At 49.4% G+C, this 113,025-nt stretch overlaps 2 protein-coding genes, 1 long non-coding RNA gene and 1 other non-coding gene across 7 annotated transcripts; 2 read left to right on the top strand and 2 right to left on the bottom strand.

The window, feature by feature from the left end:
- Nucleotides 1-5,729: 5,729 nt before the first annotated feature.
- On the bottom strand, nucleotides 5,730-21,923 carry LOC109023258 (uncharacterized). The gene is made up of 3 exons (XR_010130796.1): nucleotides 21,790-21,923; nucleotides 20,243-20,332; nucleotides 5,730-6,473 (listed from the first exon to the last, which is right to left on the bottom strand). It is a non-coding gene; the product is annotated as an uncharacterized lncRNA (long non-coding RNA).
- Nucleotides 10,243-10,346, bottom strand: LOC115930722 (small nucleolar RNA U13). Its single transcript, XR_004067334.1, has one exon. It is a non-coding gene; the product is annotated as a small nucleolar RNA U13 (small nucleolar RNA).
- A 66-nt stretch (nucleotides 21,924-21,989) lies between the features above and the next one.
- Nucleotides 21,990-94,271, top strand: MIDEAS (mitotic deacetylase associated SANT domain protein). Of its 4 annotated transcripts, XR_010130795.1 has the most exons (14): nucleotides 21,990-22,235; nucleotides 69,151-70,846; nucleotides 72,108-72,407; nucleotides 79,439-79,784; nucleotides 81,898-81,964; nucleotides 82,450-82,592; nucleotides 82,715-82,818; nucleotides 83,314-83,389; nucleotides 84,062-84,150; nucleotides 86,576-86,725; nucleotides 87,913-88,125; nucleotides 89,905-90,101; nucleotides 90,393-91,185; nucleotides 93,306-94,271. XR_010130795.1 is itself a non-coding variant. In XM_019009861.4 (13 exons), the coding sequence occupies exons 2-13, from the start codon at nucleotides 69,398-69,400 to the stop codon at nucleotides 90,556-90,558; spliced, it is 3,300 nt and encodes a 1,099-aa protein (XP_018865406.3). In that variant the 5' UTR covers nucleotides 21,990-22,235; nucleotides 69,151-69,397; the 3' UTR covers nucleotides 90,559-94,271. The 4 variants fall into 4 exon arrangements, 3 of the variants coding, with proteins under 3 accessions (XP_018865406.3, XP_063554072.1, XP_030857580.3); XM_019009861.4 differs by having other exon boundaries at nucleotides 90,393-94,271; XM_063698002.1 differs by lacking the exon at nucleotides 21,990-22,235 and adding an exon at nucleotides 33,408-33,473 and having other exon boundaries at nucleotides 90,393-94,271.
- Nucleotides 94,272-95,538: 1,267 nt separating this feature from the next.
- Nucleotides 95,539-97,609, top strand: PNMA1 (PNMA family member 1). Its single transcript, XM_004055422.5, has one exon. It carries the CDS (start codon nucleotides 95,754-95,756, stop codon nucleotides 96,813-96,815), a length of 1,062 nt encoding a protein of 353 aa, XP_004055470.1. The 5' UTR covers nucleotides 95,539-95,753; the 3' UTR covers nucleotides 96,816-97,609.
- Nucleotides 97,610-113,025: the final 15,416 nt, after the last annotated feature.

The raw sequence follows: 113,025 nt of genomic DNA, 5'->3' as shown, positions 1-113,025 counted from the left end.
CAGCAGGGCGGATCAGTGGATTTCAAACTGTGCTCAGCTACTCTGAGGTCATTCAGCAGTGCCAATGGAAAGATTAGAATCTCATTACAATTATATTTATTTTTTTTCTTTTTTCTTTTCTTTCTTTTTTTTTTTTTTCTGAGACAGGGTCTCACTCTGTCACCCAGGCTGGAGTGCAGTGGCATGATCTTGGCTCATTGCAGCCTTGACCTCCCCTAGGTCCCATCTCAGCCTCCAGAGTAGCTGAGACTATGGGCGCACGCCACCATGCCCAGCTAATTTTTTTTGTATTTTTTTATTCCTTAAATATGGGCTTTTGCCATGTTATTCAGGCTGCTCTCAAACTCCTGGGCTCAAGCAATCCTCCTGCCTTGGCCTCCCAAAGTGCTGAGATTACAGACGTGAGCCACCACGTCTGGCCCTATTTAAATACGTTTTAAAACAGCTATTAAAACGTTTAGGGGACAGGTTTGGTGGCTCACACCTGTAATCTCAGCACTTTGGCAGGCTGAGGCGGGAGGATAGCTTGAGTTCAAGACCAGCCTGGGCAACATAGCGAGACCTTGTCTCTACAAAAAAATTTGAAAAATTAGCCAAGTATGGTGCCATGTGCCTATAGTCTTAGCTACTTGGGAGGCTGAGGTGGGAGGATCACTTGAGCCCAGGAGTTCGGGGTTTTAATACACTGTGATCATACCTGTGAATAGCCACTGCACTCTATCCAGCCTGGGTGTCACAGCAAGACTCTGTCTCTAAAAAAGTATATGAAAAAGTTTAGTCCATAACAATATAAATGCATTAAATACTTACTTTTATCATGTCAAGACCTTGGTGATCTAAGTTGCATCACCAGGTAAACTAATTTTTTAAGAAGGCAGCCAATTTTTTTTTTATTAATAGATTTTATATTTTAGAAAAATTTTAGGCCGGGTGCAGTGGCTCACACCTGTAATCCCAGCACTTTGGGAGGCTGGGGCGGGTGGATCACGAGGTCAGGAGATCAAGACCATCCTGGCTAACACAGTGAAACCCCGTCTCTACTAAAAATACAAAAAATTAGCCAGGCATGATGGCACACGCTTGTAATCCCAGCTACTCAGGAGGCTGAGGCAGGAGAATCGCTTGAACCAGGGAGGTGGAGGGTGCAGTGAGCCTAAATCATGCCACTGCACTCCAGCATGGGTGACAGAGCGAGACTCCATCTCAAAAAAAAGAAAAAGAAAAAAGGAAAGAAAAATTGTAGATTTGCAGAAACATTGAGCAAATAATAGAGTTCCCATGTTACCTTCTCCTTTCCAGCAGCCAATTTCTCCTATTATTAACATCTTAAATTGATAGTGTACATTTGTCACAATTGATAGACCAGGTTGACACATTATTAACTAAAGTCCATAATTTATTCATATTTCCTTAGTTTTTACCTAAAGGCCTTTTTCTGTCTCCAGATCCTGTTTAAGATAATACCTTACATTTTGCTGTCATATCTCCTTAGGCTTCTCTTGGTTGTGACAATTTTTCAGACTTTCCTTGTTTTTGATGACCTTCTGAGTTTTGAAGAGTACTAGCAGAGAATTTTGTAGGATGGCCCTCTAGTGAGATTTATCTAATGGTTTTCTCACAAGTAGACTGGAGTTAAGAGACTTGGGAAGGAAGATCACAGAGATAAAGGTGTCACTTTCATGATATCATATCAAGGGTATGTACTATCAACATGATTTATGAGTGCTGATGTTGACCTTGATCACCTAGCTGAAATAGTGTTTGTTTTTATTCTTTCTTCCTTTTTTTTTTTTTTTTGAGATGGAGTCTCACTCTATCACCCAGGCTGGAGTACAATGGCACAATCTCAGCTCACTGCAACCTCCGCCTCCCTGGTTCAAGCAATTCTCCTGCCTCAGCCTCCCAGGTAGCTGGGATTACAGGCACCTGCCACCCCACCTGGCTAATTTTTGTATTTTTAGTAGAGATGGGGGTTTCACCATGTTGGCCAGGCTGGTCTTGAACTCCTGACCTCAAATGATCCGCCCGCCTTGGCCTCCCAAAGTGCTGGGATTACAGGTGTGAGCCACTGCACCCAGCCTGGTGGTTTATGGATCATTTATTCTTTTCTAAATTAAAAAGTATGTAAGTACGGATTCACAGATATTTTTCCACACTTTGGGTTGTAATCCAATACTACTTTATTTTGTTGGTGACATTGTTCCAACTTTGGCCACTGGGACACAGTTGACTCCTGTGCCTCTCTGACATACCCCCATCTGTGTAGTATTTTTTTAGACGGAGTTTCGCTCTTGTTGCCCAGGCTGGAGTGCAATGGCGTGATTTCGGCTCACCACAACCTCCGCCTCCCAGGTTCAAGCAAGTCTCCTGCCTCAGCTTCCCAAGTAGCCGGGATTACAGGCACGTGCCACCATGCCCGGCTGATTTTGTATTTTTAGTAGAGACGGGGTTTCTCCATGTTGGTCAGGCTGGTCCCGAATTCCCAACCTCAGGTGATCTGCCCGCCTCAGCCTCCCAAAGTGCTGGGATTACAGGCGTGAGCCACCGCGCCCGGCAGTAATTTTTTCTAAACTCAATTTTGTGCAGACTTTGGCACAAGCTCCTCCCAGCATCTCTGAGCCCAGCTGGCACCGAGATGGGTGTGTCAAGCGGATGTTGCAGTGCTGTGCCAGCCTGGGCACGTCTGCTTGTGAAGAGCAAAGCAATGAAGAGCTGAGAGCTTCCTGCAGTTGGGTGTACCAGGCTCCATAAACCACCAGGCCTATAGCAGGGAACACCACCGGCAGAGTGATGAAATTGTCTTGTTTGTTTAATATTTGTCATAAGTTTTAGTTGTTTATTGCCTGATTTTTATGTTTATGATGACGAAAAGCAGTTGTTCGATATTTTGATAATTACTCCGTTTTTTTGTTTTGTTTTTTTTTTTTGAGACAGAGTCTCGCTCTGTCGCCCAGGCTGGAGTGCAGTGGCGTGATCTGGGCTCACTGCAAGCTCCGCCTCCGGGGTTCATGCCATTCTCCTGCCTCAGCCTCCTGAGTAGCCGGGACTACAGGCGTCTGCCACTGTGCCCGGCTAATTTTTTGTATTTTTAGTAGAGATGGAGTTTCACCGTGGTCTCGATCTCCTGACCTCATGATCTGCCTGCCTCCGCCTCCCAAAGTGCTGGGATTACAGGCGTAAGCCACCGCGCCTGGTCTCAACTTTGAAACAAATACTTCTACTACTTATCTTTCTAGCTTCTAGATTGGTTTTTTTTTTTTTTTTTTTGAGACGGAGTCTCACTCTGTTGCCAGACTGGAGTGTAGTGGTGCGGTCTTGGCTCACTGCAACCTCCGCCTCCTGGGTTCAAGCGATTCTCCTGCCTCAGTCTCCCAAGTAGCTGGGATTACAGGCACGCGCGACCACACCTGGCTAATTTTTTTGTATTTTTAGTAGAGATGGGGTTTCACCATGTTGGCCAGGCTGGTCTTGAACTCCTGACCTTGTGATCCGCCTGCCTCGGCCTCCCAAAGTGCTGGGATTACAGGCATGAGCCACTGCGCCCGGCCTCTAGATTGGTTTAATTGAAGACATTCTAATCTCAAAAGATAATCTGAAAAAAAATCCTTTAGCAGGAGTTAAGAGCACAAATCCTGGATTGGGACTGCCTAGATTTAAGTCCTTGACCTCGGACAAATCACTCCTCTGTCCTTCAGTTTTCTCATTTACGAAAGGGGGATGTTAATGATAGACTCACTTCAAAAGGTTTGTTAAGTGAATTAATAAATGCAAAGTGGTTAGGACAGGGCCTGGCATATAGTGAGTGCTATGTAATAGTTTTTTTTGTGGTTGTCGTTGTTGTGTCTCGCTTTGTCACTCAGGTTAGAGTGCAGTGGTGTAATCATGGCTCACTACAGTCTCAGCTTCCTGGGCTCAAGCAATCCTCCCACCTCAGTCTCCCAAGTAGCTGGAACTACAGACACGCACCACCATGCCTGGCTATTTTTAAAATTTTTTTTGTAGGGATGGGGTCTCACTATGTTGCACAGGCTGGTCTTGAACTCCTGGGTTCAAGTGATCCTCCTGCCCTAGCCTCCCAAAGTGCTGGGATGACAGGCAGGAGGCACCGTGCCCAGCCAGTAATAGTTGTTATCATTATTATTTATAACCATCCATCTGTATGATTAGAATTTTCTCAGAACCGTGTGTACCAAAGCAAAATACAAAAATAAGTTGGATGCGGAGACTGAAATAAGACTGTGAATTGGTCAGAACTCTGACTTAAAAATGCAACAGAAACTGGCTCTGGATAATTTAAAACAGAAGAGGGATTTTTGGGAAGGATGCTGGGCAGCCCACAGAGTCTCTGGGAAGGCTGAAGAGCCAGGTTCAGGGCATGAATGAGAACAAACGGTGCCAGACAGCAGCCAGGAGCATGGCCAGAACTGTGGTGCCCAAGCTATCCAGAGAGTCCTGCTCTGTTCTCAGAGCCCTGGGCAGCTGTGCCACAACCATGGCTGGGGTCTGAACCATGACCCTGCTGCTGTTGCCCTGGAATCTAGACAAGGCTGCAGTAGCCATGGCCACTTCCACCAGAAAAGGTTCTGTGTTGGGTTCTGGCTCGGTCCAGGCTCCTCAGTCCACGGCACCTGATGGGCCCAGCCCAGATCACATGACTAAACCCTGCAGCTAAAGGAGGCTGAGAAGCATCTGGCATTTTCAGCCTCTATGTTGACGGCTAAGCAACAGGCTCCAGCTTCCACGAAGACTCCTAAGATGGCATCTTCCACAAACCTGGGAAGGGACTCCAAAACTGAGTAGCCAAAAAGTAACAAACATTACTCATCACCCTGCTTTCAAATTTTGTTCCATAATATTGGCATCATTGATGGACTTTATTTTTTTATTTTTTATTTTATTTTATTTTTTTGAAACGGAGTTTCGCTCTTCACTCAGGCTGGAGTGCAATGGCGCCATCTCGGCTCACTGAAACCTCTGCCTCCGGGGTTCAAAGGATTCTCCTGCCTCAGCCTCCCAAGTAGCTGGGATTACAGGCGCCCACCACTACGCCCAGCTAATTTTACAAAAAACTACCAAGTTTTAGTAGAGACAGGCCAGACTGATGTTGGCCAGACTGATCTCGAACTCCTGACCTCATGATTCACCCACTTCGGCTTCCCAAAGTGTTGGGATTACAGGTGTGAGCCACCGTGCCTGGCCCATTGATGGACTTTATAACAAGCACTGGCCCAGTGCTCTGGTATCCCTTGTATTTTTCCTTTTTAAAAAAATAGAGATGGGATCTCTCTATGTTGCCCAAGCTGGAGCGCAGTGGTACGATCTTGGCTCACTGCAACCTCTCCCTCCTGGTTCAAGCAATTCTCCTGCCTCAGCCTCCTGAGTAGCTAGGATTACAGGCGTGCGCCACCACACCCAGCTAATTTTTGTATTTTTAGTAGAGATGGGTTTCGCCATGTTGGCCAAGCTGGTCTCGAACTCCTGACCTCAGGTGATCCTCTCTCCTCGACCTCCCAAAGTGCTAGGATTACAAGTGTGAGCCACCGCGCCTGGCCGTATTTTTCCTTTTTTTAAAGACTAGAGATGGAATCTCACTATGTTGCCCAAGCTGTACTGCAGCAGCTATTCACAGGCAGACCACAGCTCACTGCAAACTCAAACTCCTGAGCTCAAGTGATCCTCCCGCCTTAACCTCTCAAATAGATGGGACTACAGACGAACACCACCATGCCTAATTTTGTACTTTTTTTTTTAATGGAGTCTTGCCCTGTTGCCCAGGCTGGAGTGCAGTGGTGCAATCTCAGGTCACTGCAACTTCTGCCTCCCAGGTTCAAATGATTCTCCTGCCTCAGCCTCCCGAGTAGCTGGGATTACAGGCACGTGCCACCAAGCCCAGCTAATTTTTGTATTTTTGGTAGTGATGGAGTTCCACCATGTTGGCCAGGCTGGTCTCGAACTCCTGATTTCAGGTGATCCTCCTGCCTCGGCCTCCCAAAGTGCTGGAATTACAGGCGTTAGCAACTACACCCAGCCTAATTTTGTATTTGTTAAATCAACAGATGCCAAAATGAACACTACTGTCATGTGGACTCTTTGAAATGTTTTGCTTTTAAAAATAAGTCTTCATGTTAGAAGGTTGCAAACCCTTAACATCGTCCCAACACTGCTTTCCAAAGTGGAGAAATGGAGGCCCGAGGGGTGAAGTGACTATGCAAGTCCACACAGTTGGTTTAGTAGCAGGACTGGGCCTCGTGTCGCAGTTGTCAATGTTGCCTCATTGCTGTGCTGCCAGCAGCCAGCTCAGGAACAGGCCCAGCCCTCCAGCCCCACAGCCACCTCCTTCTCAAAGCAGGTCTTGACAGGAACCCAAAGCTGCTCTGGAATACTGGCCTGTGGCTGCTGCTGCTGCTTTCCTCACCTTTATCTTCTGGGATGGGAAGTCCTGAGTGGCTTTCTCTCTGCCTTCTAGCTCCTCCCTGGAGACAGGAAGAAAAAAAAAAAGAGCAAGGCTGACAACAACCCCTGCACTGGGAGCGCTCTCCTTCCTGATGGTGCTGGGCCTGGGAGGACCTCGCCTAATAGACTCTGACCTCTGCTAGGCTCCACTCAGCCTCCTCTCAGAGCCGCTCACCTCCTGCCCTCACCTTTGACTTGCTCCAGATCCTACAAACCAGAGTTCCTGGTCCTGCCTTCCTGCCCTAGTTCCCGGTCCCATGCTTTGGTTACATCCTGACATGGGCTGTGTGTGCCCAGCACCGGAACTGCCTGTCTCCTTGCCTGGCCAGCCCGATCTGGAGCCAGCCACTCCTCAGGAAGTTCCAGAAACAGGGCTCATACCCTACCTTCCCTGGCATCCTCAGCACCCCACAGGGCCTGGCCCTGCAAACCCTCGTTGAAAGGAGGAATGACCTGTTCTGTGTGAGTGCTGCCCATGCCTCATCATGACAAATTAGAGCAAAGGGAGGTGGAGGTGCTGAGAGGGCATTTCTACCAAACTATGAGCGACTTCTCTTATACACTACCTGGGGAGATGTCTGTCTTGTGTTGAGACCAGTTAGTTAGATCTGAAATCAAAATGTCATAAACAAGATCTGGGCTGTGACCTGCCCAGGCCAGAGCAAGGAAAACTGGTCTTGGGAATCCAGAAAGAACATCAGGATTAGGCAAAGTCTGCTGAGCTAAACCAAGAAGTGAGATATTCATTCATCCATTCATCCATTCAATAAATATGTATTGAGCACCATGTGTGTCAGGTTCTAAGAGAGTTACCCAGAGATTCAATGGTAAATGAGACATACTCTCTGCCTGCAAGGAGCTTAGAATGAGGAAGACAAAGCAGAGAACTGGTATCTACCATAGATTATGATGTAGGCTAGAATAATAATAGCTAACATTTATGGAGTGTTCACTATATGCCAGAATCTGCACTAAGCTGTTGAGGCTGCATTGTTTCATATAATCCTTACAGAAACCGTATTAGTAGATATTATTATTATTCCATCTTACAGATGAGGAAATGGAGGCACAGAGAAGTTAAGTGACTTGCCCAATGTCACACAGCTGGGGCATGTAGCATACCAAGAGTTTAAATCCAGGCTGGGTGCGGTGGCTCATGCCTGTAATCCCAGCACTTTGAGAGGCCAAGGCAGGCAGATTGCTTGAGGCCAGGAGTTCAAGACCAGCCTAGGCAACATGGCGAGACCCTGTCCCTACAAAAAGTACAGAAAATTAGTTGAGCATAGTGGTGCGCCCCTGTTGTCCCAGCTACTTGGGAGGCTGAGGTGGGAGGATCGCTTGAGCCCAGGAGGCAGAGGTTGCAGCCCTGATTATGTCACTGCATTTCAGCCTGGGTGACAGAGTGAGACCCTGTCTCAAAAATAAACAAATAAGTAAGTAAATCCAGGAAGTTAGACTCCAGGGCCTGTGCTTCCAGAGGAAAGCACAGGGTATTACTGTAGCACAGAGAGATGAACCCGACATGGGAGGGCAAGGAAGGCTTCCTTGAGATCACATGTGAGCAGAGTCCAAAACAATCAGGCAGAATTGGGAGAATAGGGGAGGAAAGGGCATTCCAGACTGAGGGAACAGCATGTACAAAGACTGGCGGCGAGAGGCCATAGCGCGTTAATTACTATTTAGTGAGTACCAACTGTGTGTCAAGGACATTTAGAAGCCTTCAGGGACTGTAATCAGTATCAAATGACTGGCTTGTCTGGGATGAAGAGAAGACTGGGGAGAGAAGCAGCTGGAAGGTACAGGAAGTACCGGTTCACAAAGGTCTTAAAAATCCAGGCTAAGGAGTCAAGACTTTATCCACAGGACAGTGGAGGAGATGCTGAAGGATAAGCAGAGAGTTTTCTAATCAAGCTGTACCTCAGTAAACTCACTTTGAACCATACTACTTAAAGGAATGGAGGCAGGCTGGAGGGCACACTAGATGCCCAGTCAGGAGATGATGGTGGCCTGAAGTGGGGACTGGCAGTGGCAGGAGAGAGAAGTAGCCTAGGTTTGATTACTTCATTGGAGGGGAGCTCACCATCAAACCAGAAGACTGGTGGGGACCAAGATACCAGCCGAGCCTCAGAGGGTCAAGGGTCAGCAATGGCCCAATGCCAGGCAGTTGGCCAAAGTCTGAACAAGTGAGTAGATGGAAGGAGAAAAACCCAGCAGGAGTTGGCAGGGACCCTGCAGCAGGAAAGGACTCCAGCCCCTGGGGGACTGATGAAGAAAGAGAATTTTCCACCAGACAGCTGGGGACAGGGGAGACAATGGAAAACCAGAACCAGGAAGGTGGGTCCCTCAGGCTGGCAGCCACACTGAGGATGCTCAGCTTCGAGAAAGGGATGGAGTTCCTTTTGTGTCCCTCCTCCTCCCTGGTCCTAAACACCCCCTTCCATGGCAGGTGGATTCTGTTTTTTTTTTTTTCTTTCTTTTTTTTTTTTTTGAGATGGGGTCTCACTCTGTCAACCAGGCTGGAGTGCAGTGGCGCGATCTCAGCTCACTGCAACCTCCACCTCCCAGACTCAAGTGATCCTCCCTCCTCAGCCTCCTGAGAAGCTAGGACCACAGGCATGCACCACCACGCCTGGCTACTTTTTGTATTTTTGATAGAGACGGAGTTTGCCATGTTGCCCAGGCTAGACAGGTAGACTGTTTAATCAGGTAGGGTAAGAGGGGGCAATGTGGTAAAAGGGAAAGAGCAGGAGCTTTGAAGTCAGAGTCTGAGTTGAACCTCATCCTTGAGGCACTCACTAGCTCTGTGACTTCAGGCAAGTTACTTAACCTCTCTTGAGCCATAGCTCATTCATCTGTAAAAGGAGAATAAACAACAACTACTCCCCAGGGCTTGCTGAATGGGAACAGCACCACTAGCTCCTGCAGTGGAGTTATTGTGAGGATGCAGTTGACATTTGAAAGCCCAGGGCCTGGCACCAGGGTGGGAGTCCAGTCAATTCATCAACCATTCCCCTTCATCAGAAGCCATCCCTGTGCAGGACCTTGGGCTGAGGGTTTCCTGTGCTATGTTATCTCCCTTTTAACAAATCCAGGGAGATATCACCATTTCATTTGGTAGGCCAGGAATCAGGGTCAGAGACTTAAGAAACATGTCCAACATCACATAGCATTGTTTCTCCAAACTTTAGTCTTGCATCTTCCGCACAACTTTTTCGATATCAACTGACCATCTATACTATTTTTTGCTTAATATTTTATTTAAATTAGTCCCTTTTTTACATTAATCAATGTACTCTTTTATTTAAGAGATGGGGCTAGACACGGTGGCTCATGCCTGTCACCCCAGCACTTTGGGAGGCTGAGGTGGGCGGATCACTTGAGGTCAGGAGTTTGAGACCAGCCTGGTCAACATGGTAAAACCCTGTCTCTACCAAAAATACAAAAATTAGCTGGGTGTGGTGGTGCATGCCTGTAATCCCAGCTACTTGGGAGGCTGAGACACAAGAATCGCTTGAACCCAGGAGGCAGAGGTTGCAATGAGCCAAGATTGTGCCACTGCACTCCTGCCTGGGTGACAGAGCAAAACTCTGCCTCAAAAAAAAAAAAAAAAAAAAGATGGGGTCTTACTATGTTGCTCAGGCTGGAGTGCAATGGCTAGTAGTCACAGATATGATCATAGCACACTACAGCCTTTTCAAGAGACCCACCTGCCTCAGGCTCCCGAGTAGCTAGGACTACAGGCACATACCTGGTTCCAACGTATGTTTTTCTTTTTCTTTTTTTTTTCCACATCAGATGGGTAATGTGCTGACAATATAACAAGGTTTGAGTGAGGCACATCTCACACATGAAAGTGAAAAGCCAATCGTCATGCTTATGAACTACAAAAGGATACCAATTTAATTTTTTTTTTTTTTTGAGACAGAGTCTCACTCTGTTACCCAGGCTGGAGTGCAGTGGTGCAATCATAGCTCACAGCAGCCTAGACCTCCCAGGCTCAAAGTAAGCCTCCTGCCTCAGTTTCCTGAGTAGCTGGGACTAGAAGAGTATGCCATCATGCCTGGCTAATTTTTTTGACTTTTTGTAGAGCCAGGATCTCACTATGTTGCCCAGGCTGTTCTCAAACTCCTGGGCTAAAATGATCTTCCCACCTCGGCCTCCCAAAGTGCTGGGATTATAGGCGTGAGCCACCGTGCCTGGCCTCAATTTACTTTTTAAAATGGCTTTTTGGGGTGTAATTCACATACCATCCAACTCACCCATATAAAGCTTACAATTCAGTGGGCTTTTTTTTTTTTTTAGGTATATTCACAAAATTGTGCAACATTACCACAATCAATTTTAGAACATTTTCATAATTAATTTACTTTTAAAGGAAACTTTGCATCATTCTTATAAGTGGAAAACTTGAATTATTTGCCACAAATGGAAGGCAAAACAAAAATAAAGCAAAGAGAGCTGGGCAATGTTATTAAATGCTATCTAGCTAGCGCTGCCTGTGAAGTATCTGAACTTGAGACTTCTCTCTTTGCCAAAAAGGGAGGATGGGAGGTATTGAAGAGTTGTTGAAGACACACCAGCACTAACCTGAGACTCTCTCTTTGACATAATCAGAAAAACAAAAAGAGAACTGAAAAGAAAAATTACTTTTTCAATATATAATTTAATGCCACATCTCTGAGCCATCCAAAATCATCTTAAGTCTACGTCCCCACCTGCCTCCTCCAGGTAATTTAAGTGGCTTGCCCAGTGTCACACAGCTAGGTAGTGGCAGACTAAGCCTAGAATTCAGGCTTCTTAACTGCTAATGCTATGTCCTTTCCACTACGTCATAGTCCTCTTTGCAATCATTATTTTAAATTAGGTCAAGTGCCTAATGTGTATGCTAGGCAGCCCTGTTACAGATTTATAAAGCACAAATTTTACAGCTAGAAGGCACATCAGAAACAATCTAATCTAACTCATTTCAGTTTACAGACGAGAAAACCAATGAGTTTGTTCTCTTAAGCATGTTTAGAATTGCCTGTCAGTCAATTGGCTGGAACATACAACCAACAATATAGCTATAAACAGCCCAGAATTACAATGATCTTTCTCTGGTCTCAGCCTTAAACCAAACTTCCGGATATCTCAGCCCTGTCACCAGGTCCTGGTTTAGCCTCAGTCTTGCTCTTTAATTTGGTCTGTTCTCACTTCTACATGAGTAGTTTCCCCTTGACCTAAACTGCCTAGGTGGCTTTAAGGATCACAGCGGGGAGGGGAATTCGTTGGTGGATTGAAGGAGTGTGTTATATGAGAAAGAAATGAGAGCTTGTCAAGAACTGTGGAGGGTTTAAGATTTTATCCTACTTGCAAGCTAACAAGTGAGCCTGCCACAGTTTCATGGATGCTGGCAGAAGACACAAGACTTCTAGGTGTGTCTGAAACAAAAGGTCTTATTTGCTCATAGCAATAGCAAAAATACTGACATTTTCTTGTGCTCATTTCCTGAGTCCCAGTTCCCAAAAACAATGCAAAGGGGGCCAGGTGACATCTGTACACACAGCAAAGCATATTACAAGAGAGCACAGCTTTAAGCTTGGGGAACCAGAATCTTTTTTTTTTTTTTTTTTTTTTTTGAGTCAGCATATTGCTCTATTGCCCAGGCAATCATAGCTCACTGCAACCTCAAACTCCTGCGCTCAAGCAGTCCTCCTGCCTCTGCCTAGGTGTGAGCTGAAGCATCCTGCTCAGAATCTTAGCTAATGGACAGTAAGCATGCTTTACTTTGTTCTGGGAAAGCAGCTCTGTTAAAAAGTTGGTTTGAAACAAAGGGCAGTGACTCTGCTCACAAGGCATGCAGACATGGGAGAGACCCACGGAGAATTGTCTTCCAACAAGTGTTATGTACGTGCAGTCTATGGAAAGTGAGCTCATGGTTCTCTGCCATACTGGAAGGCACAGGGTGAGGAAGATGGAGAACCAGAAGCCCAAGTCCACTAGTGCTTTCTGTTCTATATTGATTCTTACTGGTTTCAGTTATGGAAAGAGCATTTGGAGGCTTGCTTGTGGATTTTGGCACATGTCTTATTTTTTGATGTATACAGCCCTCAATTCACAGCCTTGACTGGGTTTAGATAATTCAAATCATTCCTTCGCATAGCTATTAGAAAACCCTAGAAGCTCCATAAACTCACAATTGGGAGAAAGAATATAACCTTCCAAATGTTATCTGCTTCCTGAAAATAATGCACGCTGGGAGAACCCAGGGTGGCCACACTGCAGTTGGTTTTGGAATGTTCATTCATCTCTTGCATCATGTTTATCAATACCTAAAATAAATGTGGTAAGAGCTAACAGTCACCATGATGCAGTCACCAAGATTCCTGACTTGGTCTAGTTTCTCATCTGAAATGAGGACTACCTGGGCCATGAAGTAAGGTGTTATTTGTTATGTGGGGTCCACATCTGAGGCAGATATTTTGCGTCTATAACCAAGACCTTGAATCCAGGCCTCTGGCTGTCAGGAATAATGGCTGTTCGTTTTATTCCTCTGCCTGGAGAAGAATAAATTCCTAGGTTAAAGAAAGGCCAAAGCAACTGAGGACAGGAGCTCATAGATACTGCTGGAACCATACCAGAACCTGGGATGTGGTCCACAGAGGAATTCTGTGGCATTCCATAGGTCCTCAGGCTCTTTGCAACCAACTCAGATGGGAGTTAACCTGTTGACTGGACTCAGGCAATGAGTTCCTGGCAGGTGAGTCAGTGGCCACACCCTCCAACTGGGGGCAAAGGGCAAAAATTATGTCAGTAAAACAAGGCCAAGCACAATGGTGCAGGGCAAAGGCCATTTGAGTGGGATATCTTTAGCTGGTGATTCTAAAAGAGTGATATGGGAACCACAGATGTTCCCGCAGATGTGGTGGGCTTCTCTAGATATAAATATAAATATAAATATAAATATAAATATAAATATAAATATAAATATAAATATAGAACTGGCTATCCAAAGAGGTCCTTCTAGCTCATTGCCTCCTGGAGAACTCTACTTGGAATTGGGAAGTAAAAGGAGATAAATTAGAGGGATCATGGAGTCTTTTGCCCTGTCCAAGCAATCCATGAACTATTGCTTTTATGCACCGTTCCTTGGTGCTATCGTGAAGAATTTCAGTTCATGAAGACCCCTGAAGATCTGCAGCCCCTTGTGGACTCTATACTGTCACACACCTGGTTGCTGTAATCCCCAGATATTACCACACCCAGAAGAGGAAGACTTCCTTCTTCCTAAAAGAAGCTGTGGGACCTAAAGTAATCTCATGAATGCCCAGCAACCTCTTGCCCTATGAACCCAAAAGACACCTCCCACATTATGCTAAGACTGATGTCCAAGGACCACCATTTATTACTGGCAGAGAACTGTGAAAGTACTTCCTCCCCACTGTGCGGTGGGCTCTAACCTTTGAGCTGTGCCTGCCAATAAATATTCACCTATCTCAGACAGGAAAAAGCACCCTGTGTGGGGTGAAAGAACTGGGATCCGTGGCCAACCTGGGTCCCAGAAATGCCATGCAGTTTGCCTTGATGCTTGGGTTTGTGTTTTTCTATCCATTGTGAAAGACTGATTTACAAACTCTGGGTGGTTGTACAGGCTTGCTGGGCTCCTGCGGTCGTCGAATGTACAGAATTTCCACAGCAGCTTTGGACAGCTGACTCCACTTTACTTTTGTTAACTGTTTCTAGACTTGGCCTCCACACTGTGGCCTGCGAGGCTAACAAGTCTGAGAAGAAGCTTCAAGAAAGAATGTGTGAATTAGAGTTCATCCGTAAGCCAGGGGCCTGCAATCAGATTGTACTTTCAAGATACTGTCTCAGGGCCAGGCATGGTGGCTCACGCCTGTAATCCCAGCGCGTTGGGAGGCCAAGGCAGGCAGATCACTCAAGGTCAGTTCGAGAGCAGCCTGGCCAACATTTTGAAACCCCGTCTCTACTAAAAAAAAAAAAAAAAAAAACTAAAAAAAATTAGCTGAGGCAGGAGAAGCACTTGAACGCCGGAGGCAGAGATTGCAGTAAGCCAAGATTGCATCACTGCACTCCAGCCTGGGTGACAGAGTGAGACTCTGTCTCAAAAAAAAAAAAAAAAAAAAGGATACTGTCTCAGAGTTTGGGACTCAAGCCATTGACTTTCTAGTTGCTTGTTACTTTGGAAACCTTCTGGTGACCCAGCATCCTGGGACATTTCTTGGCCCACCTAATTTGACTTTCTGCTCAGGCTCTTATATGAAAACCAGGGCTTCTAATACCTGGCAAAACACTTCACAGAGAACACCACATTTAGAAGACATCCCTGCATTAGTTTTCTATGGCTACTGTAACAAATTACCAGTTTTATATGGCTACTGTAACAAATTACCACCAACTTGGCAGCTTAAAACAACACAGACTTTTTACCTTACAGTTCAGTAGGTCAAAAATCCAATGCAGGTTTACCAGGCTAACATCAAGGTGCTGGCTAGATCGTGTTCCTTTCTGGGGCTCCAGGGAATTTGTTTTTCCTTGCCTTTTCTGGCTTCCAAAAACTATCTGCATTTCTTGGGTCATGACCCCTTTTCTCCGTCTTCAAAGCCAGCAATGCTGTATGTCTTCAACTACTCATTCTTCCATAATTACATCTCCCTCTGACTCTGATTCCTCTTCTGCCTCTTGGTTCCACTTTTAAGGACACTTGTGATTACAATGAACCTACTTTGATAATCCAAGATAATCGCTTTATTTTTTATGCATTTATTTTTTGGGGAAGGGAAGTCTGGTTGAATAACTGCCTTATTTTAAGGTCAGCTAATTAGCAAATCTTAATTGCATCTGCAACCTTAATTTCCCTTTTGTCATGAAACCTAACATATTCAATAGGATATGAACATTTGGGGGAATATCTTTATTCTGCCTACTGCAGTTCCCTTCTGAATTACTTTTGGACAATCGGAGGTAAGTAAATGTAAAGACTTGCTGTGTCTGTCTTCCCAGCCAGACTGTGTTTGGGGAGGGTCAAGCCTTTTAATTTAGATTATATATATATTTTTTGAGATGGAGTTTCACTCTTATTGCCCAGGCTGGAGTGCAATGGCATGATCTCGGCTCACTGCAACCTCTGCCTCCCAGGTTCAAGTGATTTCTCCTGCCTCAGCCTCCCAAGTAGCTGGGATTACAGGCATGCACCACCACACCCGGCTAATTTTTTGTATTTTTAATAGAGATGGGGTTTCTCCGTGTTGGTCAGGCTGGTCTCCAACTCCTCACCTCAGGTGATCCACCCACCTCAGCCTCCCAAAGTGTTGAGATTACAGGCATGAGCCACTGCGCCTGGCCGTAATGTAGACCACATCTTAAATGTGCAGTCTATAACTGATCCAGTCCTCCCCATGAGCTGAGCTGATGATGGTTGGGAGAATTTTTTTCTTTTTTTTTTTTTGAGATGGAGTCTTGCTCTGTCACCCAGGCTGGAGTGCAGTGGAGCAATTTTGGCTCACTGCAACCTCCGCCTCTCAGGTTCAAGTGATTCTACTGCCTCAGTCTCCCGAGTAGCTGGGATTACAGGCACCCACCACTACGCCCAGCTAATTTTTTGTATTTTTAGTAGAGACGGGGTTTCACCATGTTGGCCAGGCTGGTCTCAAACTCCTGACCTTGTGATTCGCCTGCCTTGGCCTCCCAAAGTGCTGGCGTGAGCCACCGTGCCTGGCTGGTTGCGGGAATTTTTAACTGACAGTCCGATTTGAGGGTGTGGGAGACATGCGATGTTGCTATCCATGTAGAATCCTATTGTCTGGTGAATGATTTACTTGTTTAACTGATGCTTATAGAATGCTTATATGTAAGAACTTTACAAACTAATTTAATTATCATAACAACCTTATCATATATGTACAACTGTTATTATCATCCTCGTTTTACAGATAAGGAAACTGAGGCATAAAAAGATTAGTAACCTGTCCAAGGTCACATAGATAGTATGTGGCAGAGATGGGCCTTGCAGCCAGGCAGCCTGTGGATCATCCTGAATCCTTGTTCCTATGCCCCCATACCAAGCTGCCTTGTCCTCTTGGTTTCTGCTTACTCTTCAGGCCTCGCTGCTCTGGTAGGCAAACTTGCGGTCCATTCTTTCACAAAGCCGAACCCCTCCCTCCAACACTGGTTCCTCCCCCTTGCAACTTGATGATCATGCTCATTTCTCCTTCTGTTCTCAGTGGTACAGACCCCTGACCTCCTCTGAGCTTGCTGTAGGGTCACCTTGCCCCATCAGGGCCATCCCACACACAGCAGGCTGCTGGCTCCCAACATGATATCCATGCCATGCAAGAATCAGGGGGACTCAGGAGAGCTCAGCCTCAGAGCTTCTCTCTGCCTACTCAGGTTTTTTCACTGCCAGGTTCACTTTGGCATGGCTGCCCTGGTTGAGCATAAAACAGCCTTGGATACAAGTTCCTCCCAGAGTCTCTAGTGGGGAGCTGGGTGAGAGCCCCCTCTGTGTACGGAGTACCACTCATTAAGTAGTGCATCTGTCTAGACCCCATCCAAGACCTGGAGAAGAGGAACAAGCATGAGACCCTTCTGACCCTCTTCTCTCTCCTTACCCTTCCCACCCCCCAGCAGGCCAGAAAGGGAGTGAGGCTTTCTCTATCTTAGGTTCTCTCTATCTATCTTAGGGCTTTCTCTGTCTCTACATTAGAGTTGGCCTTGCTGTTCTGGTGGAAACAGCCTCTGCTCTGCTAAGAGAAGACTCCAGGAGCTAGTCATTCAGGCATGGCCTTTGCTTTACTAAGGAGGGAGAATCTGGAAGGATTTGGAAAATCTCTTAAATCATAGCTAACCTCTTCAGCTATACAGTGGGACACCAACACCCTGATGCCTGGCCTATCAAAGGCGTTCAGTGTGTGGTAGTTATTTATCACTTTATCTCTCTCTCTCTTTTTTTTTTTTCCTTGAGATGTAGTCTTGCTCTTGTCACCCAGGCTGGAGTGCAATGGCGCGACCTCAGCTCACTGAAACCTCTGCCTCCCGGGTTCAAGCAATTCTCCTGCCTCAGCCTCCTGAACAGCTGGGATTATAGGCATGTGCCAATACGGCCAGCTAATTTTTGTATTTTTAGTAGAGACAGGGTTTTACCATGTTGGCCAGGCTGGTCTCCAACTCCTGACCTCAGGTGATCCACCCGCCTCAGCCTCCCGAAGTGTTGGGATTACAGGCGTGAGCCATTGCACCTGGCCTTATTTATCACTCTCTAAACCGAGAACTTTCACACTTCTTTGTCTGAATGTAGGAAATTTGTTTTACATTCTGACACTGCACGAATGTACATATATAGTACCTAACTGAAACAAATGCTACACAAAACAATACTTATTATTACTTGATGCAATACATCCAGTTAATTTTTAATATATTCTCTTTTTGTAAAAAGAAACACCCTGGTGGTGACCCATAACCCCTCTCCTCAGACTTACTTTCCCCCTTCTCTGAGATCTCATAGTGCTCTCTGCAAAGCTCAACTTGAATACTTCTCATACTGCATTGCAATGTATGTCATTCTCTCCCACTAGGGACTTTGTCCTTTTCATCTCTGCATCCCTAGCATACACAGTAATAGACACCCAGTGAGCGTTAACTGAAGGAGTGAGTGGAAAACGCCTGTCTGGGCCGGGCGCAGTGGTCACGCCTGTAATCCCAGCACTTTGGGAGGCTGAGGTGGGCAGATCACCTGAGGTCAGGGGTTCAAGACCAGCCTGACCAACATGGTGAAACCCTGTCTCTACTAAAAATACAAAAATTAGCTGGGCGTAGTGGCGGGCACCTGCAATCGCAGTTACTTGGGAGGCTGAGGAAGGAGAATTGCTTGAACTCAGGAGGCAGAGGTTCCAGTGAGCTGAGGTCATGCCATTGCACTCCAGCCTGGGCGACAGACTCCGTCTCAAAAAAAAATAAAAAAAATAAAAAAATAAGACAATGCTTGTCTGTGTGCTCAACACAACAGAAAAGGATGGTGTTTCCCTCTATGGTGGCGCATGACGCCTAGTGTGGTGTTGGAGAGCTCAGACCTTGGTGGTGAGCAACCTGGGCTCAGGGAGGAGTATATACACCTCCTGCAGAGAGGACTTAAATGCATAAAGAATTAGGACCAGCGACTTTAACCATTTCCCCCTCCTTGGTTTTTTTTCCCTGAAACGATGTGCTTGCATCCCCATGCTAGAATGCCTTTCTGTCCTCCACAGTAATTTAATTATATAAAACTGACTGTGCAGACTCAAAATTTGGGGCATTTGGCATTCTTGCAAAGCCAGACTCTAGGAAACATGCCCATTGCTGAACACATTGGATGTGGTTTAGGTAGCAAAGCAAATGACCTAACAAGGAATATATGTGCTGAGCCTAGTTCCTGTTAAATTAATAGATTCACGTTCTGGCACATCCACAACCTCACAAGTCATAGCAACCGGATGACGGCATGGCAACACAGCAGCTGCGGCCACTGCACATGAGAAAAATCAGAGCCTAGTGTCTCTGGAGGGAAAACAGAAACGGCCTCTACAATTGCTGGCTTGTACTGGATTGACTGAAGGGAGGGAGCCGTGGGGGCAATCACAAGTAGATTCCTGCCCTGGTCAGGGATGGAGTATGACATCTCTCCTGCTTCCTGAAACTTTGTTTTATATTTTAAAAGTAAATAATTTGTTCCAGCCAGAGAGGAAATGATGCTGAGAGAAAGACACCATCACGTGGACAGAATGTTCTCCCTCGCCCTGGCAGCAGTGTGAAGGTAATCCTTATCAGAGATAGTCCACGACTTGCTCTTCAACAGCAGGACCACAAGCCTTTCTTCCTAGTTTTTTGACCCTCCACCCCAACCAAAATCGCCTACCCCTTCTGGCTGCCAGGGTTGAAGGCCCTTCTTGCCAACTCTCCTTCTAGGACGAAGCCCTGACTCCACAGCCACTGTTTGGGCCAAGCCCTCAGGGATCAGGGTAAATGCCTGGAGGAGGAGGAAGAGGATGCCTGGACAGATGTCAATTCTGGTGACACAAAGACATCTGTATGTGCTGTCAGGTAGGTGACACCCAATACCAGGGCTGCCTGGGACCAAGCAGGAGTCCACACCTCCCTGACCTAGTTTAAATTCAAGAGTGACCCTCGCTCTGCAAAAGGACTGAGAGCTCGGCCTTCTGTTCTTGGGGTTTGTGTTATGTTTAGATCTGGCTCTGGCCCCTGCTTTCCTTTCCATGTTCTATCAGGAAGGCTGTGCAGGGTTGTCACTGGGTCCCCAATGATTCTCTGCTGGTCTCTGTTATTTGTGGCCATGTAATGAATTCCTCAAAACACAGCAGCTTAAGACAACATTTATTATCTTATAGTTTCTGTGGGTCAGGAATCCAGGCAGCTTAGCTGGGTGCCTCTGCCTGAAGGGCCCGAGGGAGGGCCTTCAGCTGTTGGCTGGGGTTGAAGGTCTTATCTGAAGTCTTGATTAACATGGGGGGAAGGAGAGGCATCCCTTTCCAAGTTCCCTCAAATGGTGGTTGGCAGGCCTAGCTCCCTTTCTACCAGGCTGCCTTAGGACGTGGCAGTTGGCTTCCCCCACAGTGAGTGTTCCCAGAGAGTGAAAGGCATAGAGAGGACCCAGTATGGAAGCCGCAGTTTTTTTTTTTTTATAACCTAGTCTCAGAAGTAACATCATATCACTGGCCATATTCTATTTGTCAGAACTCAGTCAATGGATTCAGCCTACACTTAAGGAGAGAGGATTATACAAGGGTATGAATACCTGGAGGCAGAGATCATTGGCAGGGGGCGCATCTTAGAGGCTGTCTACCACATCCTCCACTTGGTGCCCTGGTACTCCAGCAACTGCCACCTTATATAGAGAAAAAAGCAATGTATGTGTAAGTGTCAGGCCTTCACACATTTACACTGTCTGCTAATTACTCCTGGGCATGCAGAAATACTGAATATTCATGAAATTGTGACTGAAAATTTGGAATTGCATACGGAACAAAAAAAAATTCAGCTCTTGTTTTAGCAAATATGGAGTATCACATGATTGCCTTTAGAAGCCTGGCTAACATATTCTCTCATTGGTTGCCTTAAGCAGAATGCACTAAGGAATTACTTCTATTTATTCCAAAATTGAAATGGGCAATCCCTTCACCATCTCCCCACAATAGCGTGATGTAAGAAGAATTTCAGGGAACTTTAATTATTGAGTCTAATGATGCACTTATTTCTCAAAGCAGTATTACTTTTCTTGTATTGCACATTTTGTATTTATAATGTGCCATTAATGTCTTAGTAAAAATCAGAACTAGGGCGTAGCAGCTGCAACGTGGAGGATTTCATGTTGCTAGGAGAGCTTCGATCTTCATACGCCTATCTTTGGGTGAGTCTGTGGCTTTCCATGAGGGATTAACACAGACCTGGGGATCATTTCCCAAATGTCATTTTCCATCAGTCTTACATCCACCTTTCTGAACAAAGCCTTCACTCAAGTTTATGGTTTCCTGTGTTTTCATAAAAAGATGAAGCATTGAAAGGGGAGAGGTTTTATCTGGCCAATGTGCTAGGAGAAGCAGTATTTGGGGAAAAAAGGAAAATTGTTGAGCCCTAACTGATGCTTTTGAACCACCTATTAAAAGGTCCCTGTTTTCCACGATAAGCTACAATGAAGCTAATGTTTCTGTTATGAAAGCCCTTCACTGCAGTTTCGAATGTCTTTTTTTTTTCACCAGCAAAGGCTAACCCCGTTTTTTCTCCAGCCTTATGAGATCAGGAGTTCTTCCTTGAAGACTGCTGTTTAACGACTTGGTTGCTACTTATCCTAAAGGTGGCTTTCCGTTGTACTTTTTAATAAGGTGAGCACATTTATTTTGAGCAATGATAAATTTCAGGATTACTATTGCCTGAAGCTGCCCTTCTCAGGCCTCCACCCTACCCTCAAAGTCACTTTTGACCGGTGATGAAACACAGAATGCATCAGACTCTATTCTCTGTGAGTTGAGTGTAAAGAGGTGGAAATCGCGGGGGAGGATTAGAACAGAAACCATTCTGCAGCCCCAGCTTGGGCGCTGAAATAGCCCCCAGAAGTGTGATACGTGGTAAACGTCTTGCTCACTTATAACCCGTAGAAATGACGAGGGACATCATGCAGACTTTTAGAGAGAACGTGGGGACAGGGACCCTTGTTTTAAGGCCCACTTTAGGCATTAAGAACACAGAGCACACTGCTTTCTGACATGACCCTTTTAGCCCCAACACCAAACGGAAAAACTTTTTCTTTCCCCTCCCCCACCGCTTTGTTTGTGTACTGCTGTTTACCCTGGAACCCCAGCTTTCCGGGGACCCTGAACCCCACCACCAACTTCCAGACCAGCCTGAGAGCAGGGGACTCCAGCGCGGGGCCCCGGATCGCACTTCGGCGCGGAAACGACGCGGCTGGAGCGAGGCTTCCCTCCCGGGGCGGGGGGTGCAGGCTAGGCGGCCGGCAGCGCAGGGCTGCCCGCTACCCCGCAGCCGAGGGCGCGCACAGTGGGCAGACGGCGCCTGGGGCCAGAGGCGCGCGGAGCCGGGGGCGCGGGCGGGGCGGCCGGCTGCAGGGCCCTGCGCGCCACCGCGCGAGGCGCTGGGTCACAGCCCGGGCCGCACCGCCCGCTCCGCGAGGAAGTGACGACTGCGCCGTCCCGAGAGCAACAAAGTTAGAGTCTGCGGGCCGCACTCGCCTGCGCCCCGCACCCCTCCGAGCAGCCCGGGGATCCAGCACGCAGGTAAGCCGCGGGCTCGGCGCCCCCTTCCGCCACCGGGCGCCGGCGTGGGGCTCGGAATCGTTCCGGGGCTCGGGCTGGGCCGCGCGGGCGCGGATGTGGCGGGCCGGGTTGGGCCGTGCGCTGGGGTACCGGGGTGCTGCAGGGAGGGAGCTCGGCGGCCGGGGTCGGGACGCCGGGCTGCGCCGGTGTTGTCGCCGCTTTGCCGCGGGACTTCAAACAGCAAGGGCTGCAGCGGGGCCAGCTCCAGGCGCCGTCGGCCTGAGGTGGGGTGGGGGGAAGGGGCTTTCCGGGGCCTACGTCTGCAGCCAGCCCTCTGCCCAGCGCCTCCATCCCTGCAGGCTGGGCGCAGCTCTCGGCCCCTGCCCGGTGCTTCCCTGGGAAATGACCTCTTCCTCTTCGCAGCCCTTGTCGAGGGCGCAGGAAGGAAGTTAAAGGAACTTTCCCCGGACTTTTATTTGCTTGGCCTTCCTGGGACGAAGAGCAGAGCAGCTCGGAAGTTTGGGAAAACAACCCTACGCATTTCCAGAAAACCAAACCGGAATTGTCCCCAAGCCCCCTTGAAATGAATCGCTCCTGACTACCCCTTTACCCTCCCCAACCATGTCCCAAACCTGACAGTGATCGCTAAGGCCTAACACTTTGCAATTTAGCCATAAAAACTGTCAGCACACCCACGTACATATGTGAGTGTTTTCTATATAAAACTCAGAAACCCGCTTCCAGCGGACTCTGTGGCATCTCGTTCTTTTCTGTTTCCTAAAACTGCAAGGGCTGCAGGAATGTGCTGCAGGAACTTTGACGGTGGTTCCCGCCGCCCTCGGTAGCCTCGTGGCGCAGGGTTTTTTAAAGAACAGCTGAGAAGTTTCGGACATTCCTGCAGAGTAACTAGGGGCTGGCGGACCGGGCCAGTGGCGAGACTGCAACTGTAGCGGCGGCGGCGGGGACACGTTGGTGTGTGCAGGAAAGTGCGTCCGAGCCGTGGAGACTCGAGATGGGGTGTCCTAGAGGTTGAATGGTGCAGTTCCTAGCAGCAGCTTCCTGCCGGCCTGTAATTACAGCGTGATTGCACAGTCAGGCATTGTTGGCGTGGATGTTTATACGCAGGCTATTGTGCAAGACCTCGGTGGTGGCGAACAAAACGCAGCTTTGCACTGCAAATGCCCAGGATAGATCTGGGTCTGAGCTGCAGTCTCCAAATTCTTTTTGCCCTTTAACCCTAGCTAGGTGATTTATTTCTTTACCTCCCTCTCACTTTTGACGACTTGTCCAAAGCCTGAGATGTGGGGTGGACTCGGGAGGCCACTACACTCCTATCTTAGGCAGCCTGAAAACTATCCCAGGAACTGTACCCTTATTTGTCTCCGGAGAAAATGTGGGATGACGTCAGTAGGAAAAGGAGATGGGAGATGGCTATCAACCTCTCTAAACGGGAAAGCTGTTTGAATTAGCAAAATTGCACGGGTGGCTGGGTTGGGGCTGAGTTGCAAAGAGGACTCGTCAGACCATGTGTGACTGAGCTGGCGTGCTAGACTTTAAGCCTGGAAGTGTCAGCTGCAGAAACTTAGTAGGTGGTGGGTCCTAATTCCTTTATTGTGTTCTGGGCAAAGAGGAAACGTGCAAGTGGTAGCACTTTTGTCTGTGCTGGTGGTCTGGGTTTGGGAGGGGCAGAGGAGTGACTCCTCCTTCTCCAGAGGAACCCTAGGCCCACTTTCTTAGCAGGCACTGTGGCACAGACCAGAGCAGGGATCCTCCCATTTGCCATGCTGCCTTGCAGGAAGGGAGCCAAGCCTGCAAGTATGGAAAGAAGGCAAACAGGGTCTTGTTGAGGGCCTTACAGGGGTATAATTGTATAGAGAGATTTAAAACACAGTAAAAAAGGCATGTATTGGATTTGTGCAGGGCCATCGTTTTCACATTCTAAATCTCAACCTGATAACTCCCTGTCCTAGGCAGAAGATGCTCATGGGGAGCACTCAGCCCAGCTACGTTGCTGTGTGGCTAGGTGGTACCACCTTATGCCGGGCATGGGCAGCCTCTCTGCTCAGAGTGGCAGGTACTGATGATTCCAGTGCACTGGAGTTTCTCCAATGCCTGGCCTTCTTTCCAGCCAAGTATCTGAGCTTCACCTGGAGGAAAAATGCTGTTTTGCAGCCTTGTGCCAGGTGTGTGTCACGGGCACAGTGACCGTTTGTCAAACCAAAAGATTAGGGCACAGTCCCTGGCAGGTACCTGTGTGCTTCCAGAAACTCGAGGACAAACATGTAAAATCAGGACAGTTCTGGAAAGTCTGGCATATATGGTTACAGTTGCCACAAGGGAATGAGGTTTGAGCAAAAGCTGCACTATGGTAGGAGTCACCACAGGTTGCACAACCCTCTTTTCTAGAGACATTTGGTTTTTACTGATGTTGACTGTGAAGGTCCTGGTTAGCTGGATCACCTGACCAGGACTGCCATAATGAAGGCCTGCTGGTGCCTGGCTCTAGTCTTGAGGGGCAGGAGAGGGGATAGTTCCCTTCTGACCCCAAAGCTTTGAGTTTGCAGTGCTTTGTGTTCGTATAGAATTTACAGAGACTAAAAGTGCCCCAAAAGCCCTCCAGAGTGTAGCTGGGAGAGTGGAGGGGAGGGGCCTCTTGTAAAGGCCAGAGAAAGAAGGAAGCCAGGCTCCAGGGAGCTGCGGAGCCACATGCAGGCCCCGCACCTTCAGTTCCCAATGGCAGATTTTTGTGCATAACTCAGGCCCTTTCCCTGGCTTGCTCAGCTTTGCCGCATTCAGGGAGCTTGCCCCGAAGTTGTTACACAGAGACAGAATCATAACCCTGACTTCCTCCTTCAGCTTACCTAAATGGTGGTTTTAACTTGAAGTTGCTGCCTAGTTCACGGCTCCTGAGCAGCCCTGGCTGCTGCCTCGCCATGCACAATTAGGAACAACAGTGAAAAAGCTCTGATTCAAAACTTGACAAGAGATTTTAAAACCAGTTTTATTGTTCTAAGAGGAAAAAATATTGGAGGTAATTAGGGAACCCAGCAACTCTGGCAGAAACCCCGAGGTGCCACTGAGAGAAGCCAATGCAGGAGTCTCCGGGAGACGGTGGTCTTCAAAGGGAGGCTGCCCAGGCCCAGTATTGCTATTTCCATTCATCTGCCCCTTCCTAGCTGCCCCACTTGCTATACCACAACCCAGTGTTTTGACATCACAACCCACCTCCAAAAAAGGAGGCCGAACACCCCCAGCTCAAGAGGGCATTCCAGTCGCTTAAGAACACGCTACAGTTTTCCAGACACCACGGCTGGCAGTTCTGTCCTGCAGATTTGTTTCCTTCTTTAAAATGTGCCCCTCTTCATTTCTTGTTCTCACTGAAGCATCTCTTTGTGAGCCCCTTAAACCTTCTTTTTTCTCGTCTGCATGACACAGGGCAAACGCTTTACGACTTTCTGTCTCAAGTGCCACTTGAAATACACACAGGGCTTTGAATAAGCTTCGGATAAAGGCCTGCTCTGTAATCTCACTTAAAATGCCTCTTTGCAAGGGTCACCTTCCTGCTCAGCAACCTTCAATGGCTCCCCACTGTCTGCATGGTAAGGATCAAACTTCTAGGCCGGCAGTTAGGGCCCTTCTCCACAGGGGTCTGACCTTTGCTCCTCTCCCGTCCTAACCCTCGGCTCTGACCCGGTGACCCACTCTGTGTGTTTGTCCAAACCACTGGTGGCAAGAATTCCTACCTCCCATGCTTCCCCAGAGGACTGGAATGCCTCTTTCCTCTCATCCGCTTGGCTCAGTCCTGCTCCCCTTCCAGTCCTGTTTGTGTCCTCCTCCTTGAGAATTTCTCCCTGTCCCACCCTGTGGGCCTCCCCCTGGGACTCCAGCAACATCACCCTGGGCCCTGTGCTGAGGAAAACCTTGAGTCCTGGTCTAAGAATTTTCACTTTCTCTTTTGGGCCATGACTTTGATCATATCCCCTGTTCAGCAAATTAAATGAGCCTTTGGGTGAATAAATATTACAATCTTCAACTAAACTGGAAGCCCTGTTTTATATATCTTTGTATCCCCAGGTCTGGTGCCCCACTCATAGCAAGTCTCAATAAATGTTTTATGATGCTGATACAAAGAGCAGTGGCCATCAGATTTCGTCCACTTGGACACCCAAGCCAAGCACCAAAGGCCATGGTTCCTGGTCTCAATTCTGAACATTAAGCCAAGCCTGCCTCCTCTGCCTGTTAGCCGCCCTCAGGCTCCTCCTGGCTTTGCACCTCATTGTTTTGCTCCATTTCCAGCATCTCTTTCCTGACTGTCAGTATCTTCCCAGCTTTGGCCCTGGCTCCCTTTGTCCCAGTCAGCCTGCCCTGTGATGCCCTACACCTCTGCTCTGGCTCTGAGGTGGGATGGTTTGTTACTTGGGTTGGCCTGACCTTCTGAGGAACCAGTCTGATAGAAGGAGGTAGGACCAACTTGCAGGCAAGACTTGTGAAGACAGCCAGGTGCGGTGGCTTACGCCAATAATCCCAGCACTTTGGGAGGCCGAGGCAGAAGGATCACTTGAGCCTAGAAGTTCAAGACAAGCCTAGGCAATGTGGCAAGACCCCTTCTCTGTAAAAAAATGCAAAAAATTAGTCAGGCACGGTGGTGCGTGCCTGTAGTCCCAGTTACTTGGGAGGCTGAGGTAGGAGGATTGCATGCCACTGCACTCCAGCTTGGGTGACAGAGATTCTCTCTCTTTCTTCATCTATCTATCTATATATATAGACTGTGAGGAGGGCAAAGTGAGGCTTCCTGGTTGGCCGGATGCTTGTTTTGCCCAAATAGGTGTTGAACTTACAAAACCAGGCTAAACTATAAAACTGAGTTTTGGGGAGATCCTGGCTGAACCTTAGCATTGGACTTGGCTAGGAGGGCTGTGTTGCCTTTAGCCAGTCCTCATGCTGTTAATCACAACCTTGCCTCATAAGCCAGATTCTTTCTTTTTTGAAAAATAATTCACATACTATAAAATGCACGTATAAGCTAGATTCTTTTAACGTTTTGTTTTATTTAAAAATAGAATCTGGTAGATTCCTGTTTTTTACTCCACCCAGGCTGGAGTGAAGTGGTGTGATCTTGGCTCACTGCAACCTCTGCACCCCAGGTTCAAGCGATTCTCCTGCCTCAGCTTCCTGAGTAGCTGGGATTATGGATGTCTGCCACCACGCCCGTCTAATTTTTGTGTTTTTAGTAAAGACAAGGTTTCCCCATGTTGGCCAGGCTGGTCTTGAACCCTTGACTTCAGGTGATCCACCCGCCTTGGCCTCCCTAACCTCAAAAAGTGTTGAGATTACAGGCGTGCGCCACCGTGTCTGGCCTGAAGTCAGTTTTTTTTTTTTTTTTTTTTTTTTGAGACAGAGTTTTGCTCTTGTTGCCCAGGCTGGAGTGCAATGGCACGATCTTGGCTCACCATAATCTCTGCCTGCCGGGTTCAAGTGATTCTCCTACCTCGGCCTCCCGAGTAGCTGGGATTACAGGCATGCGCCACCACACCTGGCTAATTTTGAATTTTTAGTAGAGACAGGGTTTCTCCATGTTGGTCAGGCTGGTCTCGAACTCCCGACTTCAGGTGATCTGCCCTCCTCCGCCCCCCAAAGTGCTGGGATTACAGGCATGAACCACCGCGGCTGGCCTGAAGTCAGTTTTAATTGAAAGTTCTTAATAAACATAAAAGGGTGAAACTGGGATTTACATATTTCTGAAAAGTTATGTATAAACTGAGTTTAATAAATTAACATTTTTTCAGATGTGCTATTTTACAAAATAATCAACTTTTAGAATTGGATAGGATCTTACGGACTGTTATCATCCAGCCCCAGTTTTATAGTAACTATAGTAACAGCATCTCCGATAATCCCATGGTTAAGGATTTAAAGCTTGGAAGGCAACCTGTGCTAACTCTCATTTTAACTGAGGCTTAGAGAGGATAAGTTCCTTCTCCAAGTTCCCACAGCTGTTGAATGGAAGAGTCAGGCACAAACCCCATTCTCCATTTCCACTGGCCATCCTGCATTGATAATTAGTCATCATAATCGTCAGTTTCAGCAGGTCTATTTGTAAACCAGGGACTCCATCTTCTCAGTTTCCCTAAGGCAGTACTCAAAGATTTAAAAAGATGAAACTTAAACAACAACAACAACAAAACAAAAAAAAAACTGGGGGTGAAGAAGAGGTCTTTAAGAAGAGAGTGGGATGCGTATTTAATAGCTTTTACCATTGTATTATCTCATTGTAGTCTTAGTGGATCTTAATTGCTATCAAAGCCCCCAAAGTTTCCTACCCAGGCTCAGTTGGCCAACAAGATTACTTACTGTTTTCTAAGTGCAGAACATGGGTTAAACAACACCAAGAAGACAGAGGAATGCTCCCAGTTCCCAAGGTACAGGCAGGAGAAGGCCCAGGAACACAGGCATGGCACTCTTTGAACAGCCAGTTAATGCAGGGCCAACTGTCCTCACCGGCCATTTGTGGAACAGCTGCAGTGCTGTCAACCATGTGAGTGTGGAAAGCAGAGTGCCACATGCTCCTTACCCCCAGGAGGCTTCAAGCCTAGCTCCTGAGATAGGTCATACCCATGCATGAGTGAGTGAAAGAATGAAGAACCCGAGGAAAAGTCCCTTATAAACCATGACGGGGAAGGTTGCTACTGTTACGGCTATGGCCACTTTTCTTTTTCTCCATAACTGGGGAAGTCAGATCCTAAATGTGTGTGGTCAGCACAGCTTCCTTGGAGAGATGGTGGAAGAAATCCTGACCCTTTCCACCACCTCTAGAGCAAGTGGAAGAGGGTGGGATGGGGGAAGAACTGAGAGTGGATCTGTCACTGGGAGAGTATAATTTGATGGAGTGGCGTTTTCTGAGGTTCAGATTCTAAAGTCAGTGTGTAATATGAAATATAAAAATATAATCGGCCGGGCGCGGTGGCTCACGCCTGTAATCGCAGCACTTTGGGAGGCCGAGGCTGGTGGATCATGAGGTCAGGAGATCAAGACCATCCTGGCTAACACGGTGAAACCCCGTCTCTACTAAAAAATACAAAAAAATTAGCTGGGCGTGGTGGCAGGCACCTGTAGTCCCAGCTACTCGGGAGGCTGAGGCAGGAGAATGGTGTGAACCCGGGAGGTGGAGCTTGCAGTGAGCTGAGATGGTGCCACTGCACTCCAGCCTGGGCGACAGAGCGAGACTCCGTCTCAAAAAAAAATAATAAAAAAATTTTAAAAAAAATAAAAGAATGTAATCAAGATTAACCTTGATTATATATTAGTAGGGCACCAGGTACGCAACAGACACACTGGCTCTTGATGCGTCAATTCACCTTAGCCTGCTCCTCTAGTTCTGGAAGAAGTTGCACTTTTTTTTTTTTTTTTGAGATGGAATCGTGCTCTGTCGTCCAGGCTGGAGTGCAGTGGTGCAATCTAGGCTCACTGCAACCTCCGTCTCCCGGGTTCAAGTGATTCTCCTGCCTCACCCTCCTGAGTAGCTGGGACTACAGGCACCCGCCACCACACCCGGCTGATTTTTAAATTTTTTTATTTTTAGTAGGCACAGGGTTTCACCATGTTGGCCAGGCTGGTCTCGAACTCCTAACCTCAAGTACTCCACCTGCCTCAGCCTCCCAAAGAGCTGGGATTACAGGCATGCGCCAACCATGCCCGGCTATTTCTTCTTGTTCTATTTTGTTTTTTTGTTTGTTTGTTTTCCTTTTCCTCCTACCTCCCTAACTTCCTCCTTCCTCCTGTCTTCCTTTGTCTTCTGTCTTCTGCTAAGCTTGACCATTTGAATTTGCATAAGTTAAATGAACATGTAAACAGATTCCATTGTCCTGTGTCTCATGAGAAGGTCATGGGTGCTGTAAATTAGGAAATCATCATATGAGATTAAGCACGAAAGGCTCTTAGACTAAATGGGCAGAGTGCGATGGAGAGGAGATCCATGGAGTAGGTTTTAAACTGCAGTTATATCATCCAGGATTGCAGATGAAAAACTTGTGCTTGGGTTGACCCAGCCCTGGTGTGGGGCTGGGAGAGGGCAGTGCCCATGTGCAGCAGCCACTTTACACTAAGGGCCTAGCCCTCCATGTCCCCTCCTCAGCCTCCCCATTGCAGGCCACTGTAAGAAGCTTGCAAGGAATCGACCAGCAAGATGTGTCTGCTTCCTCTGTGGCCTCCCCATAGCACATGCTCTGGAACAACTTAGAAGCCAATAGTCACTCTGTGACCCCCTCTTCCACTTGCACTAGAGGTGGTGGAAAGGCTCAACAAGATTTCTTCTACCATCTCTCCAAGGAGGCTGTGCTGACACGTGGCATTTAGGATCTGACTTCTCCAGTTATGGAGGAAAAGAAAAGTAGCTGTAACCACAACAGTCGTGACCTTCCCCATCACGTTTTTTTTTTTTTTTTGAGACAGAGTCTCGCTCTGTCGCCCAGGCTGGAGTGCAGTGACGCAGTCTCAGCTCACTGCAACCTCCGCCTCCCAGGTTCAAGTGATTCTCCTGTTCTCCTGCCTCAGCCTCCGGAGTAGCTGGGATTACAGGTGTGTGCTGCCGCGCCCAGCTAATTTTTGTATTTTTAGTAGAAACGGGGTTTCACTATGTTGGCCAGGCTGCTCTTGAACTCCTGACCTCAGGTGATCCACCTGCCTCGGCCTCCCAAAGTGCTGGGATTACAGGTGTGAGCCACCACGCCCGGCCCCTATCATGGTTTGTAAGGTGCGTTCTGTCAGGTTCTTCATTCTTTCACTCACTCATGCATTTATTGAGCCCTTACTGTGTACTTGGCTCTGTGCTTGGTACTGGGGATACAAAGATAAAGAAGCTTCAGGTCCCCACTTTAAGGTGCTCATGGTCTGTGAGGGAGACAAACATCTACAAAAGTCAAGAGCAGTTAAGTGCTGCAGGTATCAATGTCAAGGTGTTCAGGGGGCTCCTGCGCTCAGAGGAGAGGACTGGCCACTTCTACCACGGCCAGGAGAGAGAGGCATGTCAGGAAAGGTTTAGGAAAACCCCAGTGCCTTGCACAGTACTTGTGCCTGGTGAGTGCTGTGGAATTAACGAATGAGAGGCGTCCTGGAGAAGCTGTTTGAGCTGAGTGCTGAGAAACGAGTAGGCATCCACCAGGTGGCAAAGGGAGTCAGGGCATTCTAGGTACAGGGAGCAGCTCAGACGAGGCCTGGAGGCACAACATGACACCATTTGCTCTGGGGACTGCAAGTGGTGGGGCAGCGGAGCACGGCTGAGAGGGGTGCAGAAAGGGGCAGGCAGGGCCGGGCCGCGGGCCAGAGGAGCCCGTGTGCAGGTAGAAGGAGATGCTGGCATAGCTCAGGTCTTAGGTTGGCCCACAGCAGAAGCTAACTGTAGCTAAATTGAGGAGAAAAGAAAGGTATTGGAAGGCTATCTGGTGGCTCACTGAATGTCCGAGAAGGTTGGAGAATGAGGCTCAGAAATTGATCAGGACTTGTGGAAAGTTGGGTGGCTGGAACCAAAGCCATGGTGACGATGCTGCTGACCTGGCATCACTGCTGCCAGCAGACCTGGATGCTGCCACCCCTTCCAGAATGGGTACTGAACTCTCCCCACTTTTTTGTGCCACTCGCTCCAGAGGCAAAGGCTAGGCTGAGCATGTGGTTGGCCCTGCTTAGGTCATGTTCTTGCTGTTATGGTTCTGAACTTTTATTTATTTATTTATTTTTTTGAGACAGTCTTGCTCTGTTGCCCAGGCTGGAGTGCAGTGGTGCGATCTTGGCTCACTGCAACCTCCGCCTCCCGGGTTCAAGCTATTCTCTGCCTCAGCCTCCCGAGTAGCTGGGACTACAGGCACCCGCCACCACGCCAGGCTAATTTTTGTGTTTTTAGTAGAGATGGGGGTTTCACCGTCTTGGCCAGGCTGGTCTTGAACTCCTGACCTCGTGATCCACCCGCCTCGGCCTCCCAAAGTGCAGGGATTACAGGCGTGAGCCTGAGGCTGATGTTACAGTTCTGAAGAGCAAGGCTCTGGAGGCTGCAGCCTCCCCAGCAGAGTGGAACTCTGCCTCCTCTCAGGACTCACAACCACAGGTGCCTGAAACCAGGGGAGGGGTGCATATGCCAGGTGGACAGGTGTCTCTCATAGAGCTTGGAGCCCATTCTAGCCTTCAAACTGGGATGATGGGGCCGTTCTGGATGTGGGAAGAGGAGACAGGGCATCCCCCTTGGGCCACTGAAAACATCCACATCTTTTTTTTTTTTTTTTGTAATTTAAACAGAGATGGGGTTTTGCCATGTTGCCCAGGCTGGTCTTGAATTCCCGGGCTTAAGCCAGCCTCCCACCCTGGCCTCCCAAAATGTTGGGATGACAGGCATGAGCCACCATACCTGGCCAACATCCACATCTTGAGCTTAATCTGTTTGGACATCTTTCTGAATCCTTAGCCTCCCGCTGAGCTTTAGGAATGTTATATGCCCAGAAGATCTGAGTGTTTCATTAGTAATTGGAATTCTCCTCTGGAATCTGACTATTCCAGTGGAAAAGGGAGATCATCCCGGCATCTGGATCCTCCCTGCACATTTGATTCCACTTGGAAAACTTCGGTGCTGCCTTTCGAGGACAGAGGCTGAGGGTTGGCTCTCCAACAGGCAGTTACAGCTTGAATTCTGCTTCTTCCCCAAGGTTGGGTGAGACTCTCGGGGCCACAGGGTGTTTGCGAGGTGCCACTTTGCTTTTCAGACTAGAAGTTGGAGTTCTGGTTTCAGGCTTGGTTTGTGGAACAGTTGAGGCCCCTGGTGTCTAAGCTGCCCAGGTGATCTCTCCAGTTCTAAAGATGTCACCCTGGTTGAGATGTTCTACCCTATCTCCTTTCTGAGAGTGCTAAAGGAGCTACAGCTTTGTTTGCCTGGGGCTGTCAGCATCACCTGTCACATCCTGCCCAGTTTCCTCATCCAGAAAAAACAAGAGGTGTCAGATAAGGTGAGCTCCAGCTCCCGTCTTGCCCTCAGATCTTCTGGGTATAATAACTCTTTGAAGCAAGGGCACCTTGACTGGAATCTTGGTCATTCAGTTCCATTAATCTTAGACAAAGGAATTAATTTTCTTTAAAAAGAAAAATGCAGTTTTGAACTTACTGGCTGTTTTATGCCAGTGTTCCAAGACTTCCCTGGGAAAGCGGGAAGCTGCTGCCCCCAGGAAGCTGGGAGTGTCATGAGCTGGGCTCTGGACTGGAAGCGATTCCTGATCCTGAGGCTTGGTAAGTGATGCATGGCCAGGTTGGCTCCCCGAGGGAGGGAGCAGGGGCCTTCCTAGTTCCTGGCCAGTATTGGTTCTGGCCTAGTTTACACTGAACTTGCCTACTTTTGTCCAGATGAAATGAAATTGTGCTAAAAGCAGCATTAAAGTGGAAAAGAAGTCTTGAAGAACCTGAATTATTTTACTAAAATACAGCTTTGGTCATATCACCCCCTCTTAATCTTTGAGAACTGCCCAAGTTCTACAGAAGGAGCTCCACACTCCTCAGAATGGCACATATACTCTTGTTTGAGCCCTGGCGACCTTTCTGGCCTTTTTCTTACCACTACCCCTTCCCTAGCATGGCCCTTTTTGTTCCAGCCGGCCTCTCGCTGCTCCTGGACGCACTTCTCTCGCCTTGTTATATGCTCTTGGCCTTTGCTTATTGTTGTCTCTTCCACCTGGAATGCCCTCTCTGGCCTTTTCCTCCTGGCAGATGCCCACAGGGCCAGCCAGGAGTCACCTGCTCCATGCTGCCTTCCTGAGTTGCCACCATGGCATTTCTGCAATTGAACTTCCCCCCTGCAGGACGCTGGGGTCAGTTGCAGGAGTGCCTGGCTCCCCACCACCTTGGACCTGTGGCTGGCACACAGTAGGTGCCCTGTGACAGGAACGAGAAGGGCCACCTGAGGGGCTGTGAGGGAGCATCGGGCAGGCCCAGGACCTGGCCTATGTCTGGTGGACTGTGTGCTTGGTGAGCTGGCTGTCTGCATGACATCTCCAGCCTCCCTTAGCACCTGCTGGTGGGGCTGCCACCTTGGTGGCTCTGCTATTTGCTTGGGCCTGTCAGCAAGACCCTGGTGAGAGTAGGAAGGGGATTTGGGGGTATAAAACCTGTATCGGGGCCCCACTCACGCTGAGGAAGCCTTTGAGGGGACACTGAGGAGATGTCTGTGGTGAGGAGCTGGTTTAGAGGTGGCAGAAGCATCTCTTCCTACTGGCCCTCCTTGAAGAAGGATAAATATTAATACCAGCTGCCCTTAGAGGACTCTTTCGTTTCTCATGCTCAGCACTGTCTGTTGGCTTCGCACAGAGACAGAGCTGGGGAAAGCAAGTCTGCAGACCATGGTAGCAGAGACTGGGGCTCTTTAAAATGAAAGTCCTGTCCCACCTGGTCATGAGGCAGTCAGGACAGGCTGTGGCACTTCCTGTTCCTGCGAGGAAGAACGCATCCTCCTGACAGTGATTGCAGGGTGCAGTGGGAGCCCCAAAGCAGGGATTGCAGTCTCCGTTTGTCTATGAAATGGGATTAGACTACAGGGGGACCTTTCCTGTTCGAAAATTCCTGTGAATGGAGCCTGGCAGGCGGTGTCTTTATGGTGCCTCATAGTGGGACCCAGGGTTGTCACTCAGAGGCTTCCTGTCATTATCCCAGGTCTGCGTGCCACTCAGAGAGACCTGTGGAGGAGTGGCTTTCTCGCCATGGCTGATTAGTTGGACTTGCTTTTCTTTTCTTTTCTTTTTTTTTTTTTTTTTTGAGATGGAGTCTCACCCTGTCACCCAGGCTGGAGTGCAGTGGTGTGATATCAGCTCACTGCAGCCTCTGCCTCCCAGGTTCAAGTGATTGTCCTGCTTCAGCCTCCTAAGTAGCTGGGACTACAGGCACCCACCACCATGCCCAGCTCATTTTTGTATTTCAGTAGAGACAGGGTTTTACCATATTGGCCAGGCTGGTCTCGAACTCCTGACCTCAAGTGATCCACCCGCCTCAGCCTCCCAAAGTGCTGAGATTACAGGCGTGAGCCATTGCGCCTGGCCTTTCTCTTTCTTTAAAGACTTTTCTTTCTTGAAGTTCAGCCACCCTTAGGGCTGAGCCTGCATGCACATGGGCCTATGGGACCACTGGTGAGCACAGGGCTTATATTGTTTGCAGAGTATGTTTCTAGAACCTAGAAGCACATGGTATTTCCAGAATCCTCTTCAGGAACCCATGAATGTATGTGTTTGTTCCGGGCCCCTGGAAGATCAGCTTGGAGAAACCTGAGTGGTGGAGGGAGTGGGTTGATGTCCAGGGAGGGGTGGGCTCATTTTGGAAAGGACAGAATGTGGGATCTGTCTTTGTTTCTGACTCCACAAGGCCTGCTCTCCCCTCCTTACTCATCCCAGCCTCTACCTTCCTGCCCACACCTCTCTGTCCTCCTTCGTCATCCCTCCCTGGCAAATCAATTGTATTACCTCCAACATCCACCAGTCATAGGGTACGTATTCCGAATAGCAGGGATGCTGAGGAGTTGGGAAAAGTGTATTATAAGAGTAGACCCTGATTGGTAGGATTGACAGGTGTTGCTAGGAAAACTACTTTGGAAAATAGATAATCCGGGTAACTCTCAAAGAACAAATATACATTTAAAATGTATGAGAAGCCAGGCGTGGTGGCTTACATCTGTAATCCCAGCACTTTGGGAGGCCGAGGTGGGCGGATCATCTGAGGTCAGGAGTTTGAGACCAGCCTGGCCAACATGGAGAAACCCCATCTCTACTAAAATTACAAAATTAGCTGGGTGTGGTGGTGCGCGCGTGTAATCCCAGCTACTCGGGAGGCTGAGGCAGGAGAATCACTTGAACTGGGAGGTGGAGGTTGCAGTGAGCCGAGATGGCACCATTGCACTCCAGCCTGGGCGACAGAGCGAGACTCTGTCTTGAAAACAACAACAACAACAACAAAATACACACACACACACACACACACACGAACTTGAAGCTGTAAGAAAATGTTAATTTCCTTTGATCTATTAGTATTGCTCTTGAGAATTTAAGAATAAAGAATTTATTAATTCTAAAAAGGAAAAGAGCTCTAAGTACAAAGATATCTATTTATTATTTTTTTAATCTCATACCTTCCTACACACCAAAGATATTTATAGCAACATTGCTTAAAATAGAAAAGAAAAAAAAAAACAAAACCAAAACTGTAAACAGCCTCAGTGTTTCATGTGGCTGTATAATTCATGATACCTAGAGTCAGTGAGTATTGTGTCACTGTTATCTTAATATGAAGATAATGTTGTTTCTTGAGAAAATGTTGATGAATTTAGATGAAAAAAGTAAAACACAGAATTGCATAAGTGCATAAAAACTGATTACACTGCCCATAGTAAAAATTGACATAATGCCAATAACTGGATTTGGGCAAAGAGGTTATGGGTAGAGCATGTGTGTGTGTTTGAAATTGCTTTAATAATTTATATAGCATCTTTTTTTTTTTTTATAAGACAAGGCCTTAACTTCAAAGACTTTGGATTTGGGTGGGAAGGAGGCCAGGGGGAGGGACTCCCATCTGTTACTACCAGGAAGACCAAACAGCTCTGTCTTTATCAGCTACCGGCACTGCATGCAGGAGCTGGAGGATTCAGATGGGCCTGACTTCATAGACTGGCTGAGTAACTCGGGTTCACAGCGTGGACTCTGCCTCCAGCCCCCAGCTGGCTCAGGGCCCCAGACGATTTTCACACCTGCGTTTTCATGGAACCAGCCCAGTGAGCACGTGAGGCTTTGAGCCACCCGCCCACTCACCTCTGGGCTGCCTCTTACTGCAGGCCCCTGCCACAGCAGGAGGAAGCTGAGTCTTTCTTCTGCAGTTCCAACTGGCAGCAGGGAGGGTGTGCTTTGCTAATTGATCTCCTGCAGCCTTTTCTAACCCAGGAGGGGCCCTAGTGAGGTAGTGTCTTGCTCACTTACATTGTTGCACATATTAATTGAAGTGTTGAATTTAGTTGCTCTTTAATGCTAGCCACATCCATCCAGTTCACATCTGACCTAGCAGGCAGGGCCGTCTGACCCCATGTCTTGCCGTGAGATCTGCTGGGACACGCAGCTGCAGGTATGGGCGTGGCGCTGAGCAGCTGACTGTCTTCTGAGCACCTTCTCATATCTCTGTGGCATCTCAGAATCTCTAGACATCTGGTGAATGGCCTTCTCACCCACCACTCCCCTCGTGTGTAGTAGCCTTTTCTTCTGAGTGCAGAGCCTTATTTTCTTAACACGTGGAGTGTCTATTTGGAGGGTCCATGATCATCCCCTCACTGTGACCAGCCCAGGAATGTGACCAGGGCAGGACAGGGAGACTCCTTGGTGTTGTGCAGAGTCCCCAGGTGGGTGGCAGCTGGAGAGCCCCCGGCGTACCTTGAGTTCGCAGGTTGGAGCCTGCTGAAGCTCTGCCCGACAGAATGCCTGTGGAGGGACGCCCAGGCCCAGCTGGGGCCCTGGTTATCTCCAGTGTATATTTGCTAAAACCAAATTTCAGAACTGTCAAAGACTGGAGTTTATTGTTCTGTGATCAGATTGAAGTAGGACCTTGAGGCTGGAGGTGTGCCAGGGTCAGAGAGAAAATGGAGAGTATGGGCTCAGGGCACGCCTGGATGCTCATTAGGGGTACTCAGGCCAGCTTCATGTGTTCCATGACAAGTGATGGCTGTGTGTGTGTGTGTTTGGAGGTGGGGCTGGGGACTGTCTCTGTGCTTTTCTAGAATATCGTGTTTATTCCTAGATGCCCCAGCCTCATCTTCACGCCCTACAGTGGCATTGAGCCTTGTTCTGATCATTGCTGGTCATGTGAATATTAAGTGCCATAGTGTCTAAGGAACAAGCTGCCTTCTCGAGCCCAGGCCCCAGCAATAACTGTTCCTCTCAGTTCCCTAATTTAGAGGCCACGTGTGTGCCCCAGGGTTGTCAGCAGCTCGGTTTTTTGAAGCTTGAAACACATTTCCATAGAAACAATGCTATAAATGGTGGTTGGGTACCTAGGCTAGCCCACAAAGAGCCCTGGTGTCACCTCAGAAGTTGCTGAAATAAGGTATTAGTGAAATTGAGAGCCCAAATGCAGCAGTCATAGTTAGTACCCAGGACGCTGGAGGTTAATTGGTGTGGGTTTATTTGTGTAATTTCCTTTCTTTGGTGAGAGGTGTTTCAAAGCTCTCCAGATAAGGGATGCTCTGGAGGCACTCCCCCGCACCATCCCCACCCAGTCACAATCCCTCCTCTCCCAGTTTACATTCCTTCTTCTTTCCTCATCAAGCCAGGGGCCTGGGCCTACCTGCCCTCTGGTATGTTTATGATGAGGAAATCCTGTTCAGTGGCCCTTACATCATCGTCATCATCACCATCATCATCATCATCGTCATCATCATCACCATCATCGTTACTGTTATATAAATCATCTTGATCAACTTAACAGAATAAACATGACACCTATTTAGAATTCTCTTCTGATTGCTTCTAATATTCCTTTGCAGTTTTAACACAGCTTATAAGTTCACCTGACATATTTTTTGGTGCTGATTTTGTCACTTAACATGACTTCACCAGATGGTTTCATCAGATAGTTTCCCTCTGTCCATCCTTTCATATTTCATTCTGTTACTCTTCCTTACCGTACCATAATCTGAATGGGCTCTATATACAGGTGCTGTGGAGCATCTTTTGTAAAAACTTCCTTGTGGTGACGTTTTAGATTATTTTTATGGGATATAGTCCACCAACCGTAATTACCTGGTCAGCGTTTTAAACTCTTGTAACACTAAATATATACACCTACAATATACCCACAAAAAAACACAAAACAAAACAAACAAAAAAAACAACCCAGCCGGGCACGGTGGCTCACACCTGTAATCCCAGCACTTTGGGAGGCCGAGGTGGGCAGATCACCAGGTCAGGAGTTTGAGACCAGCCTGGCCAATATGGTGAAACCCTGTCTCTACTAAAAATACAAAAATTAGCTGGGCGTGGTGGTGCGTGCCTACAGTCCCAGTTACTCAGGAGGCTGAGGCAGAAGAATTGCTTGAACCCAGGAGGCAGAGGTTGCAGTGAGCCAAGATCGCACCACTGCACTCCAGCCTGGGCAATAGAGTGAGACTCCATCTCAAAAACAAAACAAAACAAAACAAAAACCCTCTTGCAACACAATGCCAAATCACATTCTAGAAAGATTTAAACTGTTTATGGTAGCACAGCAACGTATATGCAACTGCCCTGCCAACAGCAGCTTTCCTGTTTTATGTATTTACTTATTTTCATGTTGGGGCGGGCCATAATGGGGCCTTAATGATATTCCAATTTGCATATCCTAAATTGCTGCTGATGTAGGTTTTTCCTCTCGATGATTTACTGATGTGTTTTCTCATGTGTCAAACCCTGCTCATGTCCTGTGACTGCAGAGCCTCCCGCCTCATTTATCTCCTTGAACCACTTTCCTGTTGGGAAACGGCAAGTCCTCTCTTCCTCACCGGCCCCACCCCTCACCTTGTCTCACTCATCTCCACACCTGCCCAGCTCACCACCTCAGTGACTCCGGGGAGGGAGTGAGAGGGAAAGACCCTGGAAGCCCTTGTGATGGAGGCCACAGGGCAGGAGGTAGATGCGAGGGAGACCCTGGGAGGAGCCACAGGCTGTTAGAGCTGGAGGGGGCACTGGAATGCATCCGGCCCAGGAGTTACGCACTCAGAGGCCAGCAGGGAACAGAAGGGATGAAATGACAGAGGCTGGCAGAGTGTGATGATAAATGACAGTGACTCGTGGCCTGGGAATGGGTGGGATCTTTGGAAAATTGGAAAGTCTATGCCACCTAAGCAACCCTCCCTGGCAGTGCTACTCAGTTCCACCTCCAAGAAGGAGGTTTCCAATTTTTTTTCCATGACAAGCCAGAAGTTCTGATTTTTAGTTTGTTTTCTGATTTAAAAAAAATATTGGCAATAGGCTGGGTGCAGTGGCTCATGCCTGTAATTCCAAAACTTTGGGAGCTGACACTGGCAGATCACCTGAGGTCCGGAGTTTGAGACCAGCCTGGCCAACATGGTGAAACCCCATCTCTACTAAAAATACAAAAAATTAGCCAGGCGTGGTGGTGCACACCTGTAGTCCCAGCTACTCGGGAGGCTGAGGTGGGAGAATTGCTTGAACCCAGGAGGTGGAAGTTGTAGTGAGCAACAGAGTAAGGCTGTGTCTCAAAAAAAAAAAAAAAAAAAACCGGTTGGCAATAAATTCAGTTAAAATAAAACGTAATATGTGAGTCAAATAAAACACATCTGTGAGGGAGAATGGCCCATGAGGCTCCAGTCTGTAATCCCTCATTTTATTAAACTTCTTATTGGGAAACACGGGCCCAGAGAGGTATCCTCATGTAGCAGAGAGAAAGCTTCAGAGGGTCCAGAGGTCAAATGCCATCTGTATGACCTTGGCAGAGCTGTTTAACCTTCTTGAACCTCAGCTTCCTTATCTATAAAATGGGAAAAACGGCTTCCTTCAAGGGTGCTGGGGTGGACTCAGTAGGCTCATATCATCTGAAGCGTGTATTTTTTATTTTTTAATTTTTTTGAGACAGGCTTTCTCTCTGTCACCCAGGCTAGAGTGCTGAGTGTGGCGGTGTGATCTTGTCTCACTGCAACCTCTGCCTCCTGGGCTCAAGCGATTCTCCCCCCTCAGCCCCCCAAGTAGCTGGGACTACAGGCACACATCACCATGCCCGGCTAATTTTTGTATTTTTTGTGGAGATGGGGGTTTCACCATGTGGCCCAGGCTGGTCTTGAACTCCTGAGCTCAAGCAATCCACCCACCTTGGCCTCCCAGAGTGCTGGGATTACAGGCGTGAGCCACTGTGCCAGGCCAATATCAGGCATTTAGTAGCTGCTCCACAGATGTGAGAAAAATCCTGTGTAGGTCATCCAGAAAATTAGAGGAAGAACTAGGCTTAGAACTTTTCTCTCATGACTCCCAGTGCAGAGCTTGTTCCACATTACATGGGCCTACTTCCATGGGAGTTTCCAGAGGTGTCCGGACACAGGGGTCCTTCTTAACTCTGGGAAATTGTAGGTTATTTTATGAGAGCCTTTTTTTTCCCCCCTTGAGACAGAGTTTCCTTCTGTTGCTCAGGCTGGAGTGCAGTGGTGCAGTCATAGCTCACTGCAGCCTCAAACTCCTGGGCTCAAGCAATCCTCCCACCTCAGCCTCCCAAGTAGCTGGGACTAGAAGTGCATACCACCACACCTGGCTAATTTTTTTTATTTTTTTTTTGAGACAGGTCTTGCCGTGTTGCCCAGGCTGGTCTCAAACTCCTGGCATCAAGCACAATCCTCCTGCCTTAGCCTCCCAAAGCGCTGGGATTACAGGCATGAGCCACCATGCCCAGCCCCTATGACAGCTTGTTTGCCCAACAGCTACTGAGCTCAGATAATGGGCATCATAGCTCTGTGGGCTTTGCAGTGCAGCCCTCAGAATTTAGGAGACTGAGCCTCAATAGTTATTGATAATACTAATACCATACACCACTAAACCTAAGAAGCTATTGATTAGAAGATGTAATGTTATTTTATATACAGCTAAGAAAGAGACCAGGAGTGGTGGCTCACGCCTGTAATCCCTGCACTTTGGGAGGCTGAGGCCAGCGGATCACTTGAGGTCAGGAGTTTGCGACCAGCCTAGCCAACATGACGAAACCCCATCTCTACTAAAAATACAAAAATTAGCTGGGTGTGGTGGCGAGGCCTGTAATCCCAGCTACTTGGGAGGCTGAGGCAGAAGAATCACTTGAACCCAGGAGGCGGAGGTTGCAGTGAGCTGAGATCATGACGCTGCACTCCAGCCTGGGTGACAGAGTGAGACTCCATCTCAAAAAAAAAAAAAAAAAAAATGCCAGGCACAGTGGCACACGCCTGTAAACCCAGCACTTTGGGAGGCTGAGACGGGCAGATGATGAGGTCAGGAGATTGAGACAACCATCCTGGCTAATACGGTGAAACCCCGTCTCTACTAAAAATACAAAAAAATTAGCTGGGCATGGCGACAGCCGCCTGTAGTCCCAGCAACTGGGGAGGCTGAGGCAGAAGAATGGCATGAACCTGGGAGGCGGAGCTTGCAATGAGCTGAGATTGCACCACTGCACTCCAGCCTAGGCAACAGAGCTAGACTCCGTCTCAAAAAAAAAAAAAGAAAAGAAAAGAAATGGAAGAGGAAGTGCTGCTAATTAAACTATACAGGCTATCAATTGTAAGATGCATCCTGATTTCAGAGATGTTAAAATGGAGGAAATGTGTATCTTAGAATCAATGAAATAGAACAGTAACAAAAGTAACAGCAATCTGTTACATTGTATTGCTTACTTTAAATATTCACATATACTGTTTTATTCATGCATTTATCAACAGGCATTCACTGAGCACCCACCATGTGCAGGCACTGTATAGATACCAGGGATACTAAGGTGAGGAAGATCTAGGCTGTGCCCTTCAGGAGCTCCCATCCTAGTAGATGGCACTCGGATTCCAGATATGCTGCAATAAGCAGGTGTAGAACAATGTGTAGGTGATGGAGTAAAGATAAACAGAGGATGCCATGGGAGTTTAGGGAACAGAGTGGCTGTCTGGTCCTTAGGAGCAAAGCCAGAGGTTTGGGTGCATGGGATTTACTTAAGAAATTGTCTCTGGAGGAAGGGAGGAAGGGAAGCAAGGTAGAGCCGGGGAAGAAGCCAAGTAAGGAGGTGTGTGTTGCTGCTGGAGCATGAATTGCACCACTGTTGAATTGGTCCCACCAAAGGCCCCTTTTGAGAACGGGGTAGCTGTGAGTCCTTGAAAGCCAACACTCAGAGCATCTGGGGGACATTGTACCAACTTTACAAAGTAGATCTAGGGCTCCAACAGTATACACTCCAGTGTCCTTCCTCTGCTTGGAGGAGTCAATGAACGCTTCCTGGAAGAGCTGCCATTAAGGTCAAGTCTGGTGGGAGATCTGGGCGTGGGATAATGTGGGGATCAAGGTGGCGAGAGAAGGAGCATGTGTGAAGATATGAGGGTGAGAATGCAGGAATCTTGGAGAACTTCAGGTTGTTTAGCCATGTGGGCTGAGGCTGGGAAGTGGGGCAGAGCCAGATCGTGTGGGAAAGGTGCCTAACAGTCTAGCTAACAGTCTCAGCTTTATGCAGTAGATGATGGGAGCTACTGAAGAGAGGTGTGATCACTCTGATAGCAGTGTGGATGGTAAAGTGTGCAAAACCAGAAGCAAGGAAATAGATGAGAAAAAATGATAGCCAACACTTATAAAAGACTTAGTGTGTGCCAGACACTGTTTAAGTAAGCTCTTACTATCATTCCGATTTTGCAGATGAGTGGTTGAGTAACTCGCTGAAGGTCATCAAGCTAGTGTGAGCCAAGATTTGGACTCAGGTCTCAGCCTGTGCTCTTAACCTGTACACCCCCATAAGCATGAATGTTGGATTCTAGTCCATGGTGTATCAGTATTTGTTTTCATTTAAAATCAATGCTTTAAAGCATGCCCTGTTGCACACATTGGGTCTCTGGAGTTCCTGTTCCTCTTGGCCCATTGCCACAACACAGGGAAGCCAAGCTCCAGTGAACAGCCAGTGAGGAAGTCTGTCTGGGACTAGTTCTGCAGAGGGCATGGAACTGTGCTGAAGGGAGGCCTTTGAGAAGTTGGCAGCTCTCGGTCTGTGAAGAAAGGGCGTTTCTGTCCTGTGGCTCTGCTGGCCTGCCCTCCCTGGCAGCCACACCTGTTTTGTCCTTCTCCCTACACCCGGCCAGACGTCTCTCCCAGAGTGACAGCAGCAACTGGGGACATGTACAGAGGCTCCCTCTCAGGCCTGACAAAGGCACTCAGAACCTGGCCCAGGCCTGCAGGGCAGGGAGGCTGGGGAGGGGGCAGGTGGGAGGGCCAGGGACACAGACAGCTGTGGGCTGGTGTGGCAAGCATGGCCCTGCCCCAGAACAGGTGAAGTCAATGTGAGCGGAGGAGGAGGGTCCCCTGGGGTTTTTTCCAAGGATAAAAGAGAAGACAGTGCAGAGACGTCTCAGCACACAGTGACTTAACTTCATGACTGGGGTGGTTGTGAGCTCCCGGTTTGCTCAGAAAAGACCTGGCAAAAAGGGCTGAGAAGACACAGCTGTTGGAGGGGTGTTCCTACTCAGGCTGGGAGGACAGCCCTGTGGAAAAGTGTGGTGGAAAGGACACAAAGAACGGGCTGGGAGAGAAGTGTTGGAGGACACCCCTGATGAGACATTGAGTCAATGCCGGAAAAAGTCTCTCTAGGCAGTGCCCATGAGAGGGTTACCTGAGGCCCATGGGGTCTTTTTAGGGAAAAGAACTAGGTGTTTTTTTTTGTTTTGTTTTGTTTTGTTTTGAGACAGGGTCTCCCTCTGTCGCCCAGGCTAGAGTACAGTGGGGCAATCTGGGCTCACTGCAACCTCCATCACCTGGGTTCAAGCAATTCTCATGCCTCAGCCTCCCGAGTAGCTGGGACTACAGACGTGCGCCACCACACCCGGCTAACTTTTGTATTTTTGGTGGAGACAGGGTTTTACCATGTTAGCCAGGCTGGTCTCGAACTCCTGGACTCAGATGATCCGCCCGCTTTGGCCTCCCAAAGTGCTAGGATTACAGGCGTGAGCCATGACGCTGGGGCTGGAACTAGGTTCTTAAGAAGGGATAACCTAGGTTGGGGAGGAGATACAGGGTAAAACAGTAAAAATAATAATTGTAGCCTCTTATATGTACATAGCATGATTGAGTTATAAAGCAGTTTTTTGTCCTTTTGATCCTCTCAAGCCCCTGGAAGGTGGGTATCCTTTCATTGTTCATGCAATGAACACTTAAACAGTGCATCTGTTATGGGCCTAAAAAGTGAGGTTCAGGGAAGGTCAGTGACAGTTTTCCTAAGTCCCTGTGTTTTCTACGCCCTTCTTTTTTTTCTGTTGTAATTGTAGGTAATGAGGTCCTGGAGGTTGTACTTTAGTTCTCTAGAGGGAAACGACAATAGGGACACAAGAACACAAGGGACATAGGGACCTGGCTGGCATCGTGGACTTGGGATGCCCTCAACAATATTTGTACTCCCAGTTCCCCAGGCTCTGGTAAAGGTTGGTTGGTTACTTAAACACACCATGTGTGCTGGCCTCATTGGGGAAGGAACAGTGGGAAAAGGACAGCAATGCAGGTATGGAGCCTGGGGAGAAAGACACTTCTCTTTTAAATAGTGATGATGGCTGCAGACTTATTGGAGGAAGGTGGCTAGGAGGTGAGAACCTGGCTTCCTTGGAAGCTTTCCCCCAACTTCGTAACAGCTTTATTGAGATATACTTCACACACCATAAAATTCACCCTTGGAAGATTTTCTTTTTTCTTGAGACAAAGTCTCACCCTGTCACCCAGGATGGAGTGCAGTGGTGTGAACACAACTCACTGCAGCCTTGACCTCATGGGCTCAAGCAATCCTCCTACCTCAGCCTCTTGAGTAGCTGGGACCACAGGCATGTGCCACCACACCTGGCTAATTTTTGTGTTTTTTTGTAGAGACTGGGTTTTGCCACGTTGCCTAGGCTGGTCTCTAAACTCCTGCGCTCAAGCAGTCCTCCTGCCTCAGCCTTCTAAAGTTCTGGGATTACAGGTGTGAACCACTGTGCCTGGCCTCACCCTTGGAAGATTTTAATGGTCTAGATACTGCTGATGAAACACAGGGCAGTGACAGACCGCTCTGAGTGGAGTCCAGAGAGCTGATGTGGCCCTAGGAAGCCTCTCAAATTTGCCATATTCTACCTTTGTTGGGAATCAGAGTTTAGGATTCTGTCTAGGGTGCTTTATTTCCTGGAGTGTTTCTCTCTTGTCACACTCCCTGGTAACTGGAGCTCTGTACTCCTTTTTCATGCAGTTTGTAAAGAGGGTTGAGGGTGGAGAAATCCCACTCTGTGGATAAGGTCTCTGGAACACCTCCCCATCTCCCTGAAAGGTCAACCTTCTTGGTTGCCCAGAGACTTGTAGCAGGGGCTGGAGCTTCTAAAACCAAAACTTTCACTTCACACGTCAGTGATTCTGCACCGTCATATCTGCAGCAAAACTGACCTCCAGGGCTTTCCCAGAAGTGCTGCAGCTTTCTTTACATAGCCTCATCTGCCCGCCTTTTCGAGGTAGACTTCTCCTGCCAAGCGGGGGCTATTTGGTATAGTCTTGAGCCCTCCTCCCCTGCACACATGTGTGCCCCTTTTCTTCTCTCTCCTTTCTTAGGTGGCCTGAATTTGGAAGTTTAGCTGTAGTGAAGGGCGGTGCCGCTCCAAGGTGAGCAAGGCTCCTTCAGGGCCACTGACTTCTCTGTTTCCCCTGCCACCTGCCTCCACTATGTGTGCTGCTTCCTGGGCCACTCCTTTGGAGTGGCTTTCACCTGTTCCCTGAAGGCTGGGCCCTGGCTCCATGATGGCAGGCTCTTCTAGGAATGTGCTTCCCAGTCAGGTTTTCTGGACGGTTGGGAACATCCCTGGGCTGGTCTGCACAAGCTCTTAGGGGCTCACTCTGGGCTGGCCTAAGGCCAACTGCAGGGGCTGGGCTCTCAGGGGAGGTGAGGATGGCCACAGGTCTGCAGAGGAACTTGGCAGCAGTGGGCACTGGAGACCAAATGGCTTTGCTTTTGCTTCCCTCACTTGGATGTGTTGTCAGTGGGAGGGAAGAAATCAGGCAAATGAAAAAAGTAAAAAGGCTCTACCCTGATCCTTTGCCAGGAGCCCTGAGAGTCTGGCCTCTGCTTGGGGGTCTGCAGGCCTGAGCACTGCAGTTCCTCAATTGCTCACTGCCTTCCTCTGGGGGAGGAGCAGAGAGGTCACAGATGCTTGGCTTGCCCTGTGACCTGGTGCAGTTCACTTAACCACTCTGAACCTCAGTACATCCACAGATTGAGAGGGATAAAACTCACATGCAGGGCTCTTCAGGAGACTGTATGGAGAAGTGCTCTGAGAGCTGCCAGGAACAATACTGTCATCACAGATGCTAAATCGGGGAGCCCGGGCTTTTTTTTGTAGAAGGTGGTTTCCCTAGCTCCTCTATTCACTTACTGTAATCACAGAATCATGGATCTTGAACTGGAAGGGATCTCAAGAGGTCCTCTGGTCCAGTCCTGTGGCATAATTATCTGTATTTTGTAGATAAGATTGTTTTAAGTGTTCCTTATTTTGACATATCTATCATAACATGGTGCAAATAAGCCCTTCTCCTCTTGGGGAGGTGTGACTTCCAGGTGTACATGTACGCAGGTGCTCCAGCCAGCAAAGAGGTGGAAGAGGACAGGAAAGCCATGCCCCCTTAGAAGCAAGTGCAGGTTTGGCAGGATTTCTGGGCAGAAGATCCAAGTTTTGCCTGTGTCCTCCACACCCCACCCTGGCCCTGTAGGCCCAGTGAGTGTGTGAGAATCATATTCTGCTGCCCCTCCCTCCTCTTCTCCCTGAGAAAGTGAGGGATGCACCTGGTTCTCAGGTCTGGCCACAGTGTTTTGAAAAGTGGCTGCCAGAACACATGGTATTCTTCGGTGGTTTTTCTTTCAAAGGAAAATCTCCTTCTGACCCATCTCCTTGAAAAACAGCCACCGCCACCACCGCCGCCGCCGCCAACACCACCACCACCGCACCACCACCAAAAAACTTGGAAGAATAGGACACACTCCCCTGAACTTTCCCCTGGTCCTAGAGCCCCATTGAATGTGGGGGCCAGAACCAACCTCTTGAGCTGCAAAAATGTTTTCCATCTTCCCACCAGTCAGGCAAGGAGGCATCAAGGCTTGGACCTGAGAATTGATCAGGGGGATATTTAGGGAAGACGGGAAAATGTGAGTATGGAGTGAAAAGCCGCTCAACTCTGGCCTGAGTTGCTAGATTAAATCCAGGAGATTTTCCTCACCTAAGTGATGGAGATGGTGGGTCCTTTCTAGGGACTGAGGCCAGTTTCTCAATAACCTTTACACGCACCAGGACGCTGTTGAGCCAGAAAGTGAAACCCGGAGAGTCTGTTAATAAAGTGCCATGGAGAGGATTGTGCATGATTTACCGTATCCAAAACCAGAGAGAGTTTCTTTGTGGAAGAAAGCGACTTGTGCCTTCCCCAGCATCACACACACACTTTCCTGGCAGGCTCGATGGGTTTCCAAACATTTCGTCACCGTCTCCTCCTGACCTTGGTGTGAAAGGAACTAGCAGCGTGGTCCGCCAGCAAAGCCATCGGGGGCGCCAGCCTGGGCGGGGGATGGGGACGGCGACCGACTCGTGAGTGGAGGTGAGGTCTGCTGGAAATCCCCAGCCCCGGCAGCCGCCTGAGGTTTAAGGACGCCTTCCCCGGCCTTATTTGGTCGCAGGAAGTGGGCGGCGCCGGGCCTGCTGGCTGAGGCCGCCCCGAGACAGTTGTGCTGATGAAGTGGTAGAGCTGGTTCCTGCTCGCCGCGGTGCCGCGCGCGCCGGCCGGCCGCTGGGCGCTCCGCGCTCCCAGCCTCGAGTTGTGCAATCCTTTGTAGCACGCCAGAGTCCTCCTCCTCCGCTGTTGCCTCTCGCCCTCTCTCTCTCTCTTTTTTTTTTTTTTCAAGCTGTGAGCTCAACCGATGAGTCAGAGCCGTGCAATCCTGACACTGCATCGCAGGACTGGGGGTGACACGGAGGGAGGCAGAGCGCTCGCGAGGCGGACGGCACGGGTGCGGGGCGCGCCGAGGCTCCTGCATCGCAAGCGGGGGGTGACAGCCCGCGCGTCCCGCCCGGGCCCTGCCAGCAAACTTCTCAGCCTCGGGAGGCGCGGGCTGGCGGAAGCCCCGCGAGCGCCGCGGGGAGGCGACGGCGCCTGTTTGTTTTTAAAATCGGGAGTGCGTGCAGGCGGCTGGAGTCCCGGAGGCGACCGAAGGCGGCGGCCCGCGGCGGAAGGGGGACAGCCGAGCCCGGAGCCCGGAGCCCGGGCAGGAGCTGGGTAAGTGGGGCTGCCCGGCCGGCGGCCGAGGCCTGCACGCGGCGGGGCCGGCGAGGGGACCCCAGGCGGCGCGCGAGCTGTGGCTGCTCGCACGGCGGGTTGCAGCTCTGCAGGCGCGGCCCGGAGAGGGGGCCGCGGGGGCCGCTGCGCTCGAACTTCTGCGGCCTGGGCGGCGGTGGAGCGGGCGCGTGTGGCCGTGCGGGGGCCGCATGCGGCCGTGCGGGGGCCGCCTGCAGCCCGCCGCCCCCTCCCCCGCGGTCCGCGCCCTCGGCCCGCAGCTGCGTGTGCAGCGCAGCCCCGCGGTGTTTGTGCAGCTACGCAGCTTGCGCGCGGCCCCCGCCCACCCGGGCGCGGCCCCGCCAGGAAAGCCTTCCCCACCCGGCGGCCCGCGGCGGCTCGGGAATCCGGCTGCTCCTCCTCCGCTGGAGAGAAACGTGGTGTCCGTGGGGACCGGCTGACGTGACGGAGCCCAGGCCCGGAAGGCGCGGCGAGGGGCTAGCCAGCTGAGGGAACTTGGCGCGGGAGCCCCTTCCCCTGCCAGCGTGCACGGGAAAGTGGGCCTGGACGCGGCGTCCACGCCAGGAGTTTGGGGGACAGAGGTGCAGGGGCGGCGGGGAACTGGGGCAAATGCAGTCAGCAGAGGCCTAGGCTGGAGCGCTTCGCGCGGGCGGGCGCACCTCAGACCTGTCATCCTCCCGCGCGCCCCCGCACGCCCGCGCCGCCGCAGCCCTCCCAGCCCGCGCGGTGCCTCGCGGGGAGCTGTGTTCACTGGTGCCTGGCGGCAGCGCCGAAACCCGGGATTCGGCCGGGCCCTGCATATGGCCGGCTTGGTGGAGCTGGTCACGTCGCCTCCCAAGTCGCACATGCAGGACCATGTGTGTCAGGTTGCCCCCAAGGCCTCTGGGTAAAGGTCTAGGGGAGGAAGGGGAACTTCGTGTGCCCTGGGGCCTTCAGGCTTCAGCCCCAAGGCGGGCCGACATGGAGGAGGAGGTACCTGCCACAGAAAGTGGAGGCCGGGTGTCCGTCCCAGCCCAGCCTCCAGTGAGAGCTGGTGAGAAGATGAAAGGGGAAGTTATATGCCCCATTTAAAACTTTGTTGGTCACAACTACGGTGGCTGCTTCCTGTTTCCACCATCCCACGTGGGACCTGTGTGCCAGCCTGTGGAGCCTCTCGCGGGGGGCGGTGGGATGGGGGAAGAGAGGCTGGCCACGGAGGCCCCGGTGGCCCGCGTATGCAGGGGATCCCTGTTGGCAGCTGCGGCTGGGGGAGGGGATGTCTGGCTTGCTCCAGCAGGGGGAGCCTGGCCAGGTGATCTGGGATCTTCTTGTTCCTGTAGCTTCAGGGTTGAGACTGAAGGCCTAGTGAAGGTGGACCGAGAAGCCAGTCCTCCCTAGGGGGCCTCAGCTGAGGGGAGAAACCACCTGTCTTGCTCTACAGCCTCCCACCAAAGGTGTGGCACACGCCCCTTTTGGATCAGAGAAATGCACCCTTTCCTTGGGTGTTAAGTGGCTTCAGAACCCAGGGAAAAGGAGAAGCCTTCCCGGGTTGAGAATTCGTAGGTCTTCCTTTTCCAACTGCTCTGGACAGTGAATAATAGGAGCGTAAACATTCAATTACTGTGATAAACCATCTCGTTGCATGGCCCTGGTCCAGTCTCCACTCTAATTGGATTGGCCTCTGGCTGGTTACTCTGGTCCGTGTAGCTCCCCGGGGCACAAGGGGGTGAAGAACCTGGAGGATGCCCCCAGGTCATACAGCTTGCCAGCTTGCTCTGGAACAGCCTAGCCACTGCCAGTGTGGCCTCTCCAAGTGCCAGCAGAACCCCCACTCCCGTGACTCTGTCAGCTCCTCACCCCACCCCAGGAAAGAGCGCCCTGGAGTGCCCATGGGGATGAGAATTTAATTTTTACATGTAGGATTTTAAAATAGCCCCAGTGTTTGACCCTGTGTGCTGCTGCTTTCAATAAGTGGAACACAAGAAAAGACAACATGCAGTTGTGGATTCAGCTGAGGGCCTCCTGTGTCTAGAGTCCCCACAGAAAGGCTGCCCAGGGGTGCCAAGACCTCTGACAGAAGAGGGGCAGGGGAATGGGCCCAGTCCAGGAATCTTCAGGTTGAGAGCCCCTCTCTTGCAGCTGGGTCTCCCAGAAGAAAACTTTGCTCATGCTGGGGTGGGGACAGCCACAAAGTGGCTGGGGGTTTCCAGCTTATCCTTCTAGTCCTGTTTCAAATGCCACTTCTGAAGGCTGTAGCCATCTTCTGAACACTCATTTCCACCTTATGTAGTTATTTGTGTACATACTGCAGTGTGGTGGTCAAAAACAAAGACTCTGAGCTAGAGTTCCTATACAGTATCTCCTTCATAGAGTTGCTGTGAGGATTCTGTGAGTTAGTATGCGTAAAATGCTTAAAGCACATTTCAGTATTTGGTAGCCTCTGCTTGAAGGGGTCCCACAATGCTGCTTGGCATCTAGTAAGTGTTTAGTGTTTTTTTTTTTTTTTTTTTTTTTTTTGGTTAGAGACAGCGTCTTTCTCTGTCGCCCAGGCTGGAGTGCAGTAGTGCAATCTCAGGTCACTGCAATCTCAGCCTCCTGGGCTCAAGCAGTCCTCCCACCTCAGCCACCCAAGTAGCTGGGACTACGGGTACACATCACCACACTTGGCTAATTTTTGTATTTTTGTAGATATGGGGTTTTGCCATGTTGCCCAGGCTGGTCTTGAACTCTTGGGCTCAAGAAATCCACCCGCTTTGGCCTCCCAAAGTGCTGGGATTACAGTCTTGAACTACCTCGCCTGGTCTTAGTGCATGTTAGTTGAACAAATTAGTGAAAGATCTCCATCAAAAAAAAATGTGTACTTGTCATGTGTTGGGCCCAGTGAGTCCCTGCTCCTGGAACCTCCTCAGATTGCATCACTGGTTTCAAAAATGTCAGTCCACCGTGGGTAATTCTGGGGTTGGTGAACCCAGTTTCCTGGCACTGCCCTGTAGCTGGCCTTGTGGAGTGCATGTGTCGGTCATCCTGACCCTAAGGGGACCTCAGGGTGAAAGAGTTGTGGAGCCATCTCCCTAGGGATCTGCTAGCCTGGGCACTTCCTTTGGTCAGCCCAGGTTGGCACCCTTCCTGTGTGTGTGCAGGCGTGCATGCATCAGTACAGAAGCAGCCTGGGGCTCCATTCTTCCCTGACTCACTGCAGGTGGCAGGAAGCAGAGCCAGTGGCCGCATTCTGTTGGAGGAATTGCTTCTTTCTGCACATGAGAACTCTTGACTCTGGGACTGAAAAATTGCATGCTGGGCCGGGGCTAGGGTGGAGTATGCTGAAATCCCCAGTTCTTACTAAGGGACCTGCATTTGCATTCGAAGCAACATTCAGGATACTGTGAGACTATGAGCTCATTTTATGAATCAGAAGCATTACAGCATAACTTTAATGTTGGAAACTGCAATTTGGAATCCAGATCACCCTCCCTCCACCTCAGCGCGCGCGCGCGCACACACACACACACACACACACACACACACACACACACTCTGACATGGGCTCTCGCAGTCACACACTTGGGAGCAATAATAGTTGGAGCATCAGTTCAGATTCTGGAGGCCTCCAGCAAAATTCGTCCACACCGACTTCTGCTTCCACACTCAGAACGCTGTTCCTGGATGGTGTGTGGACAGTCACTTGGGCAGTGACTGAAGGAAGTCTGATGGGTGCGTGGGAATGAGGCCTGGGCAGACCTGAGTTCATACCCCAGCATCTCCTCTTGCTGTGTGGCTTTGGGCATTGCTTAAGTTCTTGGGCCTCCGTTTTCTCACCTGTAAAATGTGGATGATACTAGTACTTCATAGGCTGTGAAGATTAGACAGGATTATGCATGCAGAGTGACTGACACATACTAGGTATTCAACAGATGGCAACTCTCATTTCACCAGTTCCCACTGGATCCAGTGTGTTTGCCTTTGACTCCTATCAAGGAAGAGAAAATGAAGGGTGTCCTGTTTATAGTAGGAAAGCAATCTACCAGGCCACTGAAGCTTGTATAAATGAAGTTTATTGTGCCCTGGGAACAACAGCTTGATCCACTCCACCCTAGACATGTGGCCCAGACCCAGTGTCTGTGTGCCTTTGAGAGGGACTGTGGCCCTGCAGCCGAGGGTTGAGGGCCCAGCTTCCCAGAGATCAGATTGTGCTCTCAGGAACCTACCCGCCCAGGCCCCAGGCTGAGCTGCTCACGTGGGTGGGCAGGAGGAAGGCTGCTTTCTCAGCCAAGGAAAAAAAGTCCCCTGTTTGCTTCACCTGAAGCCTCGCAATGTGACCTCGCAGGAGGTTTGGGTAGAGCCAAGGGTGGGAGTTTTTCCTTAAAGACTGCTTTGGCTCTTTTACCCATTAAAATTATGTGCAACGGTGAAGGAAACACCAAGAATTATATAAGAAGAAAGTTGCCACTGTCAGAGGAGAGCCGGAGTTGTGCTGGGGTGGGGCTGAGGGTCTCCCTGAGGGCTGCAGTTGCTGGCTGTCATTCTCGGCTGGTGGGGAAGAGCTGGTGGGGAAGAGCCGGGGCTTGGGGCTGAGGCTTCCCTGGCAGCCGCCCTTGCTGTTGCTCTTCCTGGAACACAGCCTCGTGCTGTGGCCAGCCAGGGAAGGTGCTGTTCCCTCTGCCTTTCTCCCAGCCGCAGGGAGCTTTCGTGGTGAGAGCATTTTTTCCAGGCAGTGCTTCTTCCTCCAGGAGTCCTGGGAAGGAAGGAGAGTGGGGAAAGCACAGGGCAAGGTTTATCCCAGTTAAAGCTTGGATGGAGAGAGTGAGCTACAGTAGGCTTGTAGCTGGCCAGAAGGGGCTTCTCTCTAAAGCCGCTCAGCTTCTCTGGGGAATTGGAATCCAGACAAGAAGGAAAATGGCGAGAGATTTTGATCCCCTGCTTTTCCCAGTAGTTGGGCAGACAGAGGACCCTATCCAACTTACCGTTGCCAGAACTTGCCATTTCTTTAGTAGGTAAGGCCCCCATAGCTCAGAAATGGGCTTAAGTGATAACTTGCAACCCCCAGACGGCATGTGAGCTGGCAGTTCCTGGCTGTGGCACAGATCCTCCTCCCCACCTGGCCTTCCTCTGTCTGAGGCCCCAGCTGGTCTTGGGTCATAGTCCTAATTCCAGAGCTGGGAAACCATTTGGGACATCTAGTCTGAATCCTTCATTTTCAAATGGGGAAGCCGAGAGGTGGTGAGATGCTTGAGGTTCTAAAGACTGTCTCCACTTTCACTTTGGGAGGGTGGAAAGGGACTGCTCCTGTGTCCTGCGCCTGGTGGCTGCTTCTCCCAGTTTGGAAGCTGGGAGGGCAGCTTGAGCGCAGGAAGAATCCAAAGGAATACTGTCTTGGCTCCTGGGTGTGGCTCAGTCCTCAGCTGGCTCCATAGTTATTTATTTGTTTGCATGTGCGTGAGTGAGTCCTGTGGTTGAGAGACTGGATCTGAGTGAAAGCAGAAGTACCCACACTGTGTCAGCTGTGCAGCACACAACGGGGGACAGTTGGGAGGGGAAAAACGGGGCAGAGGCCCGTCTGCATGGTGGCTGCTAGTTGTGCTTTCTGTCCCTGTTGCAGTGCTTGCACACTTGAGTGTAAACAGCCCTTCCGTGTTGCTAGCAGCTGCCTTTCCTTACTGGCTTTGGGCAGAAGAGGCGCCAAAAATAACCAGGCGGGCACTTCCACTTATGGGACATTTACTGTGGTGGCCTCTGGGCAGGCTTGCTTGCTTTCTGCAGGCCCTGTGTCTCTGCCACACTGGAGTCCCTTCTACTTCCTGCAGCCGTTCCTCAGCCTCCCTCTGGCCATTGCACCTTCCCCTTTATTGCTCTTCTTAGAGTGAATCCAGGAGGGTGGCGGCTCATCCTTTGGGCCTGGAAGCTCTGCCGGTATTATCTGGGAAATACCCTCATCCCCCTGTATCCCTGTAGGCAGGCCCTGCTGGCATAGCTGAGTTTAAAGGAGGCCTGTGCTGGGTGCCCTCTGGACTTTCTGGCCAGACCTCTCTCTCTCCTGGGTCTGTAGGCCAGAAGCTCTGCGTGCCTGCAGAGCCCCACACTGTTGCTAGGACTTTGAGTCTCCCTGTCCCCCGCCCTTGCCTGGCCAGCCTTGCTCTCAGCCAGCTGTGGAACTGGAAGAGTCGGACTATTCATTTCCTCCAAGGTGTTAAAGACTGATAACGATGTCTGAGCCACCCCTACCCAGCAAGGGAGACAGGAATCACATTTATTGAGTGCATACCCTGTGCCAGGCGGCGCTTCATCTATGTATTACCTCATTGAATCCCACAATAACTGAGATGAAACTGTTGTGCCCATTCACCAGTAGGGAACCCCAGGCTCACAGAGGCTGGTGATTGGAGAAGCCAGCACACATTGCCCCTGACTACTTTTACCCTGCAGCTCCCACACTTCCTCCGGCTATTTTCACGTGCACAAGGAACAATGCTTTGATCCTTGGTATGAAGTGCTGATAGTAGGAATTCGGGCACCATTAGACTGGCTGGTAGGGGAGATATCTTGGGCTGGGAAGGGTGGGGAAGACCTCCCTGCTGCCTCCCTCTCCAGATGCTTCACAGGGCAGCCAGGAGCCCAGCCTTGAGCCCTGAGGCCCTTCTGTGGAGGACTCAGCTGTGGGCCTGGGGACTGCTCGGCCAGGCACATGCACAGGAAGAGGGGAAAGGCTTGGTTTCAGCTTAGTGTGGGCTTCCTGGGGACCTCCCAAGTGTGTCCTCCCCCTTAAAGGTATCCCAGCCTCTGAGGTACTGAGAACAGCTCTGGGGATCAAAGGCTGGGGCTAGGTGGGATCTTTGGTCTCCCTTCTTGGCTGCTGGGTCTGACCTGGGGCCCATCATTCCAGCTGGCTTGGCCCAGGTCCCAGAGAGTCTGGTTGGTGTGTACTTGGGGCTTGGGCTGGATGCTCTGCTGTGCCCGCATGCTGTGCCAAAGGCCTCTGGGTGTATTTCAGGAACAATAAAGAATAAATCAACATAGGAGAAAAGGCCCTGCAGCAGCTGCTCAGAGACTGGAGAAATGCAAAGAATGTGTGAGCCTTTGGCAAAAGTCTTGCATCTTGACCAGGGCCTGAGGAAGGGCGTGAGGCTGATGTGATAGCTCTGGAGTCAAATGAGTGTCTGTCTGTGCCCAGTTTGCAGCCCTTCTAGGAGGCCCCAGGCAGCCACACTGAGACTCCCCTCCCTCTGCTGGTGGCAAATTTTTGTGCTTCCTGGTCACTAGCATGTACTAGGGAGCCATATTGCCCCCGTTCTTTACTCTCACACTATACTGCCAGACACCGACCCATCCAACCCCCAGGCACCACGTGGGTCTTGGCCCTTTCCAGCCCTGACCAGTCAGGAGAGAAGCCCCAAGTGCAGGTTGATGAAGACTTGGTAGGCTTGACACACATGCTACACCCCCTGCTTTACCTCCCCCAGACGAATGTCAAGGACCTGGCAATGCCAGGTCTGAGGGGTGCTAAGTGTGAGAACATCTACCTGGGAGGCCGTCACTATAGCTCTGCTCAGGTAGTCAGCCATGTGTCCTTAGGCAGGTCATTTTACCTTTGAGGTCTTGGTTCTATGAGCCATGAAATTGAGGTTTGGACAAATGATCTTTGGAGTGAGTGGGCACCTCTGTCTCCTCTACTCGGGATGTGCGATGAATAGATTTTATTTAGGAAGTTAAGTTATTGGGAGAAGCAACGCTCTGAGAGCACCATGTGGAGATATGGGTGGCTGTGGCTGGGGGCTAATGCTCAGTGTCCTGAGTGGGGGAACCCAAGCAGAGACCTGATTTGACCCAGAGCTCAGGGTGCCAGGAGAAGGGATAGGAGCCTAGACTCCATGGGGACTTGGGTTATCTGACAAGCAGGGGAGAGCCAAGACTTTATTTATTTTTTTGAGACAGAGTTTTGCTCTTGTCGCCCAGGCTGGAGTGTAGTGGTACGATCTTGCCTCACTGCAACCTCTGCCTCCTGGGTTCAAGCGATTCTTCTGCCCCAGCCTCCCGAGTAGCTGGGATTACAGGCGCCCGCCACCATGCCTAGCTAATTTTTGTATTTTTAGTAGAGATGGGGTTTCACCATGTTGGCCAGGCTGGTCTTAAACTCCTGACCTCAAATGATCCCCCCGCCTCGGCCTCCCAAAGTGCTGGGATTACAGGCGTGAGCCACCGTGCCCAGCCGAAGGCTTTATTTATTTATTTATTTTTGAGACGGAGTTTTGCTCTTGTTGCCCAGGCTTGAGTGCAATGGCACAACCTCGGCTCACCGCAACCTCCACCTCGTGGGTTCAAATAATTCTCCTGCCTCAGCCTCCCGAGTAGCTGGGATTACAGGCATGTGCTGGGTTCAAGTGATTCTCCTGCCTCTGCCTCCCGAGTAGCTGGGATTACAGGTGTGCGCCACCATGCCTGGATAATTTTGTATTTTTAGTAGAGACGGAGTTTCTCCATGTTGGTCAGGCTGGTCTCATAAACTCCTGACCTCAGGTGGTCCACCTGCTTTGGCCTCCCAGCGTGTTGGGATTACAAATGGGAGCCACTGCATCCGGCCTGGCTTTATTTTTAAAGAGCTGTTGGCTAACCTCAGTTGTGGGGTTGGAGGGTGTGGAAGGGGTGTGACTTCCTCTTAGGCAAAGATGCCGAGCCCTCCACAGGTTGGCCCACTGGAGGTAATCACCTGTAGCCTCTTCACCTTCAAAGCCACTCACCTGCCCGGCCTCTCCCACCCACTTTACCCGACCAGCCACATCTCAGAACATCATGGTGGTTTTCAGGGGCTGAAGCTGCTCTCCAGGGAGCAGACGTGAGCAACCCAGAGGCTGCTGCTGTCTATCCCAGGCAGCCTGGTGTGACGTCCAAGTCTGAAACTCTTGGGGGAGGAAGTTTGCAGAACAGGCAGGCCCTAAGTGCCAGTCCTGGCTTTGCCTCTATACTGCTGTGATCTTAGGCAAGTGATTTGACCTAAGGTCTTCTCAGATTTCTTGTTTAGAAAGGAGGGGTAATAATACCTACCTTGATGGCCTGGTGTGGTGGCTCACGCCTGTAATCTCAGCACTTTGGGAGGTTGAGTTGGGAGGATCCCTTGAGGCAAGGAGTTTAAGACCAGCCTGAGCAACAAAGTGAGACTCCATCTCTACAAAAATAATAATGATAATATCTACCTTTCTGTGAGACGATTACACAGGATAATGTGTGTAGTGTGCTTAGCACCATGCCTGGCACATGGTAGCACCTTCAATGGAAATTTTGGAGGTATTGATGAAGCCTTGTTTGTGTGATGTTGGGATAAACCTTGGCTCCATGCTTTGCCCAGTGTCTTGCCAAGTGGTGGGGCCTGCCTAAATGGAGGCATGAAGCATTGTTACTGGAGTCCTTGATTTTGCTCCTGGCTGTGTGTCCTCGGACGAGTTTATTTCCTTCTCTGGACTGCTCTGTGGAACAAGGAATTGGAGTAGGTAAACATTGATATCTCTTGATATTTGGAACCTGTTCAGCTTTCCCAGCTGGGCCCTGCTTTGCCAGTTGGCTCTGAAGAGAGGCCCAAGCCACCTTTCTCCATGTGGCATGGAGGTTTTTATTCCAGAGTGAGATGGTGCTGAGCCTGCAGCCTCCAGCTCTCCTCTGCAGTCCCCCATACCTCAACACCCTTTGGGCTCTCTTGGTTTCCAGGGGCTTTTACAGATACCCCCGGTCTGGAGGGGAAACTGTTTCTGGCTGACTGGGGCTAGGATTATTTCTTAAGAGGAGTGTTAATAGACCATGCTGTGCTTGGAAATGCCCCCAGGGAAGAGCAGCAGCTCCGGGAAGGAGCTGGCTTTGTGAAGTTCTCAAGTGTAGCATTCCTTCTGAGGCCCACAGGTGTAGATTTCAGATTTTTCTGGGAGGGTGGTGTAAAGAGCAAGGACTTGGAAGACACAAGATAAAGATTTGAATCTTGCTTCTGGCTCTGTAACAGCAGAGCCTCAACTTCCCTCTGGAGAATGGGGACATAAGACTCCTCCATAGGAGGTTTATAAGCATGGATTCGAATTTGTAGAGGACCCAGCCCAGCGAAGTACTCGTTAGCTCCCTTCTTTTGGGAAGGATCTGTCTTTTGGATATTTTGTAGATTGGCCATGGAAGTGGAAATATTTGCCTGTGGCCATTTTTCCTAGGGAAAAGCAGGGCTGCCTGACAAGCTGTTGCAATCCCAAAGGCCTCTCCATCCCCTAGTTGTTTTGATGTCGGGATCAAGCTTGGGGTCAGGTTCAATGTGTGTCTGGGAGAGGGGCTACCCAGGCCTTTGCAAGTCTGAGCTCTGCGGCTGCCTAGGACTATGACACCGAAGGTGTGGAGAACATGGGCTGAGGAGGGAGAGGCCTTTCTGAGCTGAGAGAACTGGCAAGTTACTTTTAACCTTCGTTTCCTGTAAGTTTCCCAAATTTCCTTCGGTTATTGATTTCCAATTTCAACCCGTTTTGATTGGAGAACATACTTTGAGTGATTTCAGTCCCTTTAAATTTGTTGAGACTTGTCTTATGGCCTAATGATGATCTATTGTAGAGAGTGTTCCTTGTGCTATAAATATACATATATATATATATAATATATAAAAAATGTATATATTTTTTATTTTTTCTGAGACTGGATCTTGGTCTTTCACGCACGCTGGATTGCAGAGGCGTGAACACGGCTTACTGCAGCCTCAACCTCCTGGGCCCGAGCAATCCTCTTGCCTCAGCTTCCTGAGTAGCTGGGACTATAGCGGCCACCACACGCAGCTAATTTTTTTTTTTTTTTTTTTTTTGTAGAGACACGGTCTTGTTTTGTTGCCCAGGCTGGTCTCGAGCTCCTGGGCTCAAGTGATCCTCCTGCCTTGGCCTCCCAAAATTTTGGGATTACAGGCGTGAACCACTGTGCCGGGCCTGCTCTTTTTTAAAAAGAAACAAAAAAAACAGTTCACCTACAGCTGCAGTATCTGTGTGCTCTTGAGAAGAGTGTGTATTTGTGTGTATTTTGCTGTTGTTAGGTGGAGTGTTCTGTATAGGTCTTCCAGGTCTAATTGGTTTATAGTGTCTAAATCTTCTATTTCCTTGTCGATCTTCTATTTAGTCGTACTGTTCGTTGTTGAAAGTAGAGTGTTTTCTCTCTCTCATGTGTATGTATAAAATAAAATGAAAAAAAGTAGAGTATTGAAGTTTCCTACTGTTATTTGAGTTGTTCATTTTTTCCTTTCAATTCTGACAGTTTTTGCTTCATGTATTTTGGGGCTCTGTTGTTAGGTACATGCATGTCTATAACTGGTATAGCCTCCTGAGGGACGGACACTTTGTTCATTATAAAATATTCTTTGTCTATAATAACAGTTTTTGTCTTAAAGTCTATTTTGTCTGATTTTTTTTTTTTTTTTGAGACGGAGTCTAGCTCTGTTGCCCAGGCTGGAGTGCAGTGGCGCAATCTTGGCTCACTGCAGCCTCCACCTCTCAGGTTCAAATAGTTCTCCTGTCTCAGCCTCCTGAGTAGCTGCGATTACAGGTGCCTGCCACCACATATTTTGTCTGATATTAGTATAGCCATTCTAGCTGTCTTTTGGTGACTGTTTACAATGGTATCTCTTTTTCCATCCCTTGCTTTCTTTTTTCTTTTTTGGTACAGAGTCTCACTGTGTTGCCCAGGCTGGAGTGCAGTGGCGCAATCTGGGCTCACTGCAACCTCCACCTCTTGGGTTCAAGCAGTTCTCCTACCTCAGCCTCCCGAGTAGCTGGGACTGCAGGCATGTGTCACCATGCCCTGCTAATTACTTTCAACCTATTTGTGTCTCTGAATGTAAAGGGTGTTTCTTTTTTTTAACGAAATTGCATCTTTTTTAAAGAAGTCTGTTCTGCCATATAATTGCATATTTTTTTAAAAGTCCATTCTGCCAATCTCTGCCTTTTAGATATTTAATCCATTCACATTTAAAGTAATTATGGATAAGGTAGGATTTATGCTGCCATTTTGTGATTTGATTTCTGTATGTCTTATGTCTTTTTTATTCTTTTGTTCTTCTATTACTGTCTTCTTTTATGTTAAATAGATATTTTTGAGTATACCATTCCTGGTCTGTAAATAATGAGACACAGAACAGTAAGGGTTAAACAAAATGCTGCCTGCAATGGACTTAGCACAGTGCCTGGCAAATAGTAAGTGCTCAGTAAACATGGGCACTCAACTGGGTCCCAGGCGTGGTAAGAGCCACAGTTAACCCTAGGACTGGCTGAGAGCAAAGTCCCCTCAGGGCTCTGTGCGACCCCTCATGTCTCCTGGGCAGGCCACAGCACTCTGACAGGTAGTGCCTTTGGGGAATGGGGAGTGGTGGGTCCTGGGAAACTTCACTATGCCAGGCTGTGGCCCTTTAGCCCTTCCCCTGCTCCAGTGCGTGGGCACCACCTGGCTGCTTGTGAAGCATCCTAGATTCCCCATCGTGCTCTTCCCACCCCCGACCCCCACCCCACCAGACCCATGAACTAGTCTCTCAGGGTGGGTTTTATTGCACACACTGAGGTTTAAGAACCACTGCTTGACATCCACACAGACGGGTATTGACACAGTGACAGAGAGAGACCTGGTTTGGGGTCAGGAGGCTTAGATTTGAATCTTGACTCCTCAGTCATGAGTTCTGTGAACTGGGACAAGTTACTTTCAGAGCCAGCCTTTCTCGTTTCTCAGTTGGAATTAAGTGGTTATGCAGATAAGCAGTACTCTCGCATATTCGGCATGCAGCTAGTCCTGGTGGTTGCTGTTCCGGCGTGGCACTTGCTTTTTACAAAGGTGTTTCTTTGGTCCCTGGATACAGGTCTCTTCCCACCCCAGGCTCTTAAGCTCCTCAAAGGCAGGAACCAGTGAGTGGCGGCTCCTGGACCAGACATCTGGTTGGTTACCTGACAAACAGTCCACTGCCCTCCGTCTTGGATCATGTTGTCTCCAGGCCCTGCTGCTCCCAGGATCTGTGCAGGAACAGAAGGGAATTGAAGAAGCATTATTGGATAGTGGTATAAGAGCATGAAGATTCAGAATGGGTGACAACAATATGTGCTGGAGGGCCAGCTGGAGGAGGTAGGCCTTGAGGGAGAGCAGATTGTGAGAGTGGAGGCAGGGCTTCCAGGCAGAAGGAACAGCTCTAGGGGAGGCTCAAAGTCAGGGAGCTCCCCCAGGGGTTGCCTGTCCCCAGGGGTCGCTTACCCCTAGTCCCTGCATGGGCTTCCTTGCATTATAATTAGCATGTGTTTCTGTGTCTCTGTCTCCCCACCGGCCTGGAAGCTCTGTGTCTCCTGTGTCTCCCAGAGCCTGGCTTGCAGCAAGTGCTCAGCAAATGCTTGTATAGCAGATGAAGGGTCAGCAGGCCCACCTGCAGAGCTGCAGCAGGGAGGGTGTGTGGTGGGGGAGTGGGCAGGGCAAGGCAATGGCAAGGGAGGCCCCTGTGAGTGGCCTCATCTGTATCTTGGCCCAGGGCAGAGTCTGGCACTGGGGTGCTCAGGCACAGACTTCAGAGAGCCCTGCTCTAGCCCTGCTGGGGAGCCAGGCCCTTCCAGAAGGGAAGGGAGGAACTGCAGCAGCCTCCAGTGGTGGGAGCTGTATAGGGCATAGAGACTGTTTTGAGGAGACAGAGCAAGGACCCCAGCGGTCCCAGGAGGCCCTCACCAGAGGGCCTCAGGAACATCTGCTGAGTCTCCTGCGGAGGAGGCCTAAACCTGCCTGCTTCTACCCTACTCCTGCTGGGATCCCTGGGTCCTGTTGGAATGGGTTTTCCAGGGCTGCCTGTGATTCTTCATGGCCTTTGCCTAGGAGGAAGGCAGGCAGTCCCTTCAGTGCAGGCAAAAGCTGAGCCTGGAGGCTTAATCCTTTTCTGGCTTTGCTCATGACTGTTTTCTCTCTGCATTAGCAGCCCCCCACCTCCCCCACCCCTGGCAAAACAAACCTGGCTATCCCAGCTTCCCATGGACACCCTGTGGGCATTTGTGGGGCTATGGGGGAGGGAGGCAATCAAGGTAGAAGACTGGACGGAGCCCTGAGAGTGCCTCATAAGCCCTGAAAGGATTCCTCTCTTACACATCCCTTTAAAAGCATCTCAGTGGTTGGCATTTTTACTGTGTAAGCTCAAACTTCAGGCAGCTTGAACCCTGGCCAAGCTTCTGATCCTGAGCAGCTTGATGGCTGAGACCCCTGGGACTCGTGACTCTCTGGCCTGTTGGCCTGGGCTCTGCTTTTCAGAGCTGAAGTTCAGTCCAGAGAAGTGATGGTCCAGGGACTGTCTGGATTGGGAATGGGCCGACCATAGGGCCTCTTGCCTGCTCTCTCATGCTCCCAGGGAAAATGACACTCGTGGGAGTCAGATCCACGTCTGTTGTATCAGAGCCTCCTTGTTTGCAAACCCCTTGAGAACAGTGCTTATGTGTCCAGTGGCTTGCAGAAGTGGGGTACACTGGCCTGTGTGTGAAGTCCCGGTTGGTGGGGGTGCATGTAGCATTGCAGATGGGGTCCAGAGGGAAGGTTTGTCCAGGGCCTGGGCAACTCTAGCTGGCCCAAGATGGCAGTTCCAGGCCACTTACCGAGTCTGGCTATAGCTGGAGACCCCAGAATGTCTGAGAGAGCTTTTCAGGATGTGAGCCCAGATGAGGGGGCCAGCTGGGCCATGCTGTGCTCCTCTGGTGGGGGTGGCAGGGACTTGTTATGGCTCCCTGGCATCCTGGCCAGACCTTAGTGTCTTAAGGTCCAGCCATGTCAGGGCATGAGGTAAACAGACCCACAGGCTTGTGTCCCTGGCCACTGTCTAGGTGGGGGTAGAAGCCTAGAAAAGTGGGGTGGAGGGCAACAGTGGAGCTGGCACTTTTCCAGTTGGCCTGCATGTGTTGTGGGGCAGCAGGTGACAGTCAAGGGCAGGTGGCTTGTGGGCCAGCAGGGAGAAGGACTTGTGTTCCACATAGGTGTAGAGGGCCTGGGGCCAGGGGTAGGGTGGGATCCCGGGCTGGGCCTTTTCACTTCATCCCAGCATCTTGAGGAGCTCTCATGTGCACCAGAGAGCCCAGAAGTCAGGAGCAGGCAGGAGCCCAGGGCAGGAATGCGGGCTGTGTCGCCTCTGCCCAGGTGTGGCTCTGACTCACCTTGGGCGCAGTCTTGAATGAGCATCCTGACAGGCAGATACAAACCAAGTGCCAAGGTACAACGGTCTGCCAACCCTGCCCCGTGGAGCCTGCTGTCTGCTGGGGATGACAAAGCAGGCACCTGGGATTTAGTGTGCCATATACAGTGTGTTATAGGGGCTTGTAGTTCAGCTCCTGTCTCAGCTCTGGGGTCAGGTTTCCCAGTGGAAGCAGTGTCTGCAACCTGAAGGATTAATAGGACCTGGCCTGATGAAAAGAGTGAGAAGGTGTCCTAGGAAGGGGTACAGCCTGGCCAAAGACCTGGAAGCAAAGCGAGAAGAACACGTTGGAGGCCCTGGCTCAAGCACAGACTGTCGAGAGAGGTGGCAGGAGCCAAGGTCTGCAGGGACTTGTGGACAGGGCAGGGAGTTTAGACTTTGTCCTAAGACAGCTCAGAGAACTGACTCGCCTGGAGACTCAGTTTGGGCATGTCTTGCCCTTGGGTGACAGACCCATGATCTTTGACTCCCCTCTTCCTAGTGCTGAGCTTGTGGGGCCTGCCCAGGCTATAAGAGTGGGAGCTTGGAGCATTAGCCTCCAAGGGCAGGGGGCCCTCGGGTTAGCTGTTATCCCCAGGTCAGAGCTGAACCCCTGCAGCTGCTGAGATCAACTTGGCATCTCCTCCCTGGTCTGTGTGGCCTTGACTCACAATAGTCTTTTTTCTCAAATGGACACACTGATTGCCCCAAGCAGACTGGTGAGTGGCCCTGGTCCCACAGTGGCCACAGTCTGGCCCCTTGCCCTGTGGTGATGGCTCTCTGGCTTCTCCTGGGGTCAGCCAGCCAGTGTTGGGTGTGCGGCTGGGCTGCCGATGGCATTTGGGGAGCAGTATGTGTTTGAGCTGACATCCCAGGAGAGCTGGTGTCACCATCAGCATTGAACACCCAAAGGCCTTTCCAGCACCTTCCCCTCATGTGTCTGCAAAACATATATGTGGGGTCAGCACTGTTTTTTTTTTTTTTTTCTTGGTGCACACTGCTTTCTTCTATAGAGAGTAAGTGCTACTCACCATAGAACTTCCTGAAAGCCTGCTGGGTCCCAGGCCTTGGTCTTGATTGTTGCCTTGTCTTTGGCCCAGGGGTACCTGTGGGTCTGGTCAAGGATTGGTTGCTGCAGAGAGGAGCCTGGAGGAAGGGAAAAGTGAATAGAGCGTGACAGTCAAACAGACTGACAGGGCGGGTTGCAGTGTCTGGGGCCCCGTGGTGACTGTGGGTTTCCTTTTGCAGTGTTCCTGCATCCGTTGTCAGAGGCCCTGCAGCTGGTGCCAGGGCTGAGCTGCTGGCAGGAGTTCCTCATGACATCCTCTTCCCTGCAATCTCGGGGACTAGGCCCACAGGTCAGCAGCCTTTGGAGGTGTCGTCCTTCCTCTTCCTCACTGTGAGGAAGGGCAGTTTGATTTCCATCTGAGGGACAGGGCAGTGGGGGTGGGGTAGAAGAAATGAGAGGAAGTGGCGCAGTCCTGACCCCGAGTTGCAGGCTGGGAGAAGCCCATGGGGTCTGAGAGCTGGAGGCACCACCAGCAGCAACTGAGCCCGGGGTGGGGTTGCAGGAGCTGGAGAGTCCAGGCCTAGATCGGGGGCTAGAGTGGCCAGTGCAGGAGGAAATGTTTCAGGCCTCCCTGCAGGTAGACCTCACACATCTGCTGACCCCTCTGTGGTGAGACCCTTTCCTGCTCTCCCTTCCTGGAAGGCCAAGGATCTCAGCTGTATTTGGGGAGAATGGGAGAGAGTACCTGCCAAAGGTTCAGGCAGGGGTAAGGGGCTTCCCAGTGCCAATGAGAAGGGATATCTGATATCTGTGTCTAGAAAATCCTTGCTTGGAGGTGGTGTGGAGTGTGCTGTGGAAGGGAGGTGTATGAAGAGGGTCTGGGGTCTTAGTGGCATATCTTGGGGATAAGGAAGAAGAGCTTGATCTTAGAGTCAGACAGATCTGGGTTCCAGTCTTGGCTCTGCAACATAATGACTGTGTGACCGTAGGCAACTTACTTAGCTCCTCTGAGCCTCATCTAGCTAACCTGTAAATAGAGGTTAAAATCGCAACTCCTGCCTTATAAGGCCATGGTGGGAATTTAAAGGATATAAAGCACGTAGGATCCGCCTGGCACGGGTGCACCATCACCATCATCATTACTCCTATGACTACTTAGTGCCCTGCTGCCTAGGTGTGCCTCTTCACCCTTCCTCCCAGGCTGCCAGTATCTTCCACTCTTCTCCCCACCCCCAGCCGATGACCTTTCTTCTCTGAGGGTCCCAGGCCTGACTGTCTGTGCCCCTGGCACCCTTAGCTCTTCGGTGAGGGTGACAGGGAGGCCTCTGCAGCAAGAAGCTTCTATGGTGATTCAGCCTTCCCCAAACCAGGCCCCCTGATTTCTTCAAAGCAAGTCCCTGTCTGAGCTTCAGAGGCTGCTGTGGTATCCTGAATGATGGCCCTCCTTGATGTGCAGGGTGGGAGTGGGAGGCTTCCCAGCTGAGCTCAGCTCCTCCAGGGCTGACCATACAGCTGTGGGTAAGCCCCTGTAAGACCTGCATCTGGCCTCTGGCCCTTGCCCTGGGCAGAAGCAGGCTTGTCCTGGAGCCGCAGGCCCCGCCTCATCTCCTTCTGAGCAGCCATCCCCATGGAGGGGGCGCAACCCTCCATCAGGTTCACACTGGCACGTGCATCCAGGCCCACCCGCCACGTGGACCTTCCCTTGCTCCAGGCCTCAAGCCCGTGCTGTGGCTCACAAGGAGACAGGGCTGTGATGAAGGGAGGCGTGAGTGTGTGTGAGCGCCCACTGGAGGGGCTCGCAGCCCCCTGGAGGCACGTGGGCCTGCCAGGCTGGCGCACATTCTTCCTTTCTCTGTCTTGCTTCTGCAGACACGCACTTCTAGTTCTGTGGGCTTGATGTTCCCTCGGAGAGGCGGAGCCAGACAGTCCCACCCTGCAGCTTCATGGGGGTGCCCAGGGTGATTTTCAGTGCAGGGGTTAGCTTTTGGGTTCCTGCTCTGAATTAGGTTGGCTGTCAGGGAATGCGGGTTTAAAAGCAAGAGAAAGGTTGTTTCTGCAGCCCCCAGCTCTCCACTTCTTGTCCAAATCCCCCCACTCCCCTCTTGCTGGGGGTGAGGGTGACTTGGATGCCCTCCTAGTCTCTGTGCCTCTCCCTCCCTCCGGCTTCATATATGAAAAGACAAAGGCTGCACACGAGGAGGGTCTCTTACTCTCTTCAAGGCCCAGGAGCTGAGGAAGGAAATGGAGGAGGAAATTACTCTCCTTCTGGGTGCTGGGTGAAAGTGAAAGATAGGGAGGGGGCCCTCAGTGAGTCACGCAGGCGGGCAGGAGGCAGGCAGGCTCCAGGAGCACAGGGGCTGGGGAGCTGCGGAAGCCTGCAGAGGAGCGATAGCCTGGGAGGGGCATTCCTGGTGCTGGGGGCGGGCCGAACTGCAAACTGGGTATAGTCGGGACCCTGTGCCCGCCCAGCCCTGCCCTCCGCTGCTGCTGGCTGGTTTCCTGGGAGCGGCTGGGGTTGCTAACAATGACCTGTAGCATCTAGGGCCTGAGATTTCCTCTTCAGAGCCGCCCGAGCTGTTTTCCCCTCTTCTTAGGGACCAGAATCTTACTGGGGAAAGAGGTGGGCCATGTAGCTCCCACCCCCACCAACTTCCCAGGAAAAAAACAAAACCCAAACAGCACTCTGAGGGAAAGAAAAGTCTTGAAAAATACATGCAAGCAGCTATGCTGTAAAATACAGGTCTAGATTCTGTTCTGTAGCGACTGTTTTAAAAAATCAAGTTACGAAACAAAAACGGAAAAACTGTGTACTTAAGTCATGACATTATCGTGGAGAAACCTTCTGGAACTGAGTTCTAGCAATCTGCACCCTCTACGATCTGAGTTACACTATTTGCCAGGGGCTCTTCGGCAGTGGAAGGGGCAGGGGTCAGGCAGGGGCGGGGTCAGCTGCTGACCAGCTCTTGGCCTGGATCCTGCCTCCACCCTGCCAGGGTTGCAAAACAAGTTCTGTGCTAGTTTGGGAAAGACTCTGGCAGCCACAGCCCCACCCAGCGGCTCTTCCCAGGGGTGGGGCTAGGACTGCAGACACCCTTCTGGGGCCTTACCTGCAGGCCTTGGTGAGCCTGACCCTGGGCCCCTGACTCTACAAGGGTCTGTTGGAGCTCCTGACTCTGGGGCTGCACAGGAGAAGTGGCCGTGTCCGGAATGACCCTGTCCTCTCCACTTCCCGAGCCTGAGATGTGCTTGGAGTGTCAGAGGAGGCACTGGCTGGACAAAGATCCTTCTGGGTCTGGTGGGAGGCTCCTGCATAGACAGATGTGTGCCAGGAGGACTAGGCCTGGCTGCCTAGGGGGCTAGGGCCTGGGTAAGAGGAGAGGGGAGCCAATGTGGCTTTTGCTGCCTCTTTCTCAGCTGGGCTGGAGGGGCTTGGGCTGGATGTCAGCTCCACCTGTGCCTTAGAATGTGCCTATGCAGTGCACAAATAACACAGCCAGATGCAAGCAGTCCTGGAGCTGAACCAGGAGGGTGAGGTGGTGGGACAAGAGAGTCACAGTGCCCTGGGAGATGCAGCTGATTCTCCTGCCCTCCTGGCAGCTCCCCAAAAGTCCTGGCTCCTGCCTCACCAATGCTGCTCTGTGACTTGGGGCCTGTCCCTGTGATATGAGGTGGTGGGACCGAAGGCCCTTGGAGCCCCTTTTCTTACACTTGTGCTGATGTTCGGGGCATCCTGGGAGGCTGTGGCTGACACTGTCACTGCTCTTCCCTCTGCAGGTGCCAGTACCCTGTGGAGCATCATGAACTGGGAAGAGTAGCTGAGCCCCAGAGCCTCTCTGGAAGAGAAAGGAAGAGCCAGCAGTTCTTTCTCCCAGTGCCCGACCTTACCGTGCAGTGTCTTCCTCTGCCCCTGCTCTGCCCTCCCTGGCTCCTGGACTAGAGCCCGGCTTCCAGCAGGACGTTTCCCCAGGGGATGGGCGACTGTTGAAGGGGATCTCACCGCCAGGGCTCAGTTGGCCACATCATGAACCTCCAGGCCCAGCCCAAGGCTCAGAACAAGCGGAAGCGTTGCCTCTTCGGGGGCCAGGAACCAGCTCCCAAGGAGCAGCCCCCTCCCCTGCAGCCCCCCCAGCAGTCCATCAGAGTGAAGGAGGAGCAGTACATCGGGCACGAGGGTCCAGGAGGGGCAGTCTCCACCTCTCAGCCTGTGGAACTGCCCCCTCCTAGCAGCCTGGCCCTGCTGAACTCTGTGGTGTATGGGCCTGAGCGGACCTCAGCAGCCATGCTGTCCCAGCAGGTGGCCTCAGTAAAGTGGCCCAACTCTGTGATGGCTCCAGGGCGGGGCCCGGAGCGTGGAGGAGGTGGGGGTGTCAGTGACAGCAGCTGGCAGCAGCAGCCAGGCCAGCCTCCACCCCATTCAACATGGAACTGCCACAGTCTGTCCCTCTACAGTGCAACCAAGGGGAGCCCGCATCCTGGAGTGGGAGTCCCGACTTACTATAACCACCCTGAGGCACTGAAGCGGGAGAAAGCGGGGGGCCCACAGCTGGACCGCTATGTGCGACCAATGATGCCACAGAAGGTGCAGCTGGAGGTAGGGCGGCCCCAGGCACCCCTGAATTCTTTCCACGCGGCCAAGAAACCCCCAAACCAGTCACTGCCCCTGCAACCCTTCCAGCTGGCATTCGGCCACCAGGTGAACCGGCAGGTCTTCCGGCAAGGCCCACCGCCCCCAAACCCGGTGGCTGCCTTCCCTCCACAGAAGCAGCAGCAGCAGCAGCAACCACAGCAGCAGCAGCAGCAGCAGCAGGCAGCCCTACCCCAGATGCCGCTCTTTGAGAACTTCTATTCCATGCCGCAGCAACCCTCGCAGCAACCCCAGGACTTTGGCCTGCAGCCAGCTGGGCCACTGGGACAGTCCCACCTGGCTCACCACAGCATGGCACCCTACCCCTTCCCCCCCAACCCAGATATGAACCCAGAACTGCGCAAGGCCCTTCTGCAGGACTCAGCCCCGCAGCCAGCGCTACCTCAGGTCCAGATCCCCTTCCCCCGCCGCTCCCGCCGCCTCTCTAAGGAGGGTATCCTGCCTCCCAGCGCCCTGGATGGGGCTGGCACCCAGCCTGGGCAGGAGCCCACTGGCAACCTGTTCCTACATCACTGGCCCCTGCAGCAGCCGCCACCTGGCTCCCTGGGGCAGCCCCATCCTGAAGCTCTGGGATTCCCGCTGGAGCTGAGGGAGTCGCAGCTACTGCCTGATGGGGAGAGACTAGCACCCAATGGCCGGGAGCGAGAGGCTCCTGCCATGGGCAGCGAGGAGGGCATGAGGGCAGTGAGCACAGGGGACTGTGGGCAGGTGCTACGGGGCGGAGTGATCCAGAGCACGCGACGGAGGCGCCGGGCATCCCAGGAGGCCAATTTGCTGACCCTGGCCCAGAAGGCTGTGGAGCTGGCCTCACTGCAGAATGCAAAGGTGAGAGTGGCATGCAGTGGAGCCAGACCTGGCAGAGGGCATCAGGCTGATAGGTGGGCAGCTGCAGGATTTGCTTCTTGCCTAGGGAAAGCCAGACTTTGCCCTAGCCAGCTGCCTGTGGGAAGACAGTACAAAGACCACCCTTCACCTTGCCACAGGGTTCTTGCTTACTTTCTTTTGCAGAAATATTTTTTGAATAATTAGATACTATTTCAGATACAGATAGATACAGATCACCGGGTTCAAGTGATTCTCCAGCCTCAGCCTCCCCGAGTAGCTGGGATTACAGGCGCCTGCCACCATGCCTGGCTAATTTTTGTATATTTAGTAGAGACAGGGTTTCACCATGTTGGTCAGGCTGGTCTCGAACTCCTGACCTGGTGATCTGCCTGCCTCAGCCCCCCAAAGTGCTAGGATTACAGGCGTGAGCCACCGCGTCCAGCCAGAAGCACTTTCTATAGAAGAGAACAGTGTGAGGCTAGGCGCAGTGGCTTATGCCTATAATCCCAGCACTTTGGGAGGCCAAGGTGGGTGGATCACTTGAGGTCAGGAGTTGGGAGACCAGCCTGGCCAACACAGCAAAACCCTATCTCTACCAAAAAACACAAAAATTAGCCAGGTGTGGTGCTGCACGCCTGTAATCCCAGCTACTGGGGAGGCCGAGGTGGGAGAATCATTAGAACCTGGGAGGCAGAGGTTGCAGTGAACCAAGATTGTGCCACTGCACTACAACCTGGGTGACAGAGTGAGACCCCCTGTCTCCAAAAAAAAAAAAAAAAAAAAAAAAGTGGTCGGAGAAAAGGTAGTCAGGGAAAGGTCAAGTTGTGAGACCACTGGGAGCCACTGTGGGTGTTTGAGTCCCGTGACTAAATGGGAATGAGGGTCCTAGATCAAATCAGAATTTATCTTTTATTTGTTTATTTATTTATTATTGAGACAGGGTCTCACTCTGTCACCCAGGCTGGAGTGCAGTGGTTCGATCTCGGCTCACTGCAGCCTTAACTTCCTGGGCTCAGGCAATCCTCCCACCTCTGCCTCCCAAGTAGCTGGGACCACAGGAGTTTGCCACCATGCCCAGCTAATTTTGTTTTATTTTCTGTAGAGACGAGGTGTCACTATGTTGCCCAGGCTGGTCTTGAACTTGTGGCCTCAAGTGATCCTTTAATCTTGTCCTCCCAAAGTGCAGGAATTATAGGCGTGAGCCACTGCGCCTGGCTATGACTTACCTTTTAAATTGCACTTCTGTTCCCATCTTGTCCAGGATGGCAGTGGCTCTGAAGAGAAGCGGAAAAGCGTATTGGCCTCAACTACCAAGTGTGGGGTGGAGTTTTCTGAGCCTTCCTTAGCCACCAAGCGAGCACGAGAAGACAGTGGGATGGTACCCCTCATCATCCCAGTGTCTGTGCCTGTGCGAACTGTGGACCCAACTGAGGCAGCCCAGGCTGGAGGTCTTGATGAGGACGGGAAGGGTCCTGAACAGAACCCTGCTGAGCACAAGCCATCAGTCATCGTCACCCGCAGGCGGTCCACCCGAATCCCCGGGACAGATGCTCCAGCTCAGGTATGAGAGGCGCCCCTTCTAAACACCTCCAGCACATGAGTGCTCAGGGGGCCCAGGACCCTATGGGGAAAGGAGAACATGGCAATGTAGGAAGGTATCAGGGAACCTGTGGAGATACTATTTTTATTTTCCAAACCAAACTTCTGGACAGACGTCCAGAAGGGGCATTTGGAGATGTTCCCCTCCTAATGGGGGATGAGACAGTTTTATACTTGAAATTGAAACTGCCTAGAATTGAATTCTAGGTTGTGTACATCTCTTTTTCCAGATCAGCAAATTTTGATTTGGCCCGTGCTGGGTGCTGGGAATTAGAGATGTTTGCTTGTACTGTCACTACTGAGATCTTGACATCTTCTTTTTTTTTTTTTTTCTGAGACAGAGTCTTGCTCTGTCGCCCAGGCTGGAGTGTAGTGGCGCAATCTTGGCTCACTGCAACCTCCGCCTCCTGGGTTCACACCATTCTCCTGCCTCAGCCTCCCGAGTAGCTGGGACTATAGGCGCCCACCACCGCGCCCAGCTAATTTTTTGTATTTTTAGTAGAGATGGGGTTTCACCATGTTAGCCAGGATGGTCTCGATCTCCTGACCTCGTGATCCGCCCACCTCAGCCTCCCAGAGTTTTGGGATTACAGGTGTGAGCCACCGCGCCCGGCCGACATCTCCTTCTAAGATTGAGGTTTTGTCTACTTTTTCTTTAGGTTCTGTCATCATTTGTTTTATACATTTTGATGCAATGTTATTAGGTGCTCATTTATAACTAGGTTAGATACTTTATGAAGTTTCTTTTTATCTTAAATATTCTTTTTGCCTTTTATTCTCATTTTATTCTTATTTATTTTATTTTTTTGAGATAGAGTTTCGCTCTTGTCCTCCAGGTTGGAGTGCAATGGCGAGATCTCAGCTCACTGCAACCTCCTGGGTTCAAGAGATTCTCCTGCCTCAGCCTCCTTAGTAGCTGGGATTACAGGCATGCATCACGAAGCCTGGCTAATTTTCGTATTTTTAGTAGAGGCGGGGTTTCACCATGTTGGCCAGGTTAGTCTTGAACTCCTGACCTCAAGTGACCTGCCCGCCTTGGCTTCCCAAAGTATTAGGATTGCAGAGGTGGGCCACCGCACCCGGCCAATTCTTACTTTACATGAGTAAAGTTATGAGATACAAGTGTGATTTTGTAACACGCATAGATGGTGTAGTGGTGAAGTCAGGGCTATCAGCGTATCCATATCTATTCCCCAAATAATGCACATTGTACGTGTTAAGTAATTTCTCATCATCCACCCTTTTTGTCTTTTAAAGTCAGGTTTGTCTGATATGTTGCTTGCTTTTGGTTAGAATCTGCAGGGTGCATCTTCTCCCATCATTTACTGTTATCTTTTCTGTATCCTTCTACTTAAGGTGTATCTTTCAAGTGGCATACATTGGGATTTGTTATTATCCAGTCTTTTAGAGAATTGATACAGTTTATATCTTTCTATTTATTTAAAAATTAACATAAAGTCTGGGCACAGTGGCTCACATCTGTAATCCCAGCACTTTGGGAAGCTAAGGCAGGTGGATCACTTGAGACCAGCAGTTCAAGACCAGCCTGACCAACATGGCGAAACCCCGTTTGTACAAAAATAGAATAAAATAAAATTAACATAAAAAGAATACATATTTATGGCATACAACATGATGTTTTGATATAATCAAGCTAATTAACATACCCATTACCTCAAATACTTATTTTTTTGTGGTGAGAACATTTAAAATCTGCTTTTAGCTATTTTGAAGTGTATAATACACTGTTACTAATGATAGTCATCATGTTATACAATAGATTTCCTGAACTTATTCTTTTTTTCTAACTGAAATTATATATCGTTTGACCAGCATCTCCCCAGTCCTCGCCCCATCCCCTAACCCTTGGTAACCACCATTCTACTTTATGTTTCTTTGAATTCACCTTAAGATTCCACTGATACAGTTTGCATTTAATGTAATTACTTAAATACTTGGGTTAAAAGTTGCCATCTACTGTTAGCTGTTTCCCATCTTGCCTTTCCCATGTTCTCCTTTGGATTGATTTGATTTGTTATCCCATTTCCCCATTTTGTTGATTTATTAGTTATATTCTTGCATACTGCTCTTTTCATGATTACCCCAGCATTCTTCTTACCCGTATTTCTTCAAGAGAACTAAGCCCTACAGAAAGGGATTTGAGCAACTATTTCCTCCATTATCTGAAGGATGGGACATAGCTAGTACCATTTAAAAATGCACAGGAGGCCAGGTGCAGTGGGTTATGCCTGCAATCACAGCACTTTGGGGGGGCCAAGGCAGGAGGATCGCTTGAGCCCAGGAGTTCGAGACCAGCCTGGGCAACACAAGGAGAGACCCCATCTCTACAAAAAAACAAAAAACAAAACAACAACAACAAAAGATTAGCTGGGTGTGGTGGTGCACACCTGTAGTCCCAGTTTCTCAGGAGGCTGAGGTGGGAGGATCGCTTGAGCCCAAGAGGCCAAGGCTGCAGGGAGCTGTGATTGTGCCACTGCACTCCAGCCTGGGTGACAAAGTGAGACCCCTTTTCAAAACAAAACAAAAACAAAAAACCCAAACCCTGTTAAATGCATAGGAAAGAATTTAACTTATTATGTATAGTGAATGCCTTATGACATCAGGACTTAGCTCTTTGGTCAAGAAGAGTTGCTAGATATTAAAACATGTATCCTGGGCCGGGGGTGGTGGCTCACGTCTGTAATCCCAGCACTTTGGGAGGCCAAGGTGGGCAGATCACGAGGTCAAGAGATCGAGACCATCCTGGCCAACATGGTGAAACCCCGTCTCTACTAAAAATATAAAAATTAGCTGGGCGTGGTGGTGTGCACCTGTAATCCCAGCTACTTGGGAGGCTGAGGCAGGAGAATCACTTGAACCCGGGAGGCAGAGGTTGCAGTGAGCCAAGATCATGACACTGCACTCCAGCCTGGGCAACAGAGCGAGACTCCATCTCACACAAAACAAAACAAAACAAAACAAAACAAAACAAAACAAAACATGTATCCTGGCTCACGCCTGTAATCCCAGCACTTTGGAAGGCCAAGGCGGGTGGATCACAAGGCCAGGAGTTCAAGACCAGCCTGGCCAACATAGTGAAACCCTGTCTCTACTAAAAATATAAAAATTAGCCGAGCATGATGGTGTGTGCCTGTAATCCCAGCTACTCAGGAAGCTGAGGCAAGAGAATCGCTTGAACCTGGGAGGTGGAGGTTGTAGTAAGCCAAGATCGTACCACTGCACTCCAGCTTGGGCAACAGAGTGAGACTTCATCTCAAACAAAAACAGAAGAAAACATGCATCCTTGGCTTTTAGAAATCTGTTAGTACTTTTAGCTCTTCCTGGACAATGCAAAGTTCTTGTTTTTGTTTCTGGGTTTTTTGGGCGGGGGCAGGGGTTTGAGATGGAGTCTCACTCTGTTGTGCAGGCTGGAGTGCAGTGGCATGATCTCAGCTCACTGCAGCCTCCGCCTCCCAGGTTCAAGCGATTCTTCTGCCTCAGCCTCCTGAGTAGCTGGGACTACAGGTGCAGGCCACCACGCCAGCTAATTTTTTTGTATTTTTAGTAGAGATGGGGTTTCACCATGTTGGCCTGGCTGGTCTTGAATTCGTGACCTCAGGTGATCCACCCGCCTTAGCCTCCCAAAGTGCTGGGATTACAGGTGTAAGCCACCTCACCCGGCCCTGAATTACTTTAATCAGAGGTGGAAATGAGATGATTTGAAGCTAGGCTTTATTCCATGTAAGGACCAGCCTATTTCTGATTCACCTTTATTCTGAATGAAAGTGAGTATCAGCCCTTTTTGGAGTCCCAATCCAAAGCCTGGGGGTTTGCCAAGCTCTCCTTCCTTGGCGAGCCCTAAACTTCAGCTTTGTTTTTTATCTTCTTTTTTTTTTTTGAGACGGGGTTTCGCCCTTGTGGCTCAGGCTGGAGTGCAATGGCTCAATCTCAGCTCACTGCAACCTCCGCCTCCTGGGTTCAAACAATTCTCCTGCCTCAGCCTCCTTAGTAGCTGGGATTACAGGCGCCCACCACCACGCCCAGCTAATTTTTTGTATTTTTAATAGAGACAGGGTTTCACTATGTTGGCCAGGCTGGTCTCGAACTCCTGACCTCAGGAGATCCACCTGCCTCAGCCTCCCAAAGTGCTGGGATTATAGGCGTGAGCCACTGCACCCAGCCTTTTTTTTTTTTTTTTTGAGAGGTAGTCTCACTGTGTCACCCCGGCTAGAGTGCAGTGGCGTGTTCTCCACTCACAGCAACCTCCGTCTTCTGGGTTCAAGGAATTCTTCTGCCTCAGCCTCCTGAGTTGCTGGGATTACAGGCACCCACCACCACGCCCAGCCAATTTTTGTATCTTTAGTAGAGATGGGGTTTTGCCATGTTGGCCAGGCTGGTCTCCAACTCCTGACTTCAGGTGATCCACCCACCTTGGCCTCCCAAAGTGCTGAGATTACAGGCGTGAGCCACCACACCTGGACAAACCTCAGTTTTTATTGTGTCAGTTCCTTAAATTTCTTAAAAGCTCTGCTCAGTTTCTCAGCCTCTCAGTTGCCTTTTCCAGTAATAGCATTCACCTCTAGGGAAAACGCAGCTTCAAATACTGGGCTCACCTCTTTAGCTTTCTTTTTTTTCACCTAGATCTTGGCTCTTTAATTCTTTGCCAACCTATTTGTCCTCTGATATCTTCAGAAATGTGTTTTGCACATCAAGTCCAGATTTTCTGGTTATTCTCAGCTGGAGAGTTGGCCTGCATGCCTCTAATAGGCAGGGGAGCGCCACAGTCTCTGCTGTCTGGGTTCCTGTTCTCTGGTTGAGGAAAAGTTTGTGGTAGAGGCTGGAGGCCTGAGCAGCTTGTTCTGAGACAGGAAGGAGCCTGAGCAGCTCCACAGCTCAATGCCTCTATTTTATAGATGAGGATCTAGGTGCAGAAAAGACAAGAGACTGACCTAAGGTCATACAGCCAAGTAATGGTAGAGCTAGCCCTAGAATTTGGATCTCTTGAATCCCTGACTGTGAGTACTTGTACTACACCAGGCTTTGGGGGGAGGTTTGTGTTTTGTTATTTGTTTATTTCATTCATTATTTATTACTCTTTGTACTACAGATACTTTCTTTCATGCATAAAAGTAGAGAGGAGTATAATGAATGCCAGTGTTTAGCCATCACCCAGATTTCACAGTTATCAAAACATAGCCAATCTTATTTCACCTGTGCCTCTGCTTCTCCATGCCACTGGGTTATTTTGAAGCACATCCTGAAACATCGTATCATTCCATCCATGTATACTTCAGTTTGTATCTGAAATACATAAGGACTCTTTCTTCTTCAACATTATCTCAATAGCATTACCACACCTAAAAAATGAACATGACTATTTTTGTCAAATATTCAGAATAGTTTAAATCCCTTATTATAAAATTACAAATCATTACAGCTAGCTGATTTTTTGTTAGATTTCTTGTCAAGAAAGTTTGGGGGGCCTTTGGCTCCTGCATTTTTTTTTTTTCTGTGCAATCATATTGTTTTCCTAAGGGAAGAAGAATGAACAGTTTCATTTCATCCCAATTTGTAGAAGGGAAAAGAGGGCACAGATGGGTGAAGGACATGGCCAGAGCCTCAGAGGGAGTCAGGGCCCTCTGCTGGAAGGTGTGTATGGGAGCCAGAACCTTGGCATGGAGACAGCTCATTATTTTAAGGCCCACTCTGTCAACGTGGCCAACCTTACCTGTTATACTGAGTACTCAGAGGGATAAACTGGGTGCTGCTCACCCTGTAGGGCTCCATTCTCTGCCTTTGAGATTATAGGAATCGAGAAAGGGAAGGCCTCTGTTCTCTTATAGTCCTGCTTTCTATTCTAGATAGAGGCCCATGAGGCGTACCTAGCAGGGAGAAGTAGGAGGGCTAACCTTTGGCAGCGTGCATGGGCTAGACTTTCCTAGTAGGTTTAATACTATGAGAACAAAAGTTCTGCAAGGACAAGGACTGTCCATTCCATTTTTTTTTCTTTTTCCTTTTTGTTTTTTGAGATGGAATCCAGTTCTGTTGCCCAGGCTAGAGTGCAGTGGCACGACCTTGGCTCACTGCAACCTCCACCTCCCGGGTTCAAGTGATTCTCATGCCTCAGCCTCCTGAGTAGCTGAAATTACAGGCACCCGCCACCATGCCCGGCTAATTTTTGTGTTTTAGTAGAGGCAGGGTTTTGCCATGTTGGCCAGGCTGGTCTCGAACTCCTGACCTCAAGTGATCCCCCCCACCTCGACCTCCCAAAGTGCTGAGATTACCACGCCCGGCCTTGTCCATTCCATTTTGTAGTCCCATGCCCAGCTCAGGTCTTAGCACGCAGTAGGAGCTTTCATCTAACGCAGAGCCTGGAGTTTAAGTAGTGATAACAGCCAATATTTACTGAGGTACCAGGTAATGTTCTCAGTGATTTCCTTGTATTAATTCATGTAGTCCTCATGGTTACCCCATGAAGTAGGCACTTACTAGGTAGGCACGATGTTATGAAGATGCACAGAAAGATTGAGTAATTTTCAGTGGCAATAAAGGTGGTAGGTCCCAACCCAAGAAGTCCAGCTCCAGAGCCTGGGCCCTGAACTACTGTACTCTCCTGCCCTGTCACACACTTTACAGCAGAGGTGGGGAACTGTGGTCTGGGGGCCAGATCCAGAGCTAAGAATGTGTTACAATTTTATACGGTTAGTTTTAAAAAGAAAAAGGGAAAGAAGAGGAATATGTAACAGAGATCACATGTGGCCCACAAAGCCTAAAATATTTACTCTCTGGCCCCTTACAGAAAAAGTTTGCTGACCTCTGCCCTAGAGGAGATGATAAGAAGGGCTTTTGGACCTGCTCCTTTTTTCAGGCTTGCCTTGGTGGGTGTGGTGGGCAGACTAAGTTCCAAAGGTGAGACTGGCAAGCTGTGGTTAAGACTTTACTTTCTCTGGGACACGGGGGGCTGAGCCATCCTTGTTTTCTTTCCTTCTCCAGGCAGAGGACATGAATGTCAAGTTGGAGGGGGAGCCTTCCGTGCGGAAACCAAAGCAGCGGCCCAGGCCCGAGCCCCTCATCATCCCCACCAAGGCGGGCACTTTCATCGCCCCTCCCGTCTACTCCAACATCACCCCATACCAGAGCCATCTGCGCTCTCCTGTGCGCCTAGCTGACCACCCCTCTGAGCGGAGCTTTGAGCTGCCTCCCTACACGCCGCCCCCTATCCTCAGCCCTGTGCGGGAAGGCTCTGGCCTCTACTTCAATGCCATCATATCAACCAGCACCATCCCTGCCCCTCCTCCCATCACGCCTAAGAGTGCCCATCGCACGCTGCTCCGGACTAGTGAGTGACCTCCCTCCGCGACCCTGGCAGGAGCGGGGCTGGGGCACTGGGCAGGGAGGCATCTCAGCCTGTGGGGCTGCTGGGGATTGGGCTGGAACACTCTGGGAGAAGGAGCTCTGCTCTGTCTTCTCTGAGATTGAGAAGGAGGTTGTCCTGGTTCAACAAGGAGGGGTGGGGGGCCCGCCCAGCTGCTTGGATTCAAATCTCAATTCTACCATTTACTATTACATCCACTTTTGCAAGTCACTTCAACTCCCTGGGCCTCAGTTTTTTCAGTATTAAGATGGGGATATTAGTATTACTTGGTTGATGATGAAATTGCCAATATTCATTCATAATATTTGGATTCACAAATAGTAGTTTCCTTTGGTTCAACCTAATAGCCACTTCCTAGGCTCAGGTGCATTAGCACACATAAAGCTGGAACATCATGCCCAGGCCATCCTGTTTGCTCATAGTCCTTTGTGGCAGATCTAGTCTCTGGGGCTCTCGAACAGTCTTTTTGGCCAAAAGCAGACATTCTGGAAATATTGGGCTGGCTTGGGGTGATGTACTGCTGAAAAATGTTGCCCACTCCATAAAGAGATCCATTTCCTCTGCAAAATGGGATAATCCAATCCCTTAGGGTGGTAGAGAGGATTAAGTGGAAGTAGCTAGCTCATAGATGCCTTTGGCCAATTAACCTTTGACTGTGACCTCACCCATGGTGTAGCTCTCTGGTGCCCCCTGGTGTCTGTGGATGCAAAATGTTTGCCCTAGGCTGGCCAGCCTTCTGTACTGCTTCCTGGGGAGGCTTCTCCCTGGCTAGGCTGTGTAGGAAGAGGAAGTCATTGTAGAGATCAGAGTGGCAGCCAGCGAGAGATCAGTCTGTCCACGAGTATCTACCAAACACTTGGGCGTAAGGCCTTGTACTGGGTCCTGTGAGGGCTCCAGGAATGTACAGGACACCATGGTCTGTTCTATAGAGAATGCAAGGTCATTAGGGAGTTGACATGAAAGCCTTGGAGTTGAAAAAACAGAGGTTCCCGGTAGTGTGGGATCTGCAACCAGTGAGCGAAGCCCCAGCAGCTAGCCTGGGATAGTGAGGACTGTATTCAAGAGGGGTGGGGCCAGAGCTGAGCCGCAGCGATGGAGGAGGGCGGGGGCAGGGAGGACACACCAGGCAGAGGAAATGACTGGTGCAAAGGCCTGTAGATGGGACCGTGCAGGGAGAGTGAGGGGTTGGGAGGTAAGCAGTCAGCTAGGATGCAGGTCCAGGCACATGGGTGGTGGGAGGTACAAATGGAAGCGGAACCGCCTTGAACCCTGAGGGGAGGGTTGCAGGTTTTATCTCACATTGCAGGAGGGAGTCAGTAAAGAGCAAAGTTTTTTTTTTTTTTTTTTTTTTTTAAGCAAAGGAGTGTTTTGATCATGTGGGGCCTTAAGAAGACCAGCTTGGGCCTGGGCACGGTGACTCACACCTGTAATTCCAGCTACTTGGGAGGCTGAGGGAGGAGAATTGCTTGAACTTGGAGGTTCAACTCCTTGAGCCGAGATCGCACCACTGAACTCCAGCCTGGGCGGAGACAGAGTGAGACTTTGTCTCAAAAAACAACAACAACAAAAACAAAAAAAAAACTAGCTGGGGAGAAACTGAGGCAGAAAATCCAAAGAGGAAGTGAGACGATAACTATAAAACAGCGATCCCCTTCACCACCTCCCTAGTGTGCTCAAAGTTTCAGTCTCTTTACTAGAAAACCACAGCTTTATGTTGGAGTTAGTGTTGGAGCTTCTAGGGGCAAGGATATGGCTTTGGTAGTAGAAGCAGTAATAATAATCTTTATCAAGTGCCAGGCTCTGTGCATTATTTTATCCAGTTCTCACATTAACCGTAGGAGACAGGTAGTGATAGCCCCTTTTGGTGAGTGTGAAAACTGAGGCACCCAAATATTTAGTGAAGGGCCTGCGTTTTCGTAGGTGACAGGCTGCAGAGCCAGGACTCAGGTGCCTGTGTGCCCTGCGTGAGCTCTGTGTGTCACCACTGTGACTCTTGCACATACAGGGCAGCCACTAGGATTGGGGGTGCTTTGCTGAAAGGGGGGTGCTATTTATCAACCTGCTCTTTGTCCCATAGACAGTGCTGAAGTAACCCCGCCTGTCCTCTCTGTGATGGGGGAGGCCACCCCAGTGAGCATCGAGCCGTAAGTGCAGCCCTGCCCCTGGCCGAGGGGTGTGGGTGGCCACACTGGTGCAGTGTGTGCAGGTGGGCCCTGGGAGCAACAGGAGGGTTCCGTGGGGCCTGCAGAGGGCTGAGAGGGCTTCCTTGAGCTTCTGTATTTGGCCCTGGGCTTTGCTGTCCCCGCCCTGCCTCTGTGTGGAAGTTGCAGGGAAGGGCAAGGACCGGCTCAGCTTGAACTTATCTCTAGGAGAGTTGAAAGGGGGGTCCAGAGGCTCTTTCCCATCTGTAAACCTGCAGCTGCTTCCCCCCTCTCCAGCCTCTGGACCTTACCTTTCTGGTGGTGCCAGGTCAGGCTGTCCTCCCAAGCCCCTAGAAGCCAGACTCCCTACACCTAGCTGAGGCCTTGCTCTGCCGGCTCCCCCTCATCTTCTTCCCACCCTGAGGGATCATCAAGTTCTCCGTCCCCGCAAGGTGAGGCCTCACTTCCTGCCCTTTTCACTCCTCTAGACGGATCAACGTGGGCTCCCGGTTCCAGGCAGAAATCCCCTTGATGAGGGACCGTGCCCTGGCAGCTGCAGATCCCCACAAGGCTGACTTGGTGTGGCAGCCATGGGAGGACCTAGAGAGCAGCCGGGAGAAGCAGAGGCAAGGTGAGGAGGGGCCTGGGGACAGCAAGTGAGGGCAGGCACATGGGTGGGCCAGGCCTCACCCTGCCCAGCCCCGCCCTGAACGTGGTTTCCTCCCCTCCCTCCTCACGCTCCTGTGGATCCAGTGGAAGACCTGCTGACAGCCGCCTGCTCCAGCATTTTCCCTGGTGCTGGCACCAACCAGGAGCTGGCCCTGCACTGTCTGCACGAATCCAGAGGAAACATCCTGGTGAGAAGGCAACCCCAGCAGAGGGAGGGCCCCTCAGTGGGGGCTGGCTTGGATCCATGTCTGCTGCTCAGGACCTACGGCTGCTGGCATGCACATTTGAGGCCAGTAGGAGGGTCTGACTAAGGAAGGGGCTGTAGGGGCTTGACCCAAGGGAGCCCTAGTTTCAGACCCCGGGTTTTGCTGTGCAGTGTCCTCCTGTCCATTCCCATCCCTGATTCTGGGTCAGTGGACTCAGACTGGTTGGTTGCTGAGAGCCTTCTCCAGCAGTGCTGCCTCCCTTGGGGCCATGGACTCTCTTAAGAGGACCTGAGGCCTGTTTTCTGGGCAGCCCCACCCCCTGTGATCTCACCACCCCAGTGGACCCCTTATCTCTCAGCAGTTAAGGGGGCAAGAGTAAGTGTCCACCCTACTTGGGATTTTATCAGGGCCTAGAATGCTCCGTCCACCACCGACACCCCTGTCAGTGCCCTGACCCTTCCCTCACTTCCCCTCCAGGAAACGCTGAATAAGCTGCTACTGAAGAAGCCCCTGCGGCCCCACAACCATCCGCTGGCAACTTATCACTACACAGGTGGGCCTGGCTGCGGTGGTCATGGTGCCCGGAGCCTCAAGAGGTCTCCAGCATCCATGGGGCCCTGCTCAGTGCTGAGTCACAGCCCTGGGTGGGGGCGGGAGGAGGAGGGTAGATAAGCCAAGAGTCAGAGTGAGGGAACTGCCACCAAAGCTGGGGTAGCTCTCCAGGGGTTTCCTGTGCCCTGGAGGGGAGGGGAGAAGGGAGTGGGCAGGTGGGAGACCATCCAGGCAAAAAAGCCCAGGCCACAAGGACAGGAACCCATGGAGAGCCATCCAGATTGGCATCAGGTACCTGGAACTTAGCCCCAGGAGTGCATGTCCTGTTCTGGTCACTTTAAGAAGGACATGGACCGAGTCACATAATCCTAGCAGCCAATGTTTTCCATGCATGTTAGTGCTACATTTCATCTGCACCAGGCAGAGCACCAAGGGTTTCACATGCATTATCTTATTTAATCCTCACCACAGCTGGTGAGCTAGGCGATATTAGTTTCCATTTCACAAGCAAGGGAGCGAGGCTGTGAACCACATGGAAGTGGGACGAGGAGCCGGCTCTGATGCCTGCAGAGACCATGGGCAGATGGCCTCACACTTTTTTGCTTGTCACAATTGCCCTGCAGTGGCCAGGGCCCTGCCCACCTCACTCCCTGGCTGCCTCTTTGCCCCATAGGCTCTGACCAGTGGAAGATGGCCGAGAGGAAGCTGTTCAACAAAGGCATTGCCATCTACAAGAAGGATTTCTTCCTGGTGCAGAAGCTGGTGAGCTGGGCTCTGTTTCAGGGCAAATGAGGGCCAGGAGCTGCCTGTGTGACTTTGGGGCTCCCTCTGCCAGTGACCAATCCCTCTTAAAAAGTAGTCAGGTCAATGCTACTGAGTAGCCTCAGAGAGAATTTCCTAAACAATACAAGAAAGAGAAAGATTAGGTCTCTTTTCCCTTTTGGTTCTAAGCATCCTTTCCTCACTTCAGGGTAGGGTGGCCAAGCTCTGGGGTCTCAATCCAGAAGGAGGCCTAAGTGGGCATCAGACTTAAAATAGGCAGGAGGAAGATGCGGAGGAGGGTGGCAAGTAGAGGTGAGCCATTCCCCAGAGGAAGATGCAGGGGGAGGGCACCCTGGGGTGAGGGCCACTGAGAGCCAGCAAGTGCCTGCGGAGCTGACCTGGGGGCCTCTGCCCACTTCCTTTGACCCAGAGTTGCCTTCCAGTAACTCAGCTGTTCAAGCCCACATTCCCTAGATTTATCTTGTCCTCTCTCCATATTCTTCTGGAAAAGCAGATGCTTTGCTAATCCAAGGAATTGCATCTTTCCAGCCCTGTCTCACAAAATCTGGGCTGTGGGGAGAGAGAATTGTGTGGACTGCCAAGGGAAAAGAGTTTTTAAAAAGAGCATGCCCTTTCCTCTTGGGATTGTAGATTGTATTGGGAACAGCCCTGGGGACTAGACAAAGTGCTGATGATGAATTCCCCTACAAGGGCCCTGTTGTGAGGAGTCCTTTGCTGTGTTTTAGTAACACTCTATTCCCTGATTGGGCAATACTGACGGGAAGTACACGCCCGTGAAATTCACTGAGGCGCCCCTAATGCCTAATGAAATGAGCAGACCTTCAGTCAGTCAAACAAAGGGTCAGAGAGAATTGACAGTAAATGTGTAAATGGCCTAATTAATACATGTGTAACTTGGCCATTTCTGTAAGAAGAAACATGTCTGTTTCCTCCTCAGACACAAAGGGCCCACACTGACCCCTGGCCTCTCTGGACAGGAGCTCCCAGCCCAGCGGTGGCTGAGCAATGTGCGAGCCTGTGTGGTGGTGTCAGAGGAAACAGCCTCTGGGTGTGGGAAAGTTGCCCAAAAACTAAACCCAGTGGCCAAATAGATTTATGCAATGGGAGAGCTAGAATTTCAGAGCTTGAGAGGCAGGTCCCTGGAGATCATCTAGTTTTACTTAACCCCATTTGCTATTTACACATGAAAAAACTGAAATTAGAAAAGTGAGTGACTTGCCTAAGCTTGAATAGCTGTGTGGTAGCAGAGTCAGGAGGAGGACTTAGGCCTTTCGCTTCCTCCTCAGGTTTTCCAGGGCTTTCTTGTGAGTTTCCCTTGAGTTCCTCCCCCAACAGGGGACACTGTGACATTTCTGTATGCTCACTTGTCAGCCACTGCTCCCTGGAGAGAAATGAAATTGTTTGCCTGGATTAATGAAAAGCGTCTGTGTTGCCAGGTCAGGGCTGGCTTTGGATGTAGATGGTGCCCAGACCTTTTCCCTCAACTTTTCAGTTTGAAAAATTTCAAACTTAGAGGAAAATGGAAAGAACAGTAGAATGAACACCCATCCACCCCGGACTTAGATTTAGCAATCGTTAACATTGGCTATATTTGCTTTCTCTTTCTCTATGTCTAAACATAGACACACACGTATACAGCTCTCTCTTGTTCTCTGATTCAGCTAATCATTAAAAGTAAGTTACAGTCATCCTGTCACATGACTAAAACCTTTCAGCACGTATCTCCTAAAAACCAAGATATTCTACAAAACCACAGTACCATTAGCACGCCCACGAAATTTAACCTGATAAAATAATTCAGGCCAGGCGAGGTAGCTCACGCCTGTGATTCCAGCACTTTGGGAGGCAGAGGCAGACGGATCACTCCTGAGGCCAGGAGTTTGAGACCAGGCTGGCCAACATGGCAAAACCCCATGTCTACTAAAAATACAAAAAAAAAACCAGCTGGTTGTGGTGGCACACACCTGTAATCCCAGCTACTCAGGAAGCTGAGGCACGAGAATTATTTGAACCTGGGAGGCGGAGGTTGCAGTGAGCCAAAATCGCGTCACTGCACTCCAGCCTGAGTGACAGAGCGAGACTCTGTCTCCAAAAAAAAGAAAAAAAAATACAGTAATGCCCTCTGATATGCAATCCATATTGCCATCTCCTGAGTGGTTCCGACATTGTCCTTTATAGCTTTTTTAATTTATTTACTTATTTTAAATAGTGCTGAAGCATTGATTAATTGATCAGTGTTTTGTTGCAGAGCAGGCATTGGAAAAATGCTTGTATTGCCTGGGTTGGCTGGGTTTCATTTTGGCTTGAAGTTAAGGGAAAGATGCAGGGACGAGAAAGGCTGGATTCTCCACAGGCAGATGAGCCAAACCAGAGGGTTCTGACCTCAGTTTTGACTTCAAACCAGATCCAGACCAAGACCGTGGCCCAGTGCGTGGAGTTCTACTACACCTACAAGAAGCAGGTGAAAATCGGCCGCAATGGGACTCTAACCTTTGGGGATGTGGATACGAGCGATGAGAAGTCGGCCCAGGAAGAGGTTGAAGTGGATATTAAGGTGACTCCTTTTCCAACCTCAGCTGCATAGAGCCTGGGCTGGGTCTGGGACCAGGCCTGAGCTGGGAGCCCGAGCCCGAGCTCTCCAGGAGCCTGCAGAGGGCAGGTTGAGGAAGACAGTGTCCCTGACAGCCGCAAGGAGCCCTGGACCGCTGGGTTCTCCTCTCTGTACTGCTGGTGTCATAGTAATAATACATTGTGTTGATACACAGGGTAGTTTTCCCACAAGATTCACACCAGCATCATCTTCCTATCTCCGCTTAGCAACCTCTAACACTGTTTCTCAAACCTCAGTCATTCTTGTATCACCTTTTTGATTTCTGCCATATCTGCATCCTACCATGTGTCGCCATTAGAATTTTTGTCATATTCATATACTACTTGTGCCATTACTTAATATTTTCCTTTAAGTCAACTCATTTTTTACTCAGAAGGGAAGTTTTATATCACAGTGATAAATAGAAAACTAAGGTTGTGTGCTATAAATAGAAGGTACTGGTAAAAATATATGTGAAAACCAGTATTACTGAATTCTAGCTAGATGCTGTGTTACCTGCCAAGGCTGAGACTGAGGGCTGACCTTGCTTTGTTAAAGAGATTATCAAGTCTAGAGAAGTATAAAAGACACATTAGCAGCAACCAGAGACTGAGTCCTTGGCATAATCAGGATTGAAAGAGAATTAAAAGGGAAGGTTACTTAATCCTATGTCCATGTATCCACCTAGCATCATTTTTGGGATTGCAAATACATGCTTGGTGACATGCTACGGTAAGACAGGGAGTGGTTTGCTGCCCATTTTGCAGGCAGGAAGGTAGTAGAGCTACAGAAAGCATTACAAAGATAGTTTGGAATTGGAACTCAAGGCTTCTGCCTGGCTCACCACATCATTGCCGAGGATGCCTCCTGGTCATCTGTCCAGGAGGATGGGTGGCAATGGGGAGCGACTGGTATGTACCCTCCCTGCCCCTCGCTCGCTCTCAGGTGCTCCCAGGGCTTGAGACTCTTCTGTCCCCATGGCTACTATGCCATGGGGACAGAGTCCAGAGTCCTAGTACAGAAGACTATGCTGGGCCAGCCAGGCGAGCAGGACTAGCTGGGGCTGGTGAACCCCCTGGCCGGGTCAGAATCTGTGCTACAGCAGTGAGACAGAGCTCTAGGCTCACTGCCCTTGTTCTTGTTCCCCATAGACTTCCCAAAAGTTCCCAAGGGTGCCTCTTCCCAGAAGAGAGTCCCCAAGTGAAGAGAGGCTGGAGCCCAAGAGGGAGGTGAAGGAGCCCAGGAAGGAGGGGGAGGAGGAGGTGCCAGAGATCCAAGAGAAGGAGGAGCAGGAAGAGGGGCGAGAGCGCAGCAGGCGGGCAGCGGCAGTCAAAGCCACGCAGACACTACAGGCCAATGAGTCGGTGAGTGTGACCACCATGGGCTGAGCCCAGGGCAAGCAGGGTGGAGCTGGGCCTGGGGGCGTGGGAGGGAGGGTAGAGCAGGACTGTGATCCTCATTATAATCATAATAGCAGGAAATGTGTGAAGTACTTTGTGCTGTTAACTCATTTAATCCTCACTACCCTATGTGGTTAGGTATTACTGTTATTCCCATTTTATAGATGGGGAAATTGTGGCCCAAGATAACACAGCTAGTAGGCAGCCTGAATCCAGAGTCTGCGATTAATTTTTATACTCTACTGCTTCTGTATTTGAGATTCAGAGGGAAAAAGGTTTTGTGAAAACCCAGTAGGTATGTGGGTCACTGAGGGAGCATTGGTGGTTTGCAGACAGGGCTCCCCTAAGAGAGCCAGAGTCCCTGACAAGAATGAGACTGAGCTGAGACCATGGGAATGACAATCATAGGCCCTCAGGCATGATCTCTGCAAAGTGCTTTCATTTCCATTATCTCATTAGTTCCTCACACTGCAGAGTTAACCTCTACTCTGCAGATGGGGGAAAGCAGTTCAGAGATGCTAAGTGACTTGCCCCAGGTCCTTGGACTCCTAGTGCAGTGCTCTGTCCACCATATCACAGGCCAAGAAGCAAGACTACTGGCCATAGTTGCTCCTTGCCAGGGAGAGTTCTCCCAGAAAGGGGTAAGGAGGGGAAGGGCACTGGGGAGCTGCTGCTTTTTTAGAGTCTTTTTTTTTAGAAATGTATGTAGTAGGCCGGGCGCAGTGGCTCACACCTGTAATCCCAGCACTTTGGGAGGCCTAGGTGAGTGGATCACCTGAGGTCAGGAGTCGAGACCAGCCTGGCCAACAAGGTGAAACCTCATCTCTATTAAAAATACAAAAACTAGCTGGGCATGGTGGTGCACGCCTGTAATCCCAGCTACTCCAGAGGCTGAGGCAGGAGAATCGCTTGAACCCAGGAGGCGGAGGAGGCGGAGGTTGCAGTGAGCCAAGATAGTGCCACTGCACTCCAGCCTGGGTGACATAGCAAGACTCCATCTCAAAAAAAAAAAAAAAAAAAAGGAATGTGTGTAGTACACTCATGCTTACAGAGCTCCCATAAACTGTAAACACACGGCTGTGTGCCCACTTCTGAGCCTCGACCACCTGCACCAAGAGCTGTGCTCTGTGTAGCGCTCTACAGAGTTCTGTTGACTTTTGTGAACTTTCCCATGAGGGTGCCACTTCTGATGGCCACCCGGGGCTTCCCCAGCCGAGGTCCCCTCTGCTCTGCACTCTGACCCCTGCCCTTGCCCTGTTTGGTGTCCCTGCAGTGCGCTGTCCTGAAGTAGCTACCTGCCTATCTGTCCCTTCCACCAGATCCTCAGCTCTGAGGGCAGGGATGCCTGTGTCAACCTCTTTGTCCCCAGCATCTGGCCCATCACAGGGGCCTGAATCTCATTTATAGAACAGGGCATGAGCGGACTAAATGACAGAAAACATCAACAGGTGCTTCATTAACCCAGAGACCAAGATCCCCTGTCAGGAGCATCAAGGCCTCTAGCAGCTCGGGCTGTCCCACAGAATTACTCTAGCAGCAACTTTGTAAACGATAGAGCTGACCAGAGATGCAGAGTTGGAGGAGGCAATGGTCGTCATATCCCTGGAAGGACCCAAGTGCATGCTAGGTGACTGTTTGGCAGGAGTATATATGACTTTTCAGGCCCCCGGTTCCCTGCGATTTTAGAATTCCAGATCTGCGCTCGCTCAGATCACTCAACTCTCCTTGTTTGATTTTCTTCAGGCCAGTGACATCCTCATCCTCCGGAGCCACGAGTCCAACGCCCCTGGGTCTGCCGGTGGCCAGGCCTCGGAGAAGCCAAGGGAAGGGACAGGGAAGTCACGAAGGGCACTACCTTTTTCAGAGAAGAAGAAAAAAACAGAGACATTCAGTAAGACCCAGAATCAGGAGAACACTTTCCCCTGTAAAAAATGTGGCAGGTAAGGTGGGCAGCCGTGTCCCTGCTGGGACCCCCGCGGGCTGGTGCGCGGAGGGGGCAGGGGTGGGGGGGAGGGGGAAGAGGTACAGGCGGTGTCCGCCTCGTTTCTGGTTGGCTCAGCGGGTTTCTAGGGCTGTGACGTCATGGGGCAGCTTTCGGAAAATGACGCGAGCTGGCCGGCCGCGGCTGTGCAGCGTGGGGGTGAAGGTGAAGGCTGGGGCTCCTCGCGCACCCGCGCGGGGGGCCCCCGGGTGGGCTAGGCTGGTTCTGAGCAACCCCCACCCGGCTGCAGGGTGTTTTACAAGGTGAAGAGCCGCAGTGCGCATATGAAGAGCCACGCAGAGCAGGAGAAGAAGGCTGCGGCGCTGAGGCTGAAGGAGAAAGAGGCCGCTGCTGCCGCCGCCGCCGCCCACCAGCAGGCCCTGCGGGAGGAGAGCGGTGCGGGCGACAAGGGCTGAGCGCGGGAGCCAGGCTGGCCCAGTCCTGGGCCTGGGCCCTTCCCGCACCGCCGCCAGCGCCTGCAGACACCCTGGCATCTCAAGAGGGAGTGAGGAGAGGATTGCAGGGACTTTTCCCTGCGAAACAAATGAGACAATGACATAAACGGCTCTTTTATTTATGAAGGCCCTGGGAGCAGCGTTAAGGGCTCCAGGATCCAGCTCTCTTTGCATTTGGTCTGTCGGAAGCTGTCCTCGTGCTTTCCTGGACCGGGAGAGTCCCGGTCCCCTCGGGAGGGGCTCCACCGCCTCTCACACTCCGATTTCTGCTGCTCTGCTGCCCCGCAGTCTCTTCCCTTTATTTGCTTCCCCCTCCTCCCCTCGGCCTCCAGGAAGCCACCGTGGCCGGCCAAGCACAAGCTCACCCACTTTGGAGCAGCATTTCTCCTCCCCAGAGGACCTCCAAGGCTGCAACGGCCCTGCCCCAAGCCCCAGAAAAAGAAACTCTTGGAGGGAGTCTGCGGGCTTCTCTGAGAAGGGGCGCAGCCTGACACCTGTGCTGTCCCTGCAGTCTCTAGGCCTGTCTGAGCTGCTCCCGTGACCGTGTCCTGAGTGGCCACCTCCTCCTTGGGAGGGAGGCCGCGGCAGGTACTCTCCCTTTGCTGCTTGCTGGCGGCGTTGCTAGGGCTAGAAAGTTTTCTCAGCGTTGGGGGAGGGGCTAGCGTTCTTGTCCAAAGCACTCATCCTGCTGCAGGGAAGGGAGCTGTACGGAGGCTGGAAGCTGCAGGGTTAGGCCGGAGAGAGCTTTTGACAAGCCTGGCTCTTCCTGCTTCCCACCTTTTTGGCTAAATACCTTTGGGTCCTGGAGGCTGCCAAGGGCGCTTCGCCTTGAGCAGGTCCCGGAGAGGCTCAGCCTGCCCCTCCTGGGGGCCAGCCTCCTTGCCTCTGCTCTGACCTCAGCAGCTACACCTAACCTCACCGCACCCTACCCAGTGTCGATATCCACAACCCAGCCCCCAGGCCTGCACGTTGGAGATTTCTGGATCCTTCCCTGGGAGGGAGAGGTCTCCTAACTCGATTGGACAGGAGCCTTCATTCCTTGACTCGTGTCATTTGGGAGCTATTTATTTATTCTTAGTATTTAATTTTTAACATCCTCTCAGGGACCAGGGGCCTCCTTTTCAGAGGCCCAAGTGCATTTATCCCAAAACGAGGCATCTTGACATCCCCTATCCCCACCCCCTGAATTCCCAAGGCCCTAAGGTCCCTCACCTGGTTGCTCTGGAAGCTCTTGCTGATAGGAATGATAGCAACACTGAAAGAGCGTGGGAAGGTGGAGGGTGTCACTAGACCCACACAGAGCAAGGGAGATCAAGGCAGTTCTTGCTGCCCCTTCTCTGGCTGTGCTTTGCCTGAGGGAAGAGTTGGCAAGAGGCAGAATTCTAGTTTGGTTTATGGGGCCTGGATTCTGGCTTGAAGAAGCCATATTTGGCATGGGTGAAGTGAAAGGGCCAGGAGGTTCTGGAGGCCCCTTCACTTCCAGTCCCATAGCGGGGCTCAGCTATTTTTCTGATCTTATTCAACTTTAGTTGTGCAAAAGAAATTCTAAGTGAATGCGCGTATGACAGGTCAACGTATTAGGAAGGAGCCAGAAAGTATTCATACTGCTACTCCTTATGAGGTAGCCAAGAAGCATCATGTCAGTAACTGGGAGTGGAGAGGGAGTTTTGTTTTGAAACTATGCAGGTATTTTTCAGCATCCATTTATACATTAGTATGGTTCTACAGGACCCCAGCTGTGGAAGTAACAAATTTCTTCTCCCTCCAGACTCTTGGATGACTACCTAGATCCCCAGCTTACCGGTTAGTTTCCTCCACAGGCTTCCATGAGCTCAGTGTCCCAAGACAGCAAAAATCTGGTATACCCTGTAGAAGCAGGGGGGTAGCAAATTTAGGCTCTCTTCGAAATTACTTGTATAATACGAGTGCCTTCGCAGCTTAGCCCCAAAGTGCTACTTATGTTTCCCAAGGTCTTTTCTATTCAAATCATATTTGGTTTCAGGCCCCTTTATGGGCATACGGTAACAGAAACCTCCATCATTCATATGAGACCCTTTTGTCAGTGGTAACATCTTGTACTTGGAAAAAAATTTTTTTTTTTTTTTTTTTTTTTTTTTTTGAGACAGAGTCTCATTCTGTCGCCCAGGCTGGAGTGTAGTGGTGTGATCTTGGCTCACTGCAACCTCCGCCTCTTGGGTTAAAAGGATTCTCCTGCCTCAGCCTCCCGAGTAGCTGGGATTATAGGCACACACCACCACACCCAGCTAATCTTTTTGTATTTTTTTTTTTAGTAGAGACAGGGTTTCGCCATGTTGGCCAGGCTGGTCTTGAACTCCTGACCTCAGGTGGTCCACCCGCCTCGGCCTCCCAAAGTGCTGGCATTACAGGCATGAACCACCGTGCCTGGCCGGAAGTCTTTAAACAATAAAGTGATTCTACTCTTCTAAGCTTACAGAGACCAGACCAGGTGAATGTAACTGGGGAAAATCAAGATGGTACCTCTCTGCATTATCCCGCCAGACACTGTATTTTATGCATTCATGTCTAGGATACAGTGTGAAAATTAAAAAGTTTAGAGGGCAGATGCAATTGTGGCAAGTGACCTGCCAATAAAGCAGGTGCAGCTATAGAAGCTGGCATAGGTATATCCTTAATGGTGCTTTCTCCCTGAGCTTGTCTTTTTGTTGTTTTTTTCCCCCTATATTCAGAGCTCCTTGAGAAGTGATAAACACCTCCAGCTTTCTAACATCCTCCCCACACCGTCTCACCATATCCATCTCCCAGCATCCCTCTGCATTCAGCTAAGGGCGGGAAACTGACCTAGTGCCTGTGTTGCAGACCATTTCTGAGGTCTCCACCATCCAAGGAGGCACAGCCGTCATTACTGTCCTCCATGCCTTCAGCAGCCCCCCTCACAGCTAAGGTACATACCACCCCTTCTGCCGCGCCTCCACCCCTGGCACCAAGGTCTTCTGCTGCTTATGTCTAAAGGGATCACCTATATTTAACTGCCTCAGTGACCTAACCTCTTCTCATGTGCCAGATGTTAAGATGAAGGAGGAATACAACACATACTCAAGCCTCAGCCTGTTTAGTTGTTTTCACTGGGGCTCGCTTTTCTGGGACGGTATTTATTATCAGACTGGCAAGCCTAACTCCATAGGTTTACAGGAAGTAGGGATATTTTTATAAAACAATTGTGTCCTCCCCACATTTTGCTATGTTAATATTTGCCTCTAACAATTTGCAGCTGTTTCACTTTTTCCTCATTTGTCTCTAAGTTGAAGGCCTTGTTGGAGCGGACAGAGCACAGGAACAGCCTTGACAGTCTGTAATTATTGTACAAATATTTTAATAGCATATAAATAAGTATATTCCTTTTATTTTGAAACAAAAATGATCAGACACTGCCTTTTGTGTGTTTGCTGCCTGTGGCACCCTTTTTTAAAAAGACTGTTACATATTAAAATAGTGTACATATATAAATATTACCTCTTTTGCTGTACAGTTGTGATAGAGACTGAAGATTTTATTTTTTGTGTGCTTTTTATAAGAAAAAAATTAATACACTAAAGAATCTTGCTGATGTGATTGTAATGTACCTATGTAACTTATTTACTTTTGAATGTTCTTCTGTATCTTTAAACCTTTTATTAAATAAGGTTTTAAAAATTCAGAGTTGAATGCTTTGTTCTCGGGATTTTCACCATCTGGGGTTGATATAAGTGCGCCTTGTCTTGCTTGCAGGGAGATTACTCGACATTTTTGAACCATAAGGATTCTCTTTTAGCAGCCTATTGTCAATGATGCCAGCCAGGAAAAGGAAAATAATACACTAATGTTTGCCTGGCTAAAAGATGACTCAGTAGACACAGACAGATTTTTACAAAATTTTAGACAAGAAAAAGTCTAAACTCAGTATCTCACACAAATACACAGAAATGGCGCACTCCGACATTTTGGCTTCATTGGGATGAAATATGCAGGGTGCACAGTGTGGTCAGGGGCAACGGGAAGCCAGGGTTCTGAGGAGAGTATTTTCACGTGCAGGGTGGACTGGCTGAGCAACCCGAGTAGACAAGTCCACCATGAGGGATGCATTTCCAACAATATCATCTTAAATCCACTCCAGGATTGGGTTATTATTTTTAAAACACGGTGCTTAATAGTAGTTGTTTACTGTTAAAATGCTAAATTATGAAAAAGGAAATGCGCCATCAGAGAAACAAATGCCCGAGCCCCTCGCTGGCTTCGTGGCAACCGCTCGACCCCCGCGAGCCGCCGGAGCAGGCGTGCCTCGCGCCGGCTGGGACACCGTTGCCATGGAGACGCCCGAGCAGCTCCGCCGCGGGGGCGGGGCGGGGCGAGGCGGGGCTGACGCCGCTCGCCGGCTGGCCCCATCCTCCACTGCAGCAGTAACGTCGCGGCGGGTTGCGGGTAGGACTGGACGCCAGGGCAGCCGCGCAGCGCCTGAACCGCTGCGGGCCGCCGCGGCCGCCCCTTCCCACCCTCGCCTCTGCTGTCTCCAGCCTCGCTTCTCCGACTTTCCTGCTCCTCTGCTGCCTTCGTTTCTGGTCCTCGGCCGTCCTCGCCGCCCGCCCAGAGGAGTCCCCGCGCCCGCCAAGAAGCCGCTTTCCGCTGGCCCGCAGCCGCCGCGACTTCGTCACAGTCTCTCCCTCTGGCTAGTCTCCCAAACGGCCGCTCCTCGCCCGCGGGAAGACCAGGCTGCGACCGCGAACGCCCGATCCTCTCTAGGAGCCGCAGCGAGCGCCCGGCGGCCACGCCTCGCGACCACACCCCGGCGGCTCTCGGCCCAGCGCGCCTGCCTTCGCCGCCCGCCGTCGCTGCTCGCCCGCTGCACGACGACGCGACGCCCCTGCTGCAGGCGGCGGACCCGACCGGACCCGGACCCAGGCGCAAGATGGCGACGGCCGCGTGACTGCCTCAGCGTCCCTGAACTCGGCTCCGAGTGCACCTACGGACTGACTGTGGGGGCAGAGAAGGGCGAGATCAGGACTCTGTCTTTGTTAATCGTGACTGCATGAAGGTCGCCTCCCTCCGGCCTACTTGGTGGGAGTGTCTGGTATTGTTCTAAGGCCAGGAGCACGGTGAGCCACAGTCTGTTGGTAGAATTTGGCGTCTTGATAGTTGAGAAAATGGCGATGACACTGTTGGAAGACTGGTGCCGGGGGATGGATGTGAACTCCCAGAGAGCTCTGTTAGTCTGGGGCATCCCAGTGAACTGTGATGAGGCTGAAATCGAAGAGACCCTCCAGGCTGCGATGCCCCAGGTCTCCTACCGAATGCTTGGGAGAATGTTCTGGAGGGAAGAAAATGCGAAAGCAGCCTTATTAGAGCTCACTGGCGCTGTAGATTACGCCGCGATCCCCAGGGAGATGCCGGGCAAAGGAGGGGTCTGGAAAGTGTTATTTAAGCCCCCAACTTCTGATGCTGAATTTTTAGAAAGATTGCACCTCTTCCTAGCTAGAGAGGGGTGGACCGTGCAAGATGTTGCCCGTGTCCTTGGGTTTCAGAACCCTACTCCGACCCCGGGCCCAGAGATGCCAGCAGAGATGCTAAACTATATTTTGGATAATGTTATTCAGCCTCTTGTTGAGTCCATATGGTACAAGAGGCTGACACTTTTCTCGGGGAGGGACATCCCAGGGCCTGGAGAGGAAACCTTTGATCCCTGGCTGGAGCACACTAATGAGGTCCTAGAGGAGTGGCAGGTGTCCGATGTAGAAAAGAGGCGGCGGTTGATGGAGAGTCTTAGAGGCCCCGCCGCTGATGTCATTCGCATCCTTAAGTCCAACAACCCCGCGATAACCACTGCCGAATGCCTGAAGGCGCTTGAGCAGGTGTTTGGGAGCGTTGAGAGCTCTAGGGATGCCCAGATCAAATTTCTGAACACTTATCAGAACCCGGGAGAAAAATTGTCCGCTTATGTCATTCGTCTGGAGCCTCTGCTACAGAAGGTGGTAGAGAAGGGGGCCATTGATAAAGATAATGTGAACCAGGCCCGCCTAGAGCAGGTCATTGCCGGGGCCAACCACAGCGGGGCCATCCGAAGGCAGCTGTGGCTTACCGGGGCTGGGGAAGGGCCAGCCCCAAACCTCTTTCAGTTGCTGGTGCAGATCCGTGAGGAGGAAGCCAAGGAGGAGGAGGAGGAGGCTGAGGCCACCCTTCTGCAGTTAGGCCTGGAAGGGCACTTCTGAGTGCCAGGAAAGGCAGCTTTAGTGCAGACCTAAGATCACAGCTACTTTTCTTGTCCCTGTGGGGTCTTACAGATGTGTCTGAGTAGTAAAGGCTTAGCCTTGTTCTGTTTTGTTGTTTTTTGGAGGGGAACGTTAGTCAGTCCTGAGTATTCATGTAACATTCTAAAATTGTGCCAGCGAGCACCGTGAGCTACTGCAATGCAAGCGGGTCTTGCTGGCTAAAATGCCAGGTAAAGGGTTGGTTGGACACAGCGCTTAGTGCACGCTGTCATCATGGACATCATAATCAGTTGTGAAAAACACGCGAACCTATGACACTTCCTATTCCACACTGAATGTGAAATTGCATGTTCAGATGTTTACTACGAGGCCTGGCTCACAGGAAGTGTTCAGTAAAAGTATGCACTGTTAGATTACTGATAACGCGGATAGATTTTTGTTTACCATAAATTGTTCCAGATTTATATTAATGGAAGGAAATGTGCATTTATTAGCTATTACTCAACTTTACAATGCAAACATCTTATTTCTCATCTTTAAACATGTCGACCAGTTTAATTGAAAAGTATTCTGAGACTGCAAAATGGGGTGTTAAAAAATACTGCAGTTACGGAGCTGTGTAAACCAGTTTCTCATTGCATAAGATACAGATGTGAATTGCATGGAGAGGTTGATATGCACCTGTACAGTAATTCACTCCCCCATTTCAAATCTTTGTCAGAGAATAGTTCTTGTTCATACTGAGTGTTCTAAATTTGAAGTTATATATACAAATTAAAATATTTTAAAAATTCTGTTGTCTTCTCATTTTTCTGGCATGTATAAACATTTTTAGCCTAAGTAAACTGTCCTTTTTTCTTATGAAGACTTTGTCATTAAATCAAACCATTTATTTTAAGCTTTGTATGATACTATGTGAATTTAAATGGCAGGTCCTTTTTTTCCTTCCCCTCTTGCTGTCATCTTAACAGTTTTTTGTTTTGTTTTTTAATTTTTAAAATTTTTTATTTTTATCAGGGGCAGAGAGGGTCTTGCTCTGTTGCCCAGGCTGGAGTGCAATGGAGCGATCTCGGCTCACTGCAACCTCTGCCTCCCGGGTTCAAGTGATTCTCCTGCTTCAGCCTCCCGAGTAGCTGGGATTACAGACATGCGCCACCACGCCTAGCTAATTTTGTATTTTTTTAGTAGAGACGGGTTTCACCATGTTGGTCAGGCTGGTCTGGAACTCCTCACCTCAAGTGATCCACCCACCTCGGCCTCCCAGAGTGCTGGGATTACAGGCGTGAGCCACCTCGCTGTCTCTACTAAAAATACAAAAATTAGCCAGGTGTGGTGGTGCGTGCCTGTAATTCCAGCTACTTGGGAAGCTGAGTCAGGAGAATCGCTTTGGGAGGCGGAAGTTGCAGTGAGCCGAGATTGTGCCACTGCACTGCAGCCTGGGCAGAGTGAGACTCCATCTCAAAAAAAAAAAAAAAAAAAAAAAAATTTAGAGACCAGATTTGGCTCACACTTGTAATCCCAGCACTTAGGGAGGATTGCCTGAAGCCAAGATTTTGAGACAAGCTTGGGCAACATAGACCCAATCTCCACCCAAACTTTTAAAAATTAGCCAGGCATGGTGGCACACGCCTGTGGTCCCAGCACTAAGGTGGCCACCCAGCGGCTAAGGTGGGAGATCGCTTGAGCTCAGCAGGTTGAGGCTGCAGTAAGCCATGATCGTCCCACCGCACTCCAGCCTGGTGATAGAGTGAGACCCTGTTTCTCAAAAAAATTTTTTTTAGAAAATCTTGAAATGGGGTTCAGGAGGTTATCTGGCAGTGTTTTTCTCTTAAGATCACTTTTCAGCTAAACATTTTGTTTCACTGAAGAAATAGCTATAATTCATCACACCTGTGTAAAATGAAGGCTATTTTACAGCAACCATTTTATAGCAGGACGATATAAAAAGGGAAATACAACTTTAAAACATGTTTATTTTGCTGCAAAGATTCAGTGATTGAAGATGTCCATCTTTTGAGATCCTCAGTGAATCTAAAGTTATTACATGAATATTGTGTTCAGTGAGCTTTTCCCTAATAAGGTTTTAAAATTATAGCTGAGCCATTCGACAAGTCTATAAGGGGTAATGTATGTTCTTCCAGATTTTTCGGTACACGTATTCGCTTCATGTCAGTACATTCCTTTCCTCCTGTCACAAAAACATCTCCACATACTTGCCTTGGTTCCCAACAGATATGCTCAGCTTCACTTACCACAAACACTCGGCATGTCTTCACCCGCTACCCATCATTCACATAACTTTCCCCCCCATTCCCACCAGCATCAGGTGCACACTCACCCCACCTCTTACACTCCTGACATGCTGTCATCTCCCCGTCAGTACTCCCATCATAACATACACCCTCCTCCTGCTCCACATGTACACGATGTCAGTCTCCCACCCCCAACATATATTCCCATTTCTCCTCACACCCACACACACTCCCACCACCAAACACCAACCAGCCACCACATACATGTACACACTCCCACTCCACACATATACACACATACTACATTTTTTTTTTTTTTGAGACGGAGTCTCGCTGTGTTGCCCAGGCTGGAGTGCAGTGGCGTAATCTCAGCTCACTGCAACCTCTGTCTGTTGGGCGGGCTCAAGTGATCCTCCTGCCTCAGCCTCCCGAGTAGCTGGGATTACAGGTGTGTGCCACTACGCCCGGCTAATTTTTGTATTTTTAGTAGAGACAGGGTTTCACCATGTTGGCCGGGCTGGTCTCGAACTCCTGACCTCGTGGTTTGAAAGTACTCCAAAAATGCTGGGATTACAGGTGTAAGCCACCACAACTGGCCCACATACTACATTTTTAAAAATGGGCTAGTTGTAGTGGCTCACACCTGTAATCCCAGCACTTTGGGATGCTGAGGTAGGAGGATCGCTTAAGGACAGGAGTTCAAGACCAGCCTGAGCAAAATACCGAGACCTTGTCTCCACAAAAATAAATAAATTTAAAAATTAGCCAGGCTATTTAGGAGGCTGATGCAGGAGGATTGCTTGAGCCCAGGAGTTCAAGGTTGCAGTGATCTATGAACATGCCACCGCACTCCAACCTGGGGTGACGGAACAAGACCCTGTCTCGAAAAAAACAAAACAAAACAAAAAACCACGCACACAGATGCACCAAAAAAACAAACTAGGTATATAAGGATTATTCAGGGGGGGGGGGTTGTTTGTTTTGTTTTTTTGGTGTGTGCTTGGGGTTTTTTTTTTTTTTTGGCCCAATATGTTATGGACATCCTTCTACAGTTTAAACATGGGGGGATAGACCTTCTTTTCATAGATGCAGAGTTGGCTGCATTCTTAGGAGGGAAGTTATTTTCATGCGCGTCCGTGTGAAGAGACCACCAAACAGGCTTTGTGTGAGTAACGTGGCTGTTTATTTCACCTGGGTGCAGGTGGGCTGAGTCCGAAAAGAGAGTCAGCAAAGGGTGGTGGATTATCATTAGTTCTTATAGGTTTTGGGATAGGCGGTGAAGTTAAGAGCAGTGTTTTGCGGGCAGGGGTGGATCTCACAAAGTACATTCTCAAGGGTGGGGAGAATTACAAAGAACCTTCTTAAGGGTGGGGGAGATTGCAAAGTACATTGATCAGTTAGGGTGGGGCAGGAACAAATCACAATGGTGGAATGTCATCAGTTAAGGCTATTTTTATTTCTTTTGTGGATCTTCAGTTACTTCAGGCCATCTGGATGTATACGTGCAAGTCACAGGGGATGCAATGGCTTGGCTTGGGCTCAGAGGCCTGACATTCCTGCCTTATATTAATAAGAAAAATAAAACAAAATAGTGTTGAAGTGTTGGGGCGGCGAAAATTTTTGGGGGGTGGTATGGAGAGAGAATGGGCGATGTTTCTCAGGGCTGCTTCGAGCGGGATTAGGGGTGGCGTGGGAACCTAGAGTGGGAGAGATTAAGCTGAAGGGAGGTGTTGTGGTAAGGGGTGATATTGTGGGGATGTTAGAAGAAACATTTGTCGTATAGAATGATTGGTGATGGACTGGATACGGTTTTGGATGAATTGAGAAACTAAATGGAATAAGAGAAGGAGAAAAACAGGTATTAAAGGTGTAAGAATTGGGAGGACCTAGGACATCTGATTACAGAGTGCCTAAGGAGAGTCAGCATAGTCCTGCCAGCAAAGATGATTTATTTACTTCAAGAGTTTAGAGTGGCAGTTTGGGGATAGCACCAGGAGATATCAGCTGTGATGGCTTGGAGAAACAGTGTAAACCGGCAGTGTAAACAAGAGCAGGGCATGTATGAGTAGTTGAGAACGGTGAATAGGAGTATGACTAGACAAAAGATAGTAGGGATGACAAGTTTTTTGGGGCACAGTCTAAGTTGGTCTGGTGTCGAATGAGACTGGGGCCTAATAAAAAGGAGCGTCTATACAGGAGCTTAAATGGGCTGTACCTTGTAGCATTCTGAGGACAGGCCTGAATTCTGAGAAACGAAAGTGGTAAAAGTATTGTCCAGTCCTTTTTAAGTTGGTGGCTGAGCTTGGTGAGGTGTGTTTTTAAAAGACCTTTAGTCCGTTCTACTTTTCCTGAAGACGGAGGACTGTAAGGGATATAAAGGTTTCACTGAATACTAAGAGCCTGAAAAACTGCTTGGCTGATTTGACTAGCAAAGGTTGGTCTGTTATCAGACTGTATAGAGGTGGGAAGGCTAAACTGAGGAATTATGTCTGACAGAAGGGAAGAAATGACTGCGGTGGCCTTCTCAGACCCTGTAGGAAAGGCCTTTACTTATTCAGTGAAAGTGTCTATTTAGACTAAGAGGTATTTTAGTTTCCTGACTCAGGACATGTTGAGTAAAGCTAATTTGCCAGTCCTGGGTGGGGGCAAATCCTCGAGCTTGATGTGTAGGGAAGGGAGGGGGCCTGAATAATCCCTGAGGAGTAGTAGAATAGCAGATGGAACACTGAGAAGTTATTTCCTTGAGGATAGATTTCCACGATGGAAAGGAAATGAGAGGTTCTGAGAGGCGGGCTAGTGGCTTGTACTATAGCATAGCCTGCCTTTGCTGGTGTGTGGCGATTAGGCCTGGTGGAACTGCCATCAATAAATCAAGCGTGATCAGGGTGAGGAACAGGAAAGAAGGAAATATGGGGAAATGGGGTGAATATCAGGTGGATCAGAGAGATACAGTCATGGGGGTCAGGTGTGGTATCAGGAATAATGTGGGAGGCCAGATTGAAGTCCGGGCCAGGAACAATGGTAATTGTGGGACTTAACAAAGAGTGAGTACAGCTGAAGGAGCCGGGGAGCAGAAAGTATATGCGTCAGGTATGAGGAAGAAAATAGATTTTGGAAGTTATGAGAAATGTAGAGAGTGAGTTGAGCATAGTTTGCGATTTTTAGGGCCTCTAACAGTATTAAAGCAGTGGCAGCCGCTGCACGCAGACATGAGGGCTAGGCTAAAACAGTAAGGTCAAGTTGTTTGGACAGAAAGGCTACAGGGTGCGGTCCTGGCTCTTGTGTAAGAATTCTGACTGCATTAACCATGCCTAGGAAGGAAAGGAGTTGTTATTTTGTAAGGGATTGAGGTTTGGGAGATTAATTGGACACTATCAGCAGGGAGAGCACGTGTGTTTTTATGAGAATTATGCCGAGATAGGTAACAGATGAGGATGAAATTTGGGCTTGACTGAAGTAATGGGGGCTGTCTGTGAAGCCTTGCGGCAGTACAGCCAAGGTAATTTGCTGAGCCTAATGGGTGTCAGGGTCAGTCTAAGTGAAAGCAAAGAGAGGCTGGGATGAAGGGTGCAAAGGAATAGTAAAGAAAGCATGTTTGAGATCTAGAACAGAATAATGGGTAGTAGAGGGAGGTACTGAGGATAGGAGAGTATATGGGTTTGGCACCACGGGGTGGGTAGGCAAAACAATTTGGTTGATAAGGCGCAGATTCTGAACTAACTTGTAAGGTTTGTCTGGTTTTAGGACAGGTAAAATGGGGGAATGGTAAGGAGAGTTTACAGGCTTTAAAAGGCCATGCTGTAGCAGGCGAGTGATAACAGGCTTTAATCCTTTTAAAGCGTGCTGTGGGATGGGATCTTGACATTGAGCGGGGTAAGGGTGATTAGGTTTTAATGAGACGGTAAGGGGTACATGATCGGTCACCAAGGAGGGAGTAGAGGTATCTTATACTTGCGGGTTATGGTAGGGGGATACAAGAGGAGGACGCAAAGGAGGCTTTGGATTGGGAAGAAGGGCGGCAATGAGATGCGGCTGTAGTCCAGGAATAGTCAGGGAAGCAGATAATTTAGTTAAAGTGTCTCGGCCTAATAAGGGAACTGGGCAGGTGGGGATAACTAAAAAGGAGTGCTTAAAAGAGTATTGTCTAAGTTGGCACCAGAGTTGGGGAGTTTTAAGAGGTTTAGAAGCCTGGCCGTCAATACTTACAACAGTTATGGAGGCAAGGGAAACAGGCCTTTGAAAAGAAGGTAATGTGGAGTGGGTAGCCTCCATATTGATTAAGAAGGAGACGCGCTTACCTTCTACTGTGAGAGTTACCTGAAGCTCGGCGTCCGTGATGGTTTAGGGGGCTTCCGAGGCAATCGGGCAGTGTCAGTCTTCAGCCGCTAAGCTGAGAAGATCTGGGAAGGAGTCAGTCAGAGAGCCTTGGGCCAGAGTTCCAGGGGCTCTGGGAGTGGCTACCAGGTGAGATGAACACGATTTTCAGTGGGGTCCCACACAGATGGGACGCAGCTTAGGAGGAATCCCGGGCTGCGGGCATTCCTTGCCCCAGTGGCCAGATTTCCGGCACGTGTAGCAAGCTCCTGGGGGAGAAGGTTCTGGAGGAACGCCTGGCTGCTGCGGTTCAGGTGTTTGGAAGTTCTTGTGTGCTGGAGATGTGGCTGGGGTTTGTCTCACAGTGGAGGCAAGGAATTGCAACTTTTTTCTGTTATTGTACACCTTGAAGGTGAGGTTAATTAAGTCCTGTTGTGGGGTTTGAGGGCCAGATTCCAATTTTTGGAGTTTTATTTAATGTCGGGAGCAGATTGGGTAATAAAATGTATATTGAGAATAAGACGGCCTTTTGACCTTTTAGGTTCCAGGGCTGTAAAGCGTCTCAGGGTTGCTGCCAAATGAGCCATGAACTGGGCTGGATTTTTATATTTGATGAAAAAGCCTAAACGCTATCTGATTTGGGATAAAGAAAAAGGAGCATTAACCTTGACTATGCCTTTAGCTTCAGCCACCTTTTTAAGAGGAAATTGCTGGGCAGGTTGGGGAGGGCTAGTCACGGAACGAAACTGTAAGCCGGACCAGGTGTGAGGAGGCGAGGTGATAAAAGGATTATAGGGTGGAGGAGCAGAGGCTGAGGAAGAATTGGGACCTAGCTTGGCCTGGCAAGGAGAGGAAAGGTCAGATGGGTCTGTAGAAAAAGAAGATTAGAAAGACTCAGCGACGCTTGGGGTTGGGACTGAGGGGACAGGCGGGAGGGAAAGAAGGAAGATTTGGGACGAGTTGCATTGGGGACAAATACTAGGAAGGGACTGATGTGTAAAAGAATGCCTGGACGTCAGGCAACTCAGACCGTTTGCCTATTTTACGACAAGAATTATTTAGATCTTGCAGGATGGAAAAATTCAAAGTGCCGTTTTCTGGCTATTTGGAACTACTGTCGAGTTTGTATTGGGGTCAAGCGGCATTGCAGAAGAAAATAAGGCATTTAGGTTTTAGGTCAGGTGTGAGTTGAAGAGGTTTTAAGTTCTTGAGAACACAGGCTAAGGGAGAAGAAGGAGGAATGGAGGGTGGAAGGTTGCCCATAGTGAAGGAGGCAAACCTAGAGAAAAGAGTGTAGAGACACGGAGGGAAGGGGTTCGGGGGTTCTTACCCTCCAGAAAAGTGGGAAGGGGGGTCAGGACACGGAAATAAGGGATTGGGGCACAGAGATAAGAGGTTGGGGTGCAGAAATAAGGGATTGGGGCACAGAGTTGAGAGGTTGGGGTGCAGAAATAAGGGATTGGGGCACAGAGATAAGAGGTCAGGGTGCAGAAATAAGGAATTGGGGCACAGAGATAAGAGGTCAGGGTGTGGAAATAAGGAATTGGCGGTTCTTGCCCCTAGAAAAGCGGGACTTGTCGCTAAGGGTGAAGGAGAAGGGGTTGAGGGGTACTTGCCCCTCCTCCAGAAAAGCGGGACTTGCCGCTAAGGGTGAAGAAGGGGTTGAGGGGTACTTGTCCCTCCCCCAGAAAAGCGGGACTTGCCGCTAAGGGTGAAGGAGAAGGGGTTGAGGGGTACTTGCCCCTCCCCCAGAAAGGCAGAGAAGGGGTAGAGACATGGAGAGAAGGGGTTGGGGTACTTGCCCCTTCCCCAGAAAAGCGGGACTTGCCGCTAAGGGTGAAGGACCAAGGCAGGCGTCCCTGCGTGGTCTGACACTCTTGAAACGTGGGTGAATAATCAGAGAGGCATCCCTGCAATGATTAAACACCAAGGGAAGGCTGCCTTCCCAGTCCGTGACCAGCGCCGGAGTTTTGGGTCCACGGATAAAACGTGTCTCCTTTGTCTCTACCAGAAAATGAAAGGAATTGAAATTAAGAGAAGGGAGAGATTGAAGTGTGGTGCCAAGATTGAAAGGAGAAAGAGGTTGAGGGATAGTGAGGGAGGTTGGAGAAGAGAGTAAAAAGAGGCCGCTTACCGGATTTCAAATTGGTGAGATGTTTCTTGGGCTGGTCAGTCTGAGGACCTGAGGTCGTAGGTGGATCTTTCTCACAGAGCAAAGAGCAGGAGGACGGGGGATTGATCTCCCAAGGGAGGTCCCCCGATCCGAGTCACAGCACCAAATTTCATGCACGTCCGTGTGAAGAGACCACCAAACAGGCTTTGTGTGAGTAACATGGCTGTTTATTTCACCTGGGTGCAGGCGGGCTGAATCCGAAAAGAGAGTCAGCAAAGGGTGGTGGATTATCATTAGTTCTTATAGGTTTTGGGATAGGCGGTGAAGTTAAGAGCAATGTTTTGCAGACAGTGGGTGGAGCTCACAAAGTACATTCTCAAGGGTGGGGAGAATTACAAAGAACCTTCTTAAGGGTGGGGGAGATTACAAAGTACATTGATCAGTTAGGGTGGGGCAGGAACAAATCACAATGGTGGAATGTCATCAGTTAAGGCTATTTTTACTTCTTTTGTGGATCTTCAGTTACTTCAGGCCATCTGGATGTATACGTGCAAGTCACAGGGGATGCGATGGCTTAGCTTGGGCTCAGAGGCCTGACAGTTATCACCTAAGATTCTGACTTTTAATTATATATAACAATTGTATATATCTACATGCATATATATATATTCAATGCAATACATATATATGACATAAATCAATGTGAGGATCCTAAATGTCCATCCTTTGTTCTAGGAAACAATGAACTAAAAATAACAATGGGATATTTATGATCTGAATTAAGGCTTTCTTTGTATAAGCTCAGAAATTGAAATTTGTCTTGTATTTGTTTTTCCTTTTTTTAGGGACAGGGTCTTGCAGTGACATGATCATAGCTCACTGTAACCTCAAACTTCTGGGTTCAAGCAATCCTGCCTCAGCCTCCCCAGTAGCTAGGACCACAGGCGGCATTGCCATGCCCAACTAATTTTTTTTTTCGTTTTTTTTTTTTTGTAGAGATGGGGTCTCACGATGTTGCCTAGGCTGGTCTCAAACTCCTGCCTTGGCCTCCCAAAGCACTGGGATTACAGGCATGAGCCAGCACACCTGGCAATTTGTCTGCTGTTTAGTGGAGGACAGCAGCAAGAAATGTATCCTCATAATCAAACAACTGGAATAAGAAGTAGAAACTACACTACAGCCCTATTTTGTGACCAAAATTACGTTTTAGCTGATAGCACAGAAAATGTGCTGGCAAAATGTGTAATGTTACGGATATTGCTTGGTGATTCCTTTTTCTCAATTCAGGGCCTATCAGCTAACCTTTACCTTGCGTACCTTCTGGTAATCAGGTGAGGACTAGGAATGGTCAAGTGCAGTAGTAACTTGCTGTCCCTGGAAGCACTCTTTCCAGAAGCCTAATAATTTGAAATAGTGCCCAAAGAACTGGGGAAGAGTTACAAGCCTGGGAGAAAAAAACCTACTAAAAAAAAAAAAAACTTAGCTAAAGAAATGAATGCCTCTGGCCGTGCGCAGTGGCTTGTGCCTGTAATCCTAGCTCTTTGGGAGGCTGTGGCGGGCAGATCACGAGGTCAAGAGTTCGAGACCAACCTGGCCAGCATGGTGAAACTTCATCTCTACTAAAAATACAAAAATTAGCCAAGCATGGTGGTGTGCGCCTGTAGTCCCAGTACTCGGGAGGCTGAGGCAGGAGACTCACTTGAACACGGGAGGTGGAGGTTGCAGTAAGCCGAGATTGTGCCACTGCACTCCAGCCTGGGCAACAGAGTGAGACTCTGTCTCAAAAAAAAACAAAACAAAAAACACCTCTCTCTTTCACTCTCTCTCATGCACACGCACACACACACACACACACACCACACAAACTGCATGGTACATGTTATCCAAAGGCTGAATTTCTTTGGACTGAATATCACTAGAAGTTTATATAATTGCTCTATATTAGCTAAAACTAATAATCATGTACCAAAAGTATACTTTTTTTTTTTACAAAATAACACAATTTATTACTATTTTGAAACAAATCACAAAATAACATTCAGAAACTCAACATTTCTAAATAACTTAATTCACAATAAGTTTAGTCATAAAGTCATGCTACAAAACTCCTGTGTATAAAAGATTATTACCAAGGTAGGTATTCATAGATGTTAAAATGTTCTTCAGAATGGAGTTGGTTCTAGAAGCCAAAGATTCTGGAATGATGCTCGTAATCATGACTGCCAGCCTGGGAGAGGAGCTGGCTATGCGCATGTGCTCTTAGCTTCCAACTCACCAGTCTTTTGATGGGAGTGATCCCTCCAGGCAGTAGCACCTCAGAGGCAGGTACCCTACTGATCACAGAGGCAAAGAGCCTCCCACCCATATAATGTTAGACAACTCTACATTCATTTAAAATCTAGAGGTGGGAATGATAATTCGCAAAGCTTCTATTCTGAGTAGGAGAACTACTTGACACATCCCCCAGAGGGATGATCTTGGATGTAACAGACATGGAAGACGACTCAAGTAGGGAAAAAGGGAAATCCTGACTCTGATTATGTCAAAAGACAGTAACTACTCATGTGGGTTTAGAACGAGCAAGGGTGAGGTTTGATTCTCTAACATCCAAGTGCAGGCTAGATATTTACCCATCTGCCCTATGGAAGTCCTTTCCACCAACATCCAGTTCCTAAGTTTAAAGTGCAAATCTACTGAAAAATAGTTTACTATCCCTCTTCCCCTATGTTAAATTTGCTAGATCATAATTTGGTTGGCTGGGTCTCCTCTAAACTGCCCAATATGGGAAATTAACTAGAATCCAGTTAATGACTTCTCCAAATATCAAGTAAAAAGTTTTATCAGTTTATCTTAGGTCAGAGAAAGGTAAGACTCAGTCTAGTTCTTCCTTTCAGTTTTCTTCCTTTACAGATTTATAAAATGCAGGAATAGAGATACAGATATGGTATTTCTAAAAGTTCTATGATTTTAAAACATGACCCTTGATTTTTGGAAGTTCACCCATTTTATGGTTTACAAAAAGAAAACAATATGACACATGTTAGAGCACAGATAAAGAAATATGGTCAAGTTAGCTTGTCAGAAGAAGCACCAACTCTGCTACACTGAATCTTGCTTTTATATTTCATGATTTACAGACACATTAAACAGCCCCAAATAAATAAAATCTGTGCCAAAGGAATGAATTTCTAGTAAAGGGTAACATGCAATTTAGCAGTTTTCTTCCTTTACCAACACTTACAGAGTATAAGGTCTTAGTGAATTGATGGTCTGACTGTGGTCAGAGAGACATAATCTATTCATGACTGATGCTTTGACACTTCCTCCTAATGCTTTTAAGTGAATGATTAACTCCAACCTTTCTGGGCCCTGTGCTTTTCCATTTAGCCCTGAGAAAAACCCAGGTAGAAGATTCCAACTCTCTTTACACATCACCAATTCTCAGAATAAGTCAACAGTCAAGATTCATTTCTTATTCTTCCTTATTCTGCTTCAGACCACTGGTAAAAGGTGTCAAAAGAAGTGTTTATTCAAGTTCAAATTCCTCTTTCCACAAAAGAACCACATTTTTTTTTTCTTTTTGAGACGGAGACTTACTCTGTCACCCAGGCTGGAGTACAGTCACACTATTTTGGCTCACTGAAGCCTCTGCCTCCCGGGTTCAAGCAATTCTCCTGCCTCAGCCTCCCGGGTAGCTGGGATTACAGGCATGCGCCACCACACCCGGCTATCTTTTTATATTTTTGGTAGACATGGGGTTTCACCATGTTGGCCAGGCTGGCCTCGAACTCCTGACCTCAAGTGATCTGCCCACCACGGCCTCCCAAAGTGCTGGGATTACAGGCATGAGCCACAGTGCCCAATCAGGAAACACATTTAAGTGCCTTATACCACCATATGTGGAATGAATCCAGTAGCCATACCAAGTTATTGACCAGTTATCTTAAGCAGACATTCTTCTGATCACATCCAAAATTGATGTCTACATCAGCTAACTTTCCTACAAGATTATCAAATTTTACACAGTATTTTTCTGTATTTAATGACTGCCATGGTCTGCAAAATTATGTGCATTATTAGACAATGAATGACACTTAAAGAATGATGACCTATTTTCTAAAGTACACTCAAAATATTAAACTTTAGAGACAAAGCAAAATCTATCATAAAGTTGGCTTCTGTTGATAGAAACAGAGAGGTAGGTTAATAATCACTGTCCTAAGATAAGCAACAATGCTTAGAAATAAAAGTTGAGACCCTGCTTCAAAAAAGAGAAGTCGAACCTTCCAGCCCTGAGTTTCTAATATTACATGAAAATTATGAAAATGAGCATTAAGCCGGTCGCAGTGGCTCACGTCTGTAATCCCAGCACTTTGGGAGGCTGAGGCAGGCGGATCACGAGGTCAGGAGTTTGAGACCAGCCTGGCCAATATGGTGAAACGCCGTCTGTACTAAAAATACAAAAATTAGCCAGGCATGGTGGCGCGTGCCTGTAGTCCCAGCTACTTGGGAGGCGGAGGCAGAAGAATTGCTTGAACCTGGGAGACGGAGGTTGCAGTGAGCTGAGATTGCGCCACTGCATTCCAGCCTAGGTAACAGAGCGAGACTCTGTCTCAAAAAAAAAAAAAAAAATGAGCATTACAAAAAATACCAGTGACCATTTCTTTCCATCCATGATTATTGAATACATCACCTTCTCTCATATAACAATTCAAGTGGCACATGGCTACAGACTGAAAATAAATGGACCCTGGACACAAGTGATGTTGGTATAAAAAGTACAACTAAGGGAGAATTTGTTCCCACCCTCCTACCCAAGGGACAGATGGCAATGTCTGGAGATATCTTTGTTGTCATGGCTGAGGAGGGGGTCTACTGGAATCTAGTGGGTAGAGGCCAGGGCTGCAGCTGAACATCCTAAGCACACAGGACAGTCCCCAACAACAATGAATTATCAATCCCAAAATGTTAATAGTTCCAAGGTTGATCCTCTGGTTTAAAAGAACAAATTCTTATTAACAGAGAACAACACAAAAACCTTTTAAGGCCTGTCTAGGTAATACAGCCCTAATCTTAGAGTTAGGGAACATAGAAAAGTTAAACTCCTTGGTAGACTAAAATCAAATTTGCTGTGAAAAACTAAAATACTGGACTGATTCCAGAGTTTTACCATCACTTACAAGAATAGAAGAAATTTGGCCAGGCACGGTGGCTCATGCCTGTAATCCCAGCACTTTGGGAGGCCGATGTGGGCAGGTCACCTGAAGTCAGGAGTTCAAGACAAGCCTGGCCAACATGGTGAAACCCCATCTCTACTAAAAATACAAAAATAGGCCAGGCATGATGGCACGTGCCTGTGGTCCCAGCTACTCGGGAGTGAGACTCTGTTTAAAACAAACAAACAAACAAACAAAAAAAAACAGAATAGAAAAAATTTAAATGATCCACTAAAATGGCTTAATGTCTTAAACCGGAAGCACAGAGATAATCTATTCCACGTAGGTCAAATATCTGATCCAAGAGGCATAAACCAAAGGCAGTTATATCAGCTAAATTTGCAGCAGTAAAGGATAATTTAGGGAATGATTTGAGAGAATATCCTACATTTCTTCATACATCCCAACTGCCATTTTCTAATGGCATGGGTTCCATGAACAGGGATGCATAGAAGTCATTCAAAGATTTGTTGAATGATACTGAATATGAATTTTGCATGAAATGGACAGAGAAAAGTATCTTACATTTGTCTGAGAACTACCTGTAATTAAAAGTCATTGAGAAACAAGGAGAAAGAGAACCAGTTTCTATATTACAGAATTCAGAAAAAACAAACACCAAAACTCTAAGCCATTTTACAAATAAATTCAATATGAAATCATTTACTTCCTATTATATTCACTTCCAGGGTTACTTTTAGAAAACATATCCATATCAACATAGCTTCAAGCTTGCCTACTGAAGGAAGTGCAAACTTTAAGAAGATCATCTTCCCTCTCAGTTTATGGAACTTAAACATCACCAAGGAGAATGAAGGCTCATTGCCTATGGTTCATAAAAGAAATGTCCAAAGGCTTTGAATGCATAAACCAGCTAGAGTAGAATAAGGTTTCTTCCTATCAGATTGAAAAGAAGAGAGAAAAGAAAACTAAAAGGGTGTTAGACCAAGTTTTCCTCTTTTTTTTTTTTTTTTTTTAATATGGAGTCTCGCTCTGTTGCCCAGGCTGGAGTGCAATGGCGCAATCTCGGCTCACTGCAACCTCTGCCTCCCGGGTTCAAATGATTCTCCTGCCTCAGCCTCCCGAGTAGTTGGGACTACAGGCGCCCACCACCAGGCCTGGCTAATTTTTGTATTTTTAGTAGAGACGGGGTTTCACCATGTTGGTCAGGCTGGTCTTGAACTCCTGATCTCAGATGATCCGCCCGCCTTGGCCTCCCAAAGTGCTGGGATGACAGGCATGAGCCACCACACCTGGCCTCTTGTTTGTATTTAGAGTTGATTGTCAAAGCAGTGGTCCCTTTTGATCAGAGTAACTTAGAAAAATCAAGTAATTCCTATATAAATGATAGCTGAAATCTTCTGAAACCCAGGACTACTTATGCAATCACTTTTTAAAGATGATTCTTCCCTCTTTCACTGTGATTTTATGCTAGTAAAATCACACAAGTAGATGGGGAAACCAGAATCAACAGTCTCTGAGGGACTTTAGGCACAATTTGGCAGAGGGCCCCTGACTTCTTTTCTGCAATCTAATAGTGATTCAGCCATGGCCTCCTATGACCTCATCTGCTTACTGACTACAATGTCTTACATTTTCCTGAAGGATTTTTTGTTTACATGATAAATTCTAACCTCTGCATCTAACTATTGCTTTGCAATTTTGAGGTTAAATCACCTACACTGCTTTATGTAGGAGACAATCCTCAAACATATCGCCATTTGCCTGGGATCTCATAATGAAACATCTCCCTTCCCTCCACAACCACGTACATAATACATTTTAAGAGCTGTTTAACTTAGAACTTCTCAAAAAATATATTTTGAAATACTAAGTTTCATTATACCCTTACTTATAACCATGATAGTCACTTTTCCCAACAATGAGGGTCACCAGACCAAATAATTAGGGTAAATTTTGACATACATCAATGGCCAGCATTTAGTCTAGGAATTCAAATATAACTAATGCTTTAAACACATAAGGAACTATAAAACCAAAATGTGTGCTTAAGGCCAGGTCCACATGAGTAACATTGCCACATTATCAGTCAAAGAAATGATCATGACAGTCATTTTAACCACTAACTGAGATCACAGAATGACTGTACACAATGACTCAAGTGGCCATGCATATAAAAACAACCTAAATTCCAGTTGACAATGTGCACATTTTTGGAAAAACAAATAAGTATAATATAGACTAGAAGGTCTCTGAGATACTACTTTTTCCTTTTTTCACCATATCTTTTCCAATGGAACTTTGGAGTCTTGGTTCCAGACCTGCTGTATTTCTAAGAGGAACTCTTCCCATCA

The sequence above is a fragment of the Gorilla gorilla genome, chromosome 15 (assembly GCF_029281585.2).
Source record: "Gorilla gorilla gorilla isolate KB3781 chromosome 15, NHGRI_mGorGor1-v2.1_pri, whole genome shotgun sequence".
Classification (NCBI taxonomy): domain Eukaryota; kingdom Metazoa; phylum Chordata; class Mammalia; order Primates; family Hominidae; genus Gorilla; species Gorilla gorilla.
The sequence above is the reverse complement of the archived record's forward strand: the minus strand, read 5'-3'. Positions and strand labels throughout refer to the sequence as shown.

What these genes read in the sequence shown, in the direction of transcription:
- MIDEAS (XM_019009861.4), top strand. Translation starts at nt 69,398, where the DNA reads ATGAACCTCCAGGCCCAGCCCAAGGCTCAGAACAAGCGGAAGCGTTGC. An exon ending in GGACAGATGCTCCAGCTCAG is followed by an intron (nt 72,408 to 79,438) that starts GTATGAGAGGCG and finishes TTCCTTCTCCAG; the next exon opens with GCAGAGGACATGAATGTCAA. An exon ending in GGCAACTTATCACTACACAG is followed by an intron (nt 83,390 to 84,061) that starts GTGGGCCTGGCT and finishes TTTGCCCCATAG; the next exon opens with GCTCTGACCAGTGGAAGATG.
- PNMA1 (XM_004055422.5), top strand. Translation starts at nt 95,754, where the DNA reads ATGGCGATGACACTGTTGGAAGACTGGTGCCGGGGGATGGATGTGAAC.